Raw genomic sequence first — 121,323 nt, 5'->3', positions numbered from 1 at the left:
CGAGCCCGGGGGGCTGGTCAGATTCCCTTCAGCCGTGGCCTAGGACTCCCCACCTAAATGATGGAAACCAATTCCCTCTCCAGCCCAGGGACACAGGAGGCTAGAGCAGGCTGCCCAGCGGAGATCTGAAGCTCGGAGAGGGGAAACTACTGTGTCAGAGTCACAGAGCAGGTCAGCGGCAGGGTCCAGGCCCCTCATTCTTAAACTCCTTTGTCTGCAAGGAAAGATGCCACCTTTAGCTTTAGCATTCTCTGTGCGCTGACTCCTCTGACTGGTGAGGTCCTTCTACATGTTATCTCATTTCATTTTCACGGCGTGTGTGGTCTGTGTAAGTGTTCCCATTTTACAGACAGAAAGCTGAGGCTCAGAGAGGGCCAAAGGCCTGTGCAAGTCTAAAGAGTTCACAAGAGGCTGAGCTGAAACAAGGGAACAGTTAGACCTCAAACCAAGACCTCCTTCACCTTTGCTTTACTTAACCTGGAGGTGGGGACAAGCACCCCTATTGCTGTCCTTGTGGGCCTGCCCATGGAGGGTATGAGTGAACAGCTGGAGGCCATGAAGCTGTCAGCCCCCACTCAGTTCTGCAAAGGCCGGGGTCCATGCAGGTGTGGGCCCTTCGCTGATCCAGACTCTCCTTTTCCTCCCTGCTGGGAGGCCCAGGGTCACAACTCACAGGTTGATAATGTTGAGATCAAGTCCTGGCACAACCCTGACCTTGCTGAAACCTGAGTCCCCTGGCCCGGGCTGGCCACTCAGGTCCTGGAGGTGGCAGGTTGTGATTTCTGTGCTGACTCAGTCACTTCCAGGCTGGATGACTCTGGTCCTATCCTTCTCTTTAAGCTGCTATTTCCTTATTTATAAAGTGGACACCATGGTACTTCCTTCCCAAGGGAGCTATGAGGGCTCAGTGGTTTAGTAAGACCTTGTCCATGAGGAGCTGGCTTGGGTATGCTCTTGCATTACACAATGGCCCAGTCTGTGAATCTCCCTTAGTTGATGGTGACCTCCTTGAGGACAAGGAGCAGATGTGACTTGGAACAGGGCCCAGCCAGACCCAGCAGGGCCAGGACTAGAGAGGACTGGGACTGGGTGGTGGCTCAAACCCAAGGATCTAGTCCAGTTCTTTTAGCTCTGTTTTCCTCTCCCCCACTTTTGGAGGCTCTGATCCTAGCCCCCAGGTCTGTCATGATGCCAGGCACTGTGGGGACCATGCAGGCTTGGGAATACTTGCACGTCCTTTCTGAACAATCAGACCCAGGCTTTCCCTGGCACCCCTGGGCGGCTCAGAGCAGAAAAATCAGTCACCAACTTCTGCCTCCAGGTATGGGGGAGGGGACTCACACTTACCAGACGTCACCAGTCAGGGCTTTTCCCTTTTAGCTGCCACTTCAGCTAATTCATCAAGGCTGAGAGAGAAATATTTATACCTTCTCAGGGAACTGACTCATTTGAAAAGATCCTGATGCTGGGAAAGATTGAAGGTGGGAAGAGAAGGGGACAACAGAGGATGAGATGGTTGGATGGCATCACCGACTGAATGGACATGAGTTTGAGTAAACTCCAGGAGTTGGTGATGGACAGGGAGGCCTGGCATGCTGCAGTCCATGGGGTCACAAAGAGTCGGACATGACTGAGCGACTGAACTGAACTGAACTGAACTGAAATGAGGGTCACACAACTAATAAGTGGGGGGCTTGGAGTTGGGAGTGGCAGAGGAAGTGCTGAAGTCCGCATCTGTCTGAGTATCCCACACCCACATGTATTTTTCCTTTTTTGCCACTTTGGCCTCTCCTCAGTGGCCTCTCACTGGCCTCTCTGCCCCTAGGCTGTCTGCCCTCTGTCATGCACCAGCTTGAGGTTCCAGACCAGCACCCCCATCAGTGTGACTCATGTCCCTAAACCTTTCAGTGCCTCCCGCTGCCCTCAGAATAATGACACCAGCTTCATTGCCTGCACTCCACTCATGCCCCTCCTGAACTACTGTCCCCCGTGTCCCAAGCGCAATACCACATTTTTGCTACAAAGGCCCTCCTGCTTTACCATCTTCACCTGGTGAACTCACACACTTCCTCTAAGACAGGTCACAGGTTCCCTTCTTTGTGTGATGTCTCCTCAGTGTTCCAAAGGAGAATTATATGGTGCCTCTCCCAAGCCCCTGCAGGACGTTTTATCTTTTTATCTCCACTTTATTTTTTTAATATAAATTTATTTATTTTAATTGGAGGCTAATTACTTTACAATACTGTATTGGTTTTGCCATACATCAACATGAATCCGCCACAGGTATACACATGTTCCCCATCCTGAACCCCTACCCCTCCACCTCCCTCCCTGTACCATCCCTCTGGGTCATCCCAGTGCACTAGCCCCAAGCATCCTGTATCATGCATCAAACCTGGATGGCAATTCATTTCAAATATGATATTATACATGTTTCAATGCCATTCTCCCAAATCATCCCACCCTCTCTCTCTCCCACAGAGTCCAAAAGACTGTTCTATACATCTGTGTCACTTTTGCTGTCTCACATACCATCTTTCTAAATTCCATATATATGCATTAGTATACTGTATTGGTGTTTTTCTTTCTGGAGTACTTCACTCTGTATAATAGGCTACAGTTTCATCCACCTCATTAGAACTGATTCAAATGTATTCTTTTTAATGGCTGAGTAATACTCCATTGTGTATATGTACCACAGCTTTCTTACCCATTCATCTGCTGATGGACATCTAGGTTGCTTCCATGTCCTGGTTATTATAAACAGTGCTGCAATGAACATTGGGGTACACATGTCTCTTTCAATTCTGGTTTCTTTGGTGTGTATGCCCAGCAGTGGGATTGCTGGGTCATAAGGCAGTTCAGGAGCTGACTGGCTCAGATCATGAACTCCTTATTGCCAAATTCAGGCTTAAATTGAAGAAAGTAGGGAAAACCACTAGACCATCCAGGTATGACCTAAATCAAATCCCTTATGATTATACAGTGGAAGTGAGTATCCCTTATGATTATACAGTGCAAGTGAGAAATAGATTTAAGGGACTAAATCTGATAGATAGAGTGCCTGATGAACTATGGACGGAGGTTCATGACTATGTACAGCAGACAGAGTCAAGACCATCCACATGGAAAAGAAATGCAAAAAAGCAAAATGGCTGTCTGAGGAGGCCTTACAAATAGCTGTGAAAAGAAGAGAAGCAAAAAGTAAAGGAGAAAAGGAAAGATATAAACATCTGAATGTAGACTTCCAAAGAATAGCAAGGAGAGATAAGAAAGCCTTCCTCAGTGACCAATGCAAAGAAATAGAGGAAAACAACAGAATGAGAAAGACTAGAGATCTCTTCAAGAAAATTAGAGATACTAAGGGAACATTTCATGCAAAGATGGGCTCAATAAAGGACAGAAATGGTCTAGACCTAACAGAAGCAGAAGATATTAAGAAGAGGTGGCAAGAAGACACAGAAGAACTGTACAAAAAAGATCTTCATGACCCAGATAATCATGATGGTGTGATCACCCGCCTAGAGCCAGACACCCTGAATGTGAAGTCAAGTGGGCCTTAGAAAGCATCACTAGGAACAAAGCTAGTGGAGGTGATGGAATTCCAGTTGAGCTATTTCAAATCCTAAAAGATGATGCTGTGAAAGTGCTGCACTCAGTATGCCTGCAAATTTGGAAAACTCAGCAGTGGCCACCGGACTGGAAAAGGTCAGTGTTCATTCCAATTCCAAAGAAAGACAATGCCAAAGAATGTTCAAACTACCACACAATTGCACTCATCTCACACGCTAGTAAAGTAATGCTCAAAATTCTCCAAGCCAGGCTTCAGCAATACATGAACTGTGAACTTCCAGATGTTCAAGCTGGTTTTAGAAAAGGCAGAGGAACCAGAGATCAAATTGCCAACATCCACTGGATCATCAAAAAAGCAAGAGAGTTCCAGAAAAACATCTATTTCTGCTTTATTGACTATGCCAAACTCTTTGACTGTGTGGATCACAATAAACTGTGGAAAATTCTGAGAGAGATGGGAATACCAGACCACCTGACCTGCCTCTTGAGAAACCTATATGCTGGTCAGGAAGCAAGAGTTAGAACTGGACATGGACCAACAGACTGGTTCCAAATAGGAAAAGGAGTATGTCAAGGCTGTATATTGTCACCCTGCTTATTTAACTTCTATGCAGAGTACCTCATGAGAAACACTGGGCTGGAAGAAGCACAAGCTGGAATCAAGATTGCCGGGAGAAATATAGATAACCTCAGATATGCAGACGACACCACCTTTATGGCAGAAAGTGAAGAGGAGCTAAAAAGCCTCTTGATGAAAGTGAACATGGAGAGTGAAAAAGTTGGCTTAAAGCTCAACATTCAGAAAACGAAGATCATGGCATCCGGTCTCATCACTTCATGGGAAATAGATGGGGAAACAGTGGAAACAGTGTCAGACTTTATTTTGGGGGACTCCAAAATCACTGCAGATGGTGACTGCAGCCATGAAATTAAAAGACGCTACTCCTTGGAAGAAAAATTATGACCAACCTAGATAGCATATTGAAAAGCAGAGACATTACTTTGCCAACAAAGGTCAGTCTAGTCAAGGCCGTGGTTTTTCCGGTGGTCATGTATGGATGTGAGAGTTGGACTGTGAAGAAGGCTGAGCACCAAAGAATTGATGCTTTTGAACGGTGGTGTTGGAGAAGACTCTTGAGAGTCCCTTGGACTGCAAGGAGATCCAACCAGTCCATTCTGAAGGAGATTAACCCTGGGATTTCTTTGGAAGAAATGATGCTAAAGCTGAAACTCCAGTACTTTGGCCACCTCATGAGAAGAGTTGACTCATTGGAAAAGACTCTGGGACTTCCCTGGTGGTCCAGAGGTTAAGAATCTGCCTGCCAATGCAGGGGACACAGGTTCAATCCCTGGTCCAGGAAGATTCCACATATCATGGGGCAATTAAGCCTGTGTGCCACAGCCACTGAGCCTGTGCTCCATAGTGAGAAGCTTGTGAATTGCAACTAGAGTAGCCTCCACTCTCCACAACTAGAGAAAGCCCGCGCTCAGCCATGAAAACCCAGCACAGCCAAAAATAAAAAAATATATATATATATTATTTTTTTTTAAAAAAAGGAAAGGACTGATGCTGGGAGGGATTGGGGGCAGGAGGAGAAGGGGATGACAGAGGATGAGATGGCTGGATGGCATCACTGACTCAATGGACATGAGTCTGAGTGAACTCCGGGAGTTGGTGATGGACAAGGAGGCCTGGCATGCTGCAATTTATGGGGTCACAAAGAGTCAGACATGACTGAGCAACAGAACTGAACTGACTGACTGAAGGCAGTTCTATTTCCAGCTTTTTAAAGAATCTCCACACTGTTCTCCACAGTGGCTGTACTCGTTTGCATTCCCACCAACAGTGTAAGAGGGTTCCTTTTCTCCACACCCTCTCCAGCATTTATTGCTTGTAGACATTTGGATAGAAGCCATTCTGACTGGCGTGAAATGGTACCTCATTGTGGTTTTGATTTGCATTTCTCTGGTAATGAGTGATGTTGAGCATCTTTTCAAGTGTTTGTTAGCCATATGTATGTCTTCTTTGGAGAAATATCTGTAGTTCTTTGGCTCATTTTTTGATTGGGTCATTTGTTTTTCTGGAATTGAGCTGCAGGAGTTGCTTGTATATTTTTGAGATTAGTTCTTTGTCAGTTGCTTCATTTGCTATTATTTTCTCCCATTCTGAAGTCTGTCTTTTCACCTTGCTTATAGTTTCCTTTGTTGTGCAGAAGCTTTTAAGTTTAATTAGGTCCCATTTGTTTATTTTTGCTTTTATTTCCAGTATTCTGGGAGGTGGGTCATAGAGGATCCTGCTGTGATTTATGTCATAGAGTGTTTTGCCTGTGTTCTCCTCTAGAAGTTTTACAGTTTCTGGTCTTATGTTTAGACCTTTAATCCATTTTGAGTTTTTTTGTGTATGGTGTTAGAAAGTGTTCTAGTTTCATTCTTTTACAAGTGGTTGACTAGTTTCCCCAGCACCACTTGTTAAAGAGAATATCTTTTCTCCATTGTATATTCTTGCCTCCTTTGTCAAAGATAGCATGTCCATAGGTGCGTGGATGTATCTCTGGGCTTTCTATTTTGTTGCATTGATCTATATTTCTGTCTTTGTGCCAGTACCATACTGTCTTGATGAATGTGGCTTTGTAGTAGAGCCTGAAGTCAGGTAGGTTGATTCCTCCAGTTGTATTCTTCTTTCTCAAGATTGCTTTGGCTATTCAAGGTTTTTTGTATTTCCATACAAATTGTGAAATTCTTTGTTCTAGCTCTGTGAAAAAAACCGCTGGTAGCTTGATAGGGATTGCACTGAATCTATAGATTGCTTTGGGTAGTATACTCATTTTCACTATATTGATTCTTCTGATCCATGAACATGGTATATTTCTCCATCTATTAGTGTCCTCTTTGATTTCTTTCACCAGTGTTTTATAGTTTTCTATATATAGGTCTTTAGTTTCTTTAGTTCCTTCTATTCCTGCTTTCTGGAGAGTTTTTATCATAAATGGATGTTGAATTTTGTCAAAGGCTTTCTCTGCATCTATTGAGGTAATCATATGGCTTTTATTTTTCTATTTGTTAATGTGGTGTATTACATTGATTGATATGCTGACATTGAAGAATCCTTGCATCCCTGGGATAAAGCCCACTTGGTCATGGTGTATGATCTTTTTAATGTGTTGTTGGATTCTGATTGCTAGAATTTTAAGGATTTTTGCATCTATGTTCATCAGTGATATTGGCCTATAGTTTTCCTTTTTTGTGGCATCTTTGTCAGGTTTTGGTATTAGGGTGATGGTGGCCTCATGAAATGACTTTGGAAGTTTTCCTTCCTCTGCAATTTTCTGGAAGAGTTTGAGTAGGATAGGTGTTAGCTCTTCTCTCAATTTTTGGTAGAATTCAGCTGTGAAGCCGTCTGGACCTGGGCTTTTGTTTGCTGGAAGATTTCTGATTACGGTTTCAATTTCCGTGCTTGTGATGGGTCTGCTAAGATTTTCTGTTTCTTCCTGGCTCAGTTTTGGAAAGATGTACTTTTCTAAGAATTTGTTCATTTCTTCCACATTATCCATTTTATTGGCATATAATTGTTGATAGTAGTCTCTTATAAGCCTTTGTATTTCTGTGTTGTCTGTTGTGATCTCTCCATTTCCATTTCTAATTTATTGATTTGATTTTTCTCCCTTTGTTTCTTGATGAATCTGGCTAATGGTTTGTCAGTTTTATTTATCCTTTCAAAGAACCAGCTTTTGGCTTTGTTAATTTTTGCTCTGGTCTTTTGTTTCTTTTGCATTTATTTTTGCCTTAATTTTAAACACCATTTTCCTTCTACCAACCCTGGGGTTCTTCATTTCTTCCTTTTCTAGTTGCTTTAGGTGTAGAGTTAGGTTATTTATTTGACTTTTTTCTTATTTCTTGAGGTATGCCTGTATTGCTATAAACCTTCCCCTTAGCACTGCTTTTACAGTGTCCCACAGGTTTTGGGTTGTTGTGTTTTTGTTTTCATTTTCATTCATTTCTATGCATATTTTTATTTCTTTGTTGATTCCTTCTGTGATTTGTTGGTTATTCGGCAGCGTGTTGTTCAGCCTCCATACGTTGAAATTTTTAATAGTTTTTCTCCTGTAACTGAGATCTAATCTTACTGCATTGTGGTCAGAAAAGATGCTTGGAATGATTTCAAGTTTTCTGAGTTTATCAAGGCTAGATTTATGGCCCAGGATGTGATCTATCCTGGAGAAGGTCCCGTGTGCACTTTAGAAAAAGGTGAAATTCATTGTTTTGGGGTAAAATGTCCTATAGATATCAATTAGGTCTAGCTGGTCTATTGTATCATTTAAAGTTTGTGTTTGCTTGCTAATTTTCTGTTTAGTTGATCTGTCCATAGGTGTGAGTGGGGTATTAAAGTCTCCCACTATTATTGTGTAATTGTTAATTTCCCCTTTCATCCTTGTTAGCATTTGTCTTACACATTGTGGTGCTCCTATGTTGGGTTCATATATATTTATAATTGTCATATCTTCTTCTTGGATTAATCCTTTGATCATTATGTAGTGTCCTTCTTTGTCTCTTTTCGCAGCCTTTGTTTTAAAGTCTATTTTATCTGATATGAGTATTGCCACTCCTGCTTTCTTTTGGTCTCTATTTGTGTGGAATATCTTTTCCAGCCCTTCACTTTCAGTCTGTATGTGTTTCCTGTTTTGAGGTGGGTCCCTTGTAGACAACATATATAGGGGTCTTGTTTTGTATCCATTCAGCCAGTCTTTGTCTTTTGGTTGGGGCATTCAACCCATTTACATTCACGGTAATTATTGATAAGTATGATCCCGTTGCCATTTACTTTATTGTTTTGGGTTCGAGTTTATACACCCTTTTTGTGTTTCCTGTCTAGAGAAGGTCCTTTAGCATTTGTTGGAGAGCTGGTTTGGTGGTGCTGAATTCTCTCAGCTTTTGCTTGTCTGTAAAGCTTTTGATTTCTCCTTCGTATTTGAATGAGACCCTTGCTGGGTACAGTAATCTGGGCTGTAGGTTATTTTCTTTCATCACTTTAAGTATGTCTTGCCATTCCCTCCTGGCCTGAAGAGTTTCTATTGAAAGATCAGCTGTTATCCTTATGGGAATCCCCTTGTGTGTTATTTGTTGTTTTTCCCTTGCTGCTTTTAATATTTGTTCTTTGTGTTTGATCTTTGTTAATTTGATTAATATGTGTCTTGGGGTGTTTGGCCTTGGGTTTATCCTGTTTGGGACTGTCTGGGTTTCTTGCACTTGGGTGATTATTTCCTTCCCCATTTTAGGGAAGTTTTCAACTATTATCTCCTCAAGTATTCTTTCACAGTCTTTCTTTTTGTCTTCTTCTTCTGAGACTCCTATGATTCGAATGTTGGGGCATTTAACATTGTTCTGGAGGTCTCTGAGATTGTCCTCATTTCTTTTAATTCATTTTTCTTTTTCCCTCTCTGACTCATTTATTTCTACCATTCTATCTTCTACTTCACTAATCCTATCTTCTGCCTCCGTTATCCTACTATTTGTTCTCTCCAGAGTGTTTTTTATCTCATTTATTGCATTATTCATTATATACTGACTCTTTTTTATTTCTTCTAGGTCCTTGTTAAACCTTTCTTGCATCTTCTCAATCCTTGTTAACCCTTTCTTGCATCTTCTCAATCCTTGTCTCCAGGCTATTTATCTGTGATTCCATTTTGATTTCAAGATTTTGGATCATTTTTACTATCGTTATTCAGAATTCTTTATCAGGTAGATTCCTTATCTCTTCCTCTTTTGTTTGGTTTGGTGGGCATTTATCTTGTTCCTTTACTTGCTGGGTATTTCTCTGCCTTATCATCTTGTTTATATTGCTGAGTTTGGGGTGGCCTTTTTGTATACTGGCAGTTTGTGGAGTTCTCTTTATTGTGGAGTTTCCTCACTGTGGGTGGGGTGTATGGGTGGCTTGTCAAGGTTTCCTGGTTAGGGAAGCTTGTGTCAGTGTTCTGGTGGGTGGAGTTGGATTTCTTCTCTCTGGAGTGCAATGAAGTGTCCAGTAATGAGTTATGAGATGTCAATGGTTTTGGAGTAACTTTGAGAAGCCTGTATATTGAAGCTCAGGGCTGTGTTCCTGTGTTGCTGGAGAATTTGCGTGGTATGTCTTGCTCTGGAACTTGTTGGCCATTGGGTGGTGCTTGGTTTCAGTGTAGGTATGGAGGCATTTGATGAGCTCCTGTTGATTAATGTTCCCTGGAGTCATGAGTTCTCCGGTGTTCTCAGGATTTGGACTTAAGCCTCCTGCTTCTGGTTTTCAGTCTTATTTTTACAGTAGCCTCAAGACTTCTCTATCTATACAGCAGTGCTGATAAAACATCTAGGTTAAAGATGAAAAGTTTCTCCACAGTGAGGGACACCCAGAAAGGTTCACAGAGTTACATGGAGAAGAGAAGAGGGAGGAGGGAGTTAGAGGTGACCAAATGAGATGAGGTGGCATCAAAAGAGGAGAGAGCAAGCTAGCCAGTAATTACTTCCTTATGTGCAATCCATAGTCTGGACCGCTCAGAGATATTCACGGAGTTATAATGAGAAGAGAAGGAGGAAGGAGACAGGTGGCCAGGAGGATAAAGGGGGGAATCAAAAGGAGAGAGACAGATCCAGCCAGTAATCAGTTCCCTAAGTGTTCTCCACCATCTGGAACACACAAAGAGATTCAGAGTTGGGTAGATAAGAGAAGGGGGAGGGAGGAGATAGAGGCGACCTGGTGGAGAAAAAGGAGAGTCCAAAGGGGGAGAGAGCAGTCAAGCCAGTAATCTCGCTCCCAAGTAAAAATGGGTACTGAAGATTGGGTTCTTAAAGGTACAAAATTGATAACAAATACCCAAAAGCAAATATTAAAAACCTAGAGTAGAGGTTGGATTTTCAAAAATGTAATATTAAAGAAAAGAAAAAAAAAGTCACAAAAATTATTATATATATATATATATGAAGTTTGCTTTAAAAAATAGGGTCTCTTTTTTTCCAAAGTAATAGTAGGTTATAAAAATAAAATTAAAGGAGTAATAGAGGACTTAATTTTTTTTAATTAAAAATATAAAGAATGATAGTAAAAATATATCTAGGATTTTCTCTGGTGTTGTTGTGGGCAGTATGGGGTCAGTTCATTTTCAGATAGTTTTTTGTTCCAGCTTATATTTCTCAAGATCTAGAGGCCCTTTCCTATGTAGTCGGTACTAACGACAGGGATTTATTCTATTGCACCTGTCACTTCCAAGGTGGTTTTCTCTGTTTTAGCGTTTTCTGTTTGCTGGTCTCTTCAGTGTCTGATTTCCGCCCTGACAGAAGGGGGCGGTGGTGGACAGTTTTTTAGCTCACTTGTTCAGTGCACTGCGGGGAGGGAGGGATGCTGCAAACAAATAACACTGGTGTGTGCTCACAGTGTCTCAGCCACACTGGGCCTGCCCCCGCTCACGTTGCGTGTGCCCTTCCTGCTCACAGTGCTCAGGCTCTAGGTTGCTCCTCCAGGAACCATCCAAGGCCTGCCCTGGGCTGCATGCACCTCCCAGGTCTAAGCCGCTCAGGTTCAGGCACTCGTGTAGTCCTCAGAGGCGCAGACTTGGTTGGGCCTGCGTTTTGTGCCCTACCCAGGTCCGAGCAGCTCAGGTGATGAGGTGTTTGGTGAGCGGGGTCGCTGCGACGCCTCCCCTGTCCCTGCCGCTCAGTTTTCTGGGTGTACAACCGGCACACCTTCTCAGGCGGATGATGACCGTCCAGAACCCCAAGAAGTCTTAGTTAGCAAAGAAGCCTGTTTGCAGTTTGGTAGATAATGCCTCTTTGGGGCTGTGATTGCTCCCTTCCAGCTCTGGCTGCCTGTCGCCGGAGGGGGATTGTCGGCAGCCGGCTATCTCTGTTCAGTCCTTTGTTCTGTGAGCTGGCCTGGCAGTGTCTTAGGTTAGGGCTTTTCGCTTAGTAGCTGTCCCCCAGTCCGGTTTGCTAGCCCAGGTTTTTTCCCTCAGATTGCCCTCGGGGCATTCAGGCCCGGTCCTTATGCTAAGCAATGCAGCCCACGCCTCCCTGCCCAGCCCCCGCTTGCTAGTGGCGGGTGCAGGCCTCTGTGCTGCTTCTCTGCTGGGGGAGTTACAGTATGGGCACGTAATCTGTGGGGTTTAATTATTTATTTATTTTTCCTCCGAGTTATGTTGCCCTCTGTGGTTCCAAGGCTTGCCATAGACTCAGCAGTGAGAGTGTTTCCTGGTGTTTGGAAACTTCTCTCTTTTTAAGACTCCCTTCCCAGGACGGAGCTCCGTCCCTACCTCTTTTGTCTCTCTTTTTGTCTTTTGTATTTTTTCCTACCTCCTTTTGAAGACAATGGGCTGCTTTTCTGGGTGCCTGATGTCCTCTGCCAGCACTCAGAAGTTGTTTTGTGGAATTTACTTAGCCTTTAAATGTTCTTTTGATGAATTTGTGGGGAAGAAAGTGGTCTCCCAGTCCTATTCCTCTACCATCTTAGGACCGCCCCTCTTATCTCCACTTTAGCATCAAGGAAGCTAAGGTTCAAAGAAGTTAGAACAGCCACCCAAGGTCAGAGAACAGAGCAGGTTTAAACTCAGGTTTACGTAACATCAAAGCCCTCTCTCTATATATATATCTATATCTATCTATCTATCTATCTATCTATCTATATCTATAGATATAGATATAAAACACCAAAGCCTCTGATATATATTATATCATATAATTATATGTACTAATATTTTATTATTTATATAACTATATAATGATATATAATATTTATTATATGTTTATATGGTATAATTATTATATATAATAAATACATATATCTAGAAGCAGGATATATATTTATTATATAATTATTATATATTATATAAATTTATTATATATATTATATAATATGATATGTATTATATAATATAGGGCTTCCCTGGTGGCTCAGGTGGTAAAGAATCCACCTGCAATGTGGGAGACCCAGGTTCGGTCACTGGTTGGAAAGATTCCCTGGGGAACGAAATGGCTACCCACACCAGTATTCTTGTCGGGAAAATTCCATGGAAAGAGGAGTCCATGGGGTCGCAAAGAGGTGAACACAACTGAGCAATTAACACACACACATATTATATATATATATATATATATATATATATATCCAGAGGCAGGAGATAGAGAACTTTGGTGCTAGATGGACCTGAGTTTAAACCTGCTCTGTTTATATTTAAGCCTACTTTGTATGTATATATTATAATAAATGTGTATATATATATATATATATGTAAAAGAATGTGCAGAGGTCTCTTTTAACCACTGCCCTCTTAAAATATGGATTTCTTGAGAGCTGGGATTTTGTCTGTTTTATCTGATATATCCAAAAACTTTTACTTCCTCAAAGAAGCTAGCACACAGTGGGTGCTTGATACACACTTGTTGCATGAAGGGCAGAATGAATAAGTGTGGATGATTTGAGGGTAGAGGAGTGGCATCGTGGAACATCCTCAAGATTCCTGTTGGGTCCAGAGTTGGGCCAGACTTGGTGCCAGGATGAAGTTTTCAGACCCTTGGAGCCAGCTCCAGCTACACAACAAGGGACATGCTCTCCCCCTGCAGTCAACCTTGAGAGGCCCTTGTCTCTGGTGGCCCCATGGGTTCCTGGAATTCTGTGCCTGGGAGACAGTCTATTCATGAAGAGGCAGGGAGCCACATCCTCTGAGTTCATGTTCTAAATAAGGAAACTGCTGTCTGTGGGTAAGAAAAGCATTAGAATCTCAAGGCCTCAGCTTCCTTGGAAGGCATTTTCTGCCCAAGTGAGCCAGCCCTGGGCTATTCTGGGGCCTCTGTTCTGGGCAGGTCAAGGCTGGGCCAGCAGCCCTGAAGGGTGGGGGAGATGCATGCTGGTCAGGGGAGGAAATGTGGTCTGGGAACCCAAACAAAGGTTTGTGGATGGAGGGCTGGCAGCAGCCTTGACTCCAGGGCTGACCTCTGGGAATAAACACATAAAAGGAGGCAGATTCTGGGAAAGATCCAGCTGTTCCCTCTTTCCCACAGATCCCAGGAAAGATACCGCAAGCTCTCTTGTAGGTGGGAAGCATGATTCTCAATGTACTGAGATGGGGCGCGAGGGAAGAGAGCTGCCCTCACAGAGAGCAGGGGCTGCTTTGGGTCCTGACTCTGACTCGTGGCCTTGGCCAAGTCTCTGACCCCTCTCAGTCTCCATTGCCCTACCTAGAAAAGTCGGGAGTCCTTTCAAGCTCTCAACTCTATTCTGAGGCTTAATTCTCTCTTCTCCTCTCTCCTCCTCTGAATTGGATTTACTAATCCCATCCAAGTCTAATAGCAATCCTAGACTCTGTTCAGCGCTTTCTTTGCAGGTCTATAGAGGCTCTTTCAGAATCGTCTCCCTCTAGCCTAGCATTTATTTTTATTTTTATTTTTTTTCTAGTTAGAGAATAATTACTTTACAATATTGTGGTACAAACATTGATGTAATGCCATACCTCAACATGAATCAGCCACAGGTATACATATATCCCTTCCCTCTTGAACCCCCCTCCCATCTCCCTCCCCATCCCACCCCTCTAAGTTGTCACAGACTTTGGGTTCCCTGCATCATACAGCAAACGCCCACTGGCTTTCTATTTTAAATACAGTAATGTATCTGTTTCAATGCCATTCTCTCAAATCATCCCACCCTCTCCTTCCCCGACCTTGTCTAAAAGTCTGTTCTTTATGTCTCCTTTGCTAACTGCAAGTGAGGTCATCAGTACTAAGTTTCTGGATTCCATGCTGCTGCTGCTTAGCCACTTCAGTTGTGTCCCACTCTGTGTGACCCTATGTACTGTAGCCCGCCAGGCTCCTCTGTCTGTGGGGTTCTCCAGGCAACAGTACTGGAATGGGTTGCCATGCCCTCCTCCAGGGGATCTTCCCAACCCAGGGATCAAACCCAGGTCTCCTGCATTGCTGGTAGATTCTTTACCAGAGAAGAATCTTTACTGAGCCAACAGAGAAGCCCTCTAAATCCCATATATATGGGTTAATATATGATATTGGTCTTTCTCTTCCTGACTTATTTCATTCTGTATAGTAGGCTCTAGAACTGACTCAAATGCATTTCTTTTTATAGCTGAGTAATACTCCATTGTGTATATGTATCAAAACTTCCTTATCCATTCATCTATCAATGGACATCTAGGTTGCTTTCATGTCCTAACTATTGTGAATAGTGCTACAATTATGATTTCTTCAGGGTATATAGCCCAGCATTTCTGAAGAGCCCCATCTCCTGCCTCAAATCCCTCCTTCTATACCAACCCCAATCCCACTCAACCAATGCCTGATGTCCCATACAAACCGTCCCCTCAGCCCGTTCCAACCAAAGCACCATTTACCCCCTAAGAAGCCCTGTCTCCTGTGGTCAATGCTCAGTGAATTCACCCAAACGAGGACACCACCAGCAGCAAGACAATCACTACCCCTCTGGATCTAGTTTATCAACAGTTAAATGAGGGCTTGCACTTGACAGTAGCTTAGGCTGCTGACGGGCCCGAATGCTCTGATTTTACTCCAAATCTGTTATTAGCCTGTTAAGTAACCCTGGTCACATCATTATTCTCTTTGACCTCAGTTTCCACATCAGTAATTGAGGTGATTGGACCAGGTCAGTTTAGGTCTGGCGAGGTGGATAAAAGCACCAAAGTTGGACGCAGGAGATCTGACTTCCCTGAGTCATTGGTTCATCTTGCCACCCTGGGCTGGTCCCTTCCCAGGCTTAGGTCAGATGGCGAGTGTGGCTTATCTGCTCTCCCAGGACCCTCTCTCCCTGCCCTTGACATTCCTGGGACTCTGGGAACAGGTCCCTTAAATTACTTAACTAACAACTCCCAGATATGTTTGTCTCTTCTCATCACTTTGGAAGCTTCCAGATTGTTCCTCAGAACAGTTGAAGGTGTCTTAATTACTGTGTCTGCCCTGACGGCTAGAGAAAACTTGGCAAGCAGGGGCTTATATTCCATTATTTTCAAAAGGAAAATTAATATTCAGAGCCCACCGTAAAAGACCAGTTTTCTGAATGTCACTAAAACTCTCTTGGACATCTGTTAAATCGCTAGGGATTGCTACATAACATGAAGTATATAACCTCTATTTAACATGAAGTATTGACCTCACTGGATATTCTTCACACACAGTTCAGTTCAGTTCAGTTCACTCACTCAGTCGTGTCCAACTCTTTGCGACCCCATGAATCGCAGCACGCCAGGCCTCCCTGTTCATCACCATATCCCGGAGTTCACTCAGACTCACATCCATCGAGTCCATGATGCCATCCAGCCATCTCATCCTCGGTCGTCCCCTTCTCCTCCTGCCCACAATCCCTCCCAGCATCAGAGTCTTTTCCAATGAGTCAACTCTTCTCATGAGGTGGTCAAAGTACTGGAGTTTCAGCTTTAGCATCATTCCTTCCAAAGAATGACCCTGTAAAGTATTGGATAAAAATTTGGGGGCTTCCCTGGTGGCTCAGTGATAAAGAATCCACCTGCCAAGAAGGAGACTCAAGTTTGATCCCTTGGGAAGATCCCCTAGAGAAGGAAATGGCAACCTACTCCAGTATTCTTGCCTGAAAAATCTCAGGGACAGAAGAGCCTGACAAGCTACAGTCCATGGGGCCACAAAGAGTTGGAGACAGCTTAGTGACTAAACAACAACACATCAACATATTTTTCTTTCAATAAACATGTATGTAATGTAAATTATAAGGGAATTGCATATTAAAATGATTCCAGTACAAGAACCATTTAACATAATAAGCCAGTGTGCATAACCACACTAATTGATTATTTATTTGGCTGTGTCAGGTCTTAGTGGTAGCTTGTGGGATATCCATTGCGTCATGCGGGTTCAGTGGTTGCAGCGTGGGCTCAGTTGCCCCGAGGCATGTGAGACCTTAATTTCAAGACCAGGATTGAACCCGTGTCTCCTGCATTGCAAGGCAGATTCTTAACCACTGCACCACCAGGGAAGTCACACATTGATTGCTGAGTTACCTGAGTGAGTTGCAAGGTGAAAGGGGGAGTAGGCGGCTGTAAGTGGTAGGTAAGGTTGCCTGAGGTCAGTGTGTATTCACATCAAAGGAATACCCTTCTTACCTTGACACTTAAAGCTCAGAAAGTGAATGGCTGTGACCCAGTGCCTGAAGCCATAGATGAATCATTTCAGTAAATCATAGAGGACATCTGCTTGCTTTTCCTTGGCTTATAGTTATACAGCTCTGGGGACTGTCTCTCTTCATTGAATTTTTAAATGTGATACATCTGCTCGTGTCATGATCACACTCACTTGCAATCACAATCACTTTGCCTGCCTGACACAGGCACAGCTGAGAGGCCCGTGGTCATAGCCACGTTCATTCCTTTTACGTGCCCCTAATCTCAACCACTGTCACTTCTGCTGTTTCTGGTAATGAGGGCAGCCACTTAGGCCTACCCACTTTCATCCCAGGTTTTTCCATTTCCTAGAAGGTATTTTCACTTTAAATGTGAGGAAGATGTTAGCAATGATGCCCAGCACATTTGAACAATGCTCTAAGGGGGTGTGCTCTATGGAGAAAAGACTTAGGCAGGACTTGAGTGCAACCACATACTCTCACTAGGGCTCACCCATGACTTAAATGCTCTCAGCAGTGCACAAGCCAAGTTATCAGATGGATATTCCATAACAGTTTTGTAGGTCATCATCACGAGTATTCAGATGGCAAAGGATATCTGAACTATTGGCTATTTGTAATTTCCTTACCTGTTCTGGAGAAAAAGCAATCATTATTCCTGCTTCATAGATGGAAAAACTCAGAGGGACTAATTAACCAGAATGCATCACAACCTGTCCTTGTTTGTTCCACCCACACATGACCCCGTGCACACCTACCCTGCTCCCCCACTTCTCTGACCCCTTTGGGCTGGGTAGGGATATTCTGCTACTTTGGATCTCTCCTTTGGCCCTGTTCTTCCACACCCTTTAAGCCCATGTCTCTGGTGCCCCCCTTTCTCTTCCCAAAAGGCACAGATCATCACTACCTGTGTGGTCCCATGCTTTTTCATCAAGTGTGCCTGGGCTTCCTCTCCAATTCCTGCAGAGGAGGGCACCACCACCCTGGAGAAGGAATATATAGCCCAGCCTCACTCCCCAAGGTCCCCAGGCAAAGGTCTGTGACCCTCACCCCCTGGGTGACCAGATGTCCTCTGACCACACTGGATTGAGCAGAGCATGCTTCAGCCCTTTCTATATTGTCCTAGACAACCTGGTTTTCTGCCATGGCTTCAGTTACCACTTCCAAGCAGATAAATCTTCATATGCAGCCCAGAACCTCCCTGCTTAGCCCCAGACACCCTGCCGTGCCATAACCTAATCATCCTCTTGAGGTCCCAGCACCCATCTTCATCCCCTCTTCTCCTTCACCCTCCATGGCTCATCAATAACCATGTCTGCTGATTCTGCCTTGGAAAATATGAGTCATCTCCCATCCCACTCCTCTCCACACTGAAACTGCCAGTTCTGCCCCAGGCCTCTCATTGCTCCCCGGGACACTGTATCAGCCTCCTTGCTGGCCCTGCCTCCTCTGTCCAGTTCATCCCCCTCGTGACAGCTAGAGTTTCCATTCAACTCTGTTCATGTCATCCCCCTCTGCTGAAATCCTTTTGTTTGTCAGAAATTCAATGTGATTTAGGTGAGGCAAGAATCAATTTAATGTTAGGACACCAGATCATCTCAAGCAAACGTGAAAAGTACACGAGTGGAGGTCATGGTGCCTCCACCATGGAGGTCAAGTATCAGTAAAATACTCACTTGAGGTTTTGTGTTTCTGCTTTTCCTGGTATTTTTATTTCATTCTCTCCTAATTACACTACTTTCCTCCACAGAATGGGCAACATGGCCGCCTGCCACTCCTGAGACTTAGCCTCTATTACCATCAACACCATCTGCCACTTTTGGTTCTAGGTTAAAAAAAATCCCTGGGACCACCACTTGAGTGAGTGCCCACCCCTGGACCAGTCAGCCATGTCCAGGCAGCGGGGTCATGTAGTAAAGGGCCCATCCCTTTACTGTGTATACCACCTGTGTATACACATCCCACCTGTGTATACCTACAGGTGGAAAAACTGAGCCAGGCAGGTAGCCTCCTGACCGACAGTGTCAGCTACAATGGCTCCTCATTCATTGTAACATTCACCTTGTTTTTAAGTTGCGGTCACATGCAACTTAGAGAATTTGACCAAAGGCATAGACATCCCTAGAAACATAAACATCCTCACAAAATTTTGCATGCAATTTCAAGAGATTTGTAGACCTTCTGAAACTCAGTTAATGGACCTTTAAGACTCTCTGCTTTGGAATAATAGTCTTCTCAGGTGGCTCAGTGGGTAAAGAATCTGCCTGCAATGCAGGAGACACAGGAGACTCGGGTTCGATCCCTGGGTTGGGAAGATCCCCTGGAGGAGAGTACGGCAACCCACTCCAGTATTCTTGCCTGGAGAATCCCCATGGACAGAGGAGTCTGGTGGGCTACAGTCCATGTGGTTGCAAAGAGTCCGACAGCTGAAGCAACCGAGCATGCAAGCATGCATGCCTTGGAATGAAGTCTTTTCCCTGGTTTCCAAGGCCTCTCATGATCGAGTCTCACCTCTTCACATTGCCAGCTTGCTCCAGCACGTATTTTTAGCCATCTCTAGCTCCGTACATGTACCGGGGTGCTTCACATTTTAGTTTGTAGCCCCTCATCCCCCTACCACACTTTCAACTCATCCTGCAAAACTCAGCTCATGGGTCATCTCCCTCAAGAAAACAGTCCTGAATCCAGTCTGCTCAAGTTGAGTTTTCAGATTGCTTCTGTGCTGTGTGCTGTGCTTAAGCTTTACCAGCTGAATTACCAGGGAAGCCCTCCCAGATTGCCTCTACATACCACCAAATATCATTACAAATCATTCTGTATAAGGTTTGGAAAAGTTTTGGAAATGTTCCAGATAGTAAGAAAAGCATGAATAACAGACATTGATGAAAAGCAATTCTTGACCATCCATTAATGGTCTGAGTGCCACGGGGCCAATCTAGCCCACCTCTTATATTTGTACAGCTTGGGAACTAAGAATAGTTTTTACATTTGTAAATGGTTGGGAAATAAATCAACAACGGGATAATATTTTGTGATAGATGAAAATTATACGAAATTGAAAAGCCAGTGTCTTGGCATTGTGTGGCACATAGTATCAAGTGTTTGATAAATGGTGGTTGTTAAGAATAAAAGGGCCTTCACATGAGGGTGACCAAGCTGATGAAAGGACTAGAGTTCAAGCCATGTGAGGACCAGTGATGAGCAGTGACTGTGCTCACCTGGAGAAGAGAGCTATAAACATCACCTTCAAGTGTAGACAGTGTGTTTTCAAGTGCCAGGACACAGGTAAAAATATTCTGGTGGCTTAAAAGGGCAGAACTGGGACCATCAAGTTTTGTCTAGGAGTTTCTAACCACCTGAGGTGAGTCACATTGGGCCAGGCTTCCTTATAATGTGAAGGGTCATGTCACTGGAGGGTTTCCAGAGAACATCCATGCCATCCATCTAGAATGGATGCTTCCAGGACTTACCTGGCAGTCCATTGGTTAGACCTTAAGCTCCCAAGTCAGGGGGCATGTGTTCAATCCCTGGTCTGGGAACTAAGATCCCATATGCCACAAAGTAGAGCCAAAAACAAAAAACAAACAAACAAACAAAAACACAGAAAGGATGCTTTTGTTGCAGGGAAAAGTCAATTCTGACAATATGTTGGAACTGTTTCTTTGACTTATTTTCATCACTTTTGTTATTATGCATGCATGCTCAGCCGTGTCTGACTCTCTGCAACCCCATGGACTGTCGTCCACCAGGCTCCTCTGTCCATGGAATTTTCCAGGCAAAAATACTGGAGTGGGTTGCTGTTTCCTTCTTCATTTGTTATTATAATCATACTGGTCTGCCTCAGTCATAATGGCTTGCCCCTCTGCCTGACTGTTAAATTAAAGTGCTTTTGTTCTGGACTCTGTCCACCTATAGATGGCAGGAAGGGAAAAATTAACCCATCCACTGCCTCAGGCTTGCCATTCTAGGAGATATTTGCAAGATTAATGAACATTTTTTCTTTGTTTCCTCGCCTCACCTCTGATCTATAAAAGAAGCAGGCATCCAGACCCTGATAAACCAGTTGTTTTGACACACTAGTCTGTCATCTCCTCAGTCAGCCAGCTTTCCAAATAGTTATATTCCTTGCCTCAGCACTTCAGTCTCTGATTTACTGGTCTGTTGTGCAGTGAGCAGCGCAAGCTTGAACTTGGTAACAAATTTGGCTTAGCCAGCTTTTGAGTTCTGCCCCAAGGCAACAAGGCCACAGAAGTGGAGCCCAGAACCAAGGTCACTTCCAAAGTTGACTGATCCCATTTGTAACCATTGCCAAAAGCCCTCTGATCATCACTAGCAGGCTTCTTGCCCTGAAATTAGGCAAACGTGCCCACCCTGGTAGTCACCCTATAATGCCCTAACCAATCTCCTAATGCCAACCTTCCAACAGGAATTTTCTTTGTCTTGAGTCTACAAAAACTGGCTACCAACCCATGAAAACTGTGGACTTTCCCTGGTATGTCGGGGTTGTCAGCCCGCTGCACTCGCAGTGCCCACATTATCTCTGCTCTTTGTTCTTAATAGACTCACTCCTTTCTGCAATACTCTGTGTCTGGAAATTCTTTTCCAACTCGTGTTTAGACTACATCAACATTTGGAGGCACCTACAGGGACTACTCTCAGGGGATTCTTCCCCACCCTCCTTTCCTCTTTCTTTCCTTCTTCATTGACCCATCTGTGGTTACCACAGGCAAATGACTGTGGTAGCAATTGAGGAACTCTGGCCAGGGTTACTCTCTGGTGTGTCCCAAAGGCCCCACTGCCCACTGTGCCCCAGTGCCTGCCACCCAAGCGGGTGAGGGCTCTCCTTTCCTCTTTTCCCTCCTTCTCCCTTAAGTTGAGGACCAGGCCAGTTAAAATTGTGTGTACAGAGGTCAGGCACTTAAAAAACCTAATTAGGTCACCGCTGTTTGAAGACTCCCATGACAGGATAAGGCAGTCCTGACTGACATCATCTGCTGCAATGGGTCCTCATTTGAGCTATTTGAGCATCTGCCAAATAGGCTACTTGAGCAGGCTATTTCAGCACCTGCCCCCATCAAGACAACTTCTGTGCAACATCAGGTATATACTGGTTCAAGCAAAACACTGAGCCCACTCCCCTGGCTGCTGCCTTCCCAGCAGGACTACAGGGCAGATTCCTCAGCCTGTCTTCTCTGCTACTTTTACTTTTCCTTCCTTGGTCTGGATTAATTTACAGGAGCCTAGGAATTGCCCCTGAGTCATCCCAAAAAGGGCCTTCCGTGTTTCAGGGAATTGTCTGAAGCTGAGCCACCCATTTGGTTCTGGGAATCTCTTTCTGTTCCCTGCCCTAGCTGCCAGGTGCATTTTCACATGGTTTGTATACTGGCTTGTGTCTCCGTGGATGTGCGTGCTCAGTTGTGTCCAACTCTTTACAACTCCATGGACTCTTTGCAATTCCAGGCTCCTTTGCCCATGGAATTTTCCAGGCAAGAATACTGGAGTGGGTTGCCATTTCCTATTCCAGGGGATCTTCCCTCCCCAGGGATTGAACCTGTGCCTCCTGCATTGGCAGGCAGATTCTTTACCAACTGTGCCATCTGGGAAGACTGGACGTGCCTAAACATGGCTGGTGCCATTCTGTGTCACAAGCTCACATCTCACCTCTCATTGTCAGGCGCAGTTGTTGGGATGGTTGGTTATCTGTGCTCTCAGCTGCATTGTGTCTTGTCACATGCAGAGGGTTCATTGGGATGAATTCTGTGGCCAGTGAACTCTCAGTATCCCCATCCTAAAAATGGGCTCAAGTATGTCTCGAGAACTTCCCTCAGACTCATTTCTAGGCTGTAATCTCAGAAACTGGAAAATTTTGATGAGAAGAGGCTCCCATTCTTTTATAACAAAGCTTGGAGTCAGTACAAAATGGGGAACCATAAAAATGGCCTCTTAATGGCACACTAAGTTATAATGCAACCCTCCAGCTTGATACCTTTTGCCATTCTTTACATTCACACCTTTATGGCACTCAGTCAGAATTCAGATCTGAGAGAATCATATCACCTATATCTTTCTGTTGATGCCCTATCCCCTAAACCTTCTCTATCTCCACCTCCATCAAATCTTTTAGATGACCCACTCCTTGACCTTTCTTGTCCAACTCCACTACAACCCTAACCCACAGAGCACCCCATAGCTCCTCAACAGCCACCCCCTTATCAGTGTGAAAGCCCCACTCCCCTCTTCATTCAAAATCAAAGACTACACAATGCTAGGAAATAGATTCTAACATGCTTCCCTTAAGAGAAGTAGCAAATGGAGACATGAGTGTCATCAGAGTCCATGCTCCATTTCCCACGTCTAACATCTCACATATTCAAAGCAAACTAGGTTCCTTCAGTCAGGACCCCACCACTTTCATTAAGGAATTTCAGGCTCTTACCATAGCTTTTGACCTAACTTGGCAGGACATTCATATAATTCTAACTGCTTGCTGTACACATGAAGAAAAGGCCAGGATCTGGGCCTTGGCCCAAATGTGAGCAGATGAGGGGCATGCTTAAAACCCCAGTGAAAATCCAGTAGAGGCAGACGCAGTCCCAAGAGCAGATCCTGGACATAGATACCAGGCAAATGATTAGGGGGCAGCAGGGAGATGAACTAGGAGGGACTACATGATCATGTAGGAAAGGAGTACATCAAGGCTATGTATTGTCACACTGCTTATTTAACTTATGTGCAGAGTACATCATGAGAAATGCTGGACTGGATGAAGCACAAGCTGAAATCAAGACTTAGTGTGCCAGGAGAAATATCAATAACCTCAGATATGCAGATGACACCACCCTTATGGCTGAAGGCAAAGAAGAACTAAAGAGCATTTTGATGGAAGTGAAAGAGGAGAGTGAAAAAGTTGGCTTAAAACTCAACATTCAGAAAACTAAGATCATGGCATCCAGTCCCATCACTTCATGGGAAATAGACGGAAATAATGGAAACAGTGGCAGACTTTATTTGGGGTGGGGGGCTCCAAAATCACTGCAGATGGTGACTGCAGCCATGAAATTAAAAGACGCTTACTTCCTGGAAGAAAAGTTATGACCAACCTAGACAGCTTATTAAAAAGCAGAGACATTACTTTGCCAACAAAGGTCCGTCTAGTCAAAGATACGGTTTTTCCAGTAGTCGTGTACAAATGTGAGAGTTGGACTATAAAGAAAGCTGAGCACTGAAGAATTGATGCCTTTGAACTGTGGTGTTGGAGAAGACTCTTGAGAGTCCCTTGGACTGCAAGGAGATCCAACCAGTTCATCCTAAAGGAAATCAGTCCTAAATATTCATTGGAAGGACTGATGCTGAAGCTGAAACTCCAATACTTTGGCTACCTGATGTGAAGAACTGACTCATTTGAAAAGACCCTGATGCTGGGAAAGATTGAAGGTGGGAGGAAAAGGGGACAACAGAGGATGAGATGGTTGGATGGCATCACCGACTCAATGGACGTGGGTTTAAATAAACTCCAGGAGTTGGTGATGGACAGGGAGGCCTGGCATACTGCAGTCTTTGGGGTCGCAAAGAGTTGGACATGACTGAGACTGAACTGAACTGAACTGAACTTGATCACATACCACTAGAGGGCATGAGAAAGGCAGTTATCAAACCTGTTAATTACAGCAAGCTTAGGGAAGTTATTTGGGCTTCCCTTGTGGCTCAGTTGGTAAAGAATCTGACCTGGGTTCAATCCCTGGGTTGGGAAGACCCCCTGGAGAAGGGAAAGGTGACTGTATAGTTCATGGGGTCGCAAAGAGTCAGACACGACTGAGCAATTTTCACTTTCACCTTAGGTAAGTTATTTACTTAGAACCCCTCTGAAAACCCTACCCTTTTCCAGGCATAGCTAGACCCAGAAACTGATGATGGAAAGGCTATTCTTGTAGTTCATTTCATAAGCCAGTTAGCTTCCGACATTAGACTAAAACTGCAAAAACTAGACCAAGTTCTCCAGGCACCATTTCTTGTACTACTTGACACGGCCTTTAAGGTCTTTCACAATAGGGAGGAAACATCCAGGACTAGGCAGGAACAGAGAGAGGAAGAAAAAATAAAAGGCATGCTCAGTAGATAGCTCTTGCCCTTTCCCCATTCCACTCATGGCAGGCTAATCCGGGAGCGCCCTCTACTGGCCAGAGGCTGTCAATGACCTGTTTCCAATGTGGTTGGCCTCAGTTCAGTTCAGTTCAGTCCAGTTCAGTCCAGTCGCTCAGTCGTGTCCGACTCTTTGCGACCCCACGAATCGCAGCACACGAGGCCTCCCAGTCCATCACCAACTCCTGGAGTTCACTCAGACTCACGTCCGTCGAGTCGGTGATGCCATCCAGCCGTCTCATCCTCTGTCGTCCCCTTCTTCTCCTGCCCCCAATCCCTCCCAGCATCAGTCTTTTCCAATGAGTCAGGTCTTCGCATCAGGTGGCCAAAGTACTGAAGTTTCATCTTCAGCATCATTCCTTCCAAAGAACACCCAGGGCTGATCTCCTTTAGAATGGCACAAGCCATATGTTTAGGCACGTCTAGTCTTCCTAGGAGGAGAAGGCAATGGCACCCCATTCCAGTACTCTTGCCTGGAAAATTCCATGGACAGAGGGGCCTGTTAGGCTGCAGTCCATGGGGTTGCTATGAGTTGGACACGACTGACCAACTTCACTTTCACTTCACTTTCACTGACTAATTGGAGAGTATATAACTCCATTGCTAACACTAGCAAGGGGGTACTCTTTCTGCCCCCTTCTGATGCCTATGTCAGAAGCTTTCTCTGTCTCCCTTATACTTTAATAAAACTTTATTACACAAAAGCTCTGAGCAATCAAGCCTCGTCTCTGGCCCTGGATTGAATTCTTCTCCTCCGGAGGCCAAGAATCCCGGCGTCTTTTCGTGGTTCAGTAACAACCTTTCAGATGGACGCTCCCTTCCGTTTTCTTAATATGACACTGCTATAGTTACTGGACTCTGCTTTTTGCCTTTCACGTCTCCATATCCTCACCATCCACTGACATCCACTCTAAATCAGGTTGCAAAGTTAACTAACACAACTGACTGCTGGGTTTGCCCCAAGGGAATGCAAAACCTAGAGGTACTCTATTGGCCCTCTCTATCTCCATCAGATAGTTATACAATCTATCAGGCCAATATTATGGGATGGATAATCTTTTATACAGAGATCAAAGGCAAGTGGGTCCTGACTCATTTGTCACAGGTTTAGCTGCCCAAGTAGGCACTGCCTCCAAATCAAGAAAGGCACACCTATGTTTTCAAAATCTGGATGGATGGAGACCCATATTGGGCTGGTTAAATGATTCTCTTTGTGATTACACTCTCAACTTTAATCAGACTAGTCTATAATGGGTTCCCTGATCAGAGGATAATAAATACAATATGCATAAAGGTAATTTCACTCTATATTGGGGAAACTTGGGGAAAAATGCAACCAAGAGCTACATAAATGAGGATCACATCTCCATAAACAGCTTGGCCCTGAGAACTAAATATGTAGGTATAGGTATGACCACCAGACACCGACTTAACCTATCTTCCCAACCATGTTCTCCTCTAAGATATAACATAATACAGAAATATATTATGCCAACCTCCCCATTGCATTCATAATCAATCAGAATCCACATTCTCCCCTTTGTGTATAGATAATTATTTCCTTCGAGTTTGGCCTTCCCAATATAGTCCCAGGCCATGAGATCCCAGCCTATTTCCAGAGAAAGATCCCCAACAAGTCAAGGTCTGTCTCTGGGAACCCACATGGGGATATCTTTAAGGGGCACCAGATTTTCATTCCTATGTAGTAACAGGGTATATCTAGATCTTCCCACACACTGAAGGAGCACCTGCACAATTATTGCTGTGTTCCAGAGGCATTCATTATGTCTACAAAAGACTTGCCCTCCTCAGGAAACATTCCCAATCTTGGGTCATTCCTTGAGGAAGCCCTAAGACCCATCCAGAAGAGACAGAGATGAGCCACTGATTGGGGAGGACATGCTCATGACAGCTCCATTCTTTTTTTTAAATATAGATTTATTTATTTTAATTGGAGGCTAATTACTTTACAGTATTGTATTGGTTTTGCCATACATCAACATGAATCCGCCACGGGTATACACATGTTCCCCATCCTGAATCCCCCTCCCACCTCCCTCCCTGTACCATCCCTCTGGGTCATCCCAGTGCACCAGCCCCAAGCATCCTGTATCATGCATCAAACCTGGACTGGGGATTCATTTCATATATATTATACATGTTTCAATGCCATTCTCCCAAATCATCCCACCCTCTCCCTCTCCCACAGAGTCCAAAAGACTGTTCTATACATCTGTGTCTCTTTTGCTGTCTCGCATACAGGATTATCATTACCATCTTTCTAAATTCTATATATATGCATTAGTATACTGTATTGGTGTTTTTCTTTCTGGCTTACTTCACTCTGTATAATAGGCTCCAGTTTCATCTACCTCATTAGAACTGATTCAAATGTATTCTTTTTAATGGCTGAGTAATACTCCATTGTGTATATGTACCACAGCTTTCTTATCCATTCATCTGCTGATGGACATCTAGGTTGCTTCCATGTCCTAGCTATTATAAACAGTACTGCAACGAACATTGGGGTACACGTGTCTCTTTCAGTTCTGGTTTCCTCGGTGTGCATGCCCAGTAGTGGGATTGCTGGGTCATAAGGAAGTTCTATTTCCAGTTTTTTAAGGAATTTCCATACTGTTCTCCATAGTGGCTGTACTAGTTTGCATTCCCACCAACAGTGTAAGAGGGTTCCCTTTTCTCCACACCCTCTCCAGCATTTATTGCTTGTGGACATTTGGATAGCAGCCATTCTGACTGGCATGGCATGGTACCTCATTGTGGTCTTGATTTGCATTTCTGTGATGTTGAGCATCTTTTCATGTGTTTGTTAGCCATCTGTATGTCTTCTTTGGAGAAATGTCTGTTTAGTTCTTTGGCCCATTTTTTGATTGGGTCATTTGTTTTTCTGGAATTGAGCTGCAGGAGTTGCTTGTATATTTTTGAGATTAGTTCTTTGTCAGTTGCTTCATTTGCTATTATTTTCTCCCATTCTGAAGTCTGTCTTTTCACCTTGCTTATAGTTTCCTTTGTTGTGCAGAAGCTTTTAAGTTTAATTAGGTCCCATTTGTTTATTTTTGCTTTTATTTCCAATATTCTGAGAGGTGGGTCACAGAGGATCCTGCTGTGATTTACGTTGGAGAGTGTTTTGCCTTGTCCTCTAGGAGTTTTATAGTTTCTGGTCTTATGTTTAGATCTTTAATCCAGTTTGAGTTTATTTTTGTGTATGGTGTTAGAAAGTGTTCTAGTTTCATTCTTTTACAAGTGGTTGACCAGTTTTCCCAGCATCACTTGTTAAAGAGATTGTCTTTTCTCCATTGTATATTCTTGCCTCCTTTGTCAAAGATAAGGTGTCTATAGGTGTGTGGATTTATCTCTGGGCTTTCTATTTTGTTCCATTGACCTATATTTCTGTCTTTGTGCCAGTACCATACTGTCTTGATGACTGTGGCTTTGTAGTAGAGCCTGAAGTCAGGTAGGTTGATTCCTCCAGTTGCATTCTTCTTTCTCAAGATTGCTTTGGCTATTCAAGGTTTTTTGTATTTCCATACAAATTGTGGAATTCTTTGTTCTAGCTCTGTGAAAAATACCTCTGGTAGCTTGATAGGGATTGCATTGAATCTATAGATTACTTTGGGTAGTATACTCATTTTCACTATATTGATTCTTCTGATCCATGAACATGGTATATTTCTCCATCTATTAGTGTCCTCTTTGATTTCTTTCACCAGTGTTTTATAGTTTTCTATATATAGGTCTTTAGTTTCTTTAGGTAGATATATTCTTAAGTATTTTATTCTTTTTTTGCAATGGTGAATGGAATTGTTTCCTTAATTTCTCTATTTTCTCATTATTAGTGAACAGGAATGCAAGGGATTTCTGTGTGTTGATTTTACATGCTGCAACTTTACTATATTCATTGATTAGTTCTAGTGATTTTCTGGTGGAATCTTTAGGGTTTTCTATGTAAAGGATCATGTCATCTGCAAACAGTGAGAGTTTTACTTCTTCTTTTCCAATTTGGATTCCTTTTATTTCTTTTTCTACTCTGGTTGCTGTGCCCAAAACTTCCAAAACTATATTGAATAGTAGTGATGATAGTGGGCACCCTTGTCTTGTTCCTGACTTTAGGGGAAATGTTTCCAATTTTTCACCATTGAGCATAATGCTTGCTGTGGGTTTGTCATATATAGCTTTTATTATGTTGACGCATGTTCCTTCTATTCCTGCTTTCTGGAGAGTTTTTATCATAAATGGATGTTGAATTTTGTCAAAGGCTTTCTCTGCATCTATTGAGATAATCATATGGCTTTTATTTTTCAATTCGTTAATATGGTGTATTACATTGATTGATTTGTGGACATTGAAGAATCCTTGCATCCCTGGGATAAAGCCCACTTGCTCATGGTGTATGATCTTTTTAATGTGTTGTTGGATTCTGATTGCTAGAATTTTGTTAAGGATTTTTGCATCTATGTTCATCAGTGATATTGGCCTATGGTTTTCCTTTTTTGTGGCATCTTTGTCAAGTTTTGGTATTAGGGTGATGGTGGTTTCATGGAATGACTTTGGAAGTTTTCCTTCCTCTGCAATTTTCTGGAAGAGTTTGAGTAGGATAGGTGTTAGCTCTTCTCTCAATTTTTGGTAGAACTCAGCTGTGAAGCCATCTGGACCTGGGCTTTTGTTTGCTGGAAGATTTCTGATTACAGTTTCAATTTCCGTGCTTGTGATGGGTCTGTTAAGATTTTCTATTTCTTCCTGGTTCAGTTTTGGAAAGTTGTACTTTTCTAAGAATTTGTCCATTTCTTCCACGTTGTCAATTTTATTGGCATATAATTGCTGATAGTAGTCTCTTATGAGCCTTTGTATTTCTGTGTTGTCTGTTGTGATCTCTCCATTTTCATTTCTAATTTATTGATTTGATTTTTCTCCCTTTGTTTCTTGATGAATCTGGCTAATGGTTTGTCAGTTTTATTTATCCTTTCAAAGAACCAGCTTTTGGCTTTGTTGATTTCTGCTGTGGTCTTTTTTGTTTCTTTTGCATTTATTTCTGCTCTAATTTTTAAGATTTCTTTCGTTCTACTAACCCTGGGGTTCTCCATTACTTCCTTTTCTAATTGCTTTAGGTGTTCAGTTCAGTTCAGTTCAGTTCAGTCACTCAGTCGTGTCTGACTCTTTGCAACCCCATGATCACAGCACACCAGCCTCCCTGTCTATCACCAACTCCCGAAGTTCACTCAGACTCATGTCCATTGAGTCAATGATGCCATCCAGCCATCTCATCCTCTGTCGTCCCCTTCTCCTTCTGCCCCCAATCCCTCCCAGCATCAGAGTCTTTTCCAATGAGTCAACTCTTCTCATGAGGTGGCCAAAGTACTGGAGTCAGCTTTAGCATCATTCCCTCCAAAGAAATCCCAGGGCTGATCTCCTTCAGAATGGACTGGTTGGATCTCCTTGCAGTCCAAGGGACCCTCAAGAGTCTTCTCTAACACCACAGTTCAAAAGCATCAATTCTTTGGCGCTCAGCTTTCTTCACAGTCCAACTCTCACATCCATACATGACCACTGGAAAAACCATAGCCTTGACTAGACAGACCTTTGTTGGCAAAGTAATGTCTCTGCTTTTCAATATGCTATCTAGGTTGGTCATAACTTTTCTTCCAAGGAGTAAGCATCTTTTAATTTCTTGGCTGCAATCAGCATCTGGAGTGATTTTGGAGCCCCCCAAAATAAAATCTGACACTGTTTCCGCTGTTTCCCCATCTATTTCCCATGAAGTGATGGGACCAGATGTCATGATCTTCGTTTTCTGAATGTTGAGCTTTAAGCCAACTTTTTCCCTCTCCACTTTCACTTTCATCAAGAGGCTTTTAGTTCCTCTTCACTGTCTGCCATAAGGGTGGTGTCATCTGCATATCTGAGGTTATTGATATTTTTCTCAGCAATAGAGTTAGGTTATTTATTTGACTTTTTTCTTGTCTCTTGAGGTACGCCTGTATTGCTATGAACCTTCCCCTTAGCACTGCTTTTACAGTGTCCCACAGGTTTTGGGTTGTTGTTTTGTTTTCATTTTCATTCATTTCCATGCATATTTTGATTTCTTTGTTGATTCCTTCTGTGATTTGTTGGTTATTCAGCAGCGTGTTGTTCAGCTTTCATATGTTGGAATTTTTAATAGTTTTTCTCCTGTAATTGAGATCTAATCTTACTGCATTGTGGTCAAGAAAGAAGCTTGGAATGATTTCATTTTTTTGAATTTACCAAGGCTAGATTTATGGCCCAGGATGTGATCTATCCTGGAGAAGGTTCCATGTGCACTTTAGAAAAAGGTGAAATTCATTGTTTTGGGGTAAAATGTCCTATAGATATCAATTAGGTCTAACTGGTCTATTGTATCATTTAAAGTTTGTGTTTGCTTGCTAATTTTCTGTTTAGTTGATCTGTCCATAGGTGTGAGTGGGGTATGAAAGTCTCCCACTATTATTGTGTTATTGTTAATTTCCCCTTTCATACTTGTTAGCATTTGTCTTACATATTGTGGTGCTCCTATGTTGGTGCATATATATTTATGATTGTTATATCTTCTCCTTGGATTAATCCTTTGATCATTATGTAGTGTCCTTCTTTGTCTCTTTTCGCAGCCTTTGTTTTAAAGCCTATTTTATCTGATATGAATATTGTTACTCCTGCTTTCTTTTGGTCTCTATTTGTGTGGAATATCTTTTTCTAGCCCTTCACTTTCAGTCTGTATGTGTCCCCTGTTTTGAGGTGGATCTCTTGTAGACAACATATATAAGAGTCTTGTTTTTGTACCCATTCAGCCAGTCTTTGTCTTTTGGTTGGGGCATTCAACCCATTTATATTCAAGGTAATTATTGATAAGTATGACCCATTGCCATTTACTTTATTGTTTGGGGTTCGAGTTTATACACGCCTTTTGTGTTTCCTGTCTAGAGAAGGTCCTTTAGCATTTGTTGGAGAGCTGGTTTGGTGGTGCTGAATTCTCTCAGCTTTGCTTGTCTGTAAAGCTTTTGATTTCTCCTTCATATTTGAATGAGATCCTTGCTGGGTACAGTAATCTGGGCTGTAGGTTATTTTCTTTCATCACTTTAAGTATGTCCTGCCATTCCCTCCTGGCCTGAAGAGTTTCTATTGAAAGATCAGCTGTTATCCTTATGGGAATCCCCTTGTGTGTTATTTGTTGTTTTTCCCTTGCTGCTTTTAATATTTGTTCTTTGTGTTTCATCTTTGTTAATTTGATTAATATGTGTCTTGGGGTGTTTGGTCTTGGGTTTATCCTGTTTGGGACTGTCTGGGTTTCTTGGATTTGGGTGATTATTTTCTTCCCCATTTTAGGGAAGTTTTCAACTATTATCTCCTCAAGTATTCTTTCACAGTCTTTCTTTTTGTCTTCTTCTTCTGAGACTCCTATGATTCGAATGTTGGGGCATTTAACATTGTTCTGGAGGTCTCTGAGATTGTCCTCATTTCTTTTAATTCATTTTTCTTTTTCCCTCTCTGATTCATTTATTTCTACCATTCTATCTTCTACTTCACTAATCCTATCTTCTGCCTCCGTTATCCTACTATTTGTTCCCTCCAGAGTGTTTTTTATCTCATTTATTGCATTATTCATTATATACTGACTCTTTTCTATTTCTTCTAGGTCCTTGTTAAACCTTTCTTGCATCCTCTCAATCCTTGTCTCCAGGCTATTTATCTGTGATTCCATTTTGATTTCAAGATTTTGGATCATTTTCACTATCATTATTCAGAATTCTTTATCAGGTAGATTCCTTATCTCTTCCTCTTTTGCTTGGTTTGATGGGCATTTATCCTGTTCCTTTACTTGCTGGGTATTCCTCTGTCTCTTCATCTTGTTTATATTGTTGTGTTTGGGGTGGCCTTTCTGCATTCTGGCAGTTTGTGGAATTCTCTTCATTGTGGAGTTTCCTCACTGTGGGTGGGGTTGTATGGGTAGCTTGTCAAGGTTTCCTGGTTAGGGAAGATTTGTGTCGGTGTTCTGGTGGGTAGAGCTGGATTTCTTCTCTCTGGAGTGCAATGAATTGTCCAGTAATAAGTTATGAGATGTCAATGGTTTTGGAGTAACTTTGGGAAGCCTGTATATTGAAGCTCAGGGCTACGTTCCTGTGTTGCTGGAGAATTTGCATGGTATGTCTTGCTCTGGAACTTGTTGACCATTGGGTAGTGCTTGGTTTCAGTGTAGGTATGGAGGCATTTGATGAGCTCCTGTTGATTAATGTTCCCTGGAGTCAGGAGTTCTCTGGTGTTCTCAGGATTTGGACTTAAGCCTCCTGCTTCTGGTTTTCAGTCTTATTTTTACAGTAGCCTCAAGACTTCTCTATCTATATAGCAGTGCTGATAAAACATCTAGGTTAAAGATGAAAAGTTTCTCCACAGTAAGGGACACCCAGAGAGGTTCACAGAGTTACATGGAGAAGAGAAGAGGGAGGAGGGAGTTAGAGGTGACCAAATGAGATGAGGTGGCATCAAAAGAGGAGAGAGCAAGCTAGCCAGTAATCACTTCCTTATGTGTAATCCACAGTCTGGACCACTCAGAGATATTCACGGAGTTATAATGAGAAGAGAATAGGGAGGAAGGAGATGGAGGTGACCAGGAAGATAAAGGGGGAAATCAACAGAAGAGAGATAGATTCCGCCAGTAATCAGTTCCCTAAGTGTTCTCCACCGTCTGGAACACACGAAGAGATTCACAGAGTTGGGTAGAGAAGAGTAGGGGAAGGAAGGAGATAGAGGCGACCTGGTGGAGAAAAAGGAGAGTCCAAAGGGGAGAGAGCAGTCAAGCCAGTAATCTCGCTCCCAAGTAAAAATGGGTACTGAAGATTGGATTCTTAAAGGTACAAAATTGATAATAAATACCCAAAAGCAAAGATTAAAAACCTGGAGTAGAGGCTGGATTTTCAAAAATACAATATTAAAGAAAAGAAAAAAAAGTCACAAAAATTATAACATATATATATACATATATATATGAAGTTTGCTTTAAAAATAGGTCTCTTTTTTTTGCAAAGTATTAGTAGGTTATAAAAATGAAAACTAAAGCAGTAATAGAGGACTTAAAAATTAAAAAAAAAATTTTTTTAATGATAGTAAAAATATGTCTAGGACTTTTTCTGGTATTGTGGGCAGTGTGGGTCGGTTCATTTTCAGAGAGTTCCTTGGTCTGGCTTATATTTCTCAAGATCTGTAGGTCCCTTCCTGTGTAGTCGATACAAACTACAGGGTTTTGATCTATTGCACCTGTCACTGCCAAAGCGGTTCCTCCATTTTAGCTTCTTCTGTTTGCTGGTCTCTTCAGTGTCTGATTTCTGCCCTGACACAAGGGGGTGGTGGTGGACGGTTTTTTAGGCTCACTTGTTCAGTCACACTGTGGGGAGGGAGGGACGCTGCAAACAAATTACACCGGCATGTGCTCGCAGTGTCTCAGCCACACTGGGTTTGCCCCTGCTCACCGCGTGTGTGCTTTCCCTGTCTACACTGCTTAGGCTCTAGGTTGCTCTGCCGGGAACTGTCTGAGGCCAGCCCTCTGTTGCATGCACTTCCCAGGTCTAAGCCGCTCAGGTTCAGGCACTCGCGTAGTCCTCAGAGGCACAGACTCGGTTGGGCCTGCATTTTGTGCCCTTCCCAGGTCCGAGCAGCTCAGGTGATGAGGTGTTTGGTGAGCGTGGTCGCTGCGACTTATCACCTCCCCCGTCCCTGCCGCTCAGTTTTCTGGGTGTACAACCAGCGCACCTTCTCAGGCGGATGTTGACCGTCCAGAACCCCAAGAAGTCTAGTTAGCAAAGAAGCCTGCTTGCAGTTTGGTAGATAATGTCTCTCTGAGGCTGCAATTGCCCCCCTTCCGACTCTGGCTGCCTGTCACTGGAGGGCGATGGTCTGCAGCTGGCTAGCTCTGTTCAGTCCTTTGTTCTGTGAGTGGGCCTGACAGTGTCTTGCTGCTGCTGCTAAGTCGCTTCAGTCATGTCCAACTCTGTGCAACCCCATAGACAGCAGCCCACCGGGCTCCCCTGTCCCTGGGATTCTCAAGGCAAGAACACTGGAGTGGGTTGCCATTTCCTTCTCCAATGCATAAAAGTGAAGAGTGAAAGTGAAGCCGCTCAGTCGTGTCCGACTCTCAGCGACCCCATGGACTGTAGCCTACCAGGCTCCTCTGTCCATGGGATTTTCCAGGCAAGAGTACTGGAGTGGGGTGTCTTAGGTTAGGGCTTTTTGCGTAGCTCTAGTCAGTCCTTTGTTCTGTGAGTGGGCCTGGCGGTGTCTTAGGATACGGCTTTTCAAGTGGTAGCTGTCCCCCAGTCTAGTTTGCTAGCCCAAGTTAGGTCCCTCAGATTGCCCTCAGGGCATTCAGGCCCGGTCCTTTCGCTAAGCAATGCAGCCCACGCCTCCCTGCCCAGCCCCCGCTTGCTAGTGGCAGGTGCAGGCCTCTGTGCTGCTTCTCCGCTGGGGGAGTTACCGTTGGGCACATAACCTGTGGGGTTTAATTATTTATTTATTTTTCCTCCCAGTTATGTTGCCCTCTGTGGTTTCAAGGCTCACCACAGACTCAGCATTGAGAGTGTTTCCTGGTGTTTGGAAACTTCTCTCTTTTTAAGACTCCCTTCCCAGGACGGAGCTCCGTCCCTACCTCTTTTGTCTCTCTTTTGGTCTTTTATATTTTTTCCTACCTCCTTTCTAAGACAATGGGCTGCTTTTCTGGGTGCCTGATGTCCTCTGCCAGCATTCAGAAGTTTTTTTGTGGTATTTACTCAGCCTTTAAATATTCTTTTGATGAATTTGTGGGGGAGAAATTGGTCTCCCCATCCTATTCCTCCATCTTAGGACCACCTCCCAGCTCCATTCTGGAATGGCCTGAAATAATCCATAGTGTCTTTAGAGGATTTTTTTTTTTTTTTTTTTGGTTTGCAGGCTTAGCCCTCTTAGAGAGGAACATCCTCAATCTCAGCAACATGGCACATAAATCTTGGAAGGCTACACTTAGCTGTCATTGAGAAACAACAGTCAGCTCTAGGCTCTCTAGCTGAGGTGGTTTTACAGAATAGGAAGGCTCTTGACGTGATAGCAGACAAGGCCAGGGGTGTCTGTGCCAAACTAAATGAGATATGCTGCTTCTAGTAATATATTAATACCTCTAACCAAGTAGAAGAAGACCTTCAAATTCTAAAGACAAATATCAGATTAATAGAGGATTTAAAACAGAGGGTAGGTCAGGGCCCCAGCTGGCTCTCAAGCCTTCTCTCTTCTATGGGGATCCAGATATGAACATGGATGTTACCCTTGTTGGGACTATTAATACCAATAGCCTTTGCTTTATTGCTTGGTGCCTGCATCATTAACACATTATTTAAGTTCATCTCCCAACAGATTTACAGGATTCAGTTCCAGATGCTGTTTCAACAATAATATCAGTTGACTGATACATGGACTCTGCTGGAAAAAGCTGCTTTGTCATTCTATGACCTCTCATCTTCCTCCACAAATGCACCCTGACAGAGAGCAGGTATTAGGACCCAGGACCCCATGATGCTCCTGTCCAGCAGGAAGAAATCCGAGTGGTCTTCACTCCTTTCCCCAATGACCTGGGTTCCCATGACCTGAGACACAGATAGGCAGGTAGTTAGACTTGAGAAGGGTGTTGAGGGGCCAAAGATTTGGCCTATACATAAAAAAGGGGTGAATGTTGAATCCTGCCCTAAGACCACAGATGTAAGCCCTTGTACTAAAGCCACAGAAGCAGAGCCCAGAACAGACCTCAAAAGCTGACTGAGCTCCTTTGTAACCATTGCCAAAAGCATGTGTGATCATCACAAGCAGGCTTCCTGACCCCAAATTAAGCAAAACTGCCCACACAGGTAGTCACCCTATAATGCCCTAACCAATTACCTAATGCCAACCTTCCAAGAGGAATTTTCTTTGTCCTGAGGCTATAAAATTTGTCTGCTGCTGTTGCTTGCTGGGGTCCAGCCCCGGTGGATCCAGGGAATTCGAAGGGTGGACGGCGTTGGCGTGGAAAGACTTGTTTATTTATTAATATAAGATTAGATTAAGAAACCATAGTGTAGTAGGAAGATTAAGTGGAGGAAGAGGGCTGAATAGCTTGGTTTACACGGAAGACCAATAAAATTCCAGACAAGGAATTTGCACCATCTACGTTGGGCCACCAGCGCTCGCTTGAATATCTAAGGGTGCCTCACCTTAGGTTCCCTTTCGCGCGGGTCTTAACAGCCAGGGCAAGTAAGTAGACTTGGCGGGCCTCCGCGCCCCAGGTGGAGATTCAGCCTGAAATTAAAGAGCGGAGGGAGGGAAACGGAGAGAAGAAGAGAGACAGAGACACGGGGGGAGCCAGATTCCCAAGAAACCAGGCAGAGAGACTAGTTCAAGAAACTGGTCCAATCCTTTATTGTTCAGAAGGCCTTTTATACTTTTGATAAAACATGGAGATCAATGGGTAACACAAAATTATGTAGTGTTCGCAACCCAGACTCTTTCTGTATATCATTTTGTATACAAAAGGTCTCAGGTGATTTACATTATCTTCTGGCCAAGAGGCTTGTTAACACTTTTTGGCTCTCTTCCTTAATGAATGTTAATTTTGTTTCCCCTGAAGTGTTTTTCTTTAATCTGCATCTCCTTAAAGCATTAAAGTTACATCTCTATAGAACAAAGGTGCAGTGGTTATAATAAAGAAGGTACTTAACTCAAAGATCTAATGTTGCTAATACCAGGTCTACTACTTGTTTTTCTATATACCAACTATATCTAAAAATAAAGGATATGAAAATTTAGCAACAAGTATTGACTCAATAAATGAAACTTTTAATCAGTCCTATTCTAAAGATTTTAACTCCTCGGAAGCCCCTACATTCCTAGGATGTTTTAAGCTTCCTGTGCCTCCTGCGGTCAGGAGGCCTCAAACAATGACACGCGCAGATGTACGAGTCCTGCAGGCAGGCTAAAAAGCCATCAGAGGGGTTTTTGGATTGAAACACTCTTTCAAATGCAGAAGACTAAAGCCCTGAATTGACTTTTTCCAGAGAATGTCAGAAGAGTGGAAAAGCAGAGCACAAAAGCCGGCAGATTTTTGTTGGGGTACATGCTTAGGAATTTCCAGAGGGGCCCCTGAAGTCTGAGCACGCCTTGCGTATGTCAGCTTCCTTCCTCATGACCTTGTCACGGGCGGGATTCCTCACACTGGCTCCCGGCAGTTGCTAAGTAGCTTCAGTTGTGTCTGATTCTGTGCGACCCCATAGACAGCAGCCCACCAGGCTTCCCCATCCCTGGGATTCTCCAGGCAAGAACACTAGAGTGGGTTGCCATTGTCTACCAACCCACAAAAACTGTTGACCCTCCCTGGCCTGTCAGGAGTTGTTGGCCTGCTGCATTCACAGTGCCCATGTCATCTCTGCTCTTTGTTCTTAATAAACTCACTCCTTTCTGCAATATTCTGTGCCTGGAAATTCTTTTCCAACTCATGCTGAGACTGCCTCAACACCAGCCAGGAGTCTTGGTCAAGGAATATTGGAACAAGGCCTAGTAGCTGCCAGGACCATTTGTCCTGAAGATCTTTCCCTCAAGATTCCTTGTAGCAGCACCAGCTGCCCCAGCCCTTGGCAGTTGAAGAGTGGAACTAACAAATTTCTATGAGTCAACGAACTCGATTTCTTAGGGTAAGTCCACCCAATTCAGTAGTCGATTCATTTGTGGTTTTCTGTGCTCTTTTGTATTATGAGTTAATAGGCTTGATATTGTAGGGTAAATCACTCTGGTATGCCCACCAGGAAGACATTCCCCCTCAATTTGGGCTTTTCCTTTATGGGACAAGCCAATTAGATTGGGATACCCTGTTGTAGAGGTGAATTGTTGATTGTACCTGAGTTAGAACCAGTTCACTGGGGAACTAGTGGAGGTAGGCAGCCTAATTGAAATTAGTTTATTTGTTTTGTAGGGTAAGTTTATTTACCCTTACAACTGAACTGGGAACTGATTTTGGAATCTGTGTCATTTTTGTTGGTATTTGCCTATATGTTTTTGTGTTATCAAACTTATAGAAATAGGAAGTACTACTCCATATATCCCAAAGGAGAGATATTTGGGGCCTATATCAGATAAATGGGCAAAATATAGCCATGAGCCTAGGACTAAGAAAAACATGTATGCTATTTTATGTCATAAATACTGCAATGAGCAGAAGAGTTTGGACTCTGAAACATTTTGCAACTGTGGTTCTCAGACTTGAGTGTCAACATCACATGGAGGAGGGCTTGTGAAAGCACAACCCGTGGGGCCCACCTCCAGAATTTTTGCGTCTGTAAGGAGTTCCCAAGTGGTGGTGCTACTGCTGGTCTGGGCCCACACTTGGCAAATTTCTGCTCCAGAAAGCAGTAGTTTCAAAATTCCAGGTCAACCTGGCTGGCCCATAACAATGCTTCCAGAAGGTGTAGGAAAGTCAGAAAAATCATAAAATGCAGCAAGCAAGAATTTTGCAATACCAAATGTGCTCAATTTGAAGGACTGTCCCTTAGTCTGAGACTGTGATTTTTCTACTTTCTCTGACATTATAATTTCCTTCCTTTCGTGGAAAAATAATAACAGATGGTGGTTCTCTCATTAGTTTGTTTCTGGGTCTCTTTCAGTTTAATTCAGTTCAGTCACTCAGTCCTGTCCGACTCTTTGTGACCCCATGGACTGCAGCATGCCAGGCTTCCCTGTGCATCACCAACTCCCAGAGCTTGCTCAAACTCATGTTCATCGAGTCAGTGATGCCATCCAACCCACCATCTCAACCTCTGTTGTCCCCTGCTCCTCCCACCTTCAATCTTCCCCAGCATCAGGGTCTTTTCCAGTGAGTCAGTTCTTCACAAAAGGTGGCCAAAGTATTGGAGCTTCAGCTTCAGCATCAGTCCTTCCAACGAATATTCAGGACTGATTTTCTTTAGGACTGACTGGCTTGATCTCCGTGCTGTCTGAGGGACCCTCAAGAGTCTTCTCCAGCACCACAAAATAACCAGTTGGCAGCCCTGGTCATGGTCTTCAGTTTTCAAAAACATCTTTTTGGTCCGTGTACTTCTAAAATCCAGGACATACTGCTTCTGTGCATATAAGAGCTTAGACTGAGTTTCTCTAAGAGGTGCCATCCAAAGTTAAGCTCAGGGGTCTTTTAAAAAGGCATTGCATGCCTCCTTGCCTGGCTGAACAGCTTACTCAGAACATAGTTGACTTTTTATTGATGCTTCAAGTGATTATTATGCAATCTATTACTATAAAGAGCTGTCAAGCCCACAACCATGCCCTCAGGAAGGCTGCTTAGTGAAGAACCCTATGTCCCCCATTAAGCCACGCAGACTCTTTTCCTGTTGTGTGGGAGCTGTCCTGCTCCCTCTGCAATTCACTCTCGCTCCATCTCGCTGTTGCCCGTGCTTCCACCTGTTGCCCACAGAACATCACGCCACCAAGCTTATTAAATCACTAGTTTCACTTTACACATTAAGTCGGTGACTGTGACTTTGGGACCATTTGTCTCTGCCAAGGAATGAAGCCATAGGCCTAGAACACAGTCAAAGAAATTTACCCTTATCTTCTGGAAGATGATGACAGATGATATTCACTGGGGATTTACCACATGTCAGGACTTTTCTAGAGTGGCCAAGTAACTAGCCCAAGGTTAATGTTTGGAGGAGTCAGAACTATGGAAATGAGGTTGGTACTGCTAACTTCTACTCCAGGCTTCCCTGGTGGCTCAGATAGTAAAGAATTTGCCACAATGTGGGAGACACAAGTTTGATCCCTGGGTTGGGAAGATCCTCTGGAGAAAGGAATGGCTACTTACTCCAGTATTCTTGCCTGGAGAATTCCATGGATAGAGGAGTCTGGCAGTCCATGGGGTCACAAAGAGTCAGGCACAACTGAGCAACTAACACTTCCACCTGCCTTTGGGGGTTTTTTCCAATGGTGAGTGACTGGAGATCTGAGCACTGAATAAATGAAGATTCATAGATGTTAGTCTTTGTAGTGATACTTAATTTGCTGATTAGTTTTAAGAGACGTTCTGATTTTGTTGGGAGAAACGGAAATGATTCTGATTCAAAATCAAGCTGGGGAACAGCTGACTTGGAGATACTGGTTCTGTGGCACTGGGCAACTAGGAGACAGCCCTGTTGTCCCCAGGAGCTCACAGTCCAGGTGCAAGAGAGGAAAGCAGGACTGGGTATGGGAAGGGAGAAGCAGGAAACTGCTTATTTTGTTAAAAACTTTTACTGTGCTTTGGCCTGTTGAACTATATGCTTGTGGTCTTTGTTGAAATTGAACAAAGCCAGGACCCATACCAGTTGTGTGTGCCTGGTTCATGATAGTTTCCTTAGAAGGTCAAGTGCCCAGCACATTATTTTCCTTGTCCAGCTCCCTTACCTCTCCAAACACTGATACATCAAGGGCACATCAATGCCTAATTTACAGTATTGTTTTGAAGGTTATATTAAGATGATGGATGTCATGCCTGACCTGATTCAACAGGTGCTCAATTCCTCTCCTTTTTCTCTTCTTCTGTTCTGCCAGAAAAATTTCTCTCCTTTTTAAGTGTTCTGTGTAATTGGACCACTCATGGGGTTCTGTAGGGAACAAGGTATAAGGAAGGTTGGGAAGTGCTTGCAAACAAGACTCTCAACCAGGGCTGAACATTCTTGCAAACGAGATGTTCAGCTAAGAATCCTCTGTTTGTTCCCGTGGGAAAAGAACATTTCTTGCAAACAAGGATGTTTCTCTGATTCCTCAAAAGGAACAGACCCAGGGACAAAACGGATTCTAAGTTGATAAGGAAGTTCCCCAAAACAAAGTCTTAGCTGCAGTAAATAAGTTAAGGTAAAGGTTATCTCGCCCTGTGACTGTGCACTGTATAGTCACTAAATCATAGTGCTTGGCAACTTGCCCTGTAGATTGTTTTGCAAAGGATATAAAATAAAGCAGCTGTAAGAAGCAAGGAGCTAAAGTAAAAAGATTCAAACCACTCTGCAGCGTTGGTGTTTCATTCCATCGCCAGCAGTGTTCACTCATGGATTCAGTCCTTGTCAGGGAGCTAAGAGTCTGCAAGCTGTGTGGCACAGCCAAAAAAGAGAAAACTTAGATGCAAATGAAACGTGGAAATATTGTTGTTTATACAGGTTGCTTGTTAAAATTCTGAGTATATTACTCTGAAATTTTTAATAGTTTTTCTGGCCCCCAAGTAAAGTGCAGAATCAGTACCATGGCGTGGCTCCTGCCTGCCTCCTCCACTCTTCTTTCCTTAAGCTCCAGCCACACAGGATTTCTTCCTATGGGTCCTCCCAGGCCCAAGGCCTTCCTTCCAAGAGGCTATATCCTCCATCCTGACCAGTCTCACCCCAAATTGTTGCCTGGGTTGTATCTGTTCACTTTTCAGGTTTATCAGGCAAACTGTCCCCTTCTCCTCCAGACAAGATCTTGTTAAAATGAAGATTCTGATTCTGTCAGTCCAGGGTGGAGTCTAAGGTTCTGCATTTCTACCAATCTCCCAGGTGATTCCAATGCTGTCTGTCCAACAACCACACTTTGCGTAAGAGGCTTTGGACCTCATGAAGTCCCTTGTTCCTTGACTGTGCAACTTGTGTACTGTGTTCAAAAACAGGGATGATAATGGAATTCACTGGAACTTTGCCTATCATAGCAAAAATTTGGAAATAAAGATCCTTCAACAGAAGACTGATTAAATCAGTTAAGCCCCACCCACCCACCTACCCCCCAACACACATACACACACCTATACACACATCCTTTGGAATATAAGGAAACCATTTTAAATGTCTATAGCTTATGGTTAATTTTTTATAAAGCAAATTGTAAAGCTCACATTGAGTTGACCTTTAGGGAATTATGTATGTATGTATATGTGTATGGGCCCAGAGTTATACCTAGGAAGATGTTTATGAATATGGGAACTTTAGTTGTCTCTTGATGATGAGCCATTTGAGGGAAGTGCAAGATTCAACCCACTGGGAATCAAATAGTTCTGTAGTATATATTTAATGAAAGAAATCCACATATAAGTGGACTCACACAGCTCAAACCCATGTTTTTCAAGGGTCAACTGTATATATACACATACATATAAAATACTTACAACTCTTCATGTGCTTCCATAGAACCCTATAAATCCTTATCTTAGTACTTAACACACTGATTCACAGTCGCCTATTCATCTGTTCAGGTCCTTCACAATGATCTGTCAGGGCAATGACTGTATCTAGTTCACTATGGTATTCCCCAGTACATTGCACAATTACTGCATGTCAACAATTACCGAATATATGGTTAATATCCATTTAAGAATGATTCCCCATTTTCCCTCAGGATGTTGCTATACCTGATGGATCTCCTGGAACCATGATCACTCTGGCCATTTTCTGGGAAGCTAACCTAGGAAAGACAGAATAAGCAGAACAGGAAGAACAATGTCTTTCAAGCTGTCATTGAGCCAATGGCTTAACCAACTCTGGGTCAATCTACACGAGGACTTCTGGCTATATGAGAGAATAAACACCCTTGTTGTTGCTGGTGTTTGAGTTAGAAAGCATCACCAGTGAGAGACTGAGTAAATAAAAGAATGAATGACTAACCACTAGCATAAGAAAGCCAACTCCCCTAGAATGGAGTTAAAGTCTTGTCCTGGAGACTTCAAAAATTGCTTACTGTTCTTAAGACACTCAAGGTGATAAAACAAGCAAAGTCTTGATACTCTAGATGCTAGATTATAGTTTTCTTATTTCTTATTATAGTTTTCTAGATAAACTGGATTTTTAGGCAAAAGCTGCACTTTGCAAGGAAAAACAATCTCACTAGGGCTTCATTTAAAACCAAAGATAATATTCTTAGAGACATTTCAGAGTCAATATATATTTAATCCAATCTCCTAAATGTTAGCACGTGTAAGCATAACTTGGAGACTTTTTTAAAAAGCTGACTCTTGGGCCTCACCTGGGAAGATTTTGATTCAGTGGGATGTGGTAGGATCCAGGAATCTGCATTTTAGCCAGTAATCTGATGTGGATTATCTCAGAACACACTTCAAGAAACTCTATTCTAAAGCTTCCACTTTGTATATCTAGATCCTAACCACAAGAAATGATGTTTCACGTAATAATCAAGGCAGCAGATTCAAGTGATGGAAAGATCCAGAAGATGGGAGCCATATCTGGACTTCTCTATTCACTAGACTAAGACACTGATCAGGCAAGTTTCTCAAGCTCTCTATGTTTGAATGTCTCCATTTATTAAAAACTCAGATTAACAGTTCTCTGTATTACCAGTCCTGAGACTGGTTATAAAGACCAGAATGATCTCAGTAGCTGTTCTGTAAAAATATAATAAAATGCTCTTTGTTAGAACTCTGGTGTTTACTGAGCTCCTTAATAAGTAAAATTATTTGTGTTGTTTAGGGTCTATTCATTAAGCAAGAAATGAGGACTCACATTTTAAAAAGAGTGTTACATGGCCAAACTGTAATTCCTGGTTAACCTGAGTACTTGTTAACCAGAACATCCTATTCCTAAGCATTCTAACTAGGTTTCCATGGAAATAATACACATTTATTAACAACAATTTGTGAGTAGACTCTTTATCAAAGGGAGCTTCCTTGACTTGGGCAAAAACTAATGGCCCAACAACTCACAGAACTGGAGAAATCGTATATCTGATAAAGGATAATATCTAAAGTACATAGAGAACTCCTAAAACACAACAATGACAAAACCCATTCAAAATAGGCAAAGGATTTCATAGACATTTCTCTAAAGAAGACATAGGAATAGCCAAAAAGCACATGAAAGACATTCAACCTCATTAATCAATAGGGAAATGCAAATCAAAACCACAGTGAGATACTACCTCACAAACATTAGGATGACTACTGTCAAAAAAATACCCCAGAAAGCAACAAATATTGGTACAGCAACAGTGGAGCAATATGGCAGCTGAAAAATTAAACACAGAATTACCATACCATCCAGCAATTCCACTTCTGGATACATGCCAGAAGAATTAAAAGCAAGGTTTCAGAAAGATATTTGCACACCCATGTTTACAGCAAAATTATTCACAAGAGCTAAAACATGGAAGCAACCCAAGTGTCCATGAATGGATAAACAGATAAGCAAACTGTGGTACCTTAAAAAATGGAATATTATTCAGTCTTAAAAAGGAAAATAATCAAAGTCAAAATTAATAATGAGGTATTTTGCATTGTCTTTTTTGTACTCTCTTTGAAATCCAGGTCGTGTTTTACACTGAAAATGTCTCAGTCTGGACTAGCCACATACCAGAAGCTAGTAGCTATTGTGTAAGAGTGTACAGGTCTAGATGACTCATTTTTGAAACCCAGTGCAAACACCTCTCACTATTTTATTTTGATCTTTGAATGTTCAAGCCTCTCTCTACATTCTTCACTCATTCATTGGTCAGCAAACACTGGCATGTCCACTGTGCACCAAGTATTATGCTAGAAAGTGGAAATACAGTTTGTGACAGTGAGAGACACCCAGAGATGGCTATGAAATAATATAAAAGAATTGTGACATAGAATGTTGTTGTTATTGAGTCTCTTAAGTCAGAATCCAACTCTTTCCCAATCCCATGAACGGTAGCTCACCAGGCTCCTCTGTTCACAGGATTTCCCAAGTAAGAATACTGGAGTGGATTGCCATTTCCTCCTCCGGGAGAATCTTCCCCACCCAGGGATCAAATCCACGTGTCTCCTGCATTGGCAGGTGGATTCTTTACCACTGAACCAACCAGGGAAGCCCCATGACACAGAATAGACGCACTCTATTTTATGGGCACCTGAAAGGGGAAGGACACGTAGTTTTAGAGGTGGCCCTGAGCTGACTTCAAGGACCTGTCATGTTAGCTATGAATAGAATGGCAAAGGGCATGCCAGAAGTGTCAGCTTGATCAAAGACCTGAAATAACGGATGGGGGTCCCCAGCAACCGCTCAAGGGTGCCTGTTAGGGCAAAGGTGAAAAAGGAAAGTAGGGAGGTAAGCAGAACCAGTGAAAGGCCTAGTGAGCCATGTTAGGCTTCTGAAATTAACAACAACAACAACAACAACACTACACTTTCTAAAATTTCAGAAGTAATTGTCTCTCTGCAAGATCGTGTGCAATGCAAATGACACTGGATTGAAGCTTTTGCTGGTAACAGTCGCGCTTCTCCGGATTAGCTCCTCCAAGAGGGCAGGGCCATCTGCTATGCTCACCACCCTGCCCCAGTGTCTGCAACACTGCCTGGCAGAGAGGGCACTAGGAAGTTTACAGAGTCGGCTTCTTCCTTCCGTCCTTTCCCCAAGTCTTCCCCTTCCGCTCAGTCCTGCGGGAGAGGGGGAAGGGCGCCAGCCCTAGCCTGCGCTTCAAAAGTCCTCCAAAAGGGGTTCAGAGGCAGGCCTCACCCTTCTAGAATGTTTCCTCATCTATAAAACGGGTTCAAAACTACCCGCCGCGCCGGACTGTTGCGTAACTCAGATGAATTCGAGAAAGCGCCTGGAAAAATGAAAAGGTGCGCTTCTTGGCCTTGAGGGTAGACTGACTTGACCTGTGGACTTCAAGGCCAGGTTTCCACCCTCCCTGGCCCAGATGGGCATCCTCGGCCAAAGTGCAGGGTGATCGATCCCAGAGCGTGGGACGCCCAGATCCGACACCCTGGGAGGTAACCCTACGCGTGACTGCTTAACGCGCCTCTGGAGGAGGCGCCACCTAAGGAGGAGGGGTGGGGGTTGCAACCTCGCCCCTCGGTGTGGGAGCTACTCCTCAGTTTCCAGGGCCTGGACTTCCGAATCCCGCAGCCCCCGGCAGAGCAGAGCGCAGCAGACCCCTCCGGCACGCTGGTCCCCGTCCACCCCCTCCCAGCGTGTCCAAGAGGAGAAGAGGGTGGAGCGGACAGGCTCCCGCAGCCAATAAAATCAGCGGGTTCCTGGTCCGATCCCCGGCGCGGCTCGCCATTGGTCGCCACCCGGGTCTCGGCCCACCGAACCTTTGCGACCCGAGCCAATCGCTAGACGGCGAGGGGTCCTTAGGCTCGAGGGGAGCCGGCGGCGGGCGGCTGCGAGTGCAAGCAGGCGGGGAGCCGGTGGCGGTGACAAGCGGCGCGAGCCCGCAAACCGCCTCCCCCGTGCGGCGCGCCACCGGCTCCACCATGGAGCCCGCTGTGTCGCTGGCCGTGTGCGCGCTGCTCTTCCTGCTCTGGGTTCGTGTGAAGGGGCTAGAGTTCGTTCTCATCCACCAGCGCTGGGTGTTTGTGTGCCTCTTCCTCCTACCTCTCTCGCTCATCTTCGACATCTACTACTACGTGCGCGCCTGGGTGGTGTTCAAGCTCAGCAGCGCGCCGCGGCTGCACGAACAGCGCGTGCGGGACATCCAGAAGCAGGTGAGCGGCGCTGGGTGGGGCGGGAGCCAGGCGCGAAGTGGTGCGCGGCGCGGAGCAAGGGCTTCCCTGAAGAGGTGCCATTTGAGCGAGATTTGAACTCAAGAGAAATGTGATGGGGGCGGGGGTGCTTCCCAAGAGGGAACGGAGTAAGCAAAGGCGTTGAATAGAACATTGCTCCGACATTTATGGAGTGCCTACTGTGTGCAGAGTACGTGCAGGTTATCAGGAGAGATGTAAAGAATCGTACTCAGGTAGCTCTCACCAGGCCCAGATGATTTCAGAAGAGGAGCCGGGCTTCAAGGAAGTGCCCCTGGCGCTGGTGACTGGGAAGTAGCGGGATTGATCTGGGGAACGTGTGAGCATATGAGGGGAGGGGCGGAAGGTCCAAAAGTCAGTTTGAAGCTAGGTTGCGGGCGGGGGCTTCAGTTTGGAGTTTACTCTGTAGCAAGAAGCTGAACATTTTTCACGTGCTTAGATTAGAGGACTAAAGTGACTAAAGACGGTAGCACCACACCAGGGTGGGGAGCCTCGCAGACCCTGCGCCAGGCGCTCACTCTTAAGGCAGTATCCTTCCCTATGTCAGCGCTCACAGAACCCGTACGCCTGCTGCAGCTCACAGCTGAGCCTCGTCCTTCTGTGCCATCGCCAGAATGGACATCAGGCATGAACACCAGGCCTGGGCAGTTTCTTGGCGCCCTCTGCCCCTCCGTATGTTCCTTTCTTACTGGCCTTGGGTTGCACAGAGCTGCTGTTTCCTGCAGTCACCCTCACCACAGGTGTTGCAGCCTCCATGTTCTGTTTGCTGCTGGCCGAGTGCTGCCAATAAGAGCGTGAAGAAGAATGCGGAGAGCCCCCGCTGAGAGGGATAGACCTTGGACCTGGTGGGAGCAGGCAGCATCTGGAAGCCCTTGGCTCAGGCTGCCATGGATTGTGCTAGTCAGTCACAGCTCCAGAGCCCTTCCTACTTTCCGTCTCGAATGCACCCTGTTTCCTAGTTCTTTCTATGTGCTCAGATTCTCAGTTTCCCTGCTTATCTCCCCTATCAGAATGTGAGCTCCCTGAAGGCAGACTGGTGACTCCTCTCTGTCCAATGAGTCCTGGCCCAAAGCAGCACAGTGAGCACTTCTGAACCTAAGCTAAACCAAAGGGCTTCCCCTGTGGCCCAGTGGTAGAGAATCTTCCTGCAATGCAGAATCGCTGGGTTAGGAAGGTCCCCTGGAGAAGGAAATGGCAACCTGCTCCAGTAATTTTTTCCTGGGGAATCCCATGGACAGAGGAGCCTGGCAGGCTTCAGTCAATCCATGGAGTCACAGAGTTGGACACAACTGAGCGACTAAACAGCAACATTAGGGACAGGAAGACAAGGGGCCTTGCCAGACCAACCCACTGCTGTGGCCCTACCCTGTGCCACGCTCTGTGCCACTGATGTTCATTATTTTTCATCCTCACCGCCTTGCTGATAGGTCTTTGTGGGGGGTTTTTTGCATTTATTTTTTTGGTGGCAGCTTTTCCTGGACTATAAGTTTTCGTTTATTCTGGGGTATCCTTTTCTTTCATGCAGCATCCTCTTCTGGTTGATGAACGATCTGCTGTTTATCAGTAAGGATCATCTCAGTATGGCAGAGAGAGTTATGTACAGGTCGATCTGACCATGAGCTCTGTAAGTCCTGAGCTGCATCTTGAGGCTCAATGACCAGAAAAGCTACATCTAAGTCCTTAAATTCACCATTACTCTCTGCACTTTTGAGCATGTGCAGTAAGGATTCAGGACTCTTTTTTGGGCCACCAACCCTGTGTCCAGCCCCACTGTTTGGCCTGGGCCCACCTACAAGCTCCAGTTGTAACGGCAGAATGCCACACATTGCTTCTGTTGAGTGACACCCTTCAGATACTTGGTGGCTTTTCTGATATGTATACTCTTAATGGCCTGGGCAGTTTCATGGGTGTTCTTAAAGTGAACACAAAGGTTCAAACCTCTTGATTTGCATAATTTTGTGGGGTTTTCTGGGTCAAGTAAATAGTAAACCATTTTCAGAGGTCACCCCTGGCCACTTACCAGGAAAGGGCCACCCTGGAAGATCTTGCACCTGTTCTACAAATGGAGAATATATTGAGACTCAAACTGTGAGTCATGTGCCTAAGATGATATAGCTAGTAAATGGGTCTGGAACCCAGGTCAGCTCAATCTCTGAACCTGAGCTCTGACGTTGCTTCTTTCCCAACCCTTTCCATTCTACCCTGGAGGTCTGGTTCTGTTGCCTCACTCCTGGAAAGTGGTGATAGCTACCTGACGGGTTGCCCAATTCCTGGGCCCTGCCCACCTCTCTCTGGCTTGCTCTGCCATAAGAGCATGGTGCCGCGGGATTACCTCCCTGCCCAAAATCTTGGTTGGCTCCCATCAGGATCCATCCCAACCAGTGTTTCAGACTTGATGAACTCCACATTCCCCTCATGTTCCCGTCCTATCCTCCACCCCCGGTCCCCATTCGTGGCTACATGCAGCTCTCGCAGTGCATCCTGCGCACCTCCAGGTTTGTATTAGCCCTGGGGCTGCAGAGTTGGGCAGGGGCAAAGTCTGCTTGGTCACACCCTGCTCATAGGAGTCCCTGTCTCAGTTACATCCCGCTGTGCGAAACCTCTGCTTCACATGGGACCCTGGCCTCTCTGATCACAGAACAGTTCTTCCCCATGTTGCACTTCCCCATGTTGCCTGATAAGTTTCAATGCAGCCTATTCTAGGACTCTCGATTGCAAGTGACAGAAACTCAGCTCCAACTGGCTTGAGCAAAAGGGGACTTTACTGACCCAGGTCTTGAAAAGTCCAGAAGTAGGACTTGCTGGGCAGTCCAGTGGTTAAGACCCTGCCCTTACTCTGAGTTTCTAATGCAGGGGGCATGAGTTCAACCCCTGGTCTGGGAACTAAGATTCCCACCTGCCACAGGGTCTGGCCAAAAAGAAGAGAGAAAAGTCCAGGAATAAAAGCAGCTCAGACTTCACTAGATCCAGCATCAGTCTCTGTCTTTCCACCCAGCTGTCATTCTTGGCTCTGCTTTGTTCTGAGTTGACTTCATTCTCAGGGAGGCTGTCTCCCTGCAGGGGCCCCAGCAGTGTCTGGCTTATATCCAGCCAGCCTAGCAACTCCAGTAAAGTGAGAGGGCCTCTTCTGGAATCGGTCTTAATTGGCTTAACTTGGATCACAGGCCCGTCCCTGAACTGGTCACTGTGGCCTGGGGGATGGAGTCAGACCTCAGTCATGTGCCCATCTCTGGGGGCAGGGGACAATCAGCATCACCCGGACCAAAGAAAGATGGGACTGTTAGAAGCACATGAAGAGGACACGGATGGTTGCAGGTCACAGCAGCAGATATCCACCTCCCTGCCATTTTCCATCAGCAAGAAGGGTTTGCTTCCTCCCATGTTCCTCCTGAGCTATTTATTCTGTGTGTTTTGTGTTCAGGTCACTTATAGCAGAGCTTTAACCAAAGTTCTTCCTTCCATGTCTGATGGTGAATCTGGCCTCCTTTTCTGGTTCCCTCCCACTCAGAGTGATACATGAGATAACATGCACAGATGCTTAGAACAGGGCTTGGCACATAATCAGCTTCAGTAGGTGTTAGCTGTTACTCCGTTGCCTATTAATATAAGCCCATTTATCCTTTCAGGCCTGAAGTTGGGTAGTCCTGATGGTGAATCTGGGCTTTGCCTTTCAGCAGTTGTGTAATGTTGGGCAAGTTATTTTGCTTCTCATTTTCTTCATATGCACAAGGAGGCGGATCATCCCAAACACCTGGGTTGTTGTAAGAATTAAATGAAGCAAGACACAACAGGTGGCTGGCACAGTGGGGACAGCTTATAGATACCGGGTTGAACAAAAAATGTGTTTGGGTTTACGTGAAAACCTGAACAAACTTTTCAGCCAACCCAATAGTTATCATTTGTGTGGTTGTTATTATTTCCAATATAACACCTGCCCTGAACTTTGCAGTTAGAATAAGTGTTTTCAAAGCACTTTGATCCTGCTTTCCAGCTCTTTCTTCATTTTGCTTTGTGGTGTGGCAACACTTTGACTTTTCTGTCGGCCTCACTAGCCAAGGAGAGTCCAGAGGGTAAGGCCAGTGGGCCTTTCACCATCCCACTCCTCCAGGTGTCTGGAAGGATTCAGGCCTCAGTAAATAATTGCCTACAAGTAAAGGCACTGTTCCCCGCCCCTTCTCCTGAAGGCAGGGCTATAAGCTGTCAGAGGATCCCTGGGGGGGCCAGCTCAGCCTCTGCCCGTGTCTGCAGGTGCGGGAATGGAAGGAGCAGGGCAGCAAGACCTTCATGTGCACGGGGCGGCCTGGCTGGCTCACCGTCTCACTGCGGGTTGGAAAGTACAAGAAGACACACAAAAACATCATGATCAACCTGATGGACATTCTGGAGGTGGACACCAAAAAACAGGTGAGAGAAGTGGCACGGTTCTCGGGCTCTGGGAGTGGATGGGGAACTGCACCCGGTGCAGATGACTCACAGGGAGATAATTTTAGCCACAGGCATCCCAGAGTGAACGGGAACAAGGCCCTTGGTCATCATAGATGGCTCTGCCCACCATTGTCATCCTGCAGAGCCTCACAGCTTTGGCAGAGACTGGTCATAGCCCCCTCTCACAGGTGGGCGGACTGAGAGCTCAGGGCGATTCTGTGATTATCTGCCACTCCACAGGAACACAGGGATGGGGAACTCATGGGCAAGAATGACCCTGTTTACCTCTTCCCAGTAAGGAAGTGTGCTGGTGAAAATGGGACTGTGGAGGTAGCTCAGAGGGTAGGCCTCATTCCAAGCTTTCTGGGGACCCACTTGATAATAGCCTTAAATGTGTGAATCCTCTTTGGTCTATCTAGTATTTCTACTACTTGAACCGGGCTCTCAGAAAAGGGAAATAAAGACAAGAGAAAGAGAGAGATATTATATCACAACTTTATTTTTAATCAAAGACAATATGATATCCAATAGTAGGGAGTTGTTATATATGGTATAGCCACATGATGGCATTTTGTTGTGACGCCTTGTCCAAGTTACTTAATTTCCCTGTGCCTTTTCCTCCCCCTTAACAGCTTTATTGCCATATACTTGACATACAATAAACTGCACATCGAGTTTTTATACATAGAACATGTATCATGTACCCTCTCTCTTTTTTTGTATGGCTTCTTTCACTCAGCATAATTATTCTCAGATTCATCCATGTATCAGAAGTACATTGTTTTATTGCTGTGTAGTATTCCAATCACAGTTTGTTTATCCTTTCACTTATTGATGGACATTTGGGTTGTTTCCAATTTGGGTCTATTACAAGTAAAAGGGTGAAGAACATTTGGATATAGTCCAAATTGTTGTGTGGACATTTGTCCTTTTTTGAGGTAAATACCTGGCAGTGGAGTCACTGGGTCGTATGGTAGGTGTATGGTTAACTTTCTAAGAACCTGTCAAATTATTTTCTAAAGTAGTTGTAACATTTACATCTCCACAAGTGTTCTAGTTGCTCCATATCATTGTAAACTTGGTATAGTTAATTTTAGCCATTCAATTGTAGGTATCTCAGTGTGATTTTTAACTGTTAACGAGTAATGAATGATGTTGGGCATCTCTTCATGTGCATATTTGCTGTTTATATGCCTGTGGTGAAGTACTTGTTCAGGTCTTTTGCTAAAAATTTTTAATTGGGTTGTTTGTTTTCTTACTATATTCTAGAAGCAAGACTTTCATCAGATATACAGTTTGCATATATTTTCCCCTGGTGTTTGGCTTGTCTTTTGAAAACCAGAAGTTGTTTTAATTTTTATAAAGTCCAGTTTAGTAATTTCTTTTATGGATTGTGCTTTTAATGTTTTACTTAAAAAATCTTGCCCTTCTCTATGTCTCAAAGGTTTTCTCTTTGTTTTCTTCCAGAAGTATTATATTTTTAGGGTTTACGCTTAGCACTGTGATTCATTTTGAGTTTGCATTTGATATGAGATATGGGTCCAAAATTTTTTTTTTGCACGTGGATTTCCAATTGTTCCAGCCTCTTGTTGAAAAGACAGCCCTTTCTCCACTGAATTGTGTTTGCACCTTTGCTGACATCAGTTGTCCATATTTTCAGGTATTTTTCTGGACTCTGCTGTTCTGTTGATCTATCTATTTGCCTGTCTGTATGCCAAGAACACATTGTCTTGAATACTATAGCTTTATATTAGTAAGTCCAAAATAATGAGTTGGAACGTATTCCTTCCTTTTCACTTTTCTGGAGGAGCTTGTATAGAATTGGTTTTGTTATTTAAAAGTCAATGGAATTAACCAGCAAAGCCGTCTGAACCTGGAGTTCTCTTTGCAAGCAGGTTTTTAACTACAAATTAAGTTTTTTAAAAATAGATATGGGGCTCTTCAGTTTATTTGTTTCTTCTTGGTGAGCTGTGGCAGTTTGTGTCTGAAGGTATTTGTCCATTTTATTGAGTTGTGTAGTTGATTGACGTAAAGTTATTGTAATATTCCCTTACTGCCTTGTGGACATGTGTAGAATCTGTGATGATGTCATGTCTTTGATTTCTGATACTGATCATTTGTGTCTGCTCCCTTTTCCTCCTTAGCAATCTGACTAGAAGTTAATCAATTTTACCGATCTTCTCAAAGAACCAGCTTTTGGTTTCATTGATTTTTCTCTCTCTCTTTTTTGGGTTTTCTATTTCACTGACTTCTGCTTTGATCTTTGTTAATTTCTTATGCTGACTTTGGGTTTAATTTTACTCTTCTTTGTCTAGTTTTTTAAGATAACAGCTGAGGTCATTGACTTAGACATTTCTTTATGTCTATTATGGATATTTAGTGCTATAAATTTCCCCCTAAGCACTGTTTTAAAGCTGTCCCCAAATCTGATATCTTACCATTTCATTCAATTCAGATTACTTTCTAGTTTCATTTTTGATATCTGCTTTGACCCAGAAGCATGTTATTTAGTCTCCAGATATTTAGGAGTTTTCCAGAGATCTTACTATTACTGATTTCTAATTTAATACAGTTGTCAGAAAACATACTTTATATGATTAAAATGCTTTTTGGCTTACTGAGACTTACTGTATGGGCTAGAATACAGTCTACTTGATAAATGTTCCTGTACCTTTTTTTTGTTTTTGAACCTTTTTTGTTTGTTTTTGAATGTATATTCTGTTTGGGGATGATGTGTACTGTAAGTGTCAATTAGGTCAAGTTCGTTGATAGTGTTGTTCAAGTTTTCTGTATCCTTATGAATTTTCTCTCTACTTATTCTGTCAGTTATTGAAAGGGGGATATTGAAATCTCTGTCTGTGATTATAGATTTGTTTTTATCTCTTGCACTTCTTACAGTTTTACTTATATAATTTGAAGCTCTATTATTAGGTATACAAATGCTTAGGATTTTTATTTACTCTTGATTAATTGATCCCTTTATCATTGTGAAACTACCTTTTTAAAAAAATTTCTTTTATTGGAAGTCTAGTTGTTTACACTGTTGTGTTAATTTCTGCTGTACAGCAAAGTACAGCAGAATATATGTATAAATGTATATGTATATATTCTTTTTCATTGTGACTTATTACAGAATACTGAATATAGTTCCCTGTGCTATACAGTAGGACCTCGTTGTGTATCCATTCTAAAGATAATAGTTTGCATCTGCTAATTCCAAACTCTCAGTCCATCCATCTGCCCTGCCACTCAGTTTGGCAACCACAAGTCTGTCCTCTCTGTCTGTGAGTGTTTTTGTTTCATAGATCAGTATATGTGTGCCATTTTAAAATTTAAAGTATAATTGATTTCCAATGTGTTAATTTCTGCTGTACAACAAAATGATTCAGTTGTGTGTGTCTCTGTGAAAGTGAAGTCACTCAGTCGTGTCCAATTCTTTGAGACCCCATGGACGGTAGCCTACCAGGCTCCTCCATCCATGGGATTTTTCAGGCAAGAGTACTGGAGTGGGTTGCCTTTTCCTTCTCCAGGGGATCTCGCACAATGGTAGGCAGATTCCTAACCACTGGACCACTAGGGAACTTCCGTCTTAATCATTTTTAAGTGAGTCATTCAGTGGCATTAAACCCATGCGACTGTCTTTCAGTCCCCACCACCATCCATTGCCATAACTCTTTTCTTCTTGTAAAACTGAAATTCTCCCCCCATGAAACAATAGCTCCCTAATCGTCCGTCTCCCTAGACCCTGGCAACCACTCTCTACTGTCTGTCTCTATAATTTTGACCACTCCAAGTACCTCATGTAAGTGGACCATACAGTATTTGTCCTTTTATGACTAGCTTTTTTTCCCTAGCAAAATGTCTTCTAGGTTTATTCATGTTATAGCATATTGCAGAATTTTCTTCTTTTTTTAAGGTTGGATAATATTCCATTTTATATCTGTACTACATTTAGCTTATGCATTCGTTCATCCATGGACACTTGGGTTGCTTCTATGTTTTACCTATTGTGAATAATGCTGCTATGCACATGGGTGTAGAGATATCATTTCAAGACCCTGCTTTCAATTATTTTGGGTATAGACCCAGAAGTGGAATTGCTGTCTCACTTGGCAGTTCTATCTTTAATTTTTTAAGGAATGGCTGTACTGTTTTCCACAGTGATTGTACCATTTAACATCCCTACCAAGAGTGCACAAGGGTTTTAATTTTTCTAAATCCTTACCAGCACTTGTAATTTTCTGGTTTTGTTTTGTGCTTAATAATAGCCATCCTAATGGCTATGAGGTTGCCTTCATTTCTGAAAGATATTTTCAGTGGGTCTGGAATTCCAGGTTGTGGGTCTTTTTCCTTCAGTACTTTGAAGATACTCCAGCATCTTCTTACTTGCATTATTTCTAATAAGAAATCTCTCATGCTTTGTGTGTAACATATCTTTTTCCTTTGGCTGCCTTTAAGATTTTCTCTTTGTAACTAGTTTTAAGCAATTATTATGATGTGTCATGGTATAGTTTTCTTCATAATTCTTGTGCTTGGGAGCCATATAATTTTTCATCATATTTGAAAATTCAAGGGTCATTATTTCTTCAAGTAGTTTTTCTTTCTCTTCCTCTCTGCTTTGAGGACTGCTATTACACATAAGTTGGGCCAGTTGACGTTGTTTCATAGCTCAGCTCTGACACGCTATTCATAAAAGTTCCCCACCCCCCACCGTATATTTCATTTTGGACAGTTTCTATTGCTGTGTATTTAAATTCACTGCTCTTCTTCTGCAGTGTCTAATTTGACATCAGTCCTAATCAGTGTATTTTTCATCTCCAACATTGTGGTTTTCATTTCTAGAAGTTTGATTTGGATCTTCATACTGCCTTTTAAATGTCTCTACTTAACTTTTTGAACATAAGGGTTATAGTAATAATTATTTTAATGCCCTTATTTGCTGATTCTAATATCTATCAGTTTGGGGTCTGTTTTTATCAAGACAGATTGATTATTCCCCTCAGGATGGGTTGAATTTTCCTGCCTCTCTGCATGCCTAGTGAACTTTGGATTCTAGACGTCATGGATTTTACCTTATTGGGCACTGGATATTTCTGTACCCCTGAAATCTTCCTGAGCTTTGTTCTGAGATATAGCCAAGTTACTGGGAAAGAGTTTGATCTAGTTGGGTATTGGGTTTTCAGGTAGGGTTGAAGTAGCGTGTAATCTAGGGGCAGTTATTCCCTGCTGCTGAGGCAAGACCCTTAGAAGCACTCTACCTGTTGCCCTAAAGGTTGTAAAGTCTTCCAGTCTGGACTCTGGGAGTGAATAGTATTTCCTACCCTGTGTGAGCCCATGGCTCTGTCACCTTCCAGGCTCTTTCCCTGACCTCAGCCTTGGGTAATTTACTCCTGTGTGCCCATCAGTTCCCAGCGGAATACTCAGTGGGCACTTTGGCAGTCCTTCAGAGTTTTCTCTCAGCAGCTCTCTCCTCCCCAGCACTCTGTCCTGCAGACTCTGCTCACCTTTGTCTTATCGGGCCCTCAACTCAGAGTCCACAGGACTCCCCTTCCTATACTGCCTAACTCCAGGTGGCTAGCTGGGGCAGCCACAGAACTCACCCTGTTGATTTTCTGTCTCTTAGAGATCGTTAACTTCATTGTCTGGTGTTCACTGTGTTGAAAACTCCTGTTTCGTTTATTTTGTCCTTTTTTTCCAGGCAGTAGGGTTAAGCTAGTTCTTTTTGCTCCATCTGGACAGGAAGCAGAAGACCACTTGATGACACGTTCATGTGTCTGTCTTTTTTTTTTAAGTGTAAAAGTTTGTTTGTTTTTATGGTGACACAGGCAAAATTATTCAAGTCAACAAATTTTTAAGGAATTTCACATGGTCTGATTTTTTTCTACTGCCAATCACCTTGGTTCCTCCAATGTCTGAGTCATAATCTTCAAGACAGCCCTTTCAAAAATAATGTTTGCTCAGCCCACAGTTTTCATGTCAGTCAGTCCACAATTCTTTTAGTTGGGCTTCTTTGATCTCCAGTGGAATATGGACACACTTCAGAATTCCCCTACTGCAGTCTCTGTGATCCACTTTCCTCAGGCAGCTTGCCTTCCCTGGTGGTTCAGATGGTAAAGCGTCTATAATACAGGAGACCTGGGTTTGATCCCTGGTTCAGGAAGATCCCCTGGAGAAGGAAATAGCAACCTACTCCAGTACTCTTGCCTGGAAAATCCCATGGACGGAGGAGCCTGGTAAGCTACAGTCCATGGGGTCTCAAAGAGTTGGACACGACTGAGTGACTTCACTTTCACTTTTTGCTTTCCTCAAGCAGCTTATTTTAAGACCATGTTTAAGGTCAGAAGAGATGGATCTGCCTCGAAGGTTATATCAAACTGAACAGTGTAAAAAATTATAGGAATACTGTATCAGTAGAAATACCAGGTTTAACATGAACAGAGCCAAGTAAACCAGTGATGCCAGATACTGAATTAATATTGTACTGTCCTTTGAACAAAAATCATGTTTTCCAGGAGCATTTAATGACAAGGAATGATGTCACAGTATAGAATTAGTTTTTTTAGAAAAAGACAAGTCTATGTTAGAAGTGTGTTTGTGTGTGTGTTGTATTAAAACAAAAAATAGCAATATAGATATGCATGGAAAAATATTGAAAGGAGATATAGTCAGAATAGTAAAATTGATACTTGAAAGAACTAGATTTAATGATTTTTATCTTCTTTGTGTATGCTGTTTCTTTCAAATAAATGAGTATTTCTTCTTCTAGAAGAAAAACTAAGTATTAAGTATAAAGATTAAATTATAAATAAATATACAAGTATAAAAATTAAACCCTAGCAAACCCACTGCCAGAGGCCCCATTCAATGAAGGTAGAGGTTGTGGAATCCTCTAGAAAGAGGCTGTAGAGGCCATACAGGAATCCCCATGGTGATTGTTTGGGAAGGTCTGGGACAACACCTTCTGCAGGCAGAATCCCTCATTCAGCCTGACAGCTTCCTTGTGACCCAGGGTCTCTCTTCTGTGTCGATAGATTGTCCGAGTGGAGCCCTTGGTGACCATGGGTCAGGTGACTGCCCTGCTGACCTCCATTGGCTGGACTCTGCCTGTGCTGCCCGAGCTGGATGACCTCACAGTGGGTAAGCCCTCAGACAGTCCTAGCATCAGAGCTAAGGGACCTCGGCCCACCTTCCGTACCATCTGTGATGGAAGCCACCCTGTCTCAGCTCACTCAGCTCTGAAGTCCGGGTGCACACTGCCTGCCAGCATGTGTCTGAACCCCTCATGTTATCAGACAGCACGTTTCAATCTCTGGTTCAAACCTGCTTCCCTGTAACGTGCACCCATTGTTGCAGTTTTCCCCCTTGGAACACACAGAGCAAGTCTAGTCTCTCCTTCCATAGGATTCCAGGTCCCAGAGCCTTTTCTTCTCCAAGGAAACCCCTTCAGGTCCTTCAGCTGTTTGCAAGGGTTTCCCCCACCCAACCAACCCGCCTTTCATCAAGGTTCCTGTTGACATGAATGTGCCTTAAGTTGGGTCTGGCCAGAGGTGGTGGTGTGTCTCCCACCCACCCCCCACCTTTAAACAAGTCCCCATGCTCACATCTCAGCCCTTCCTCCTCTCTCCTGCTCTCTACATCTGCAGAGATGGGACATCTCTCCTAAGATATGCCAGCCCTGTTGTGCCTCTCTCATGCTGCGAGCATCCCGGGCTGTAGCGAGGCGTCTTTTCCTAGCTCCCCCAACCCCTTCCAGCTCTTCCTGCCTAACACACGTGTCTCTGCAGGAGGACTGATCATGGGCACAGGCATCGAGTCTTCATCCCATAAGTATGGCTTGTTCCAGCACATCTGCACTGCCTATGAGCTGGTCTTGGCTGATGGCAGCTTTGTGCGATGCACACCGGTGAGTTCATGGGTGGGGGATGTCCCCACCAGCCTGCCCTGGGCATTAAGGACCCCTGGGAGGTGGCTCCCCTGGGGGTGCTTCGTTTAAAGTACCCCTGTCCAGTCTAGGTCTGTATTCGTGATAATAACAGATTTCTATAGCCCCTGAGGTGTGCTCAGATACTGTTACAAATGCCTCATGTATATTAAAGCATTTAGGTGTTAAGCCATCTTATGAAGTGGGTACTGATATTAGCTGGGCTTCTCTGGTGGCTCAGTGGTAAAGAATCCTCCTGCCAATGCAGGAGATACAGGTTCTGTTCCTGGATCAGGAAGATCCCCTGGAGAAGGAAATGGCAACCTACTCCAGTATCCTTGCCTGGGAAATCCCATGAACAGAAGAGCCTGATGGGCTATAGTCCATGGAGTTGCAAAAGAGTCAGACACAACTTAGGGACTAAACAACACCAACAACTTTTATTAGCCACTTTCTACAGATAGGAAACCAAAGCACAGAGAGGTTAATAAACTTTCCCCAAATCACATATCTAGTAAATCTCACATGGCTGGGATTCAGTCCCTGCTTATTGGACTCCCATGTCAATGCCCTTAGCTCTCCACGTCACCATACTATCTTGAAGTCAGGCCCAAGCATCAACACTCTATGCCGAGATGAGTTGTAGCGAAAAATAAGAGGGGCTGCTTTGGAGAAAAGAGGCAATTCCACTGCCCAAAGTAGGATGCAAACAGTTAAGGAGCAGCCAGGATCGAAACTTTAAATCAGCTCAGATCTCTCTGAGCATATATGGGGGCCCCTGGGATGGGAGGAACAGTGTGATCCCTTAGAAGCAGATGTTTCCGAGAGTCACTCTGTTGACCTCACAGAGACCAGGGCAGGACTCCAGGCTTGAGAGCTCTGGTCTAAACAAGGTAGACCTCTTTGAGGATTCACAGCAGTTCAGCGCATTTCCCTAAACCCTCGCCTGGGCCCCGCCTTCTAACCTGTTTATCAGCGGAGAGAGGAGGCAGACATTCTTGAATTACTTCCCTGTCCTTGACACAGGTAGTGCCAAGACAGGGATTTAGCCCAGGTCCTGGGTTGTCTGCACCCCACTGCTGATGACGCCCTGTAGTACAGGATCTGGGGGTCAGATGTGCAGCATGAGTCCACTCCGCTTTGCAGATGGAAAACTCAGACCTGTTCTACGCTGTGCCCTGGTCCTGCGGGACTCTGGGCTTCCTGGTGGCTGCTGAGATCCGCATCATCCCTGCCAAGAAGTACATCAAGCTGCGGTTTGAGCCGGTGCACGGCCTGGAGGCCATCTGTGACAAGTTCACCCGCGAGTCCCAGCGACCGGAGAACCACTTCGTGGAAGGGCTGCTCTACTCTCTGGAGGAGGCCGTCATCATGACGGGGGTCATGACGGACGAGGCAGAGCCCAGCAAGGTAGGACAGAAGGAGGACAGCCCGGGCAGGCTGGGAGCAGAGCCAGATCCCCACCCTGACCCTGGCAGCCACCCTTTTCAAGGGTGCGACCTGGGTCAGCCCACCTGGGGTTCAGGCAGCAGCATCAGTAGTTGGCCATCTTTGGCAGTGACCAAAGCATCCACTTCCTCTGTCCCTACCACCTGCCAGGGACAGGCATAATCTTTGATCCTCGCAGAAACCCCGTTTTATAGATGAGGCAACTGAGGTTCCAAGAGGCCATGTTAACTTCCACAAGATGACAAAGTGATTGATCTTATGCTTCAGAATCCAGATTGACACTGTGTAATTTTTTTTTTTTAAGTTTTACTATTTTATCTTTGGCCACACCACCCAACATGCAGGATCTTAGTTCCCTGACCAGGGATTGAACCCATACCCCCGGAAGTAGAAGGGCAGAGTCTTAACCACTGGACCACCAGGGAAGACCCTGCTGTGTATTTTTTAATAGCCATTCTTTGTCCATTGAAAAAGTATTTGTGTCTGATGAGAGGCTTAGAAAGTATACAGAAGTAAAAAGAAAGGCTCCACGCATAAACATGACCCAAGCCAGCTCTTGCTAACCTGTTTGACAGATTTATTTCCTCTCTTTCAATATATAGATTTTTTTAAAGCCTTTACAAAGTCATGTAACAGTGTTGAAATAGTTAAAGTACATCTCTTTACCCAAGCATGCACCCAGAGTGACCCCTTGTAACACTACACTCTTTGAGGCCTGTATGTGTGCATGTGTGTTTGTGCAAACACACGCTCTCGTATTGTCCTGTGATTTCCATTGTTGCCTGCAAATAATTGACCTAACTCATTGCTTCCCAATGAGTATTTTGCTTGAAATGTTTTGCTCTTACAAATAAGATTACATTGAAGATTCTCTCGCATCTATCCTTGGCCTCTTGTACATGCATTTCTGTAGGACTGAGTCCAAGAAAAGGAATTTCTGACCCAGGGGTTTGAACACATTGAATGTTGATAGATAACGACCAGTGGCCCTCCAGAAAAACATGTGTTTCTGTCCACTTCCAGCAGTGCAGTGGTGTGTGAGAATACCTTTCTCCCACATTCTTGCCAGTGCTGGACAGCATCACTCTTTCATTTTTGCCAATCTGATAAGGTTAAAAATAGTAGTTCGTTTTATCTTGCAGTTCTCGGGTACTTTCAACATTACCATTTCTTTGCAGTGTTTCGGTTTGTCTTCAGCTGTGCTCACTGGTATAAAGTTTTTAGTTTTCTGGTTTAGTGTGATAAGCATTTTTGCACGTCAGTTACACTGCCTTCATATTTAATGTCTGCAGAAACATTGCAGTGAGCAAATGCCCTGTCATCTACTTAAACCACTGCCCCATAGTTGGAAATTAAAGTTGCATCCAGTTTTTCATTATTTTAATTAACGTAGCAGTGGACATCTTTCGCCTATAATTTGAGTAATGCCTTAAAGTAGCATCAAATGATAGGCCATCTTAAGGCTCTTAACTGTCCCTATGTACTTAAAGCATTTTAAAATCAAAAGGGGCTCAAAAATCATCTGATACGATTCACTCTCCAAATAAGGCATGAAGGTCCAGAGAGGGAAAGAGGCTTCTCCAAGGACACACAGCAGGCCTGGGACAGATTTAAATTTGGGTCTCTGGCTCCTGGTTGAGTGTTTGTACCCTGATACCTGCTTCTAGAATTTAGCATCATCTGCAAACTTTGATCGAGCACCATTCCTACTAGTGAGACGCTAGTGAGCACTGGAGGATGAGGATCCGGGAGCAGGAACAGGACTTTGGACCCCAAGCACAAACGCTCCGGTGCCCCCGAGTGCTTCCTCTGCCTGAGCTCAGGTTGGGCCAAAGCCCAGGCAGTGTGTCACTCTGAATCTGAACCTAGTCACCTGGCAAGGAGGTCTCATCCAGAGGTTTTCTCTCTTCTGAGACACTCCCCTGGAGACTGCCAGTGGTGATGAGCTGAGGGCAGGGACCAAGGGGAATCACTTCCCATCTCCCCACCAAAAGTCATCTCTTTGATGTGTTAGATGCCTAAAGTTGAGATTGTGTCCAGGGGGTTGCATAGCTTTGAAAATGTTTGAACACTCTGACCAGTTCCCTTCTTCCCCAAGACGACAAGGGTTTCCTCCAGAGGCTTGCCTGGTATCAGTGGCAGAGGGCCTGGGCCTAAGGCCACAGACCTTTGTAAAGTGCGCCTGTGAAAAAGACCCTGATTTCGCATGGGAACTGGGCCGGGGAGAGTGGTGGATGCCAGAGACTTGGGCCCGTGTCATCTGAGGAGCGCGTCTCCCCGACATGCCTGTTCAGCAGGCTGCTCAGGAGTTTGTCCCTGCATGCCAGGCACTGCCCACCCTGTGAGGATGCGGCCCGTCCACCCCGCAGATCCTGAGAGGAGGCGGTCCACACCCATTTTACAGGGGAGGCCCAGAGATAGGAAGTGGCTTGTTATCTGAGTGCTCGGGCTGGTACTGGAGCTCCAGTGGTCTATCGGCTGCCAGTGGGCTGCCATGTGCCCTGGGAGACACGCACCATCCCGGGCTTCTCTGGCGCAAATAGTTCCTGATGAGTCATGAGCACCAGGAGCACCTGTGTCTAGGTACCTCCAAGTCTCGGGTTCATCACGCAGCTGGTGTCACTGCCGTGTATGTGGCCAGGCCCACCTGGGGTTAGGTCAGATTGCTCTGTTCCTGTTGGGTCTGACTCCTCTTTGCATGCACAGGTGGAGGCCAGCCTATGGCGACTTCTGCTTCCATGCTCTGACTGACTTGAACCAACAGGCTCTTTAGCCCATTTGAGCCCAGGCTCAAAGCCTGTGCTTTGTGGCCCTGTTTACTCCCTGCAGAGTGGCCTGTCAACTGAGTGGACCTGCACACAGGGTGATATGTAGATGGGCTGCAAGTGTTGGCTGCCAGAGATGGAAGGCACAGGCTGCCTGGCTCTGGGGTGGAAGGAACTGGCAAGGAGCTGAGGGCGTTGAGAGGGGGCAGGAACTGAATACTGTGCCCCTACTGTGGGCAGTCACTGTGCCTGGCACTTTCTATATTATCTGTTTCAGTCTTTCCAACCATTTTGCCTGTACTGAAAATGAGGCTTGGAGAGGTTAAGTAACCTGCCAGGATCAGCCTAGTGCATCAAAAGTGGAAAAAGCAAACTGGCAAACAGCAGGAACAGGGTAGTCCCATTTCTATAAATCCATGTGTGTGTATGAAAATAAAACCTAATGAACACATATTAGCTTTCAGTAGTTCCCTCTGGAGGGTGAGGCTACAGGGGCATCTCTCTTTCAGGTGACTTATTTCTGCAGTGTCTAAGGTTTTCACCAGGAACGTGTGTTGCTTTTAGAATCAGGAAAAAAAATTAATAGTTGTTTTTCTGTTTTTTTCTTAATAACGCCCACATTCCAGAACCTCCCATTCAAGGTTCTCTGCCATCCAGCCCTGGTGTTCTTTTGCAACAGGGGATGTGCTTGAGTCCTTGCCTTGCCTCTCGCCAGCCTTGTGGCCTCGGGTAGTCTCTTTAACCTTGATGATTCTTTCTCCTGGTTAGTGAGACAGGGACACCTCTTTCGTGGGAGGTTTTGGAGGAGATAATGCATGTCTACAAGGTCATGGAAGGGGTAAAGAATGAACGCATTGGGTGCTGGGGCCTCCTCCCTCATGGCCACTTAGCCCATGCTAGGCTTATTCTCCAGCGACCCTGGCCTTGCTTACTTCTTGCTTCTGTTCCTGTCTTACCCTATCCAATGGTCCCCTCTCCTATGTGGCCTCCACTCTTTGCTTCCTCCTGTCCATTTGCTGAGCCCCAACTGGCTGCTATCTCACCTGCCCCATAAAACTTGGGTGCCTCTCCCACCCCCAGAGAATGGGCCCAAGCATCTGCAGTGTATGTATGTAATTTCTAACAGGCACAAAGATCTCCCACAAAGTATCTATTTTTACTGCCATTTAACATGTGAAGAAACAACCTCAGAGTGACCTGCTCAGTGTCACATAGCTAGTGGGCTACTAGGTGAGGGCCAGGCCTCAGCCACCCAACCTGGAGCCTGTGACCTTTCTGGGTGCCTGCCCTGCCTCTCTCTCTCTGAAAGCATCGACTCACAGTCCCTTTCATGGGTGAATAAGCTAAGGCCCAGAGAAGCTAAGTCACCCCAGGGCACACAGTAGGTAAAGTCCTGAACCATTTAGGACTGAAGAAGACACCAGCTAAACATAAGATTGAGGCTTGGAGATGGCGGGGCTCAATACCAAGAAGCCCGTAGCTTTACAGTGAGCGTCTCCCTCTGATGTTGGCTGTCTGTTGGGGGAATGCCTTGGCCAGAGAATGTGGAGCTTGGTCCAAGGCAGCAGGGAAAGCGTTTTGGTCAGTAAACACTGTCAGCTGGGAGACCCAGTGGGACAGGTGACCCCTACTGTGTTTGTGCCAACACTGGCCTCGTGGGAGGCAGGCAGGGAGGAACATGCCGTGCGGACCACTGCACTGTGGCCGACCTCAGTGGGCATCAGCTCTTCAGTTCTCTCCCTGAGAAGGAGTGGGCTGAGCTCTCGAGACTGTCAGGAGGTCACCATTGGGCCCTGGGCTCACCATTAACCTCCGTGAGCTTCTGCTCTCTCTGCTAGAGAAAGCCCGCTATGCTTAACCTCATCCAGCTTTCAAGAGCCTCCAAGGTGATTAACAGACATGAAAGAGCTCTAAGGAGGCCAGGAGTGCTGAACAGAAGCCAGGCATCTCTTTTACACCCTAGTGGCCTTCGGGGCTTGTCTGCCTTCTGACAGCAGTGCCCTCTGGCATTTCAGCTGAACAGCATTGGCAACTACTACAAGCCGTGGTTCTTCAAGCACGTGGAGAACTACCTGAAGACAAACCGAGAGGGCCTGGAGTACATCCCCTTGCGACACTACTATCACCGCCACACGCGCAGCATCTTCTGGGAGCTCCAGGTGAGGCTCGGATTTCCCAGTAGTCCTGGCTCCTCCTGGCCGGGCCGGCGCGGTTTCCCCGCCCCTGGGGGAGGAGAGTGGCTTTGTCCGCAGGAAGCGGAGCAGCCTTCCACCCAGCAGCGCAGTGCTTGCTTCTGCGGAAAGGCCACCTTCCGTAAAGCAGCAGTTTCCCGGAGTACCAGCCGGAAAGCAGGTCCCCTGGCTGGCTGCTCTGGGGAACTCAGACCTGTCCCATCCTTGAGACACTGTAGCCTGGCCAAGCGGCCAGCCACTGGCCCTGAGAAGGGCCACAGGAAGCGACTGGTCCTGCCTAGGGCTGGGGGTAGCTGTCAGGCGTGTCCTTGACTTGTGGGTAAGAATTTGGTACTGTGCCATGAGAGATGGGGAGCGGTGATATTTTAAATAGCGGGTAAGGGAAGGCCTCTCGCTAGCTGCCTTATGAGCAGAGACCAGCATGGGGAAGACACACCAGGCAGAACTCAAGAGAGTGCTCCAGGCAGAGGAGGAACCAGAGCACGGCTCCTCATTGGGCTGCCTGGGTTGCTGTTTTCCTTTTTTTTTAATTGAAGTGAAAACATAAACTTAACCATTTTAAAGTATGCAATTCAGTATTTTTGGTACATTCATGATATCGTGTGTCTACTGCCTCTATCTAGTTTTAAAATATTCTCATTGCCCTGAAAGGAAGCCCTATACCCATTAAGCAGTTTACTCCCCATTCTTTTTCCCCAGACTCTGTGGCAACCAGTGGTCTGTGTTCCATCTCTATGGGTCTACCTATTCTAGACATTTTATATAAATGGAATCACGCAACACATGGCCTTTTGTGTCTGGCTTGTTCACTAAGGCTGTTCTCAAGGTTTATCCACACTGTAGCATGTATCAGTACATCATTCCTTTGTGTGCCTGAAAAATACCCCATTGTATGGATGAACCACAGTTTGTTTTTCCACTCATCTGCTGGTGGACTTTTGAGTTGTTTCCTCCTATTGGCTTTGTGAATAGCACTGCTGTAAACATTCATGTACACAAATTTGTCTGGATACGACTTTTTGGTTTGGGGGCAGTCTCTGCCCAGAAGTGGGACTGCTGGGTCTGTGTGATAATTCTGTGTCTAACTTGCTGAGGAACTGCCAGACGTTTTCACAGTGGTGAGCCATTTTACATTCCCAGCAGCAGCGTGCAAGTGTTCTGATATCTCTGCATTCTCACCAGTGCCTGTTGTTTTCTGGTGTTTTGCTGTGGCCATCCTAGTGGGTGAGAAGTAGAATCCTGCTGTAATTTTGGTTTGCATTTTCCAAATGACTGATGATGTTGAATATCCTTGCAGTGCCTGTTGGCCATTTGTATATATTTTTTGAAGAACTGTCTATTCAGATCCTTTGCCCAATTTTAATTACATTGTTGATCTTTGTTGTTTTAAGAGTTCTATATATATTCTGGATTATTAGACCTTGATCAAATACATGATTTGCAAATATTTCCCCCCATTCTGTAGGTGGTCTTTCACTGCCTTGATAATGTCTTTTGATTTAATACAAACGTTTTTGATGTTGATGATGTCCAGTTTAGTTTTTCTTGTGTTACTCATGCTTTTGAGTGTCGTATCTGTAAGAATCCGTTGCTAAATCCAGTGGAGATTTAGCATTAATTGTGAAGATTCATTCCTGTGTTATCTTTTAAAAGCTGTATAGTTTTAGCTCTTATATTTATTTATTTATTTATTTATTTTCAGTTTAATAAGCCTTTTTTTTTTCCAGAATAAGGCATATTTACTTCTTTTTTTTTTTTTTTTTTACACAATACTGTATAGATTTTGCCATACATTGACATGAATCCAGCACGGGTGTATATGCATTCCCAAGCATGAACCCCCTCCCACCTCCCTGCCCATAACATCTCTCTGGGTCATCACCATGTACCATCCCCAAGCATTGCTGTATCCTGCGTCGGACATAGACTGGCGATTCGATTCTTAGCTCTTATATTTAGGTTCTTGATCCATTTTAAGTTTTGTATATTTGGTGAGAGGTGGGGGTCCAACTCCATTTGTTTTACATCACAGCAGGATGCAAGTTGTCACAGCAAGCCTGCATGTTTTTAAAAAACAGGAAGAAGGCCCTTTAGCTAGACCCATGGTGGAGAATGAGGTCAAATAGCAGCTAGAGCCTAGATCGTGTAGATGCTTGTAGTTCAGGAGAGGACTTTCTATTTTGCTTTGTGTGATAAGAAAGCCAGTGGAGGACTTTGTACAGAAAAATGACATGACCTGATTTTTGTTTTAAAACAATAGTTTTGACAGCTGCCTGGAGAGCGGATGGGTAGGGTGACTAGAGAGGAAGAGAAGAAGGAAGGATTCTTGCCGGGGTCCAGCCCCGGTGGATCCAGGGAATTCGAAGGGTGGACGGCATTGGCGTGGAAAGACTTGTTTATTTATTAATATAAGATTAGATTAAGAAACCATAGTGTAGTAGGAAGATTAAGTGGAGGAAGAGGGATGAATAGCTTGGTTTACGCGGAAGACCAGTAAAATTCCAGACAAGGAATTTGCACCATCTACGTTGGGCCACCGGCGCTCGCTTGAATATCTAAGGGTGCCTCACCTTAGGTTCCCTTTCGCGCGGGTCTTAACAGCCAGGGCAAGTAAGTAGACTTGGCGGGCCTCCGCGCCCCAGGTGGAGATTCAGCCTGAAATTAAAGAGCGGAGGGAGGGAAACGGAGAGAAGAAGAGAGACAGAGACACGGGGGGAGCCAGATTCCCAAGAAACCAGGCAGAGAGACTAGTTCAAGAAACTGGTCCAATCCTTTATTGTTCAGAAGGCCTTTTATACTTTTGATAAAACATGGAGATCAATGGGTAACACAAAATTATGTAGTGTTCGCAACCCAGACTCTTTCTGTATATCATTTTGTATACAAAAGGTCTCAGGTGATTTACATTATCTTCTGGCCAAGAGGCTTGTTAACACTTTTTGGCTCTCTTCCTTAATGAATGTTAATTTTGTTTCCCCTGAAGTGTTTTTCTTTAATCTGCATCTCCTTAAAGCATTAAAGTTACATGTCTATAGAACAAAGGTGCAGTGGGATATAACAAAGAAGGTACTTAACTCAAAGATCTAATGTTGCTAATACAAGGTCTACTACTTGTTTTTCTGTATACCAACTATATCTACAAATAAAGGATGTGAAAATTTGGCAGCAAGCATTGATTCAACAAATGAAACTTTTAATCAGTCCTATTTTAAAGATTTTGACTCCTCGGAAGCTCCTACATTCCTAGGATGTTTTAAGCTTCCTGTGCCTCCTGCGGTCAGGAGGCCTCAAACAATCACATGTGCAGCTGTATGAGTCCTGCGGGCAGGCTAGAAAGCCATCAGAGGGGTTTTTGGATTGAAACACTCTTTCAAATGCAGAAGACTAAAGCCCTGAATTGACTTTTTCCAGAAAATGTCAAGAGTGGAAAAGCAGAGCACAAAAGCCGGCAGATTTTTGTTGGGGTACATGCTTAGGAATTTCCAGAGGGGCCCCTGAAGTCTGAGCACGCCTTGCGTATGTCAGCTTCCTTCCTCATGACCTTGTCACGGACGGGATTCCTCACACTGGCTCTCGGCAGATTCTGTTGTCTGGAGTGGTAGCAGTGGAGGAGGAAAGCAGTCTCAGATCTGGGAGGTACTGCGAAGATTGAACCAACCAACAGGATTTCCAACAGAGTGTGATTCCAAGGTTAGGGACCCAAGCAACTGGGTGACCTGAGGTGCCATTGACTGCCATGCGCCATGTGGGGGAAGGGTCTGGGAAGGAAAATTAGAAGTTTGGTCTGGGACATGTCAGCGTGAGATGCTTCTCAGACATCCAGGTGGGATGTCAAGTGGGCAGTTGGCCCACATGTCAAATCTTCAAAGGTTGAAGGATCACATACCACTGTGGGTAGCATCAGCAGAGAGATGTTAATTAAAGTCATGGGACTAAACAAGTGAGGGAAGTTAGAGAAGACAAGTCCCACAGCCAAGCCCTACAGGTCAGGGGAGGAGAAACCAGCCAGGAGAGGAGAAAGCGGCATCAGTCGGAAGGAAGGAGAAACCCAGGAGAACTGGCAACCTGGACAGTGTGACAAGAAGGAAGATGAACAGCTGTGTCAAATGTCCCTGAGTGAGACGAGGACAAAGAATTGACCTCTGGTGTCATGACCTTGAGCCATGGGGCCGAAAGCCTGATGTGAGTTAAAGAGAAAATGGAGACAAGGAAGTGGGGACAGTGAAACCAGAGGTCTGAGAAGGCTCAGTACTGGGGGAAGCAGAGCAGTGGGGTGGTAGCCGGGGGTGGGGGTGGGGGGCGGCGGGGGGGCGGGCGCGGGGAGTATGGGAGCGAGGGGAGACGACAGAAGGGAGAAATGACTGCATGCGATGCGCTGGTGGAGCAGGAAAGAGGGCGTGCTCGCAGGGTGAGCCCTGAGCACGGGCGGGCCCTGCGCCCAGGCCGGGAGGGCGCCCTTAGTGAGAGCCTGGAGAGTCACCCCCTGGACAGTTAATGGAACAGTTGCTCTGGGGTGTGGGCATTCTCTTCCAGTTGCTCCTCAGTGAAATAGGAAGCAAGGACTTCAGCCAAGATGAGGGGGCGAGGGGTTGTTGAAGGACTGAGGAGAGGAGTTGGGAACTTGTCCCTTGGAGGGTGGGAATGAGTTGACTGGGAAAATGTCATAGGGTTGCCAGGCAACAGTGGGCCTGCCAAAGATTCCTGAGCGTGCATTTACAGAGACCCGCCCTGATGGCTGTAGGTTTTCACACATTCAGCTGTGTAGATGGGACAGAGGATAAGGAGAAAGTTAGATTTAACTACGGTTGAGATTTTGTTTTGCGGTTGAGTAAGACAAGTTGAGGCAGGGTTGGAAAAGCTGGGACAGGATCGCGATGAATTCGGAGCCAGCTTGGGGGAGGGGTTGGTGAGGGTATGCGGGGCTGACGGGACTCACGGGACTGACACGCTGGCCTGGGTGCCCCTTGGGGTGAAGAGTTGACGTCAGAGCACTGGAGGGCATACGTGGCAGGGAGAGGTAGGGGTGGCCAGAGGACCAATGCTTGAAATGGAAACTGTGGTGTTTTCCCCCAGCATCCAGTTCTGCAGGAATGAAGTCCTTAGACCCTGTAGTCGCTGACCTTCAACACACCCTGAAAAGAATTCAGTCTAAAGGTCAAGAATGACACTGTCTGTGCTCTTGGCAAACTACCAGAACAGACCTTCGCATAGTTATAAGATATTTGAGGAGAAAATTTTCCAAAACTCTTGCATCTTCATGTACTTGGTAAAGCAATAAAACCATTAATAAGACATCTGTTCCTTGTAACTAGAAACAACCTTCAACCAAGAGACGTGCTTGATGACAGTTGTTGTTTAGTCGCTGAGTCATGTCTGACTCTCTGTGACCCCATGGAGTGGAGCCCACCAGGCTCCTTCTGTCCATGGGATTTCGCAGGCAAGAACACTGGAGTGGATAGCCATTCCCTTCTCCAAGGGATCTTCCTGACCCAGGGATCAGACCTGTGTCTCCTGCACTGAAAGGCAGTTTCTTTACCACTGAGTCACCGGAGGAGCCCTGGATGACATGTATCCTTTGCCAAAATCGCATACATACTGACCTCACCTTTACCTCTTCACAGCAGTTTTTCAGCACTGTCTGACAGTGGGTCTTCTGTGCGGCAATCTCAGTGAGATACTGAATAAACTCAACTCATAGCTCTGATGTTATTTTTCTTCTTTCCCCCAAGTCAACAGAGGTAGTGAATATAACATCAAGAGGTCAGCAAACTTCTTTAAAGGGCCAAATAGCAAAGGCTTCAGGCTCTGCAGATCATACTTCCTGTCACAGCTGCTCGGCCCTGCCTTTGTAGCCCAAGAGCAGCCCCAGGCAGTGCTCGAACAAATGAGTGTGGCTGTGCCCCAGTGAAACTATATATAAACACAGGCAGGGACTGGATTTAGCCAGTGGGCTGGATCCACCTGCAGACCGATCACCACATGCTCTAGTTTGTCATCCTGTGCTCAGGAGCGTGATGTGAAAGTCAGTGCAGAGGCCAGGTGAAAGGGAAGACGGCTGGAGGACAAACAGGATTATCGGGGGGCAGGTGTTAAACCATATCAGTGATAGCATAAGTCTTGGGGAAGGTGGCAGTGATCCGGGCATTCGGGGGCTGATGGGGGTGGAGGTGGTGGGGATGTTGCTAAGGATTTCCAGGGAAAGGAGGGGCAGAGACCTCAGAGCAGTAATGAGGGACCAAGAGGAGCCCACCTCACCTCTCTCTACCCCAGAGGGTCATGGAGAGAAAATGATACCACGTCAGAAGGCTGCAGCCAGGTATCAGCTAAGAGCAAGGAAACAAGTAGATGGTTGAGAGAATAACAGGTTTGCTGCTGTTAGACCATGAGAGAGCACAGGGGAGGGGTTGGGAGATGGGGAACAGTGGCTGGTGGGATCAGATGAAAAGATACTGCTTGGCTGCAGCATAGCAAGGATGCTAGTTAGAGGTACCCAGAAGTCCACAGCAGCTAAGATCAACAGGAAAGTCAGGCATGAAAGAATTACACCTGGTGGTGTCCTACAAGGGGGTGTTGGGTCAGTTCTAATCATGGGCGAGGTCTCTGGGCAGAACATGAGGGGGCAGTGGTGAGGAGTGCAGGAGTGGGCAGAAGAGGGTTGGTTCCTCAAGGCCTGGGGAGCCCTGGGCTTCGTCCATCCCTATTAGTCCTGCTTCAAGGAGTGTCCAGGCCCAGAGCATTTGGTGGAAAGTTTTGCCAAAAGCAGAAAACTCCCAACTCCTCCTTTATCTCTGCCAAGAGCAGTGTTAAGGTTGTGGGAGGTGTGAGCAGGGATATTTAAGGGACCGGAAAGCCAAGAGGAGCCAGCAAAGTACATGAGAGCACGTCAGAATGAGGGCCACAGTAGTTAACATCAGTCCCTCCTTATGTGTTCGTTCTTCCATCAAACGCTTTATGCCCCTCTCTCCATCTTCCTGACAACCCTGGAAAGGTAGGTCCTGGTGTTATTTCCCTTCTACAGATGAAGAAGCTGGTTTAGGTTGTCCAAATTAACACAGCTCAGTAAGGGATAGAGTGTAATAGTAAGGGTTATCTATCGCTGCATGATGAATTCACCCCGCATTCTGAAGATGAAAGCAGCTGCCATCTGTTACCGCACAGTTTCGAGGGTCAGAGATTGGAGAGCAATGATGTGGGCATTCTGGCTCAGGGTTGCAGTCAAGGTCTCTGTCAGGCTGGTGTGCTAGCCTTCAGGAAGTTGAGAATCTGCCTTCTGGAAGGCCCCCTAAGGTGGCAGTCAATGAGAAGCCTCTGTTCGTTGCCCCCTGGGCTGCTCATGTACCTCACCACAGGGCGGCAGACTTCCCCCAGAGCAGGTGATCCAGAGAGATCCCAGAGGGGTCCTCAGCGCCTTCCATGACCCAGTCTTATCACCTTGCGACTCTCTCCGTATTCGCCTGTAGGGTGGAGTCTCCAGTCACCCAAGGTCGGGGGAGTTAAGCTCCACCTCTTGAAGAAGGGAGTGGCAGAGAACTCCTGGATAGGTTTTGAAACCAGAGAGCTAGGTTTCAAAATGAGGTGTGTCTTATATTTTTTTGCTGCTAAACACTAGCCTTTACTACCTGAAGTTAAAGGAAGAGTCTGAAAGGATGGGTGTTTTACTATTGAGATGTGCATACAGGGAGTTTATCTGGGGGAACTCCGGTGATCCTCAACTGCGAGAGAAAATGCAAGTAGGGGTGGGTGGAGAGACAAGTTGAGGTGTGGTACAGTCATAGCGAAGACCTTAGCCAAGCCACAGGGAGGTCTGCAGCTGTGTGATCCTCCCGAGTTGTCTCCCCTTGAGGCCAGGAGCTGGGACTTTGCAGCCCAACCCCATAAAAGGTGATGTTGGAGACATTGTATGTTGGGTTTCAGGCCATTGCAATAAAGCGAATATCACAATAAAGTGAGTTACACAAATATTTTGGTTTCCCAGTGCATAGAAAAGTTATGTTTACGGTATACTATAGTCTATTAAGTGAGCACCAGCATTGTGTCTTAAAAAAAAAAAAAATGACATACCTTAATTTAAAAATACTTTGTGGCTGAAAAATGCTAACCATCATCTGAGCTGTCAGTGAGTCAGAGTATGATGTCAGAGACCACTGTCACAGATCAGAAGTGCAGTAAAACAAGACAGTCTGTACAGGGTCAGGAAGCCAGGACAGAGAGTGCAGTAGCACCCAGTGTGCTGCTGCTCAAGGCCCAGTGATAAGCAGGAGTCTAGTAGATGCTGCCATTTGTGAGCTGCAGGTTTTTTAAGCCCACCGACTTGTCTGTGCATCAATGTCTCTAGGAAGGGACACAAATAATTCCTAACAATGCCTGCCTCCGGGGAGGGGAACGAGACTGGGATGGAGGAGGAATGATGAGTGGTCAGGGCTGTGGAAGGAGGCTTGGCCTCTGCGGAGCGTTTCTGCTGTTTCTGCTGTGTGGCTTCTCCAAAGATAACCAAGAGAACAGTAAAGGCTACGCTATTTCCTAAGCTCCTATTGTATTCCAGGAACTGGTGTAGGAGCTGGAATCGAACAGAGAAGAAAGCGGACAGGCCCCTCCCTCCTTTGTGGAAGAGGGCTGGTGATCAGAGGAGGCGATTCGCGGGGCGGCCAGAGGCACACAGCCTCCGAAACCTGGTGGTGGCTCCTTTGGGAAGCTGCCCCTGGCCCTAGTCTGACATGAACCCTTTTATGTGCTGCCTCTGCCTCTCTCTGTTGCATCTCTTCCACACCTGGGGTCAGGGGCCACGTCTTGGTGACCTGGGTATCTTCAGCACCCAGCACAGAATCTCGCACCTGAGCACGTAGGCACCTCGTCATTACATAATGAAGGAAGGGACATCCTTGGCTTCAAGGTCCCGGGAGCTGTGAGGATGGGGTGCCAGATGGACGCTGGTCACCTTGAGGAAGATGGCAAGCTGGGAGCAGAGAGGACGATCGTGAGCAGGGGCTCCTCCCGCGTGGCAGTTGGAGGCACAGAAGAGGAAGGCCAGCCCTGCTCAGGGGGGTTTCCTGAGAGGCCAGCTTGGGGGAGGCAGGCGGGTGGCCCTGTGAGGGGCCACAGGAGCAAGAGGAAGTATCTAGTTCTGCCTAGAGTTGAAGATAGTTGTGAGCTTGGCCTTGACAGGTGAGCAAGAATTTGCAGTTGCGTGTATGGAAAGATGGGGAGCAGTGACAGTTTAATAGGGGTGTCAGAGAAGGAGATGCTGTAAACCGAAGGCTCGTTGTTGGGCCTGCACCAGACCTTTCCCACACACACTGGCTGTGTGACCTTAGGGAAAATTGCCTAAGCTCTGGGTATCCATCTGTCTCGGCAGTCAACAGCATTTATTTCTCAAACATTTATCGAATGTCTGCACTGTGCCAGCCACAGTGACCTCAACAACCAGAACAGCAATGATAGCTTTGTTGTCATTTTGCCCCAGTCTGAGTGCCTTCCATTTGGTATTCACCATTCACTCTCACAAGTCCCATATTACAGATCAGGAAACTGAGCTCAGAGAAGTCAAGTCTCCAGCCCATGGATATCACAACTCGTAAATGCCAGAGCTGTGAATCAAACCCAGATCCAGCTGGGTAAAGCCTGAGTACCACCATTGCCCCTGCAGAGAGGAGTGGACCTGTCCTACTTCTGTGAAGCCCCCAGGGAGGTCCTGGTCCATGAGGACACTGGGCCCTGCTGGGCTCCTTCTCTTCATCCCCAACCCTCGTCTTTCAGGACATCATCCCCTTTGGCAACAACCCCATCTTCCGCTACCTCTTTGGTTGGATGGTGCCTCCCAAGATCTCCCTGCTGAAGCTGACCCAGGGCGAGACACTGCGCAAGCTGTACGAGCAGCACCACGTGGTACAGGACATGCTGGTGCCCATGAAGTGCCTGCCACAGGCCCTGCACACCTTCCACAACGACATCCATGTGAGCTGGGGCTTGGGGGGAGCAGGCGAGGGATGGCTCTTTGGGCAGTGGGGGGCCCCAGGCAGCCCTCCTCTGGTCGGGAGCAGGGCGGACTGGCTGCGAGCCTTCCGCCTGTGGGAGGAAAAGCACTGACCTGCCCCTCCGGCCCCCAGGTCTACCCCATCTGGCTGTGCCCGTTCATCCTGCCCAGCCAGCCGGGCCTGGTGCACCCCAAGGGAGACGAGACCGAGCTCTATGTCGACATTGGTGCCTACGGGGAGCCACGTGTGAAGCATTTTGAAGCCCGGTCCTGCATGAGGCAGCTGGAGAAGTTTGTCCGAAGTGTGCACGGGTGAGCAAGTGCCCAGAGTGTGGACAGTGTGCATGGGTGAGCAAGTGCCCAGAGTGTGGACAGTGTGCACGGGTGAGCAAGTGCCCAGAGTGTGGACAGTGTGCACGGGTGAGCAAGTGCCCAGAGTATGGACAGTGTGCACGGGTGAGCAAGTGCCCAGAGTGTGGACAGTGTGCACGGGTGAGCAAGTGCCCAGAGTGTGGACAGTGTGCACGGGTGAGCAAGTGTCCAGAGTGTGGACAGTGCCCTGGGAGGGCGCGGGGAAGGCCAAGGGCCAGCTCCACGGCCAGACCCTTGGGTGCTGAACGACCCCTCAGACTCAGGAAGGGAGTTGGGAGATTCCAAGGAGGTGGAATTACAGGTCTTCTTAGCCTTCCCTTATACCTGCACCCCCCGCCTCTCCACTGAGCATCCCAACAGCACCCCAGCTGCTAGAGCCAGAAACCCAGGAGTTACCCCACTCCCCACTGCAGGGCAGGCCATGGGGGTGCTTTAGACATACCCAGGGGCTCCCGCTCCAGCGTGGAGACCAAAACTGAGGAGGGAAGACTCAGGACCGTGAAAGCCACACAGAGGCCTGGACAGTGCATTGTTCAGAAATGTCCTGAAACAGACTGTAGGCGAATCTCAAAATAGTTATGCTGACTGAAAGAAGCCGGGAAAAATGAGTACTGTATGGTTCTATTTTCATATACATACATACATACATACATACATATATATATACACACATTCTGTTTATGTAAAATTCTGGAAAGCACAGTTGAACCCATGGTGACAGAAGGCACGTCTGCCTGGGGTTGTGGAGGGTGATGGATGGCACCGGGGAATTCACGCTGTGAGGATGGCTGTGACTGTTGTCTGGACTGAGGTGACTGTTTCAAGGTTGTGAGGTGACTGTTTCAAGGTTGTAGGCATTATATAACATCGAATTTATCAAGCTGCAGTTTTCTTTTTTAATGTATTTTTAAAATTTGCTTATTTTCTGTATTTATTCTGTTGAAGTTTAGATGATGTACAATATTATATGTTACAGGTATACGATATAGTGATTCACAATTTTTAAAGGTCATGCTCTATTTATGGGCTTCCCAGGTGGCCCTAGTGGTAAAGAACCCGCCTGCTAATGTAGGAGTCATAAGAACCACGAGTTGGATCCCTGGGTTGGAAAGATCCTCTGGAGTGGGCATGGCAACCCATTCCAGTATTCTTGCCTGGAAAATCCCACAGACAGAGGAGCCTGGAGGGCTACAGTCCATAGGGTCCCAAAGAGTTGGACAGGACTGAAGCAACTTAGCATGAACACATGCCCTGTTTATAGTTATCATGAAATAGTGGGTCTGTTTTCTGTGTTATACAATATATCCTTGTAGCTTCCAGCTATACCCTTTCATCGGGTGCAGCTTATTGAATGTCAAAAAAGGTAAAGAAAGGCTGACAGCTGCATCAGGGGAGCAGACACACAGCACACTGCATCCTGCTAACTCTTCCTCCACTGCCACTTAAAGCCCTGAGCCCAGACTCCCCGTCTGCAAAATGGGGTTAAAATTCATGCCCCAGCCTCAACCACTAGCTCGTTAGTGGGGGGGTCAAACAAGAGAAATCCCCCAAAAGCTTGTCCTGCCCTGCAGAGCAGGCAGTGCATTAGGGGTGCATTAGGGGTGACTGGAGTTCTCTGCACCCCTTTCCCCTCCCGGGGCCTCTGTGCCCTGCCCCTGAGCCCTCGCCCCTGTGCCCTCGCCCCTGTGTCTGCGCTGCAGGTTCCAGATGCTGTATGCCGACTGCTACATGGACCGGGAGGAGTTCTGGGAGATGTTCGACGGCTCTCTGTACCACAGGCTGCGGAAGCAGCTCGGCTGCCAGGATGCCTTCCCTGAGGTCTACGACAAGATCTGCAAGGCTGCCAGGCACTGAGCCGGAGCCTGCTCAGGAGGAGGCAGACGCGAGGGGGGACCCTGTCCCCAGGGCCAGAAGGCATCTACCCTTCACTCAAGCTTGGCGGCTCTGCCAGATCCCCACTTTGAGAAAGAAACCCCTCCAGAGACACCCCCTACCCACATGGCCTCGACGGCTTGCTCCCAGCTTCCAGGGGCGGCTGGGTGGAGTGGAAAGGATGTGAGATTTGAAGTCAGACAAACCTGAGTCCAGTTCCCAGTTCAGCCACTCATTAGCTGTGTGACTCCAGGCGTCACTGAGCCCTTCTGAGCCCGGCTCCTCATCTGTCGAAAGCGGGTGTGGGTAATGCTCCCTGCCTGCTGTGACATCTAAGTCAAGCACCCATTGCAGAGGACGTGCTGGAGAACTGACAGCTACTGATAGCACAGCTTCCTGCTCAGCATGTCATCAGACTAAAGTGCTTTGAATTCAGCGGTTGGGTCCGGGAAGGCTCCACATCAGGTTACCTGGGCTCAGGTTTGGTGGAAAGGGGTGCCCTGGAGTTGCACTGCCATCATTTGTCAGCCAGAAGAGTTCCTCGCGGAGGGAAGGAAGGAAAGTTCCTTTCCATCGCTGGGCTCTTGGGAGGGCAACAGATGGGGTAGGCAGGCCCAAGACGTGCTGTGCCAAAGTCAGGTCTGATTCCAAAGTTCCCTCTGTCTTCCTTGGTGACGCCCTGCCCCTTCTTCATGCTCAGGCTTGCAGGCCCACCTCAACCATTGCCCGAGTCCACTCAGAGAGGACCGTGTGCTTGGAGAAGACACTTCAGGGTGGAATCCTGTCTGGGCCTGGGGCAGGTGGGGTGAGTGGTTTTGGCTCTGAATCCATAGGACCTGGGCTCATTCTTGCCTCCCCACCCTCCATGCCGCTTGTCCCAGACCCTGCTTCAACCTGCTGGGGTGTGCCCTCCACTCTGCAGTGGGGCTGGAAGTTGGCGGGAGGGGACCACACCAAGCAGGAAAATGGAGCCTGTCATCCTTAGGTCTCGTGGGGATCCTCACTGTGGCGCTGAAAGAAAACAGCATCGACTTGATTTCTCCAACCACTCATCCCCTCCTTTTTTTTTTTTTCCCCCTCTCCCCACCCCCAGCTGTAGTTAATTTTAGTGCCTTACAAATCCTAAGCTCAGAGAAAAGTTAGCTTTGTGTCTGTTCCAGAGGGAAGGAAACCTTCCCAGGCCCCTGCCCGCCTATTAAAGCTTGGTTGTTTACGCAGCTCCATCTTAAGAACTGCCCAGCCTCAGCTGAAAACCCAGACTCTGAGAGGGAATGATGTAAGGGAATTAAGTGAGCTGGGCCAGGCAGTGATGGCTGGGAGCTGGGAGGCCTGGGTTTCAGTCCTGGCTGTATGCTTCACAAGCTCTGCCTCCATGGGCAAGTCATTTGTCCCTCTGAGCTGCAGTTTCCTCATCTGTCACGTCCATGTACACAAGACCACCCGAGGCTCTTCTGCTTTAGAAGTGCACAGCTGTCTTAAACACCGCGGTTGCAAACCCCACGAAAAAGCCTCGTCCGCGTGGAAAGTCAGAGGGAAAGGAAATGGTCCAGGTGGGGGTCGTCTGCCATGTAAGACCCTTCCTTCAGCCCAAGGCCAGCTCTCATCTTCAGAAAGGCACATCCGTGGCCTGCGAGGAAGTATCACTGTTGTCACCACGGGCTGCAGAAGCCTCCCAGGGTCACACTTTGGCCGCCGAGGCTCACTCTACCCACCCCGGGTTTGGCACACTGTGGTGTCTTGATGTGGTCCTGGGAGTGCCAGGCACACTCGAAGCGCTCAAAAGGCAGAGGAACCACTCTTACCCATTTGGCCTCTGGAGGGGGCATAAAATCAGAAACCTCATTTTCTCGCTTGTATGCAAAGCATGTGAACTCTGGCACTAGCTCTCCCAGTGGGGCCTGTGGGCTTCTTGCTCAGCGGTAAACTGATGATCCTACTTGCTGTAGAGGAAGGGTTAACCCAAGCGAGATAAGGCCCCATGCTTTCAGCAGTGGGGCCTCTGTCCCTGGACCCCTGGGAGTGTGGCCAGAAATGCCAGCAGCCTCTGTTGTCCTCAGTCCTACAAACCAAAATCCTGCCCTTCACAGACCTTGCCCAGAACCTGGGGCTGGGAGGGAGGGTCTTGGGGTCACACCAGCCTCAGGGTCATGTTTTGCTTCAGTGATGTCTTGCCTAGAAAGGGGCAGTCTTCCAAGCATGTCGAGCTGAGTTGCCAGCTCTTTCTTGCAGCCAGTCTTGTTGTTATCCAGCCAGGTGGTGGTTTCAGGTGGAATTAAACTTGGCACATGGTGGGGTGCAGGGAGCACGTGTGAAAAGTATAAGAAGAGGCCTCTCCCTTCCAGAACCCTGAGTTTCTTGGCTGCATGAAGGTTTTCTGTAAGATCCGGATTCTAGCCAGTTTCTTTGGCTGGAAGGATGCATAATTAGCTGTTACGGGAAGGGAGGGGGTGGGGATGGGGGTGGCAGTGTGTGGTATTTTTCTTAAATCATGGGGACCACAGAGAAAGGCATGGGTCCCCCCAGCAGGCTCTTGCAGCTGCAGGTGCTGTGCCTACTGTCCGGAACACTTCATGTCCCTGTGGCTGTGTGGCTGCTCCTTCTGTAAAAATAAAAGTGTGACCCGGAAAGCAGCCTCTGTCATTTCTTGCTCTGGGGACCACGATGTGGAGGCAGTCCTGGTCCAGAGTACAGGCTCTGCCCCTCACTGGGCCCGTTTCCCCTTGAACCTGCACACCCAGGGCTGGGTGATGGCCTGGGGGAGGGACAGGCGTCTTAGGGTGGAGGGGCCAGAGTAATTTTTCCTCCCTACTTTTGAATTTCTATCATTGTCACAATCATCTGGCATAGATGTTAATAATATCTTCCTATTTGCAGGGTAGAGAACAGACTACAGGGGGAAGCTGGGAAGCTCGGAGGCAAGTCAGAATAGGTGAGGTGACGACTCAAAGTGGGGCTGTGCTTTTTAAGGCATCAAACATGACTGTCAGAAGCTCTGGGCCGCAGTCCTGGCTTTGTCACTGGGATGACCTGACTAATTCTGGCAAGTGAGTTAATCCTGTTGAGACTGTTTCCTCGTCTACAGACCAATGGAGACTACTAACTGTCCACAAAAACCCACTCCTCCCTCTGAGCACAGCAATGGACCCCACTCCCCAGCCTCCCTTGCCCTCGGGTGTGCTCTTAAGAGTGCAAGAGAATGTGAGCAGCAGTGGGAAAACCCTGTGTGAGGGTCTGCTGTCTTCTGGTTCTTCGATGCTGCTGACCACCCAGCCGTGGGTGGTGGCAAAGTCACACGGGGAAGGAGCCTGGATCCCCTAATCGCTGTCTGGAAAACTGCCCACCCACCTAGGCCTGGTCTGTTAGGGAAACAAGAAATAAGCTTTTACTGTAGCTGTGTCACTGCCTATTCAGGACTACTTGTTAGAACAGTTTCACTCACTCTCATTACATGAACAGATATAAGGGTTGAGTTTAGGGCAATAAAGCTTTATGCAAATCCTAGATATACCTGATGGACAATTTTCCTAAAATATATGTGATGTCAGGGTCCCATCCTACAGTTATTTCAGAGGAACTGTTTAGGAAATTCTTTTTCCAGGTGTTGAGTTTCACAGATCAGGATTTATAAATTTTCCTTGAAGGAAGAGAAATCCTTTAATGTCCTAAAAACAGATTTTGTAGTTGAAGCGTTAAATATCACCTTACATATGAATAGCATATAACATATAATATCTTCTTTAATCCTCACAGTCCTATAACAAAAGCGGGTCAGTTTTTTCCCCATTTTGTAGATGAGGAAAGTGAAGCTCAGGAAAGGTCAAGTGATTTGCTTGGAGGGCACATCGAGGCTTTTTAATGAGTTAAACAAGGATGCAGACTCATCTAGTCTTACAACAACAAAATGCTTCAAGAGCCTCACCCAGAGCCAGCTGAGAGTAGCTCCAGGCCTAGAAACGGTGAAAGGGGATCCTGGGCTGAGCTCCATACATTGTGGGGAATCCGGGATCTCTGCATGAACTCAGCTCAGAAAGGAAGCCACTTAGGAATCAGCAGAGGGTTCTGCTTTGACCCAGAGCAGTTCCTTCTGCCAGGAAAGCATCTTGCCTGACCATGCCCTCAGCTACATGGGCCGTGTCCTGACACCACTCATGCCAGACTTGCAACAATTGGTCCTCCAAAATGTGCGCGTACACACACACACACTACCCAAGTTAAATGTAGACATGTTTCCAAACTATGCTTTCTAGTTATGTCCTGGTGTTAAGATGGCCTGCAGGTTTCTTCCTGTGGGACAGCTCTAGTTACTGTAGGTGACTGCCTGGCGTACTACACTGTGAGAGATTGGGAGGCTTTGTTGAGGTCCCCTGCTGCTGTGTAGTCACTAAGTTGTGTCTGACTCTTGCAGCCTGTAGACTAGCCCACCAGGTTCCTCTGTCCATGAGATTTCCTAGGCAAGAATACTGGAGTAGGTTGCCATTTCCTCCTCCAGGGGATCTTCCCAACCCAGGGATCAAACTTGTGTCTCCTGCTTGGCCGGAAGATTCTTTACCACTGAGCCACCTGGGAAGCCCTTATGAGGTCTAGGAGGTGGCCTTTTGATGCTATGGACTGAATGTTTATGCCCCCCCCCCAATTCCTATGTTGATGTTCTAACATAATGGAATTGGGAGATGGGGCCTTTGGGAGGTTAATTAGGCCATGAGGTCGGAGCCCTCATGATAGGAGTAGTTTCCTAAAACACATGAACTAAATAGCCCTCTCTGAGGGTACAAGATGTTCATCTGCAAACCAGCAAGAGTGCTCTCATTAGATCTTCCAGCACCTTGGTCTTGGACTTCTCAGCCTCCAAAACCATGTGAAGTAAACTGTTGTATAAGCCACCCAATCTATGGTAATTTATTATAGCTGCCTGAACTGCTGATGACAGATAGTTTGAAGATAGTTGAGCAAGGAACCCAGAAATAGCTGAATCCTCTGCCCATCACACTCCTCCTCATGGGGTTCCCTTTAGGAAGCAGATCCAAGGGATTGATAAGGGGAAAATGGGGCACTGCAAGATGGTAGAAACAAATCCATATATCTGTTTATATCCATATATAGATAAAGAGATAGATTGATAGATCTGCTCCTAGTTCCTGACACTGAGCTCCTAAACCTCTTGGAATCTCCTGGGTGATGGCATGTCTTTTGTTCTAATGAGATGACTCTGGGTGGGCACCTGGATTGCTCTTGGATACGGGTGGTCACCAGAAAGACCAAGCCATGATTAGAATCTAGGAACTTTCAGCCCCTACCAACACCACCACCACCCCCATCTTCCAGGGAGGGGAGAGGGACTGCAAATGGAGATAATGATTGATCATACCTATGTGAGGAAACCTCTCTCAAAGTCCCAGTATTATGGGGCTTTGGAGAGCTTTTGGGTTGGTGAATACACCCATGTACTGGGAGGAGGACACATTCCAACTCCAGAGGAATAGAAGCTCCTGTGCTCAAGACCCTCCCAGACCTCACTTTATGTATCTTTTCATCTGTGTCCTTCATCATATCCTTTAGTACACATGTGCTGTGCTGTGCTTAGCAGTTCAGTCCTGTCCGACTCTTTGTGATCCCATGGACTGTAGCCCGCCAGGCTCCTCTGTCCATGGGGATTCTCCAGGCAAGAATACTGGAGTGGGTTGCCATGCCCTTCTCCAGGGGATCTTCGAACCCAGGGTTTGAACCCAGATCTCCCACATTGCAGACAGATTCTTTATCATCTGAGCCACTTGGGGAAGCTTAGTACACATGTGAATATAAGTATTTCCCTGAATTCTATGAGCCACTCTAGCAAATAATGGAAACCAAGCAGGGAAGAGGTCATGGGACCCTCCAATTTGTAGCCAAGTTGAAGCTGTGAGTACCTAAGGAACGTACTACTTGCAGTTGGCATCTGAAGTGGGGGGCAGCCTTGTGGGACTGATGACTTAACCCTGTGGGATCTGATGCTATCTCCATGTGGTAGTGTCAAGATTCAGTTAAACTGTAGGACACTCAGCTAATGTCACAGAGAACCACTTGGTGTGGGGAAAATCCCACACACATCTGGTGTCAGAAGTGTGAGTATTCTGAGTGATAGTAAAGGAGGCCTAGAGGAGGAAAGATTGGGTTTTTCAATGCAGGCACTTACTATCTGGACTGCTGCCTGAGCGCTCCCTGGTAAGTTGGGGCTTAGGCTGTCGGCCGCACAGTCAACCAGTACTGGGGTGTGCAGGGAGAGACTGGACAGACACGGAGTTGTTGTGTGGAGTAGCACAGTGGTGCCCAAAGAAGAGGAATGGGCAAGATGACACACTGGGATGCTGAAAAAAATATTAACACGTGTTTTGGGCTGGGTATCCCCATAAGTAGACCCTGAGACAAGGATTTGAGTGCAAGTAGTTTTATCTGGTCTTGCCTAGAAAATCCCATAGACGGAGGAGCCTGGTAGGCTGCAGTCCATGGAGTCGCTGAGAGTTGGACACGACTCAGTGACTTCACTTTCACTTTTCACTTTCATGCATTGGAGAAGGAAATGGCAACCCACTCCAGTGTTCTTGCCTGGAGAATCCCAGGGATGGAGGAGCCTGGTGGGCTGCCGTCTGTGGGGTCACACAGAGTCGGACACGACTGAAGCGACTTAGCAGCAGCAGCAGCAGCAGCAGTTTTATTTGGAACGTAAAGAAAACACTGGTAGGGGGATGGGCAAGGATGACAGTCAATGAGGTCTGCATTATCAGCAGGCTACAGGACTTCCCTGGTGGTCCAGTGGCTAAGGCTCCTTGCTCTCAGTGCAGGGGGTCAGGGTTCCATCCCTGGTCAGGGAACTAGATCCCACATGCTGCAACTAAGGGTTCACATGGCATAACTAAAGATCCCGGGTGCTGCAACTAAAGATCTTATGTGCCACGATGAAAATCGAAGATCCTGTATGCTATAACTAAGATCTGGCACAGCCAAATAAATAATTAAAAAAAAAAAAAAAAAAAAAGCTTACCACTGTGGGCAACTGGAGTTTAATTGCACTGGAAAAAACTCTGAAAGCCTGTGCAAAACATGCACCTCAAAGTTATATCCCACAGAGGGTGAGGGAGCTGGGTGTCTATATTCCAGCTTTGATTGGTCCACAGCTTGATTGCAGCTCCTGAAGGGTGTTAATTCCGTGGCTCTTCCAACCTTCCATGAAAAGAAGCCTTCCATGGCACCCAGAGAACCACCTTCTGCTCCATTATAAGTAAATGTCCCTTTTCAGTGTACGTGATGTTGGTAACACACAGCATTTTGGTATTTCACAGCAAAGTGCTTGAGAACTGCCCAATTTAAAGTTGTTACACAGGTTTTTCTTATACTCCTAATTTGCTGACCTTCTCTATGGTGACAGTGACTCTGAGTTGTGTGGTAGGTTAAAGATATATTTTATTTTTATTTATTTTTTTAAAGATATATTTTAAAATCATATTTATTCTGTAAGATAAAGCAGTCTTCAAACAAGTTTTATTGTGTATATTTTTTAAACTTTTTTATTTTGTATTAATTTTTTGATTTACAGAAAAGTTGCAATGACAGTACAAAGTTCTCATATCCCCTTCACCCAACTTCCTCTAATGTTAATATCTTCTACATAACCACAGTGACGTGAAGTCAAAGTCACTCTGTTGTGTCTGACTCCTTGTGACCTGATGGACTATACAGCCCATGGAATTCCCCAGGCCAGAATACTGGAGTGGGTAGCCTTCCCCTTCTCCAGGGGATCTTCCCAACCCAGGGATCAAACCCAGGTCTCCCACATTGCAGGCGGACTCTTTACCAGCTGAGCCACAAGGGAAGACCCATAAGCATAGTAAAATGATCAAAAATAAGAAATTAATATTGGCATAATATTAGCTAAACCAGAGATCCTACTTGAATCTCACCAATTTTAACACTAATGTTGCTTTTCTTTCCAAAATCCTATCTAGGTTCCTGCATTGCATTTAGCTGTTTTCTCCCTTGTTGTTGCTGTTGTTCGGTCACTAAGTCATGTCGACTCTCTGCGACCCCATGGACTGCAGGACACCAGGCTTCCCTCTCCCTTCAGTATCTCCCGAAGTTTCCTCCTTAGTTTCTCCCAAGCTGTAAGGGTTTATTGAAATACAATTAACACACAATCAACTGCACATATAAGAAGTGTGCAGTTTGGTTAGTCTTGACATTTGTATGGATATACACAGCTGTGTGTTCCTTGGCTTATTGATGGGCATTTGGGTTGTTTCCAGTTTGGGGCTACCACAAATGAAGTGGCTAGGAACATTTCTGTACAGTCTTTGTATGGACACATGCTCTCCTTTCTCCTGGGTAACTCTCAGGAAAGGAATGACGGGATCATGTGGTTGGTATATGGTTAACTTTTTAACTTGCCAAACTGTTTAAAAAAAAAAAAAACAACTCATTTTTAAAATTTAGATGTGGGTGTGGTTTCTCCTTATTCTCCTGGGGTTATGATTTTCCTTTCATGCTGGTTGTAGGGCAACTTGAGATCTCATTTTTAGGGTCTGTTCCCCATTACACACAGTTATTCATTTTTTTTATCTTAATTCTATTGTTAAGGTCATGCAAGTGGTTAATCTTGCTCCATCATTTTTCTTTGATAATAAACTACCCCTGAGCTTAGTGGATTTTTTTTGGGGGGGGGGTGGGCACACTGCAAGGCATGTGGCTCTTAGTTCCCCAACCAGGGATCTAACCTGCACCCCTTGAAATGGAAACGAGGAGTCTTAACCACTGGTTCACCAGGGAAGTCCCTTGCCAAACTTTTCCAAAGTGGCTTATAACACATAGTACTTTGGTATCTCATGGCAAAGTCCTTTATCAGATATATTTTCTCCCACTTTGTGGCTTGTCTTTCCATTCTCTTAACAGTGTCTTTGAAGAATAAATTTTAAAAATTTTAATTAAGTCCAATTTAACTATCTGTTCATATCGTACCATAGTATGATCTATAAAAGAACAAATACGGTTGACCCGTGAACAGTATGGGAGTTAGGGTCTCTGACCCTCTGTGCAGTCAAAACGATGTATAACTTTAGAGTCAGTCCTCTGTATCCACAGACTGTCATGCAGCAGTTCACACTTGAACTGCTGGACCCACACAGTTCAACCTTTGTTGTTCAAAGGTCTACTGTTAATTTATATCTAAGAAATTTCTGCCTAACCTGAAGTCCAACAGTTTTCTTCCCATGTTTTCTTCGGCAAGTTTTGTAGTTTAGGTTTTACATTTAGGATTGTGATTCCTTTTGACTTTTTCTTTCTATTTTTTTTTAACATATTGATATTGGATAGGTATAGCACCATTTGCCAACAAAACTATTCTTTTACCACTGAATTGTTTTTGTACCTTTGTTGAGAATCAGTTGTCCATAGATAAGGGGGTCTGTTCCTGGATTCTCCATTTTATTAATTTATCTATCCTGATCCCGTTCCACACCAGGGAGGAGTAAGGTAATGTTTGTCCTCCAGCTTTATTCATCTTTTTCAAAGTTATCTTGGCTATTTTCTGTCTGTTGTTTTTCCATATAAGTTTTAGGAGCATCTTGTCAGTTTAAAAAATATTACTGGGACTGATCAGTATTGAATTAAATCTATAGATGATTTAGGGGAGCTGACATCTTAAGAACAGACGTTTTGATCCATGATTATGGTATATCTCTCCTTTTATTTAGGTCTTCTTTAATTTCTCTCAGAAGCTTTTTAAAGCTTTCACTGTACAAATCTTATACATCTTTCATTAGATTTATACCTAGGTATTTTACAGTTTTGATGTTATTACATATGGCATTTTCAATTTCTATTGCTAGTGTACAGAAATTGTTGATTTGAGTATATTGATCTTATTTCCTGAAACACTGCTGACTTATTAGACCTAGTGTACACCTAGTTTGGTTTATCAGCCTTCTTGAGGATTCAACAGGATTTTTTTTTTTCAGTAGACAATGTACCTGTGAATAACAACAGTTTTACTTCTTCCAAAACAGTCATTTTGACATGATTGAGGAAGTAACGGCTTTTCTATAAAGCACGCCCGTGCTATTAAGGGTGTCTGAAGTATTTTTATCATTATGTGGGTTTTGTGACTGAAGCCTTGAGCCTGTCTCCTTTCCCCTAAGAATAGCACCCTCCTGCCATCCCACCCAATCTCTCTCTGTTCAAAAACAGTGAGGGCAGAAGCTCAGGATACTGTGACCAACTTGTGCAGACCTACCACTGGGCTAGACTGGCATACCCGTGAGGTCTGACTTGAGGGGTGTAACTGATTGTTCCCCATGGCTGCACGCTGCCAGGAGGTCAGCAACTTCTTATGGCATTTGGCCCTGCCAAGCTTCCAGAAGCATCCTGGGATGGAGATGGAGTATTCCTGGAGAGGGCATATAGCTGTTTTAAGACATATGCTACAGCAGCAACACTCTCCCAACTCTCTTTGGATTTTACTGAACAGGGAGTCAAGCATTTTGGCTTTAGAATAGGAGGGGTTCCAAGAGGGTAAACCACATCCCACCCCTTTAGTCCATCTGCTGTCTGGCTCCCATGTTCATGTCATGGGCCGATTTGAATTCTCAGGATAATCGATCTCTGGTATCAAAAGATATCTGGCCTTGCTGTCCCAGAAGACACCGTGACCTTCTGGTAGGTGTCTCCAGCAAAAGTGATCCCACCACACCTTTCCCCCCTTTCCCAGGCATCCCCATGTGTCCTTTCTCCAAGAACCCCCATTTCCACTCCTACGCTCCCAACCCCCAGATTTGTCTTCAGGCTTTCAGGTCCTCTGGTCACTGCAGGTTGTCCTTCATGGGCAGCTTTAAGGATCTGAATTATGATCCACAGTTGGCACACACTTCCCCTTAGTAAAAGGTGTGATTCTTTCCCTTTAAAAAGACACAGAGAAAGAGAAAATGAAACTGGTCCCTTGGAAGGATGTGAGCCCACCCCCCATCCATGGAGAGGGACCCATAGCTGGGTAACAGGTACCTATTGGTCGAACTTCCCAGGGGAACCTACACTGGGTGAGAGGCCCAAACGGATGACCTCTAGAGTTTTTCCAACAAAACAGCCTGGTTCTAAGGACAGTCCTCTGCTATGCACCTAGTTTGGCTCATCAGACTCTCCAAACTGGTTTGTAAGAACTTCAAACACAAAATCCTAGTGCCTAAAAGATCATTCCAATAAGGACACTGAGGGTCAGAAAAATGAAAGAATTTGCCCAAGGTCACCCTGATGCCCAGAATTCCAGCCCAGAGCCCAAGACCACAGTCTAGCATTCCTCCCATTCCTCGGATTCTTTCCTAAGAGCGGAACACGTGAAGCCTCTTCTCTGGTTCACTCTTCAGTAACCATTTGGAAGATCCTTGCTTTGTGTGTCTAACAGTGTCTGCCAGCCATATGGCATCCACCTGTATGTGTTTGCTCATTGTCTGTCTTCCCCACCAAGATGTAAACTTGATGAAGGCAAGACTTCGATTTCTTTACTGATGTTTCTTCTGTATTGTACTGCCCATACCATTTCAGGCGTGTCCACACACATACCACCTTGAAGGGTGGTGTCCACAAATATCTGTCAAAGGAAGGAAGGCAGGAGGGAGGGCTCAGAGGGTCACAGAGGCCTTTACAGCTATCTGGTGGGTCTCCATGCCTTCTGCTTTTCACTTCTCCCCAGCCCACTGCCCCTGGCCTGTTCAGAGCCTCAGCGCTCACCGGACACTAAGACAGCCTCCTTGTCTCCGTCCAGCCCCATCCCACTCCTCCACCCACAAGGCCACAGAGCACCTCTTTAAAACACAAGAGCTACTTCCTGTTAAGCCCCTTTTGAATGTCCAAAAGAAAATACTTGCAAAACACATACCTGATAAAGGATGTATGCCTAGAATATATAAAGGACTTTCAGAACCTAATAGAAGAAAATAAGCAACCATTTTTTAAAATGTGTAAGAGATATGGTGGCTCAGACGGTAAAGCGTCTGCCTGCAGTGCAGGAGACCGGATTCGATCCCTGGGTCGGGAAGATCCCCCGGAGAAGGAAATGGCAACCCACTCCAGGACTCTTGCCTGGAAAATCCCATGGACAGAGGAGCCTGGTAGGCTACAGTCCATGGCGTCGCTAAGAGTTGGACACAACTGAGTGACTTCACTCTCTCTTCACTCTAAGAGATATGGAGGAAGTACATGAAAAGATGGCCTACATCTTGTCATTAAAGAAATGCAAATTCAAGCCACAAGGAAACACCCCTATTAGGCTGTCTAAAGCTGGAAGAAAAAAGGGCCTTATAATACCAAATGTAGGACAATTAGATCCTACATATATTTTTGGTGGAAATACAAACTCGTACAACCATTTCAGAAATTAGTCTGGCAACTTCTTATTAACTTTTACATATATTTACCAAGGGAGCTAGATATTCTACACTAGATACTCATCAAAGAAGAATGAAAGCATATGTCTCCATGAAGACATATAAGGGACTGCTTGTAGAGCTTTATCCAAAATTGCCCAAACTGAGAACAACCGGATGTCCCTCTCCTTGCGAGTGTATAAGCTGTGGTACACCCATTCGATGGAACAAAAGTCAGCATTAGAAGGGAACAAACTGCTGCTACAAGCAACAACATGGATGAATCTCAACAACAATGCAAAATGAAAGATACAAAATTCTATATACAGCATGATTCCATTTATATGACATTCCAGAAAAGGCAGAACTATAGTGTTGGTAATCATATCAGCAGTTGCTTAGAACTGGGAAAGGGGGAGGAAACTGACTATAAAGGGCACAAGGAAGCTTTTGAGGGCGATAGTAATAGTCTATATCTCACTTATTTTGATATGACCATATGCATTTGTCAAAACTCACAGAACAGGAAAACATTTATACAGCTGTATACCTAAAAAGGATGAATTTTACTAGCTGTAGGTAGTACTATTATAAATCTTTTACAGAAGATCTTCTGTGGCCTCTCACAGGTCAGATAAAGTCAGAGCAGCTTAGCTTCAGAATCAAGGCCTCTAAGAACTGACCTAGTCAACCCCACCTGCCTTATTCTCTGCGATTGCCCTTCACACACTGCAAACATCATCCAAAATCAACCATCTAGTGTTTTCCAGACATGCCCTGAGATTTTTTGCTTCCTTTCCCTTGCTCATGCACTTTCCTCCACTCTAATTTTTTTCCTCTTCCCTGAAAGAAGTGAACCCTCATGCAAAGAACATAGCTAGGAGCCCTGGGGAAAGGGGACTCTGCACTGAACTTCCTGAGTCCCCTGTCCAAACTTCCAAATCTCCCACCAAAATAGCATGCACAGAAGCCTAGGAGGTAAAAGGGAGTGACCAGGTATGGACAGGTGGAATGAGGAAGAGAGTGCGGATCATGGTGAAGGCTATTTGTTGCCTTAGCCTTCCTAGGCTCAAAGGGCCCTCCCTCCTGGTCTCATCCTCCAAAAGGCTATAGGCTTAACAGACTTCCCCTACAGCCTGGATGTAGAAAAATCCTGGGCCTTCCTGCCTCCTCCTCCTCCTCATATTGCCCTATAACTCTAGAGAGGGGGTTGAGTGCCCTCCGCAGAAAGCTGGGAGCCTCTCTGGGACAGAACTGCTGCCTGTCTGATTCTATTCTGCAATGTCCTAGTAGCCAGGATACACCTGGCATTTAGTAAGTGCTCAATTAATTTTTGAAGACTGCACACATGAATGCTATTGCCCAGCGGCAACTTTAGGAAATCCCTTTCTCTCTCTGAATTTCAGTGGTCCCAACTGAAAAATACTGAGAGTAATTCCTACCTTTCAAAGTTACTGTATGGACTTCCCTGGTCCAGTGATTAAGAATCCGCCTTGCAACGCAGGGGACACGGGTTTTATCCCTGGTTGGGGACCTAAGGTCCCACATGCCAAGGAGCAACTAAGCCCACACACCACAACTACAGAGTCCGTGCACTGCCATGAAGGAACCCACATGGCTGAGCAAAAGATCTTGCAGGCTGCAACTAAGAGCTGACCCAGACACACAAACAATGAATAAATAGTTAAAGCTACCGTTATAGTAAACACATATAAAATCACTTTCCATATTATAAACTCCAATAATATAAGAACTTATTACTATTATTATTATAAAAATGGATATTTATGATTCAGTTTCAGATTCCTGGACCAGGAATGGGACTTCAGTTTAAACTGTTAAAAAGTCAGTATGCCTGCTCAAGTAATTAGGAGGAAGTATTGATGTCTGCCATTCACTTCAAATTTTACCAAACTGTAAGATAATTATGGGGAATAACACGCAAATTTGGCCTTGGAGTATAAAACAAAGCAGGTCAAAGGCTAACGGAGTTCTGCCAACAGAATGCACTGGTCATAGCAAACACCCTCTTCAAACAACACAAGAGAAGACTCTACACATGGACATCACCAGATGGTCAATACTGAAATCAGATTGATTATATTCTTTGCAGCCAAAGATGGAGAAGCTCTATACACTCAGCAAAAACAAAACTGGGAGCTGACTGTGGCTCAGCTCATGAACTCCTTATTGCCAAATTCAGACTTAAATTGAAGAAAGAAAGGAAAACCACTAGACCATTCAGGTATGACCTAAATCAAATCCCTTAGAATTATATAGTGGAAGTGACAAATAGATTCAAGGGATTAGATATGATAGACAGAGTGCCTGAAGAACTATGGATGGAGGTTCGTGACACTGTACAGGAGGCAATGATCAAGTCCACCCCCAAGAAAAAGAAATGCAAAAAGGCAAAATGGTTGTCTGACGAGGGCTTACAAATAGCTGACAAAAGAAGAGAAGCTAAAGGCAAACTAGAAAAGGAAAGATATACCCATTTGAATGCAGAGTTCCAAAGAATTGCAAGGAGAGATGAGAAAGCCTTCCTCAGTGATCAGTGTAAAGAAATAGAGGAAAACAACAGAATGGGAAAGACTAGAGATCTCTTCAAGAAAATTAGAGATACCAAGGGAACATTTTATGCAAAGATGAGCCCAATAAAGGACAGAAATGGTATGGACCTAACAGAAGCAGAAGATATTAAGAAGAGGTGGCAAGAATACACAGAAGAACTGTACAAAAAAGATCTTCATGACCAAGATAACCATGATGGTGTGATCACTCACCTAGAGCCAGACATCCTGAAGTGTGAAGTCAAGTGGGCCTTAGGAAGCATCACTACGAACAAAGCTAGTGGAGGTGATGGAATTCCAGTTGAGCTATTTCAAATCCTAAAAGATGATGCTGTGAAAGTGCTGCACTCAATACGCCAGCAAATATGGAAAACTCAGCAATGGTCACAGGACTGGAAAAGGTCAGTTTTCAGAAAGGCACTGCCAAAGAATATTCAAACCACTGCACAACTGCACTCAACTCACACAACTAGCAAAGTGATGCTCAAAATTCTCCAAGCCAGGCTTCAACAGTATGTGAATCGTGAATTTCCAGATGTTCAAGCTGGATTTAGAAAAGGCAGAGGAACCAGAGATCAAATTGCCAACATCCATTGGATCATTGAAAAAGCAAAGGCTTTATTGACTACACCAAAGCCTTTGACTGTGTGGATCACAGCAAACTTTGGAAAATTCTTCAAGAGATGGGAATACCAGACCACCTGAGAAATCTGTATGCAGGTCAAAGAGCAACAGTTAGAACTGGACACGGAACAACAGACTGGTTCTGAATTGGGAAAGGAGTATATCAAGGCTATATATTGTCACCCTGCTTATTTAACTTATATGCAGAGTACATCATGAGAAATGCTGGGCTGGATGAAGCATAAGCTGGAATCAAGATTGCCAGGAGAAATATCAATAACCTCAGAAATGCAGGTGACACCACCCTTATGGTATAAAGCAAAGAAGAACTAAAGAGCCTCTTGATGAAAGTGAAAGAGGAGAGTGAAAAAGTTGGCTTAAAGCTCAACATTCAGAAAACTAAGATCATAGCATCCGGTCCCATCACTTCATGGGAAATAGATGGGGAAACAGTAGAAACAGTGTCAGACTTTATTTTTTTGGGCTCCAAAATCACTGCAGATGGTGACTGCAGCCATGAAATTAAAAGATGCTTGCTCCTTGGAAGAAAAGCTATGACCAACCTAAACAGCATATTAAAAAGTAGAGCATTACTTTACCAACAAAAGTCAGTCTAATCAAAGCTATAGTTTTTCCAGTAGTCATGTATGGATGTGAAAGTTGGATTATAAAGAAAGTTGAGTGCTGATGAATTGATGCTTTTGAACTGTGGTGTTGGAGAAGACTCTTGAGAGTCCCTTGGACTGCGAGGAGATCCAACCAGTCCATCCTAAAGGAAATCAGTCTTGAATATTCACTGGAAGGACTGATGTTGAAGCTGAAACTCTGATACTTCGGCCATCTGATGCAAAGAACTGACTCACTAGAAAAGACCCTGATGCTGGGAAAGATTGAAGGCAGGAGGAGAAGGGGACAACAGAAGATGAGCTGGTTGGATGGCATCACCAACTCAATGGGCGTAAGTTTGAGTAAACTCCGGGAGTTAGTGATGGACAGGAAGACCTGGCGTTTTGCAGTCCATGGGGTTGCAAAGTCGGACACGACAGAGTGACTGAACTGAACTGAAGATAATTAGAAATGGGTAGAAGGATGATAGATTATAGACAGGTGAGTAATAGATGGGTAGATAGAAAGATATGTCAGAAGCAAGGAGAGTGAAACATTAATGACTAGAATCTAAGTGATGCATGTACAGGGGCACACTGGAAAATCCTTTCTATTTTGGTGTGTGTTTAAAAGTTTTCATAATAGAACATCAACTAAAAACTTAAGAAAATAAGCTTCTGATGGATTGAACTGGATGTTTCCTTGCATAGAATTATCCAGACTCTGAACCATTTCATCAGAGTCTTGTCCTTTAACAAATATGCATTGAGCTCTTTCTATGCGTGCCAGCTAGATACTGGAGTTGGAGAATAGAGAAGTTCTGTTCAGTAGGGACCACAGGCATATGAATAAATAATTAAAATATGATGGGAAAATGCTCTGATCTGGGAAGGCTCAAGAGGCTGGGAAAAAAGAGACATCGTCTGGAAAAATCAGGGAAGGCTTCATATTTAAGTGAAGTTGTAGAAGATAAATAGGAATCTTCCAGATAGAAACTAAGAGAAGAGTGTTTCAAGAACAGATCACGGTGTGGTGAGAGCACAGAGTGGTACCCAGCGTGGCCTGGCCGGAGTGCAAAGTGGGCATGTCCACACAGCCAGAGGGTGGCCAGGTGGAGTCAGGCAACCAGGCTGTAAGAGCCAGAAAGGTGACCGGCGGTGGTGGGGGAACTGGTCCGTTGGTTGGTCAACCACATTTTAGAAGCAGCTATGGTGTGCACAGGTCTAAAAAATGAAAAACAAAAGGCTGCCTTCCCCTGGAGTCAAACCCCAGGCTGCCTAGCTGGAAGCCCAGAACCTACAGTTTGGCAGGAAGAAGCAGGTGGGGCTTGGGAGTGACAGGTGAGAAAGACTGGCCGTCACTATACATTCCAGAAGATTTTACAACTCTTCCACACACACACACCCTCCCTCACCTGGACTGAAGACAGCAAACTATTCAAGGCCATGTTATGTTCCTACCCAGTCTTAAGTTGCTCAGTCATGTCCAACTCTTAGCAACCCTATGGATTACAGCTTGCCAGGCTCCGCTGTCCATGGGATTCTCTAGTAAGAATACTGGAGTGGGTAGCCACACCCATGGCCTCTCGAAACCTGCCAAGGAGGAGAGGCTGAAGTTCAGGGTCTGACTCAGAGCCCTGGTCCCTACCCTGCCTGCTATTTGGCTGCGGGCCTCTGAGCCATTTCCATCACATCTACCCCTCTGCACATCTTCTCCCTATATGGGAAGATAGGAAGAGGGCATGGCAACCCACTCCAGTATTCTTGCCTAGAGAATCCCGTGGACAGAGGAACCCGGCGGGCTACAGTCCATGGGGCTGTTAAGAGTTGGACATGACTGAAGCAACTGAGCATGCATGCACACACATGCAAAGACAGCCTTGACGGTCACTCTTTGCTTTTCTACAGCAGCCCCACAGTCTGTGAACTCTGCATTTCTCCACCCACACACATAGGATTGTGGTCACTACCTGGAGCCAAAGGCAGGGATAACAATAGCACATCAACACAGAGGAGTTGTGAAGGTCCTGTGAGAAAGCCTGCATCCTTCCAGACTCCATTTGTTCTCATTAATTCTTCCGCCTTAGTTTTAAATTTACTCTGATTTTTTTAAACTTCTACAATCAAATGATTGCTTCTGTTGGTTTCAATCTTTATTGATTTAATACTAAAAGCAATTAAAACTATGAATTCTAAAACTATGAATTTTGACAATATTATATAGGTTTTGATACAGAGTTTTCATTGCAATTAACTTCTAAATGAACTGTAATGTCAAATTAGATTTTCTCCTAGACCCAAGAGCTTTGAAGAATTCTTACTATTTTCCAAGTACTTGGTTTTGAGGGTTATCCTTTTATTGTTAAGTCTTGTTTTATTGTACTCTGTTTAGAAAGAGTAACCTAAAATTTTCTATGTAGGGTATTTTTAATTTAGATATTTTTAATGAGATCTTAGAAGATCAACTTTTGCAAATGTTCCATGAGTATCTGAAAATAATGTGGAGTAAAACATACCTATTCGAATCCTCCAAATAAATATTTATGTCCTTATCTGTCAAATTCTCAGACAGGTCTATTAAGAATTTCCATTACGATTGTACAAGTTTGTCACTGGTATTTTGGGTGTGTGAAGGTTCATGGTGTTTATAACTGCAACTACTCATCTTTGTCCCATTTAGTATTTTGCCTTAAATTCTATTTTGCTTGGTATTTGTATTACCACTTTTTGTTTTTGCTGTTTGAGAATGAGAATGCCTCCATCCTGGTAAATCACAGCTAGATCGATATATTCTTTTATTTCATGTCATCTTCTCCTTTCTTGAGCTCTTATGCTAATTTATTTTTCACTTGATTGGAGTATATCCCCCAGTAATATTTTCAGAAAAGATATATTTAGTATACATCCCAAATCCCTGTGCATCTCTATTTGCACATGAATGATGGTTTGGCTACATAGAGAATTCTACAGTCTCAAGTCTTTTTCATGTTGTATAAACAGTGTTTTCTATCATTCATGTTTCAGAGGAGAGGCCCAAAATATGTCTGATTGCCTTTTATTTAGATTGTAGGTTGTCTTCTTAGGTCTCATATTGGTAAGATTTTTATTTTACCTTTGAAACTCAGAAATTTCACTACATTTTTAGTGGATTGAATGCATATATTAACATCCATCCCTCCTGAAATCTCACTAAAACAGGAGTAAAGGAATACAAATTTCAAATCATATACCCACAAGGACAAAAAGAATAGAAGCAGCAGTAAGAATATTTTGGAAGTTGAAATGCAGACAGAAGAACAGTAACTATGTTAGCATACTCAAGAAAGCTAAATCCCAAGGCAGCAGAAGTTAAAGCTAAGAATTCCCTCACTCCAAAAATCCAGGGACTGGCAGCGCCAGGTACCTCTGGTAGTGGCAGTGAAGGCAGAACCCAAACAGGGCTACTGATTGAAAGTCTGTGTAATATCAGCTTCCCTCTCCACTCCCTGCAACCAGAGGAGAGCCCTTAATAAATGAAGACTGCAGAATTGATTCTCTGGAGACAGAAATGAGACAGAAATGAAGTTCTCTGTTTAGAATGACCAGGCAGAGTCAATGTTATGAGTATCCTATTTGTTAATAAAATGGAATCAAATGGGAGTTCGGTCACTACATATTGAGACCTCTAGGTTCTTCTCCCCCACACAAAGTGCTGGCACCCAGGTTTACATCTCCCAGAACTTTCTCTGGCCAAGGCCAAGAGGAAAACATTTAACATCACTGGCATTGAAATTCCCCCAGTGAAAATACCCAGCTTGGTCATGTTATGGTTAAACCCATGAACAACAAGTGCTCCAGGAGGAGAACGAAAAGTGCCTCAGAGTCTTCAGCAGGATTTTCAGCTGGGCATGAGTGCACAGTTAAGGATCACCAGAGGGACTTCCCTGATCCAGTGGTTAAGAGTCCACCTTGCAAGGCAGGGGACACCGGTTCAATCCCTGGTCCTGAAAGATTCCACATGACTTGAGGCAACTAAGCCTGTGTGCCACAACTACTGAGCCCACACCCTAGAGCCCCTGAGCCACAACTACTGAAGTTTGTGCACCCCAGAGCCCATGCTCTGCAACAAGAGAAGCTGCTGCAATGAGACGACTGCACTCTCCGCAACTAGAGACTAGACCCCACTCTCCGCAACTAGAGAAAGCCCATGCGCAGCAATGAAGCCCCAATGCAGCCAATAAATAAATAAATTAGAACAGTGATTACCACATATTTGAGAACATTTTTCGTATGGAAGATTGAGGCCAAAACAAACACACAGGGAAAAAAGAGAGAGAGAAAGACAATGACAGGAAAATTTGTCTTAATAATATCTTCAAAGGATAAGAAAGCATTGTATCCATGAAATAAAAGCATGCTGTTACTAAAAGGAACATTTAGAAGATAAACATAACTCTTAGAAATTCAAATATGAACTCAGAAATGAAAACCTCAGTGAATGAATGAGAAATATTTCTCATCATCTGAAAACAGATCAGTCGTACCCAGGGCAGAACCAAGCACAGACTAGGCCTTTCAAATGAACCAATAAATGAAAGAGCATATAAAGAAATCTTTCTTCCCAATTTATAATCTACCTTCTGTGCCTCATGGCACAATCCTCCATACCCAAGGGCCCAGCTGAGTCAGGACTTCATGAACAATGAACTTGAGCCCCAGGGAAAATCATATACCAGCCTGACCATCAGACTCTCACAGGCATCTGCTGATTAGCTCCCATTCAGTAACATTCATAAGCCTTAATTATACCTGGCCATGTCCTATAGGGTATAAAGCATTCCCCTTTTACAGATGAAAAAACTGAGGTCTAAAAGACAAAGATGACTCTTGGCTGGAGATAGGTCTACAAGGAGAACCCATAATTTGTGTGGTCAGCTTCAAAAGAGTGCCTGTCCTTTTTTGTTTTGTTTTGTTTTCTTCTAATGATAAAAGTCGTGTTTATTTGGAAAAATTCAAACATTTCAGAAATAAAACAAGGCAGAATGGTTTAACTATGGTCAACATTTTGGGGCCTAGTCCTCCACAGTGTTATCTATGCATATGGCAGTGCATTTTTTTAAAAATAAGGTGAAATTCCTCTCTTTCCTTTATATATTTAATACGCCACTATAATTGAATGTTAAACAATAACCACAAAAAGGAATTGGTGTTATATCAAGCTAGTCAGAATCTCCAAGGTATAAAAAAATGATTTGCTTGGAGTGGGGGAAAATTTTCTATTATAGTACAATCATTATATCATAAAATTAACCACATTTAGTACATTCACGCTGTTATGAGGATTTCTTTAGGTCTAATAAACAAAGCATTTCCAAATAAAGGAGCCATTACCTTTAAAGACACTGCTTTGAAAACATTTGCCAAAAATTCTCACTTTGGCAACGCATCTTTAATGGATTGTTATTCTATTTTTTTTTAATATTCACACATACTTACTCGTTCAAAGTTTATAATAAATTTATTCAACTCACCCTACCAACCCCCTTACAATTTGATAAAAAATGGCATTAAATGTGTACATCAATGGGAAGAATTACTATTTTTCCAATATCATCTTTCCACCCATGAACATGGCATTCTCTCCAGTGATTCAGGCCTTTTTTAAAAATATCTTTTAGTAAAGGTTTATATATTTTTTTCATTTAAGCCTTAAATATACTTATTAAGTTTATCCCAGTGCATTTTATTGTTTGCGTGCCTAATAGGAAGGGCATCGTGTTCTTTTTCTGAATTAAGTTTTCTATTTGTTGTGGTATTAGAGGAAACTTTACACCATTTACAGCACTCGCTTCCCTGGTGTTATAGTTTTAAAATGAACTCTCTTGGATTTATTTAGGTAAACATACATATCATTATAAATTGTGATGATTATGCTCTTCTTTATCAATATTTTTATTCCTTGTCTTACCATGTTTGCTAGAACCTCCAGAACAATGTTGAACATTCCCAGTAATATAAGCATCTCTATTTGGTTCTTGACTTCATGAGAAATCTTTAGTATTTTACTCTCACATTTAATGTTTTTGACCTCCTCTTTCAAAGCTCCCACCCTCCCTCAGGACTCAACTGTCTCCCTATTTCTCTACAGTCTGTATCAAATATCTGTCTGAGTAGAAGCTTTTCCTTGGGTCTTTTGACAACAGAAGGTGGTTTAAGCCATTGTAGTTTCTTTTCCTGGATCATGTGCATTTTCAGCCTCTGTAAAAACTTAACCCTTGTATTAACAAGACAGAATTCTGTCGAGGCACAGCAGAAGCTAAGGGCAAGGGAAGCCAGCACTTAAACATACCTACAGAGTGTCATCCACAGGGTAGGGCACATTTGCATGCATGATCTTCTTTAATACTTAATGCAGACGACCGAGGGTGAGATGGCTGGATGGCATCACCAACTCGATGGATGTGAGTTTGAGTGAACTCCAGGAGTTGGTGATGGACAGGGAGGCCTGGCGTGCTGTGATTCATGGGGTCGCAAAGAGTCAGACACGACTGAGCGACTCAACTGAACTAAAATGAGCTGAACGCAGACTCTACAATGTGGTAATTTTGTTTACTCTCACTTTTCAGATGAAAGTCTGTCTCCAAGTAACATGTCTCATGCCACACAGCTAAGTAGTAGAAACAGAATTCTGAGCCAGGTTAAAAGGGAAATCCTATAACTCTCACAGGCCTAAATGTTGGGTGTTTTAACAGTGGTGAAGGGAAAAATTTGTACCAGAAGGGAGGCAGATGTGCAGGGGGAGAAAACTGAGGGTCCAGTGGGAGTGGGCCATCCTTCTCTCCTCTAGAGCCCTTTGCTGAGCAAACAGTATGTAGGATGGGGCTTTGCTGACAGGTTGCAGGGGAGGGTTGGCCTTGCCAGAATCAGAGCATCACACTCTTCCCAGCTCACCATCCCCCAAACCCTTACTTGGGCATTGATGTATGGAAAGGGCCCTGATCTAGAAAGAAAGGCCTGGAGTCTAGCCTCAGCTCTATCACCATCAGCTGTGTGACCATGGGCAAGTTGCTGCACTCTTGGGTCCTGGTTGAACACCTGTAGAAGAAGGCTAGCCACCTTGTTTAGAAAGGGCAAGAACACACTTTTGTACACAAAGGTAGTCCACGTGGCTTTCAGTTAAACAAGGAAGATGAATCCGTGCATTTACCTCTGTTCCTTCCTGCAATTCACTGAATGAACTATAAAGGAGTTGTTTTTAAACAGACGAGCAAGAAAAGGAGAAGAGGTATCAGGGGGACAAGGGTGTTTACAATTTCAAGGAAATGCAAAGTGCAGGGAGTCATGAGCAGAGCTGAGAGGGCCCAAGAGCAAGCTGCCTGCAGCAGGGGAGCCAATGAGAAGCTTGCCAGCTCCTGCCACAAACCCCAGAGAGGCCCAGAAATTAGAGCCACCAGTATCTCAAAATGCAGGGGTGAAACTGCTGAAAACAAGAGGAAAGTCAGACCCTCTGCACCACACAGACTTCGCCCAGCCAGCAGGAGGCTGGAGGGTTAGTACTGAGAGAGAGAGAGTCGGGGTGGCAGTGGGGGAGCTCAGCGGATGGCGGGCAGACAGGCACTATAGTAAGAACAGAGCGAGTAGGTGAAGTCCATGTTCTAACTTAGACTCCTCAACCCTCCTTCCCCTAAACACCAGCAATCACATTCACCACCATCCCTACCCGCCAGGATATAGGATTCTTATCTAGAGAAGCTAAAAGGTGCCACTGAAAATGCCTAGAAATATTGACTTTAGAGTCTCCCAATGAAATGACCAGATCCCCATCTTCACTCCCAGTGAAGCCCTACCCAGACCCATAGCATTTCTTAGCGCTTTCTTCTCAAATATGAACAAGTGAAAGAAAAAAGGGGAACTGGGAAGAAGTGGAGACAATGCAGGGAGCAAAAGGAAAAGCAAAGAAGACTGTCATTGTCGTCCTTAAATGAAAGAACACCCTGCATGCAGAACCAGGAGCTAGCAGAAGATAAAAAATGCAATCTACACTGCAAAAGAACCCTCGGAAACTTAAAAGATGAGATTCAAAATTTCAAAAGGCAATAGCAGGGTCTGAAATGTTATTAAAAAAAAAAAAGGCAGAAATAAGAAACAAGGAAAAAAGAAGAATAGAGCATCAAGCCAGAATGTCTATAATTCATTGAAAAAAGAGGGGAGAGAACACAGAAGACAGGAAATCACCAAAGACAAAAACACAAAAAATTTTCCCAGAATAGAAGGTCCTAAGTTTCCAGAAGGAAGGAACGCATCAAGGACCCAAAACAATGGATGAAAATAAACTCACACTAGACCCAACATCTAATACTTCCCTGGTGGGTCAAAAGGTAAAGAATCTGCCTGCAATGCAGGAGACCTGGGTTCAGTCCCTGGGTTGGGAAGCTCCTCTGGAGAAGGGAATGGCTACCCACTCCAGTATTCTTGCCGGGAGAATTCCATGGATAGAGGAGCCTGGCGGGCTACAGTCCATGGGATCACAAAGAGTCGGACATAACTGAATAACTAGCACTTTCACACTTTTTTCAGACCTGTTATCATGAAATTTCAGTACACAAGGGACAGAGAGACAGAAAGAGGATCCTACAAACTTCCAGATAGGAAGGTACTGGTTGCCTACAAAGGACAGGAAAACCAAGATGGCATTGAAATTCTTAACAACCACGCTCGAAGGTCAAAGGCAATGGAGCAAAGCCTTCAAAATTCTCAGGTAAAATGATTTCCAACTAAAATTTTATTACTCCACGTTCAAGGTCAGGAGGGGTGGCGGTGAGGAGATACCCCTCATCCAAGTAAGATGGAAGGTGTTTCGAGAGGGCATCAGAGGGCAGACACACTGAAATCATAATCACAGAAAACTAGACAATCTAATTACACTAGGACCACAGCCTTGTCTGAAAGTGAAAGTTGCTCAGTCGTGTCTGACTCTTTGCGACCCCATGGACTGTATAGCCCATGGAATTCTCCAGGCCAGAATACTGCAGTGGGTAGCCTTTTCCTTCTCCAGGGGATCTCCCCAACCCAGGGATCGAACCCAGGTCTCCCACATTGCAGGTGGATTCTTTACCAGCTGAACCACCAGGGAAGTCCCACAGCCTTGTCTAACTGAATGAAACTAAGCCATGCCGTGTGGGGCCACCCAAGACGGGCAGGTCATGGTGGAGAGGTCTGACAGAATGTGGTCCACTGGAGAAGGGAATAGCAAACCACTTCAGCATTCTTGCCTTGAGAACCCCATGAACAGTATGAAAAGGTAAAATGATAGGATACTGAAAGAGGAACTCCCCAGGTCAGTTGGTGCCCAATATGCTACCGGAGATCAGTGGAGAAATAATTCCAGAAAGAATGAACAGACGGAGCCAAGGCAAAAACAATACCCAGTTGTGGATGTGACTGGTGATAGAAGCAAGGTCTGATGCTGTAAAGAGCAATATTGCATAGGAACCTGGAATGTCAGGTCCATGAATCAAGGCAAATTGGAAGTGGTCAAACAGGAGATGGCAAGAGTGAACATCGTAGGAATCAGCAAACTAAAATGGACTGGAGAGGGTGAATACAACTCAGATGACCATTATATCTACTACTGCAGGCAGGAATCCCTTAGAAGAAATGGAGTAGTCATCATGGCCAACAAAAGAGTCCAAAATGCAGTACTTGGATGCAATCTCAAAAATGACAGAATGATCTCTGTTCATTTCCAAGGCAAACCATTCAATATCACAGTAATCCAAGTCTATGCCCCAACCACTAACGCTGAAGAAACTGAAGTTGAACGGTTCTATGAAGACCTACGAAACCTTTTAGAACTAACACCCAAAAAAGATGTCCTTTTCATTATAGGGGACTGGAATGCAAAAGTAGGAAGTAAAGAAACACCTGGAGTAACAGGCAAATTTGACCTTGGAATACGGAATGAAGCAGGGCAAAGGCTAATAGAGTTTTGCCAAGAGAATGCACTGGTCATAGCAAACACCCTCTTCCAACAACACAAGAGAAGACTCTACACATGGACATCACCAGATGGTTAACATCGAAATCAGATTGAATATATTCTTTGCAGTCAAAGATGGAGAAGCTCTATACAGTCAGCAAAAACAAGACTGGGAGCTGACTGTGGCTTGGATCATAAACTCCTTATTGCCAAATTCAGACTTAAATGGAAGAAAGTAGGGAAAATCACTAGACCATTCAGGTATATCCTAAATCAAATCCCTTATGATTATACAGTGGAAGTGAGAAATAGATTTAAGGGACTAGATCTGATAGATAGAGTGCCTGATGAACTATGGACGGAGGTTCGTGACATTGTACAGGAGACAGGGATCAAGACCATCTCCATGGAAAAGAAATGCAAAAAGGCAAAATGGCTGTCTGGGGAGGCCTTACAAATAGCTGTGAAAAGAAGAGAGGCGAGAAGCAAAGGAGAAAAGGAAAGATATAAACATCTGAATGTAAAGTTCCAAAGAATACCAAGAAGAGATAAGAAAGCCTTCTTCAGTGATCAATGCAAAGAAATAGAGGAAAAGAACAGAATGGGAAAGACTAGAGATCTCTTCAAGAAAATTAGAGATACCAAGGGAACATTTCATGCAAAGATGGGTTCGATAAAGGACAGAAATGGTATGGACCTAACAGAAGCAGAAGATATTAAGAAGAGGTGGCAAGAATACACAAAAGAACTGTACAAAAAAGACCTTCATGACCAAGATAATCAGAATGGTGTGATCACTCACCTAGAGCCAGACATTCTGGAATGTGAAGTCAAGTGGGCCTTAGGAAGCATCACTATGAACAAAGCTGGTGGAAGTGAGGAATTCCAGTTAAGCTATTTCAAATCCTGAAAGATGATGCTGTGAAAGTGCTGCACTCAATATGCCAGCAAATTTGGAAAACTCAGCAGTGGCCACAGGACTGGAAAAGGTCCATTTTCATTCCAATCTCAAAGAAAGGCAATGCCAAAGAATGCTCAAACTACCACACAATTGCACTCATCTCACATGCTAGTAAAGTAATGCTCAAAATTCTCCAAGCCAGGCTTCAGCAATACATGAACTGTGAACTTCCAGATGTTCAAGCTGGTTTTAGAAAAGGCAGAGGAACCAGAGATCAAATTGCTAACATCCACTGGATCATCGAATAAGCAAGAGAGTTCCAGAAAAACATCTATTTCTGCTTTATTGACTATGCCAAAGCCTTTGACTGTGTGGATCACAATAAACTGTGGAAAATTCTGAAAGAGATGGGAATATCAGACCACCTGACCTGCCTTTTGAGAAACCTATACGCAGGTCAGGAAGCAACAGTTAGAACTGGAAATGGACCAACAGACTGGTTCCAAATAGGAAAAGGAGTATGTCAAGGCTGTATATTGTCACCCTGCTTATTTAACTTATATGCAGAGTACATCATGAGAAATGCTGGGCTGGAAGAAGCACATGCTGGAATCAAGATTGCCGGGAGAAATATCAATCACCTCAGATATGCAGATGACACCACCCTTATGGCAGAAAGTGAAGAGGAACTAAAAAGCCTCTTGATGAAAGTGAAAGACGAGAGTGAAAAAGTTGGCTTAAAGCTCAACATTCAGAAAACTAAGATCATGGCATCTGGTCCCATCACTTCATGGCAAAAAGATGGGGAAACAGTGGAAACTGTCAGACTTTATTTTTTTGGGCTCCAAAATCACTGCAGATGGTGACTGCAGCCATGAAATTAAAAGATGTTTACTCCCTGGAAGGAAAGTAATGACCAAACTAGATAGCATATTCAAAAGCAGAGATATTACTTTGCCAACAAATGTCCATCTAGTCAAGTGAAGTGAAGTCGCTCAGTCGTGTCCGACTCTTTGCGACCCCATGGACTGTAGCCTACCAGGCTCTTCTGTTCATGGGATTTTCCAGGCAATAGTACTGGAGTGGATTGCCATTTCCTTCTCCAGCAGATCTTCCCGACACAGGGATCGAACCCAGGTCTCCCGCATTGTAGACAGATGCTTTACCATCTGAGCCACCAGGGAAGTCCGTCTAGTCAAGGCTATGGTTTTTCCAGTGGTCATGTATGGATGTGAGAGTTGGACTGTGAAGAAAGCTGAATGCCAAAGAATTGATGCTTTTGAATTGTGGTGTTGGAGAAGACTCTTGAGAGTCCCTTGGACTGCAAGGAGATCCAACCAGTCCATCCTAAAGGAGATCAGTGCTGGGTGTTCTTTGGAAGGAATGATGCTAAAGCTGAAACTCCAGTACTTTGGCCACCTCGCACAAAGAGCTGACTCATTGGAAAAGACTCTGATGCTGGGAGGGATTGGGGGCAGGAGGAGAAGGGGACGACAGAGGATGAGATGGCTGGATGGCATCACCGACTCGATGGACGTGAGTTTGGGTGAACTCCGGGTGTTGGTGATGGATAGGGAGGCCTGGCATGCTGCGATTCATGGGGTCACAAAGAGTTAGACACGACTGAGCGACTGAACTGAACTGAAAATGTTATTTTCAACCAAACTATTGATCAGCTGTGCAGGGCGGAAAAACAATCTTTTTCAGGCATGCAGTCTATCAACAATGTCACCTCCCATTATCCTTTCTAAGGAAGCCATAAAAGCATGGGAGTCAATCAAGAAGGAAGACATAGGTGCACTTTGATTAAAGATACATATATATCTATATACAAAAGCTGGTTTTCCCTGAGAGATCTGGTCCCACGGAATATGGTCTTTATGCCCTCACCAGAGTTTCCAGCAATGGAATTCCCAATTCTAAAGTTCATGTTTATTCACCGTTTAACATTTCTGAAATTGAGATTACATGGCAACTGGTGGCATGGCATCTTAGGTAAGTAAAACATGGAGGCAGCTAAAATTCCCAGGCAGTTTTACAGCTAGCCATGGTATTTCATGCATATTTTTTCTTAGGTTTCCCAACTTCCTGAGATGAGTTTTTCCAACCCCGTTTTCAACACCAAGAAATAGATGCCCCATGGTGACGGCACTCAAGGCAATCCTAGACTGTGTGGGTTGTGGGTGAGGGAGTCGGTGTCCGTCAACTTCCTTTTCTCCTTACCACCAGCTATGGACAGAGTATCTCACAGTCCTCCACTCACTTGACAGCTGAGGGAAATGAGGCTCAGAGAGGTTGATCGAGGTGCCCTACCTCCCACAGCCAGCACGCATCAGAGCCGGGATCTCAACTCTCCACTGCCGCAGCTGTTGGGCTGGCCCTAGGGACAGCAGCTGCGTTCCCATGGGAAGCAAGCATGAGCACACCCCCGCCCAGCCCAGAGCAAGCCCCTCCGGGCCCTGACCCCTCTGCTGGAGCTCCAGCGACACTCACTGCATGATCATCTCCCGGACTGGGTCCGAGGGGTAGCGCTTGGATCCACCCATGAACAGGGACCGGTATCGCTGCCGACAGTCCTTTGTCTCCAACATCTGGGTGTTGAGGTAGCGACCCACACCTACAGGGTTCTGCACCAGAGAGAGGAGGCAAGACATTAGCAAGCTGGATGCCTGGCCCAGAGACTCGATCTCCAGCCTCCCCCGTCTCCCTATTCCATCTGTTACAGATTGAACTATGTTCCGCAAAGAGACAGGTGGAGTCCTAACCCCCAGGACCTCAGAGTGTGAGCTCATCTGGAAATAGCTACAGGTGTTACCAGTTAAGATGAGCTCATACTGGAGTAGGGTGGGTCCTTCCTCCAATGTGACCAGTGTCCTCATAAGCAGTGATATCTTGGCCCCCGTGTGCCTGTATCCCCTGCCCTATTCTGTTTTTGTGAGGTCTTGTGAGTGGGGAGATGGCCGTTCAACATGGAGGCAGGGGCTGCAGCAAGGTATTTACAAGCCAAGCAGTTCCAAGCATCACCAGCCACCACCAGCAGCTAGAAACAGGGCAGGAAGGATCTCCTCTACAGGTTTCAGAGGAAATGTGGTTCTGTCGATACCTGGATTTCAGACTTCTGGCTCCCAGAACTGTGAGAGGGTAAATTTCTGTTGTTTCAAGCCATCTGGTTTGTGATACTTTGTTATGGCAGCTTTGCTACCTTATATAGGAAGTTAATACCCCATCCCACCCAGAAACCTGGGTTGTAGGTATAAGAAGCCCTCCTGGAGAGGTTCAGAGGGGAGACGTTGCCTGTCCATTGTGACTGGTGGGGGCAGGAGGAAGGCAGGACAGGAACCCGCCCTCTGTATAGAATCTGGACCAAGGTCAGACTGGGTCTCCAAGTGAAGACCCTCCCCCTTGTAGGAGGTGAAGGCTGGAGATGAGAAAAGGAAGACTGTGGGGGCTTGACTGGCTCGACCTCACAAGAACAGAAAAGGGCAGGGGGTACAGGCACACGAGGGGCCAAGATATCACTGGGAGATGAAAAGGCGGAGTGGAAGGGGGAGAGTTGGGGTCTGGGGATGCAAGATGGGGCAGGGGGAGCTTAGTGGGAAGGCACATTCCAAGCAAGATGTTCCCAGGGAAACCTGGAGAAATACACAACTTAAAAATACACAGCTGCAGAGAGCGGAGGGGCAGGGCGGGGTGCCAGCCAAGCCAGAGCAGCAACCATGTCAGTTTCAGGAAGCTGTTCTGGGCCAGAGGAGCCCTGGGTTGTGTGTTTTTTTGTTTTTTGTTTTCTAAAACCATAGGCTTTTCCTTGTCCTAAACTGTAATAATGCGTCTGATTTTGGTTTCCTCGAGAGCTTTATTTCTGTTCATCACCTGGGTACTGGCCCCTGTGTTTCCCACTCTGGCCCACTCCTCACTCCCACTCCCCCAGTCTTTTTGGAGTTTGTGACCCTAATGTGAAACGGACAGTGTTCTCTTGAGAGCACGTGAGATTGTTAAATTCCAGCTAGACATTTTTCTGACACGGCTCTAAGGGCCTCGTTGCCGTTTGTGATAAGTGATAGGTAATTTATTGGAAAAATGTGCATACATTTATATTCAGAGGAAATTATAGTTTGCACTATTAGTTTGTCTATTAAAAAACCTTGACTGATTTAAAAATATACCCAGCTGTTTGGAAACAGGCAAAACTAACCTGTGCTAATGGAAGTCAGGACAGGAACCACCTGTGGGGGACAGAGGGTGGAGGGGGGGTGGGGCCCTGGGGTGCTGAAAACGTTCTTCAGCCCTCTGGGGGACCACTGCATGATGAGTCCATTTTGTGACACATCACTCATTTGGGACTCCTTCTCATCTCTTTATGGTTATCAGACTGCAGGAAAAGGTGGGCTTGGAAAGTAAGGGCAGAAATGAGAAACAGAACACCCAATGCCATCTAGCAAATGAAGAAGGCAGACACACGGACTCGAGAGCCTGGCTGTCTTACAAGAACACCAACAAACCAAAGATGACATCTTACACGTGGGGACAGCTGCCACTGGTGGGGAGGGGAGGGGTCAGAAGGGTCCTTGCTTCACCAGAGACAAGAAATGGGCCAACTCCCTCAGGTATCCCTGAGGCCCCAGGACAAACACAAAGAGAATGGAGGGAGCATTCCCCTGGAAAATAAGAGTGTGATGGTTCTGGGTGATGTCCACTAGCACAGCGGTTCTCCATCTGGTCCCTGGAACAAGCACTCTCAGCATGGCCTGAGAACTCATTAGAAATGCATGTTCCCAGGCCCCGCTCCAGGCTTACTGAATCAGAAGCTCTGGTTTGCAGCTCAGCCATCTCTGTTTTAGGAAGCCCTCCAGGTGATGCCAATGCCCGCCCAAGTTTGAAAAACCACAGCCTTAGAGCAATGAGACAGCCCAGGTAGGTGTTAGTCACCCACCTGGTGGGAAAAGCAGGTGGGATCCACTCCTTCGGAGCATCAGTTTCCAGAGCTGCCTGGAGAGGGTTCCCTGCCCCTCACCGTGTGTCCCCTACAAAGACCTACTCACCCAGTTTCCCATGATCATCTGGTAGACCTTCATGCCTGTCCGCTTGGAGGACAGCAGGAAGGGAGGCTGGTTGGTGCGCTTGCACTCCTTCTCTGGAGGAAGCCATGTACCGGGACCAGATGTAGCCTAGGAGTGAGGAATGAAGGCCAGGAGGCTGGAGAGGGCTGGCGGTGGTCAGCCTGGGGCCAGCGCAGGTGACCTCACCTACCTGGCAGCCCTGCGCCTGGAGCCAAGAACACTAGGAGGCACCCAGCTACCCCCAACTCACCTGGAGCCCCTCCTCTAGGGGTGAAGGGGCCCTGCGGTGCCCTCATGACCCCTACTACCTGCTCTGTCCCTGCCCATCAGCCTGACACCTCTTCCAGGTTCCCAGGAGCAGGGGCCCTCTGGGTCTGGCAAGGTCCAGAGAGGTGTTCCAGAACCCAGCCTGGGGAGCGGAAGCCACTCAGACTTTGGAGCTACTTGAGCGGGGCTCCACTCCCGGCTCCTTTTCCCCTTTGCTGGGAGCCTAGGGCAAATCCCTTCTGATCTCTGGGCCTCAGTTTTCTATCATGAAATGCAAAAGACAATCCCTTCCTCAAGGAGACTGAAAGGTGCCTGGCCCAGAGCAGGCATTCAGGAAGTGTTGGTACCCTGCTCATTCCTCTCCACCCCCTCACCTTCCCAAGCCCTCAGCGATCTATTGGGGGCAGACCATGCTTGGGGGTCACCTAAAGTCCAGACGCTACTCAGGTCACTGGCTGCTGAGCCCTCAGAGAGGAGCCCACCACTCCTCTGAACGGAACAGGGGTGTGCTTCTTACACTCAGTCCACCTCTAGTTTTCCCCTCGTCCTCTCTGCAGGGGAGAGAGGGGCAGAAATGCCCGCTGAGCATTTCCCGGGTGCCAGGCTCCACGCTAGAGACTCTAGTACTAACCTCATTGAATTCTCACAGCCACCTGGTCACACTCACGGGACAAGTGTGTAAACCAAGGCTCAGAGAGTGAGAGAGACTGACCCACTGAGACCAGTGAGTACCAGACCAGGATTGGGAACTAGGTGAGTCCGGCACCCAAACCTGGGCTTTCCCCTGAAATAGCCACCTCCATCCCACCCTGCCTCTGCATAGGGAGTCCCCTTCCAAGAAAAGAGGGAAGGAAGGCCACAGGGGGGACACTGACTAGTTTTCGGGGGCACTGGCTAAGGGTGGTCCAGTAGATTCTTTCTGTAGGGGTTTTCGGGTTTCGAGGAACTGTTGAAAAAACTCCACGCCTCTTATTGTGATGCAGGTTAAGTTCCTCCACGAAGCTCTGGAAATTTGTCAGTTCCCTGGGTCTTTTTTTCTGAGAAACAGAGGGGGATAAAAGAGATCTGTTATGCCAAGAAAAGCAAAGTCTGTGTTTCTAGACCCTCCCCACAGAGACAAGCAGGGGGTCCAGCCGGTGGCGGGGCTGGGGGATGGGAGTCTCTAACAGCCCCTCCTATGTGCTACACCCTGCAGCCCAACTTGCCTTATCTACTTCTTCTTCCACTTGTTTCGTGGACATTTACTGGCATTTATTCTAAGCAGAAGCGATAGTCCAAATACATAGAAACCAGTGTGATGAAGGAACACTCACGATTCTTGGGGCAATGAAACTACTCTGTATGACACTGTAACGGTGGATACATGTTATTATACATTTATCCAAACCCACAGAACATACAACACCAAGAGTGGACCCTAATATAAGCTATGGACTTAGGGTGATATTGTGTCCATGTAGATTCATTGACTGTAACAAATATTCCCCTCTGGTGTGGATTACTGATAGTAGGGGGCCATGCATGTAGCAGGTACAGGGGACATATGAGAACCTGTACTTTCTGCTCAGTTTTGCTGTGAACCTAAAATTGCTCTTGAAAATGCCTATTTTTTTGATAACACAAACTCTTATCCTGTGGACTGGGCTTTGGCTGTAGGGCCTGAGGAGGGTCCAACGACCCTGCTATGCTGAGCAGGACACCTTATCAGCTGGTCATGAGGAGGACTGGGAGGCCACAGGGAGAAGCCAGGTTGCAGGGCTGGGCCAAGAGTATTTCAGCATGTCACCACCACCCCTCATGTCCTAGCGCTCCTGATGCCTCGATCATAGGGTCCACCTCCTGCTAACACTCTGCCTAGTTTTCACTTGTGATTGTGTTTCTTTCTGCATTAAAATGTAAGTACCACAGGGGAGGTTCCCCTGCAGCTAAACAATTACCTGGACCAAGGCAGACATGAGTTACATGCGTAACAGGGAGTTAGATAAAGTGAAAGTGTTAGTTGCTTAGTCGTGTTCAACTCTTTGTGATCCCATGGACTGTAACCCGCCAGGCTCCTCTGTCCATGGAATTCTCCAGGCAAGAATACTGAAGGGGGTTGCCATTCCCTTCTCTAGAGGATCTTCCCAACCCAGGGATAGAAGCCGTGTCTCCTGCAGTGTGGGCAGATTCTCCTAGTTGCTATGAAAGCAAAGCCCAGGGTGCTAGGGAATCACATAACAGGATCTTGGTGGGTGCAGGAAATGGCTGCACCAAGCTAAAATTCTACCTCAGTTTCTCCTCTTGGCCCTCCAGTTCTCTGCCACTAACCCAGACAGCTTAGCTGGGTCTGCAGTAGCCAGAAGTGTTTGCAAAACAGCAGGACACTCAGGCTGCACCATCCAGGTCTCAGCAGGCCTGGTGGCCCGTGTCCCTTCCAGGCCTGGCACAGTGGCCACTTGCAGCTCCTCCGTAGTTCATGCTGGTGCAAACCAGAAGGGACTGGTGGTGAAGCCAGACAGCGTCCTGGGGTTCAAATCCCAGCTCTGCCTCTTCCAGCTACGTGGCTAGCCTCAATCTCCCCATCTAGCACAAAGAGCCTTATCCCTCCCTTGCTGGGAGTAGGGAGTGAGCAGGATATGGGAAGGGTCCCGTGTTCCCCCACCTCCCCCTCACAGAGCCTGGCACACAAGGTGCTGTGGATGAGCGAGGCTGGTCTTCCTGCCAGGGAAGGCACAGCCCGTTCTGGGTACAAACCTGCACAGAGTAATGTCCGTAAGGCTGGGGCTTGCTTCGGTCACCAGAGAAAATGTCGTAGGGGCCACGGGTGCCTGTGATTTTTGCCAGGAACATTTCGATGCCACTTTTAAAGGTGTAAGTGCCCGGTGCCAGACCACTCCCCTGGAACACAGAGGACAATCCCTACAGGTACATCACCCTCTTGGGGCCTCAGGTTCCCCATCTGCCCTGGGACTCCCCCCACCCAGGGCTGCACAGGAAGCTGGGTGAGGCCTGGCCAGGTGAGGGGGATACCTGATGAGCCAAGGGGGGCGGCTTGTTGGCCATCCTGCACATGAGGCCCTCAGAGTGAGACCGGTTCCAGGCACTCTCCTCCAGCTTCGTGAATGGGTTGCCCTTCTCCCCATAATTTCCAGGCCCTGGATAGTAGTTCTGCGGGTGGGGGAGGGATACAAAGGCCGTTAGTCCTACTGTGTGCAACTGAGGAAGAGACGCCCCCCAGAGGGGAACGGGGTTTTCAGAGACCCTGCATGTTAACTGCCCTCCAGAAACACACAGTGCTGCGGACTGCGAGCCTCTGCCACCGCTTAGGACTTCAGTTCCAAAATTCAGATTCTCAAGACTTCCATAGTGGCACAGTGGGTGAGAATTCACCTGCCAATGCAGGGGACACGGGCTCCATCCCTGGTCCCAGAAGATCCCCCATGCTGCGGAGCAACTAAGTCCGTGCACCACAACTACTGAAGGCTTGGGCTGCAACTACTGACGCCTGTGCTCCTGGAGCCTGTGCTCCACAGCAAGAGAAGCCGCTGCAGTGAGAGGCCTGAACACCACAGCTAGAGAGAGCCTGCACACAGCAGAGACTCAGCACAGCCAAAAAAAAAGAAACAAAAAAGTTCAGATTCTGCCCTGGGGCCCCACTAGTCTGTCCACTTATCCCTCACAGCTCCCTTCCTAGGTCTGACACTTCAGCTAAAGTGAGGTTCTTGCTGGTCCCCAAACATACGCATTCTGCCAAACTCCCTGCCTTTGCTTGCTTGTGCCGTTACTGCCACTCTTCCTGTCTTTTTGACCTTGGAAGATTCTAGTCCTGCAAAGCCAGGTCAAATGTCATCTCTCCTGAGAATGAAGCCATCCTTCCCCGATCCCCCCAGACAGCTGCTTGCTTTGGTGATCTCAGAAATCCCATCCATTATACACACCCCCGTGTCCTAGCCTGCATTTACACAAATGGGTTTTCCACTGTTCTGTGAACAGTGCTGTGATCTGGAGGTATCTGGAGTCCCAGGTTCGAATCCTGGCCCCGCTGCTTCCTAGCTGAGTGATCTTTGGCATGCCACTTAAAGATCCTCCTTAGCCTCATGGTTCATATTGTAAGCACAGGGACGTAGTACTTTCTTCAAGGGTAATGAAAATGAAAGGAAATAATGTCTTTAGAGCCTCTTGCACATTCTCAGCCCATAGCAAGTGCCAACATCTGGTAGTCAGAGTGGGGTGGCTATCTTGACAGAGGGGGTTGGGGCAGTGGGAAGCGGGTGGAGAAAGAGGTAAGGGAGGATTAGAACTGTGGCTGGAATGACCATCTGGATCGGAATGACTCTGGCTGCAACAACTGCCAGGGTCAGAGGTATGGCCTTTCTGGGTGTAATGAGGAGAGCCGCCCTGCAGGGTGGGTGGGGAGATGGGTGGGTGGGTGGGTGGGAGAGGGGCCGTCTTGGGTAAAGATCTGGCAGGATGTTTGCTGCTGCGCTGCATCTTTTAGCCACACAGAGTCGCTGCTGCTCCACAGATGATGGCTCAGCCCTGCCTCCCTCCAGCCCCTGGAACCTCCCGGAGAGCAGCCCAGAACCAGGCCAGGCAGAGAGGACAGGGAGCTCTGCCGGGACAGTCAGGCCGCAGTGGGCATCAGATTTGTTCACCCTCAGAGGAGCAAGACTGCACCTTGCCTGCTTCCAGGGCCCAGGGTTTCCAGGTATGTTCGGGAGAAAAGCCCCAAAGTAGGAAGGTGGGTCCTGGCATCAAGTACTAGGTGATTTACAAGCCTTAACATCTTGGCCCTAGAGGCAACCTGACGAGATCAGATCAGTGCCACTGAAATTAACAGATGGGGAAACTGAGTCTGAGAGGGAAACCTTGTGTCCAAGGTCCCCCCTCTGGAAAGGGGCATGAGTGCGTGCTGAGTCGCTGCAGTAGTGTCTGACCTCTGTATGACCCCACGGACTGTAGCCCACCAGACTACCAGTCCCTTGGTGCAGACAAGAAGGGACTAGTGGTGAAGCCAGATAGCGTTCTGGGGTTCAAACCCTGGCTCTGCCTCTTCCAGCTGCGTGGCTAGCCTCAGTGTCCCCATCTACCACAAAGAGCCTTATCCTGCCCTTGCTGGAAGTGGGGAGTGCTGTTCCTGCCACTCTTCCTGTCTAAGGCAAGAATACTAGAGTGGGTTGTCATTTCTTTCTCCAGGGGATCTTCCCGACCCAGGGATCAAACCCAGGCCTCTTACATCTCCAGCACTGGGAGGTGAGTTCTTTACCACTAACGCCAGTGCAAAGGTTTTAACTTCTAAATCCATGTGTGATCTTTCTGATCCTCTACTGTTTCCCAGACAGTGAGCATCATGACCTCTGGGGAGAACTTAGACGTGAGGGTCATAACAAAGGAGCAAGAGCAGCTGCTCAGGGAACTTCAGAGGCCAAGAAGTGCCCAGTGCTGACACTCTGTCAACAAAGCGTCACCTCTCCCTTCGACCCTTCAGGATCAGAGGTGCAGTAACATGTGTGGGCTGGTGTAAACACCCTTGATTTCAGCTAGAATGTTGTTTCAGACCTTTGGGGACCCTCAAGCAGGAGTGATTAATTCTGGGGGGAGAGGTGTGTGGGAATGGAGAAATTGTCACTTGTAATTTTTTTCAGCTGGACCTTGAAGAAGGAGAAGGATCCCAGAAGATGAAGGGGGAGGGACAGGTCCCCCAGGTAGAGGGGGCAGGAAGAGCACCTTTGAGACAACGGGAGAGGTATGCTAGAAGAGAGTGGGATGGCCCTGAAAGCCGAGCAGGGTGTCCAGACTTGATTCTGAGGTATGGGGGGTGCTTAAGAAGGTGCACAGCAAAGATAAATAAATAAAAAACAACTACGATGCTGTCTCAAGGGAGGAAAAAAAAAGAAGAAGGTGATGGGAGGGTGGGGCCTGGGAAAGAGGAGCCGAGGAGAGAAACTGAGGAAGGGACTCCAAAGCTGGGAATCTAGGTGTCCCCATAGCCCAGGGAAGGCAGAGCATACTAGGAGGGGGATGGAGGCAGATCCCAGGCCAGCAGAGAAGGCGTTGACTTTGCAGGGTGTGGTTCATCAGCCCCATCCTCTCTGGGGAAGGGTTCACAGGCCCTCAAGCAGGCACCCAGGGCTTTGACATTGGCACTGGGGAGGCCCCCACGGGCAAGTCAGCAGCCTGCACAGGTGGCATCTGTAGGCCTGTCCCACCAGCAGTGGGGGTACGACTGCAGGGACCAGAGGCCAGAGGAGGCACAGGAGGTCCCCAGTCCAGGACTCACAGCAAGATGACAGTGAGAAAAGCAGGCCTTGGATGTGAGCTCCCCCTGCTCAATGCCCTCTCCTTGAAACTCACTGTCTGGCCCTGAGCCCAGGAGGGCAGCTCAGAGAAATCCCGCAGGGCCTAGTGAGTTACTGCAGCAGCAGATAGAGGACCAGAGGGGAGGAGAGACAGCCAAAAGGGAGGGACAGGCCATGGGACCTTCACCTGCTCAGCCAGCCCTCCCAGAAGCCCCAGTGTTGAGGACCAGGGCACAGGAGGAAACAGCTAGCATCTGATTCGTTCCCCCAAATCCTCTGCCTTCAACAGGGCTGGGCTCTGACATCAGACCTGTCCTCCACATATCGTCAAGGGACAACGCAAGTGAGTCAAGTGCGGTGGTTATGCGTGGATACCTTGGATTCAATCCTGCCTCTGCCACTGAGTAGCTCTGTGGTCGAGGGCAGTCACTTAACCTCTCTGTCTGTAAAGAGGAGATGACAGTGCCTGCTTCACAGGTTGCTGTGAGGACTGCATTAATTAGTACACTAGAACGGTGCCTGGCGCGTGTCAAGTGCTGTGTTAAGTGTCGGCTATTATTACTTTAGATTTGAAGGTAATGACTCATTTTCCCGTGCCTCCAGACAACCCCTCTCCCTACAGGGCAGTTACAGCTTCTGCACCTGAGGACGCATGCGTACATCCCCTGAACGGGGCAACGAATAATCTCTAGGCTCCATAGGAGTTTTCACAGTGGAGAAGTGTGGAGGAAAGGCCCTGCCTTTGTGGTTGGACATCCCCTCTCCATGCCTGCTTGGCCCACTGGGGCAAGACGTTTATCCTCTCTGAGCCTCCGAGGGCTGGTCTGGAGTGGTTATAAAAAAAAAAAAATCAAGAGTGTTTCAGAGAATGGGTACTTAGCAGGCAGGTGTGCCCTTAGTCCACAAAGCCCTACCTCGTGCCTACTATGTGCCAGGTGCTGCGAGGACCGGGAAATTCTGCAATCAATCAACCGGGCAGATGTGTCCACCCTCAGGGGCTGCTGTGCTCTGGGAGAAAGACACACTGAACACAGCCACAATCGGGGCTCCTGGGACAGGGTGGCATCTCACAGGATCAGGTCAGACCTCAGGTCAGAGCTGAGGGGGGTGGAGGGAGTCCTTAGGTGAAGGGGCTGCTGGAGGAAGAACAGCACTTACGGTAGAGGAAGAGCAGGAGCAAAGCCCCCGTGCTGAGAGCTCATGGCACACTGAGGAGCGAGGAGGGTGGGGTGTCCAGCGCAGCATGGGGGCTGGGGAGGGGCAGTGCTGGCAGTGTGCGTGTCACCCCATCTTTGCCCTTGCTGCCTTATAGAGGCAGTGCCCATCCAGTGTCCTCCCCCATGAGATGACCATCCCCACCCACACGACAGCACACAGGCCTCCTGCCGCCCCAACTCTTACCACCATCACCTCCTATCTGAATGCCTCCAACCCCACCCCCATAAGTGTGTCATCAGCCACCCCCCACCAACATCAAAACCCTTCTCCACTGTCCTCCAACAGCACCTGGAATCAAACCTGAGGCCTCCACCTTGTCAAAGGTCCTCATGTCTGGGTCCTCACCCCTCTGCTCTCGCCTCCTCCACCCTGACTCACAGATTCCATGAGTCTCCATTGCTCACCTACACAGATTTGGCTCAAATGCCACCTCCTTCCAGAGGTCTTTCCTGCTGCTGCTGCTGCTAAGTCACTTCAGTCGTGTCCGACTCTGTGTGACCCCATAGACAGCAGCTCACCAGGCTCCCCCGTCCCTGGGATTCTCCAGGCAAGAACACTGGAGTGGGTTGCCATTTCCTTCTCCAATGCATGAAAGTGAAAAGTGAAAGTGAAGTCGCTCAGTTGTGTCCAACTCTTCGCAACCCTATGGACTGCAACCCGCCAGGCTCCTCCGTCCATGGGATTTTCCAAGCAAGAGTACTGGAGTGGGGTGCCAGGTGCCATTTATAGGGTAGTCAGGGAATGGCACCCCACTCCAGTACTCTTGCCTGGAAAATCCCATGGATGGAGGAGCCTGGTAGGCTGCAGTCCATGGAGTTGCGAAGAGTCGGGCACGATTGAGTGACTTCCCTTTTACTTTTCACTTCCATTCATTGGAGAAGGAAATGGCAACCCACTCCTCCAGTGGACACTCCAGTGTTCTTGCCTGGAGAATCCCAGGGACGGGGGAGCCTGGTGGGCTGCCGTCTATGGGGTCGCACAGAGTCGGACACGACTGAAGCGACTTAGCAGGGAAGACCTGACTACCCTATAAATGGCACCTCCACCACTCGTATCCCTCCCTGTCTCATTTCTCCTCATGGCTCAGATCATATGTGATTTGCTTCTTTGTACTGTTGTTGCCACCACTAGGACCACAGCTCCATGAGGGCCCGGACCTTGTCATTGTCACTGCTGGAACCCCAGGGCCTAGAACAGTGTGCGGCACTAGAGGGCGCTCCATCATTATTTGCTGGGTAGATGGCTGTAGATGGATGAGTTTGCTGCCTGCCTACTGTGTACCTGGCTTTGTGTTGGTGACTCAAAGATGAACCAGACCCTTTCTTGCCATCAGGGAGCTCCTGGTCTGGTGGGGGAGACAATAGGACCCTACGACAGCCAGTGGGCTCAAAGAGGTGGCACTGGAAGCAGAGGGGCTGTGGGGTCTCAGAGGAGAGCCTAGCCAAGCCTGGCGAGGAGCCCACAGGTGAAAGGGTGCTTCCAGCCGCAGCCAGGGGCATGCTCCAGAGGAGAGAGTGGGAGGGCTCCCACTCCAGTATGAGAACACCTACCCCAATGAGTCCTCGGAAGCGAATCTCCCCAGAGCTGAGCAGCCCACGAGTGCTGCCTGGTTTTGACTGCAGCTCTTCTAGGAAGTCTTTGAAGTTGTAGGAGCCAGGCCCCAGCTTTTCCTTCTGCCCCAAGAGAACAGAGAAGAGGTAAGAACTTTACACCCGTGTCTATGTGGGCAGGAGCCCAGGGTGTGGTGTGTTCCTTCAAGGATGAGCTCTACCTGGGCGTGGAAGGACACTGCAGGCTGCCCTAGGGCTGCACAGGAGGACCCGGTGCCCGGGATGGGGCGGGATGGGGCCCCAGGGGCCTCACCTGCTGCCGCTTCTCTTTCATGATGGCCTGGTACTGGAAGTGGGGCAGCTGGGTCAGCCGAGTGGCTTCCTGGGCCTTGGCCCAGCCTGTGCCCACCTCTTTCTTCAGTTTCTTGTTGCTGAAGCAGGTCTCCTTAAAGCCATAGGTCCCAGGTCCTATGTGGGACTGAGCCAGAATGGAGTCAGAACAGGGCCAGGCGCACCCACCAGTCCAGCCACAGAGCAAGTCCTTGCCTGCTGTCACCCTGACCTGAGAATGGACAGGCAATGCCTGTGGGGCCCCTCCTGCAGCCCCCAGCCTGGCACTCAAGCTGTGACCCTGACATCCCCTGTCACTAGCCCCCTTGCACTTCAGAGAGGGCCCATGGCCAGTCTGTGCAAAAGCTGCCAGTGGAACCCACTGTCTCTGTAGTTCCAACCCACACTCTTTTCACTACAGTCTTGTGTTTATCAGACACCTTGAGAGCCCAGCTCTGAGCCAAGCCCTGAGTTGTGGACTGAGCACACCAAGGGGTATGAGGCATGCCCCTTCCACAGCTGAACTCATCTGCCATGGTGGGGGACTCACAGGGACAGTGCCCAGACCACGTGGGAGAGTCAGGAAGCTGGGCAAACTCACCACGTCCACAGAGTAGACCCTGGAGTATGGAGCTTCCGTGAAGGTGCTTAACTTCTTCTGGTTGGGATAAACAGCGGAGACATCAAACCTGGGAGGACAGACACCCATTGAAAGGCACCCATTCCTGATGAGGGACGTTCTAGGGGGCAGGAGAGTTAGCATCCCAGGGGAGGTGACTTTGGAGCTGGCCCATGAAAGATGAGATGAACAGGGCTGCTGCCTCCTCGTGGCCTTTGTACTTCTGTTCCCTCTCCCTAGACTCCACCCTAGTCTGATCACCTACCCCCTGCTGAGGACCTTTACTCAAAAGTCACCTTCTCAGTGCAACCCCACCCCCCTTCCAGCACCTGCCAGCTCCTCCTCCCCACTGTCTGTTTTTCCATAGCCCTTATCACTATCTAACACTTTATATAGTTTTCTTTCTTTTTTGCTTATTATCCACTCCAGCCACCTCTCCGTAAGAAGGCAAGCTCATGAGCAAGGGTTTTGCTGTTTTGTTCAGTTTCATTCCCAGATGCTAGAACTGAGCCTGGCACATAGTAGGTGACATTTATATAGAGATATAGATATAAACATAGATACAGATGGGGCTTCCCAAGTGCTGTGGTAGTAAGGAATCTACCTGTCAACGCAGGAGATGCATGTTCCATCCCTGGGTCAGGAAGATCCACTGGAGAAGAAAATG

General features: G+C 45.9%; 2 protein-coding genes and 1 non-coding gene across 3 annotated transcripts; 1 reads left to right on the top strand and 2 right to left on the bottom strand.

The window, feature by feature from the left end:
- The first annotated feature begins 46,971 nt into the window (after nucleotides 1-46,971).
- DHCR24 (24-dehydrocholesterol reductase) lies at nucleotides 46,972-80,926 on the top strand. Its single transcript, XM_004002011.5, has 9 exons — nucleotides 46,972-47,297; nucleotides 51,582-51,737; nucleotides 58,790-58,895; nucleotides 59,543-59,661; nucleotides 60,826-61,089; nucleotides 65,909-66,052; nucleotides 75,839-76,036; nucleotides 76,189-76,367; nucleotides 78,128-80,926. Exons 1-9 carry the CDS (start codon nucleotides 47,067-47,069, stop codon nucleotides 78,279-78,281), a joined length of 1,551 nt encoding a protein of 516 aa, XP_004002060.2. The 5' UTR covers nucleotides 46,972-47,066; the 3' UTR covers nucleotides 78,282-80,926.
- On the bottom strand, nucleotides 58,159-58,305 carry LOC114111296 (small nucleolar RNA SNORA8). Its single transcript, XR_003587376.1, has one exon. It is a non-coding gene; the product is annotated as a small nucleolar RNA SNORA8 (small nucleolar RNA).
- A 4,883-nt stretch (nucleotides 80,927-85,809) lies between the features above and the next one.
- Nucleotides 85,810-120,842, bottom strand: CIMAP2 (ciliary microtubule associated protein 2). The gene is made up of 9 exons (XM_004003547.5): nucleotides 120,639-120,842; nucleotides 120,021-120,185; nucleotides 119,708-119,830; nucleotides 113,671-113,808; nucleotides 113,395-113,538; nucleotides 111,537-111,698; nucleotides 110,377-110,502; nucleotides 107,831-107,964; nucleotides 85,810-89,215 (listed from the first exon to the last, which is right to left on the bottom strand). Exons 1-9 carry the CDS (start codon nucleotides 120,798-120,800, stop codon nucleotides 89,149-89,151), a joined length of 1,221 nt encoding a protein of 406 aa, XP_004003596.3. The 5' UTR covers nucleotides 120,801-120,842; the 3' UTR covers nucleotides 85,810-89,148.
- Between the last annotated feature and the right edge of the window lie 481 nt (nucleotides 120,843-121,323).

Source organism: Ovis aries, chromosome 1 (assembly GCF_016772045.2).
Source record: "Ovis aries strain OAR_USU_Benz2616 breed Rambouillet chromosome 1, ARS-UI_Ramb_v3.0, whole genome shotgun sequence".
NCBI classification, from domain to species: Eukaryota; Metazoa; Chordata; class Mammalia; order Artiodactyla; family Bovidae; genus Ovis; species Ovis aries.
This window is presented reverse-complemented; position numbering and strand designations above follow the sequence as displayed.

Coding starts and splice junctions, on each gene's coding strand:
- DHCR24 (XM_004002011.5), top strand. CDS start 47,067: ATGGAGCCCGCTGTGTCGCTGGCCGTGTGCGCGCTGCTCTTCCTGCTC. Junction 58,896..59,542: donor GCTGGATGACCTCACAGTGG/GTAAGCCCTCAG, acceptor GTGTCTCTGCAG/GAGGACTGATCATGGGCACA. Junction 59,662..60,825: donor GCTTTGTGCGATGCACACCG/GTGAGTTCATGG, acceptor TCCGCTTTGCAG/ATGGAAAACTCAGACCTGTT.
- CIMAP2 (XM_004003547.5), bottom strand. CDS start 120,800: ATGCTAACTCTCCTGCCCCCTAGAACGTCCCTCATCAGGAATGGGTGC. Junction 111,699..113,394: donor ACGGACATTACTCTGTGCAG/GTTTGTACCCAG, acceptor TCTGTTTCTCAG/AAAAAAAGACCCAGGGAACT. Junction 110,503..111,536: donor GCCAGTGCCCCCGAAAACTA/GTCAGTGTCCCC, acceptor CCTCACTCCTAG/GCTACATCTGGTCCCGGTAC.